This window comes from Nothobranchius furzeri, chromosome 5 (genome assembly GCF_043380555.1).
Source record: "Nothobranchius furzeri strain GRZ-AD chromosome 5, NfurGRZ-RIMD1, whole genome shotgun sequence".
NCBI lineage: Eukaryota > Metazoa > Chordata > Actinopteri > Cyprinodontiformes > Nothobranchiidae > Nothobranchius > Nothobranchius furzeri.
Genome location: NC_091745.1, coordinates 60,001,296 through 60,134,781, shown reverse-complemented (window position 1 = coordinate 60,134,781; position 133,486 = coordinate 60,001,296). Strand labels below are relative to the sequence as shown.

Sequence of the window (133,486 nt, the reverse complement as noted above, 5' to 3'; positions counted from 1 at the left end):
TTTGTCAGGAACTAGTGTGTGTGTGTGTGTGTGTGTGTGTGTGTGTGTGTGTGTGTGTGTGTGTGTGTGTGTGTGTGTGTGTGTGTGTGTGTGTGTGTGTGTGTGTGTGTGTTATGTGAGCAAAGCAGCCACCTGTTGCGTCCAGCACAAAACACACCTCATGGATCCAGTCAGGATGTCTATATCTGGAAACGGAGAGGAAAAGGAGGAGGAGGGACAGTCTTCAAAGGCCACCTTGGAATCATTCTGAAACCAACCAATCAATCAATCAATCAAATTTTTTCTCAATTCATATAACAAGATTCAATTCAATGTCTGACTTTTTCTCTCTTAAGAACACATTCCTCCTTTCTTTTCTTTTTTCCTTCCTTCCTTCCTTCCTTCCTTCCTTCCTTCCTTCCTTGTTTGTTTCTTTTGAAGAATTTCATCTGTTCTTTCTATCTCTTCCTTTTATTTTTATTTATTTCATCCTCCCCTTATTTGTTACTCCCCTTCCTTGCTTCCTTCTTTACTTCCAACACATTTTCTTCCACTTCTGTCTTGCCCTCCATCTTTCCTTCTCAGTGTTTACTCCTCCAGAGCAAATAGCCAATCAGCAGCCAGAGACTCACCAAGTGTTGCAGCAGGTCCTGGTTCAGTAACACAGCCGGACACAGCGCTCCATCAGGAGAGAACGGTTGGAGTTTCTCTGCACATGCCTGATTCTGGATTAGTCTGTCGGTTAACTCGGATACCTGCAGCCGACAGGAAACAGAGAAACCTTCAGAAAATCAGCTGATGATCATGTTACAGTTTCTGCTGAACGAAAGGTAATTTCATCAGACTATTTCTCAGGTTTTAGAGATCTGTATCAGTGGGCTCTGGGTGGTACCTGGCTCCAGGTGAAAGCTGTCTCATTGCATTTTGGAATAAAAAGATTTTCCATATATTCCTACAGAAAACAAAAACAAAAGTCTAATTAAATTGTGCTTGTAGTTCAGGGTTATAGAGAAAGCTGCACGTCAGGTCTCTCACCGTCGTTTGGAGGACTCTGCTGTAGTTCTGCAGAACCTTAAGCAGGTCTTCAGTGATGCTCCGTACCTCAGAGTTTATTGGCAGTGATTTACCTGCTACAAGCTCCGCCCAAAATCTCAGGAACAGGATGTAGAGGGAAACACAACGCACTGCAGGACAAACAGGTTTGTTTTAAACAAACGTTCACTTAACATGATCTGAAATCTCCAGGGATCATGACTTAAATTAATAAAAATAAATATTCAAAGAACATCGGGTTTAAAACAGCTGGTAGGATTGATGCTCATTGACATTTTAGACTGTTCAGTTGTAAATAAAGATAAAATAATTTGAATTTTGAATCTGACTTTTAAAAAAGTTGCTTTGTGACAGAAAAGTTTCACATTTAATGAAATTTAAAGAGCAAGTCACCCCTACCAGAATCTAACTCCATTCCAATTTCCTGTTTGAAAAGTGCACCACAAGAAGGCGTTGCCTGGCAGACCAAGAGGGCGGAGCAGCTAACAAATACACACACACACTGGCTCACAGCAGCATTGTGACATCATATGATACCAGCTAGCGCCATAGGGTACCTCTTAGCTAATAGCGATGACAGATTTAAAATTCAAAGAGTTTTTACCTGAAGAGGCCGCAACACTGACAGCTTTAGGCAGAATTAGGGCTGGGGGTAAACGATTATTTTTAAAACGATTATTCTGACGATTATTTTATCGAATAGTCGACTATTCTAATGACTATTTAGAAAATTAATCTAATGATTATTTTTCTATTGCACAATTAACAAAAACCAGAAAATCTCAAATAAATTCCTCAAAAAAATTGATAAATTCTTACTGTAAGAGAATAAACACTACAGGCCTTCCATTTTGTATAACACTGCGTTTATTGTGTTGCGGTTGGTTATGTTCTGGTGACGTGTAGAACTTGGGAGTGCAGGCTGCTGCCTGAGAGGTGGTAGAAGATGGAGTGTCTCCATGCTGCTTTGTTTTGGTCACTTATGTGCGTGAGGCGAGTGGTCTTACGGATTAAACCAAACTCAGGTGATATTTTACACTAAACCGAAAACCCACAACACTCTAAATGTAATAAAAGGGAGATCTACACCACAAAAAAGATGAACTCTAAACCAAAACGTAACAGCTTATCCCAACGCAAGAAGCTGTTAGCGAAGATGCTAACAGTAGCTTTACCAACGTTAAGTTCAAGTTACCAAGTTTAAATAAACCAAAAACACCCAGCAGCAAACAGACCAGCACTGAGGAGAGACTGCTACCACCAAAACAGCTCTCCTCGTGTCTGAAAGAAGCTCCTTAATGAAGGGAGAAGCGCTCCCGGTGATTTTCTACATCTGCGATAGACACGAAGCAGCGCATCTGACCCCGGAAGTTGTTGTCCGTTGCCAGGAGACGAAGGCGGGCAAAACAGGAAAATAATCTAGTAGTGGACGGACGTTGTTCCGGGTCTTCGGTATTTGGCGGAGATGTTAGTGAAGGCGGAGAAGAGGGCGAACTAGAGGAAAAACAGGCAGATTCCTCCTCTATTTACAAACTCCTGGGGATGCAACAAGTGGGCGCGGTGCGTCGACTTCCGGATCTGACGTCGACAAATTTTTAGAATCGAGCCGTCGACTTCGTCGAGGCTTCGCTACAGCCCTAGGCAGAATATTTAAATTCTAGCAAAGATGCACTAAAGTTTTAATGTATTGACTACATGTGTCTACAGTCACAAAGAAAAGGTTGATTCGGGGGTGACTTGCTCTTTAAAAATAACAGCTTTTTCTTCTTTAAGGTTAAAAAAAAACAAAAATATGAGAAAAATATATTCAGTGGTCAGATTCAGATGTTAGATCATTCAATTAATATTTAATTTATCCTGAAATTCTATTTCGGTAAGTCGTGTACCGAATGGCCGAGTTTTTCATCATAAATGACCAGAAGTTCATTTGTAACTTACAGGCCAAACTTCTTCATACAGGCTAATCTGACACTGTGATGCTGATATAAAGAAATGAACTTGAGCCAATATTCTTAACAAATACATGCATCATGAGTCATCAAGGCTGCAAGACCAGGACTTCTTATCTTTTATTTATCCTCTTTGAATAAAGTCTATCTAGCCTGGCTCTCATAAATTACTTTAAAACATCATATAATCATATTTTGTTGAATGAACAAATTGTTTAAATCAAAGTGTTTTAATAACGTGTCCTACATTAATGAATGATGGTTAAAATGAATAGTTTTCCTGTAATGATTTGTTTCAGATCTAAAATTACACCAGTAATTGTTGAATTAATAATTTAATCTATCAGTGTGAACATAGTAATGTCACCATATTATCGTAAATGGTTTAAAACATCTGTGCTTTATATAATCTGTTCAACATTTTCACTTCACACTAAGAAATAAACTCTCTAAGTTTGTGAGGGAAGGAGGGATCTTCTGAGGTATTTTGGTCATGCCCTTTAAAACTGGTCAAATTCTGATTTGTCTAAATTTGTCAACAACATTTAATAAAAACAGAAATGACTTCCTGATCCCTATCTCCTGCAGCTTACTCTGTAGGCCAACCTGATGAGCAAGCATTTGGAACCATCCTCTCTTTTGACCCCAAGGTCACAATTCATATTTACATGGAATATCACATCCTATTGATCATTTAACAAACATTTAGTTAATCCTCACCGCTACAGGTCATTAAAAAGAAAACTTTTGACATCTTATTGAGAACTAAAAAAAACTATTGTTTTCTATTTTTTTAACTTTTTAAGTTTTTACTTTTAATATTTCTGCTTTCCTGCATTTGTGGTTTTTAAAGACCCAAACAAGCTTTAAATCATGTCACTAACACTATAAAGACTACCAAGGGTTAACAAGAACTCACTGATTAAAGTAAAATGAAACAAATCTTTGCCTTGAATCTTGGTGCTATATAAAGAAAATCCTGTTTCTGCAGAAGTCTGAGTCACTTCACGTAGATCAATTTATCTATGAAACTTTCACTTTCTGCTCTGTGGAGACTGGGTTTGATTAGAAACATGTGTGTGTGTGTGTGTGTGTGTGTGTGTGTGTGTGTGTGTGTGTGTGTGTGTGTGTGTGTGTGTGTGTGTGTGTGTGTGTGTGTGTGTGAGAGAGAGAGAGAGAGAAGAGGAAAATATCATTTCTATAGCACCTCTCAAGAAAAAAATCACAAGGCGCTTCACAAAAACAAAAAAAATGTAAAAATATAAAAAAGCATTTAGAAAATGTTTAAAAATATATTTAAAATGAGCAAAAATAAGCAATTGGGATTTAAAAGAAAAAAGGTTAAGAAAGAGAGAGAGTGAACAGGAAAGAGGGAAATCAGTGGATCCTGAGGAAGGTGGAATAGGTGGGGAGAGCAGAATAAAGAGAGAGTGGTGAAGAAGGTCATACAAAAGCCAGCTTGAACAAGTGAGTCTTCAGCTGCTTTTTAAAGGAGACCACTGAGTCCACTGATCTCAGGCTCAGGGGGAGAGAGTTCCAGAGTCTGGGGGCCACAGCAGCAAATGATCTGTCGCCTTTGGTCTTTAGCCTGGTGCGCTGCACAACCAGTAGGCTTTGATCACTGGACCTCAGGGAACTGCTGGGGGTGTAGGGACTAAGAAGATCACCAATGTAAGATGGTGCTTGTCCATGTAAGGCCCTATAGACCAGAACCAGGATCTTGAAATGAACCCTGAAGTTGACTGGCAGCCAATGAAGCTGGAGGAGAAGTGGGGTGATGTGGATGTGTTTGGAGGACTTGGTCAGAAGCCGAGCACAGGCATTCTGAACCACCTGTAGACGGTTCAGGGAGGTTCTGCTCAGACACGTGAAAAGAGAGTTACAGTATTCTAAGGGTGAGGAGATGAAGGAGTGGATAACTGTCTCAAGTTCAGAGTGGGACAGAATGGGACTCAGCTTAGCAATGTTCCTGAGATGGAAGAAGGAAGAGCGAACAAGAGAACTGACATGAGAATCCAGGGTGAGAGCTGGGTCAAAGGTCATGCCAAGATTCCTGACAGAAGTGTGTGTGTGTGTGTGTGTGTGTGTGTGTGTGTGTGTGTGTGTATGTATGTGTTGGGGTCACTTGGAGATTTCCCTTAGAACCTGTGTTAATCAATAATGCCTGAAGGCCATTAAAAACAGATGATGGAGATTTCATCCCTCACAAACTCAACTTTAAATCTGTACTCAGGCTGAAATTAGCACAGAAAAACCTTTGATGCAACAAAATCAGCTGATAACTGAATAAAAATGCTGCTGAGTAAAATAAAACATTCCAAAAAAAGTAAAAATTTTGCATAAAATTTTGTTTTCAGAGCTGCAGCTAAAGATGAAACCAGAAATACTGACTTGTTTTCTGGAGCAGCTGAGATGCTTGGTCGTGGTCCTGGTTCTGATTGCAGTCCTGGATCTGGTCTTTGAAACCAAAGCTGCTGCCAAAGAAGAAGACAGGATAAAAATGAATTAGTTATCTTATGAAAGTAGACTCAGCTGAGCTGCTGTCTCCTTCAGGATTGCTCTGATTCTGATCCTGGTTCTGGTTGGATATTTATCCTCCATCAATTCCGGGTTATTCTGTGGAAGTGTCCTGCCATCAGAATTTGGGAACTCCCAGCTCATTTCATCACTTGATGGAATTCAGGAATCCACACCTTCAGATAGCAGCTGAATTCATCACAGCCTGAGTCAGAAATCGTCAAAAGCAGCAGATAAAAATACTCCAGATGTGTTCAGCATAGAAACACGATCCACTTCTGTCAGCTGGAAACCCTACATCATCATCCTCGTTATTATTATTAATAACCAGCAGTCCCATTTAGAGTGACTCACTTTATTTAGATTTAATCTAACCTTCAATTCGATCCAGTTTCTGAGTTCACGTGGAGCTCAGCAGACTCTAAAGGAGCTGTTTTGTCTTTTGCAGGATTCAACTTTGTTGGGATCACCTTCTTTCCACAGGGGTCACCAGGTGAAGCTAGTGATTATTGTCTCTGATGGCTCTCCATACTCAGGTTCTCCATCAGTCTGGACTCAGAACCAAATTCCAGCTAAAGTCAGACCAGCTCTGACTTTTATTTGGTTCTGATCAGCTCTCTCTAGGTTCTGATCTAGACTTGGACTTTATCAGCTTTTCTTGCTGCCTGACCCGGTTCGTGTCTCTGTGTTCTCCAGAGACCCAGGCTTTTATTTTGGTGTGAAATGTTTATTTCCTCCAGTAAATCCCAGTTAGGACCTCACAGACATTAAACAGTAAAATACTGAGGTGCAAAAAGCCGACGTCCTCTTTAGGAGCTTAATCTAAAACCAGTAGCAGATGATTCATTACCTTTTATTATAACTTTTGCTTTTAGTTAAATGTGAGAAAAACCAGAACATGATGTCAGCTTCATATGAGCAACACAATGATGATGAAAGTGTTTGACGCGGGAGGGTCTTCATTTTATTCCATCTTCAGCAGGGAAAACGAATCAGACAGCAGGAACTCTCATCCTGCCCACTTTGAGCTGGAACGCACCTGGTGGATTTGCATACAGCAGCTCCATGTGGAGGGGCAAATCTCAACACGCCTCGCCTGAAGCTAACTGCAGGTTCAGAGTCGGAGCAGATTTAATTTTGCATCTGATTTTTAAACTCCTGCGACTAAAACAGTGTGTGAAACAGCCCGATGTAACACAAGCACAGTAAAACTCAAAGAGATGCATTACAACAGACAGACAGACATCTATTATTATCTATTATTTAATTATCATCCATAAAAGTTCAACAGTGATGCAAGATGACCACAGGCAGAGAAAAATCAGTGAGACGGAAAAATACGTCTGAGGGCAGAACAGCTAAAGGAGACCAATCAGCTGATTTGGAGACCAATTACATCAGAAAAAGGCCAAAAGAGTTCATAGAAAGGGAAATCATGACTCTTAAAATGAGCCTGGAGATGCAGAAGAACTAACATGAACTTTGTTGGGTTAGATAAGCACAGAAAGAGAAATGAAATGATAAAAATTTGTTTAAAACAACATAGCATATGAAATAACATCAGATAGTAAAACAATGTTTGTGTTGGAAGTGAAGCAGATGATTCCGGTTGGACTAAAGTGGAACCACAATGATTTTCAGACTTGATTGACAGTTGTGCAGATGTTTGATCATGTTTCCTTACCTGATCAGGTGTGTGGTCCCGTCACGCTCAAAGGCCCACCCGCCTGAGCTAAAACTCCGCCTCCACCGACTGAACTCCTTTTAGTAATTTACCTACAGCTCACCTTGAACCTTTTCCCAAAACCACCGCTGATAAAGTAGTAAAAACGTCAGACTGTAAAAGACGTTACAGCAAAAATTCCTCAAATTCACCTCATCCCAGGAAGTGTGCAAGTTATAGTAGCTCACAAGGGGCGGGGCTTAGATCAGGATCAACCACTAGGTAAAATTGAGTTTAACACTTTAGCTAAAGGTAAGTTCTAAACAGCTGGTTCTTCTGTTTGCAATATCTGCTGATCAGATTTATTAGCATCACCAATCTGAGCTCACCTGCGGCAGCGGGATTTCTCTGGAGCAAACAGCTACGTGTTAACAAAAGGAGCACAAACATCAGCAACAACCTTAAACAAGCAGCTGTTGGGATGGGTCAAAGGCCAATGCTACTTGTGAGTTTATCATAAAACAAAGGAAGATTAAATGGAGGATAGCTGCTATTCAGACGTCCCAATGGGCTCACACAGAGGTCAGAGGTCAACACTCCAAGAGCTTTACCTGAGACTCCACAGGTTCTGGTTCTGGTTCATCCATACGGTGGAAGCTACCCGACATTCGCCCCATGGAACCCTGCCTGATTCGTCACAGTCTGAGTCAGGGATCATCAGCAGCCGACGATGAAATAAAACATAAAGATACTCCAGAAACACAATGATCAGCTTTTGTCAGTCAGAAAATTAAATTCTAAAAATAAAATTGACACGTTGGAGGGATGTTTCAAGTGTCCAAACGTGACAGTAAAACATCTAGAACATATAATCCACATAAACACTAGATCTAAAACATATAAATAATAAAAAGTAAGATAACATTTCAACGTTTATTTTTTTTTTTAATGTTTTAGTATTTTCAGCATTGAACTGAGCTTGGTTCATGCTCTAAAACATTTCTGAATTTCAGACAATGAGACTATTCCCACTGTGCAAAGATCTAGCTTGGACGTCCTACTGATGTGGTCTGGACTGACAAACCGACATGATCTGCACGTCCACGTGACGTTGACTGTTTGCAGGGTTGGGTTCAAACCAAACAACAAACCAGGCCAGAAATGTCATTTCTGATATTTTTTAGGTTTTAAAACTCACTTATTTCTGTTGTTAGTTGAAAAATATTTAAATAATTACAATTTAGAGAGAAGTTAAAATTATATAAAATGCCTGGAAGTGATGTCTACTACATCCAAAGTGCAACTTCCTCTCTTTTCTAAAAGAATCCTGACTTTACAGTGCCAGAGAAAGTCCCAATTTTATTTGAATAAATGTCTGCATTAAAGGTATAGCTAAGGATATTTTTTTTTCAGGTGGATCATCTGACCATTGGTCCGCTTAACTGTTAATCATTTTGGTGAACCATTCACGCAAGGACGTCGTCATACATTGCCAGGTGGTTTTCACTTCCTGCACATGCGCAAAGCGAAGGTTATTTGTCGCCGGTTTTTGCACGACAGGTAAGCTAAAGTTCAGCATTCTATTTGGAGAAATTCATTTCAGATGACCGCCAGAAGAAGAAGTTGGCTGCAAGGCCGGCAGCTACTTGTAACGAGAATAACTGGACATTCTTTCTCATGCACTTTTTTTTTTCTCCAAAACGAGGAGTGGGCAGTTCTTTCCTGAAATTAAGAAACATCCTCCACTATACCTTTAATTCATGGAAAAATGTCCTAGATAATTATTAATAAAAGTGCACAATTGGTTTTTGTGCTTTGACTTTATTTTGGTTTATAGTAGCTGTTACAGCCTCCTTCATTAGTGGCAGCCTGCCACTGGCAGGTTAACCATTGTCTCCCTATTATTCCTGGGAGGTGTGCTCATCAGGACCCAGTCGAGCTCCGCCACAGGAGGGTGCTGTCAATGAAATCCCATGGACAGCTTCTATCACTGCTGCTGCTGCTGACATTCACAGCTGCAGTGCATCAGCTTATTGGGACACCAGCTCCAAGTTTAGCTGAGGAGAGCTGAAGAGGGTGTGACGAGCTGAGCTGTTGGGGGGGGGGGTACTGAGAGCTGAGAAACTGAGCCAAGAAAGACGCTGAACTGAGAGGAGATGCTGAGGGGAGATGAGAGGAACTGAGGGGAGAAACTGCTGAATTGAAGGCTGGAAAGAGTGCTTGAGCACTCTTGAGTCTATGAGTCGTTTACATGTGCCACTCTTGTCCAAATACGTGCCCCTTCCTGGCCACCCCAAAATATTTCTAGACACGTCACTGTATTATGTTTCTCGGCTGGCCAGGGAACACTTTAGGATATCTTCGGAGAAGCTTATGGTTGGCCCAAGTAGCTGGGAAGAGGGAAGTCTAGGCCTCTTTGTTTAGGCTGCTGCCCAAGCCCCCACAATGGAGCTCTAAAATTGAGTCAAACCGGAAGTACCACCCTTGCAGTTCCACCCTCATCCGCTGGGGGCTGGTATCAGAAGCGAGCAAATCCTCGTTGACTCCCATGTTAAAAATACCAATTTCACAGCAGAAATAAACATGTTTACAGCCTGGTACCAAAACATGTTTTTGGTTTAAATTATCTAGTTTACACTCATGCCAACTCTGAGGGGGGGGGGGTGAATTGATTTCTCACTCTTCTGTTTAAGTGTATTGAAAGCCTAAAATTCTGTATAATTAATGAGCATCAGACCCACGTGACCACAGAGCTAGCTCCGTGGAAAGGCCTCAGTAGAGCCTAGGTCTGGCTTGGAAACTGCTCCGGCATTTTGAGTCTCTGTGTTTGTGTATTCTTTTTTGGATGTTATTTGTGCAATTGTTGGACAAAATGACTTGCTGTGGCATTAATTGCACTAATAGAGCGTCCAAGGAGTCTCCACTTCATTTTTTTCAGTAAGTAAAATTATATTTATGTATTTTAGGTCACTGCCGAGCTGAGCTTAGATTTTAACATGTACTGTTAACCATGAAATTTAAATGTAATAGGGTAAAACCCAGTGCATTTAACATAATGCTGCACTTTAGAAAATGGGTTGAAATATAACATGTTGGTGGAGCTGGGTTCCGACTATCGGCTTGTGGAGCTCTCGGGAGACCGATGTTTTCCACCCGTTTCTTCACGGCTTCTGTTTGCTGTGCGGAATGCCGGCTTTTTCTCCCTGCAGCTCGGCACATCTCTGTCTGATCGCGGCTTCTGTTTGATGCACCGGGCTGCTGGCTTGTGGAGCTCTGGGATGGAAACCTTTCCACCCGGTTCTCCCCAGCAGCAGCTCTGCGCATCTCAGATCGCAGCTGCACTTGTCTGCTGTGCAGCTGCCAGCTTGTGGAGCTCTCGGAGACCTCTGTGTTCCACCCGGTTTTACCCAGCGGTCAGCCCGGCGTATCTCTGACTCAGAAGCTCTGGTGTTGTGCACAAACTCCGGTTGTAGCTAGGCTGCTACCTCCATTAGCTTAGCTCCCACCTCCGCATTAGCTTTGGGTTAGCCAGGGTTAGCTTGTAGCTAGTTCGACCGGGTGTCGTCAGTTGATCCCAGCCTTACAGCCCCACCCTCAGCTCCTCCTCTCTTCCCTTTTGTGGAATTGTCTGGGCTTGATGGAACCTGTGACACGGTCAAAATGGCGGTGGTGGCCACCTCCCATTTGGCCTCAAAAACGTGTTATTGGAGCCTATGGAAAGGAGATTTCCAGTATATTTATGTCGATGCTGCTGCCTCTGCGACCCATGCCTTGGATAAGCGGATGAAAATAGATGGATGGAAAATAAAAATTTCTTTCAGGTTATTTGTCTTTGTACTTTTGAACTACTTGGTCTTTTGCGGGAGGAAAGTAGGGTGAATACCTTGACTGAGCAGCTCAAAAACAGACGAGTCTGAACTGAATCTGAAATCTTAAGTTGTTTTTATTACAATTTTTTCAAAAGAACTTTGAACACAGAAAATAAAAGTCCTGTTTAATAACTGTGGACATATCCTGTTAATATATTCAAAAAGACAAATATTTCCTCCGCTGCTTTCCTCAGGTTAGCTAATGAGGTGAGCTCACATCACATAACACAGGCCTGATACAGTGAATCAGCAAAGAACCAACTCTCTCTGGGCTCTTGCAAAATTATTACATCACATTAGCCCACATGGTAGGATGCAGCAATTGGGAAATGTTCCATCAAAGGATATGACGTAACCTTAGAGGCCTCAACGACCCTTAATCCCACTCTTACAGTCAGGGGGAAATTATTTGATGCCCTGCTGATAGTAAGTTTTCCTGCTAGAGGAAAGGCTTGTTCTGTAGAATCGAGGGTTCATTCGAACAGTGAGAGGCCGAATGAGACCCAAAACATCCATCAAATCAGTTACAACATCTCTGGTGGAGTCTCAGTGATAATGTGAAGGGTGAGGAACCAGCTCAGAACTAAGGAGAAACTTGTGTAGGGTTTGGTAAATTGAGTGCTTTAGGAGCTCAACATGTATTACCTCCACTTATGACCAATAAGCTGTGATACTCTATCTAAATATTGAATATAACCCTGCTTGGTCTTTACTGTGTTTATCAGATGATTCTAGGATTCTTTGTTAATTAGGGGATTGTACACACTTTGTTTTGATTCAGAAAACAGTCAGGTTTATAAAAGTAAGAATTTATTTTACCAACAATTAAAACATGACAAGTTAACTAAGCATTTACTGTGATGGATGGAACTAGATGTGATGTATGAACCTATGTGTGAATGCAATGCTAGTCAGAACCTCCGTATCTAGGAGAGCTGAGTTCTGGATGTAAAAGAATATGGTTTGCGTTAAGCTATGAAGTTGATTATTATCAAAACACATCACACGCTATCTGTCATGTCTGCATACCCACTCGAAGACCCTCGTGATAGAGCCGGAATGTCGAAGTCCTCGGACTTCCAGGTACCGAGGTCCGTAGAACTTCAAACTTTAATCATTGAGCACAGACTAATGAAAGCATTTCATTATATTATAATTACTATAAGTAGCAATGAACAAACGTTTATTTAATAATTATCTAGCTCATAAGCTGTAGAAGTTCACATCTGATTTAGGAAATCCGGGCTGCGAGTGTTCACTTAAATGGAGGCATGAAGAGTCCTGAAAGATTGGACCTTGAGGAGAGAATGTTATTGTTGACATTTCGTTATCTGTGTTTAAAGCTGCAGGGAGGCTCTGAGCTCCAGCTGGTGTGATGAAGGCAGGCTGATTTAGAGGGGACACATGCAGTCTCGTGTCTCCCTTTTGACCAGATGTTGAATGGTCAAACTGTACCTAAAAACTGACCACTGTTGGACATTACACTTGTCAAAGGAAGCTGAGACTAAAGTCACCAGTAAGGGCCTAAATACACTTGCTTTTAATTACGCGTACGTGTTTATAATGGGCGACTAGCGTAGTTTGCAAATGTTAGAGTCGTTTGTGCGTGTCCTGTAAAATTACAGTGTGATACATTTGCAAACATGCAATATGTGAGTAACCAAAAGGAGGAGTTGTCACTTCACCCCTGGTTTAGAGGTATTACATACTATCTGTACTGCTGCTGTCCTATTTTCTGTCAGGATCTCAAAATTAACCACTTTCTGATCTCTTCTACACTGTAAAAAAAGACAGTCTCAAAAAGTAGTTTCAATTTATTTTTCCTATTTCACCTAAGTCTCCCTGATAAGTTTTAATTGTTGAACTCAATTTTGTGTGTTTTGATAATGAAAACTTAAAATTGCTTGATTTTTTCAACAGATGATTATATTTTCCTCATTCTCGTGCATTCAGTCAACTTAAAACTGCAATTTATAGATTAAAAAATGCCCCTGCCCACTGTGAAAGCTGCATTGGGTGAGGTGCATTGTGGGTAGTCATTTTCTTAGTTATTTTGTTCTAATTTGAGGTGTTTATGCCCATTTATTGTGGGCGGTCGTGTTGTCCTTAGTTTTTGCTTTGTTCAGTGTTCATTTAAACTGACATGACTCAAGTTTTTAAGGCAGGTGATGAACTTTTGCTTTTGACTTATTCTGGCCTACAATTTATTACAATGTATTGACACCATGTTTGTTTTGGTTGTACCCTATAAGCCCGAGATTTTATCTGGTCTGAGTTCTCTACTCTGTCCCCTAGTGTAAAACTCCAACATTACATGTAGTGCAGCAGCAAGTACGTGATCAAGATGCAGCCTGCTGCCTGCGTCAGCGCGAGGTCAAAAAGCAAGTAAATTCCCAGGCCAACACACCTCCTAGCTAAAGTCTGCATGCCCTAGTTAACACCACCTAGAACCAGTTAGACCGAGTCATAACTAGCTAGATCCAATTAGAACCAGTTGGATCCAGTCTCAACCAGCAAACCAGTTAGAACCTGACCCAATGATTCTCTGAAGCACCTTAGTGAGGAACTGCAGCATCTAAGTGAGGACGGATACATTTTGTATGAATTCTGATTCAACATGACACAGATTTTATTTGAGCTCAGGCAGACGAACCACCAAGTGTTACTCCTTCCACCGGGTTAACCGTAACACACCTAGAGCAGGTCTACCTGATCTCTTCACCCGTGGGAAACACAAAACTAAAGATTACTGAATTGGTTTGTTCGGCCCTGTTTCGCACCGTTTCACAGCTAATTTAATCTAAAATATTTTTGACTTTCTTCCGTCGGAAGATCAAATGATGACGGAGAGTTGGCGACACAGTGAGTCATTGAGATTTTCTGAACCAGAACCTGCAGCTCAGAAAACAATACGCTGTCTGTCTCAGCAGCTCCTAGAACCTCATCACCTTCTCAGCAGGCCGTGGGCTCTGTCTAGGCCCCGCCCACAACTCCCAGCATGCCAAGCAGCAGGAGCAGCATCACACATGGATTTGTATTTCCTGCATGAGAGGCAGGAAGCAGGTGAACCCTCTCCTTGTTGGAGATCATGTTTCTGGCGTCCTGAAGCGCGCTGACGGCGGCCATACTGGAGTTCAGGTCTCCGCTGGTGATCAGGTCAAACACGCATGCCTGATAGTAAACATCTTGGGCAGGAAGCAGCAATGCACAGTGGTCTTCAGCACTGACAGCAGCAGGTGCCAAAGAGTTCAGTAGAGGGGGGCGGAGTGTGTTGAGCTTCTGAGAGGCGGGGCATCCCCACATGCACAGCTGCAGGTCATGATCGGGTCCAAAAGCATCCACGATTTCCCGCGGTGAGCGGATTGAGAGGCTGAGAGAGCGTCCACTCTGACGCACCACCACCAGTGTGCCGATGTGAACCGCTCGAATCTCTGTGTGACGGCCTGGACTTTCGGTCCGAACCGTCAGGCTGCGGTGACCCCGCCGCTCGCCACTCCACACCGACCCGTCAGCGAACGCAGCAGGAACGTTGTCCAACTCCGCCTGGTACAGCTGCTGATCGATACACTGGCGCCAGTTCTTAAAGATGACAGTGATCTGACAAGAAACAAAACCAATGATCAACAAACATCAGTGCTTTCCGTGGTGGTGGTTGATCATCACGCAGGATCAGAATTCTGTTGGTTATTTTTTAGAAACCAAAATAGTGTTAGAACTTTGGATCTAGATGCTTCAAATGCTTATAGGAGTATCTCCTGAACTGGATCAGAATTTTTGGACCAGATCAGGACTTAAAAGGGTCCTATATCATGCAAAATCTACTTTTTGGAGCCAATGACTATGTTACATTCTTGTTTCCTCATGAAAAACGCTTTTAAAGAGGTTTTAGCTTCACACACAAGAAACAAATTCAGAGTTAGCATTAGCAGCTAGCTCCATGGAAGGCCTCAGCCTCAAGTGAAAAATGTTCAGCCATTTTGATTATCTGAACTTTATCATTAGTTGTGTCCTTTATGCATTTGAGCTCGGATGTTAATTCTGCATTTTTTGCCCAATGGGCATGGTCTGATCGTGCATGCAACAACTATGCTCCATTTTTTTGGCAAGTAATATTATATTTCTGTACTTTAATACAATGGCTGAATGGGGTAAAATGCACAGCATTTAAAGGTGTGGTTAACTGAAAACCCATTTTTTAATGATAACTTTGGCTCACCTTGGTCAGAACTGTGGGGTACGCCTCCCCTCTTGCTGGTGAGGTGGTGGCCTGTATGTACAGGTACTCATTATCTATGAGAGGCCACGCCCCCTGCACAGCACAGGTGTGGAAGTCGTTGTCGAAAGTTCTAATGTGCAGGTCTCCAAACACGCTGCAGTGCAGGAACTCTGGCAACCGGCCCTCTCGGCTGTAGAAGCTCTTCTCGTACAAGCAGGTGTCTGCTGACAGTGTGCCCTGAGGCAGAGGCCGTGGCTGGGCCGTGGGCCCCACCCTGGGGCAGTGATGCTGGATCAGCAGATCCTCGATGCCCTGAACTGCAGAGTGATATGCCAGGTCACCTCGACATGGCCGGGCCATCTTCTTGGTGCATATGGCATAGGTGCGCAGAGCGCTGCAGTAGCCGGCGTTCACCACCTCCCTGCTGACAGCTGAACCGCCGCCACTGCTCAGGTCAAAGGTCGCTGCCACAAACTCTGAGTTGCACCTCAGAATGTGGCAGGAAGCTCTGACTGAGGAGGGGAAAAAAGGTTTGATTTAACTTGAGTTGCTGATTAAAGAAATTCTCCTTCAAAATAAAAGAACATGCTCTTTGGATAAAGGCTTTTACTTTGAAGAATCCATATTCCAGCTCCTGAGACATCTGTAGCTAATCAGAGCAGTCCTGTTTATTCATTAAACACATAACTCATGACATCTTTATTTCACAGATCATTCACCTGATTATTAATGATCAACATATGCTCTGATTAGCTTTATCATAAATAAAGTACTTTGATTAATCAATGGAAAGCGTTCTTCTTCTCTTCTTCTGTCTCTTCTCCTGGAATGTAAACATACTGAACCAAGCGTCCGACCTTGTCGATGTTACTGTGTGAAGGGGCAGCTGTTAAGGGCAGACAATAGGATCTTGATAACGCTACAACCCTCAGAGGGAAGGTTGCTGGTTCAAATCTGCTTTCTTAGTTTTCTCAATTCTGACGTCTCACTTCCTGTGAAGGCACAGTAAAATTCCTAGAATCAGGAAGTTGTGTGTGTGTACCTTCAGGTAGACTCAGCTGGACCAGTAGCAAAGTCAGGTGGATGCAGGGTTTCCATGGTAACAGGACAACTCTTAACACTGCCTGTGACTCCATCAGCAGGCCGACGACAGGTTGAGAGGAGAGAACTCTGGAAAAAACACACACACACAATGTTACACTCACCTGCGTGTGAATCCCCTCCCCCTCCCCTCCAGGTGTTAATGAGCTACTCCTATCATAGAAAATTCTGAGACAGATGATGCTTCCTGCCTCCTCCCCGGCTGTTCATCAGTATGAATCACAGATGGAGTGGAAGTAGTGTTCTGTGGTCCATCAGAACCGTTTATCTGAGGTCATCATTCACTGTCAGTCTGGTTTTATCTGAATTTACTGCAGCAGGTTTGAAGTCATCACAATAGAAGTTTGATTTCTGAAGAATTAGATTCATCTGAGGCCATTAGCTGCCTCTGATCAGCTGTTAGAAGCAGGAACGTCTCCAATTTCCAGCCGAATAGATGATCCACATGTATGAGGAACTTCAGCTTCAGGAAGCTTTCCCAGGAGAACGTTCCTGGAGATCTGAAGCACTGAGAGGACAAGCTATCTGAAATCATGACTCATTTACCATCAGTCTGATCTTCCAGCTGCAGCATGATGCTGAAACTGTGCTGGGACCTCATTTATCAAGCTTGCTTACACGCAAAACGGGGTCAGAAATCTATGCAAGCAACTTTCTATGCAAACTTTGGGATTTATAAAAGAAAACGTAGCGGAAAAATGTGCGCAACTTTAAGTTGACTAAGGACCTGGCTTACGCACATTTTGGACATGGAGGGCACCTGCAGTGCTGCTGCTGAGAAGGATAACATTGTGAATTCCAGCAGCATTACCACTTGTACCGCTTCATGCACACACAGAACAAGACCCCGGGATGTGATCCAAAAACACCGGAGCACATTTCTCGGTAGTTAGTGATTTATAAAGCAGAGATTGTGTGCAGCTGTGTGTACTCCATGTTTTATAGGTCACAAACCTACTAGGCGTAAGTAAATCTTTTTTGCTGAGCTCAAGTACAGTTTTAGTAAGGATTTTACACAATGTTTTATAAATAAGACCCCTGGACTTTAAAGGTTCTGTGTCATTCACAGTTGGACTTTTGCCTGTTTTGATTTTTTATCTGTAGAACAAACATCAGCAGCGAGGGGCAGGGCTTAGAGTGATTCCCCACAACGATTGGTTCAACCTTCAGACTTCTAACAGAAAAAAGATTCAAAACTAACTGTATTAAATTAAAAAAGTTTGTTTGATTTTGAACGTTTGATTCATCAGATGAAGATTTGTTTCAGTGTTTTACTTCAGATGAGTTTCAACATTGTGTCTCGTTTTAGGCGTGTGGATGAAATCTTATTGATTAAAACTCGTTTTTTTTCTGCACTTTTATTTTTTCAGCTCATAAAAATAGGATTTCCACATTTAGGAATAATAAATTTAATCCAATCAAGAGAGAAAACAGAACATCAGGAAACCAGATTTTAGATCCAACCTGGATTGTCAAAGAGCTCTCTTTAAATTTTAACCCAGAAACCTTTCCTTCTGTCTTGGTTTTGTCCATCAATTAAGGTGTTTTCATTCATTTTGGTATGGGATATGGCAGGCTGCTGGTGAATGTACTAATACTGATGCTCCAGGGTTAAAGGGTTACAGGAAGTTGGGCTGCTGGAAAAGTATCAGACATTGTGATGTCAGTAAATCATTATGTTAACAAATGAATCATGACAGGAGTAAAATGGTGGCATTTCTGATGTTTCTGCTCCAGACATCAGACGATTTAATCAGCAATGAGCTGATCTTAGATCTGATCAGTTCAGTCATTTAGGGTTAACATGTTGGAACGGCTGTGTGTGAAGGCTAAATTTAACACACGCACGCATGCACGCACACACACACACACACACACACACACACACACACACACACACACACACACAACTTAAAAATACACACGTCTGGAATGACTGTTATTTATATCTTAGGCTTAAGGAATCTTTATACTCTAATGCGTTTGTTTTCACCAGAGCTTTACAGATCTGTTCTTCATGTTATTTTTTCTTTTCCTCTCAATCAAAATCTATTTAAAAGGTGGATCGCAGGGTGTGTTCCAACTACAGGGGGATCACACTCCTGAGCCTCCCTGGTAAGGTCTATTCAGGGTTCTGGAAATAAGGGTCCATCGGACTGTCGTACCTCAAATTCAGGAGGATCAATGTGGTTTTCGTCCTGGCCGTGGAACACTGGACCAGCTCTATGCTCTTAGGGGGATCCTGGAGGGTGCGTGGGAGTTTGCCCAACAATCTACAAGTGTTTTGTGGATTTGGAGATGGTGTTCCACCGCGTCCCTCGGGGGGCCCTGTGGGGGGTACTCCGGGTGTATGGGGTACCATGTCCTCTGATCCGGGCTGTTAGGTCCCTGTAGGACCTGTGTCAGAGCTTGGTCCGTATTGCTGGCAGTAAGTCGAGTTTGTTTCCCGTGAGAGTTGGACTCCACCAAGGCTGCCTTTTGTCACTGATTCTGTTCATAACTTTTATGGACAGGATTTCTAGGTGCAGCCAAGGTGGTGAGGGGATCCGTTTTGCACACTTTTTGCAGAGAATGTGGTCCTGTTGGCTTCATCAGAACGTGTTCTCACTGGAGCAGTTCACAGCCAAGTGTGAAGAGGCTGGGATGAGAATCAGCTCCACCACATCCGAGACCATAGTCTTGAGTAGGAAAACGATTGAATGCCTTCTCCAGGTCAGGAATGAAGTCCTGCCCCAAGAGGAGTTGTTTAAGTATCTTGGTGTCTTGTTCACGAGTGAGGGAAAGATGGAGCGCAAGATCAATAGGCGGGCTGTCGTGGTGAAAAGAGAGCTTAGCCAGAAGGCAAACCTCTCGATTTACCGGTAGATCTACGCTTCCTACCCTCAGAGTAGATCCACTGCTCTTCCACATTGAGAGGAGCCAGTTGAGGTGGCTCAGGCGTCTGATTATGACGCCTCCTGGATGCCTCCCTGAGGTTTTCTGGGCACGTCCAACTGGGAGGAGACCTAAAGGTAGACCCAGGACACGTTGGAGGGACTACGTCTCTCACCTGGTCAGGGAACGCCTTGGGATTTCCCCAGAAGAGCTGGCCCAAGTGGCTGGGGAGAGGAAAGTCTGGGCCTCTCGATTTAGGCTACTGCTCCCACGACCCGACTCCGGATAAGCGGAAGAAAATGGATGGATGGATCTTCAAATTAAACATTTTAGATACTGAAATATTCTACTTTCAGCCATTATTACATATCTTACAGGCTCAAATAAACCCTCAGCTGTAACTAATGATGAATAACAACAGACTGTAAAACATTGGGTGTCTGTAGCATTTAGTTCAGTGCGACTCTATTAATATCACATTTATAATGAAGATTTTCTAGAATTTGACTGAAAGACAACAAAATTATTACACATCAAATTAAAATGTGTTTCTTATTAAATTTTATGTTCTGCGGCTAAATGTGACAAATATAAATATTTAATAATTTTAGTCAATAAAAGGCAACAGAAACATTTAAAATCTAACTGATTTTGAATATTTTGATTCTGATTTTGAAAATCAAAAATAAGTAAAACGGCCACAATCATCTGTTGCTTTTTTTGGTGTTTTAGTTGAGAAATAATCAGATTTACTTTTGTAGGTACACTGGTTTTTGGTTAGGGTTAGGGTTAATGAACTGTGTGTGTGCGTGTGTGCATGCTTGTGTGTGTGAATTCTCATGTTGGATTTGTGTGTAAAACTAAAGTTTTTAATGTGTAAACATTCCATGTTTATTTTAGTGTCTCACCTCCAGCTGGTTCAGGATCAGAGTCCATCCATGAGCTCCGGCCGCTGGAAGAAAACCAGCAGGAAAATAACTTTAAAATTGTGAAGGTCGGATCCGTCCAGAACTAAGAGGGCCTGAGAGGTCCCACCCTGGTTCTGGTCTGAGCTTCGTGCTGCATTTACAGCTGACTGGGAGCTTCAAGCGTTGCTAAATAAATCCCCAACGACCACCTGCTGCACGACAACTGTCCTCACTCACTCACACACACACACACACACACACACACACACACACACACACACACACACACACACACACACACACACACACACACACACACACACACACACACACACACAATCACACACACACAATCACACACACACACACACACACAATCACACACACACACACTCTCTCTCTCTCTCTGTCTCTCTCTCTCTCTCTCTCTCTCTCACGGACACACACTAACATGCACACACACGCACACACACACACACACACACACACACTCTCTCTCTCTCACACGGACACACACACACACACACACACACACACACACACACACACACACACACACACACACACACACACACACACACACACACACACACACACACACACACACACACACACTTCTCCATTTATTTTTATTTCAGACCTCCAGGAAGATGAACTCTGTCCGTCTCTGGGTTCCAGGTCATGTTTCATTAATCTGACGGTTCTCACTCCTCCAGCCTGCTGAATGAGGAGGAATCAGCTGAGCTTCATGTTTCTAACTGATGGAGTAAAACTGAAACATGAAACTTAGAATTAAAACCCAACAGGATCCAGATTTAAGATCAAAGCTAAAATCAGAAATACTTTTCAGTTGTTTTCATCAGTGAGAAAACAGCAAATAAGGAGAACCTCTCCATCCAAAGCAGGGTCCTCCATCCTGTGGGCTGAGGACCGGTACCGGTCCATGGACCATTTGCTTCTGAGCTGATAAAAACATCTCTTTAAGATGGTTTTTGTACACATTTTAATTACATGATCAGTCTACCATTTTTTTTGTAATAGAAATGTCTAATAGTTGTTTTCATTAGTAACACTATTAACAACTTTATTACTAATATTTATAACATCACCCATCCTTGTTGACTGGAGATGACCTGCCCACTCACCTGCACCAATCAGGTGTTTTTAATTATCACATAACCAATTTTTATGGTGAACCTGGAGGATCTGAGGTTTACTTTTACCATCTAACAAAGGTGATTTTGCATTGGTTCACACAGAGGGTGTGAAAACTCCGTTTTCGTGTGGATGACAGGCCAAAACGTTGAAAAATATCTACTTTTGGCAGATCCCCGGCTACGTGTGGACAGGGCCCAAGACAATCCATCCCACCTCCCAGGTGTGGCATATCAAAGGGCTGATTAGACGGCATGAATAATGTACAGGTGTGCCTTAGACTGCCCACAATAAAAGGACACTCACAAATGTGCAGTTTGATCAAACACCACAACACCACAGATGTCGCAACCATTGAGGGAGCGTGCAACAGACTGACTGCAGGAATGTCTACCAGAGCTGTTGCCCGTGAAATTAAATTTCATTTCTCTACCATAAGCCGTCTCCAAAGGAGTTTCAGAGAATTTGGCAGTACATCCAACCAGCCTCACAACTGCAGACCACATGTGACCACACCAGCCAAGGACCTTCACATCCAGCATGTTCACTTCCAAGATCGCCTGAGACCAGCCACCCGGACAGCTGCAGCAACAACTGGTTTGCATAACCAGAGAATTTCTGCACATACCGTCAGAAACCGTCTCAGGGAAGCTCATCTGCATTCTCGCCATCCTCATTGGGGTCTGGACCTTATTGCAGTCTGTCGTCGTAATCGACTTGAGTGGGCAAACATTCACATTCAATGACATTTGACACGTGGGATACTGGTATGGGCAGGCGTATGTTATGGAAAACAAACACAGGTGCATTTTATTGATGCCATTTTTAATGAATGACGAGATCCTGAGGCCCATCAATGTCCCATTCATCCACGACCATCACCTAATGTTGCAGCATGATAACACACGGTCCCGTATTGCAATGATCTGTACACAATTGCTGGAAGCTGAAAACGTCCCAGTTATTGCATGGCCCGCATACTCACCAGACATGTCACCCTTTAAGCATGTTTGGGATAAACTGGATTGGCGTATCCAGTTCCTGCCAATATTCAGCAACTTCACCCAGCTGTTGAAAAGGAGTGGACCAACATTCCACAGGCCACAATCAACAACCTGATTAACTCTATGCGATGGAGATGTGTTGCCCTGCGTGAGGCAAATGGTGGCCACACAAGATACTGACTGGTTTTCTGCCCCCACCCCACATAAAGTAAAACTGTGCACATTTTTGGGTGTCCTTTTATTGTGGGCAGTCTAAGGCACACCTGTACATTATTCATGCTGTCTAATCATATGCCACACCTGTGAGGTGGGATGGATTATCTTGGTAAAGGAAAAGTGCTCACTAACACACATGTAGACAGATTTCAGAATAATATTTGAGAGTCATGGGTCTTTTGTGTATGTAGACAAATTTTCAGATGTTTGAGTTCACCTCATGAAAAATGGGAGCAAAAACAAAAGTGTTGCATTTATATTTTTGTTCAGTGTAAAAGGATGACAACTGCTAGTTTTAAAATATTCAGCCAATAAAACCTGAACATTTGTATTTGTATTTTAGATTTGATCACATTTTCATATGAAACGTGTTACTGTGTGAAAAGTACATACTTTTCCCCCTGTTTTTCAACATTTAGATTTATTTCTTGAGAATCTTTGAAATAAATTAATTTAAAAGTTAAAATATCCCTTAACGTTGTGAAGATAAAAAAAAAATGGAGGTTCTGGTTTAAAGAATAAGGAACAAACCTTGGTGTTTTCTGTAGTGACTTCGCGTATCCAGCAGGGGGCAGCAATGGAACACTACTGTTCAACCACCTGCAGCTGATGGTACTCCAGGTGAGTTTTTGCCTGCAGGAGAAGTTCCACTTGCTCCTCTTTCTCTACAGGTGAGTTTGTTTCAGCCCACCTGCTCAGAAATTCAAGTTTAAATCATGATTGAGTGAGACCAGAAGAGAAGAGGTTAAAACCCTTCAGGGGTGCAGCAGGGCCCCTCCACGCCTCGCTGAGCAGCTCAGGGTCTTTGTTAGAGTTAGAGGGAGGAGGGGTGGGCGGGGGATGTGGGGCAGAGCCAAATAAAACCCAGAATGATGGAACGAGGCCCTCCACAGACCAGAACCTGCAGGAGAACACGATCAGACCTAGGGAGGCCACAGGAGGAATGAGGGTGAGTTTATAGATATCCTTTTAGCAATCTGACCAGAATCTGATTGTTGTGGTAAACTCTAACAAATGTTGGTTATTTTAAACTGCGCTGAAGTTTTTACTAGTGGACTTGCGTTTTAGACTCAAAATTAAACCAAAATATTCCACAATCAGAACAAAAATGTTGTCCAGGTCTCCTTAAAAGTTCAGTTTGATCTGGAACATTTAGGCTGTTTTCTTTTAACTTTTAGTCAGATTTTATTTATTATTCTAAAATCCTCTCAGACTGATGAAACCAAAATAACTAGAAAATAAATGTTCTGAATGAGATGTAGGATTTTATTTTAAACAAAGTGTATTTTCATTTTATTTTTTTATTAAGAAATCAGTTCACAGCTTCATTTTTACAAAATTAATTTTGAAATTGTCCGTGTGAATGTGTGTAATATTTATAAGGAGGTCATTCATAAATAACACAACAGTTTTAATAAGACAGAAAATTCATGAATCTTAACTAAATAAAACAACGTGCTAAAATTGTTTGTTATTCACTCAGTTTTTCTGAACTTTAAACTTTAAACCAAATGTTATAATATTACCTTATATGGTAACGCTTCTTTTTACAGTCCCCTAATTACTAAGTACTTACATGGTAATTACATTGTAAGTTAAAGTGCATTATTGTGTAATATGTATAATTGTAATTAAAGTATAGTTATTGTGTGAAGCAGTATTTACTGGGAATGATTAATAAAAATAAAAAATAAAACTGAACCTGAGTTACATGGTAATAACTGTTAAAGAACTCAGAAACAACAATACACTTTAACTTACTATGTAATTACCATGTAAGTACCTAGTAATTAGGGAACTGTAAAAGGAAGCATTACCTAATACATTTTGTAAAAGTTTTAAATTATTTAATAAAGGAGCTGTAACAGGTTTAAGGTTCAGTGGAACGTTTTTAGTTTTCTGGTTTGGGTGGTGACTGACTGAATGGGTTAGGATCGGATCGCTTGGGTTTGGTTCTGCACGGCTCAGATGTCTGTAATAATCTGTAAACTGATTTTTTAAGCCTCTGTGTTTATGAAGATATATTTAGACATTTAGCAAAACTTTAAATCAAAATAATTCTAAAATCTAATGAAAGTTTTGAATTTTATGATGTTTAGAATGTGTGTGTGTGTGTGTGTGTGTGTGTGTGTGTGTGTGTGTGTGTGTGTGTGTGTGTGTGTGTGTGTGTGTGTGTGTGTGTGTGTGTGTGTGTGTGTGTGTGTGTTTCAGGGCATGTGAGTTTGGTTCCTCCCGGGGTCGGGCAGGTCCGGGATGCGGTGCACTGTTGTCATGTCCCCTCCAATATTGCACTCGTCCCGGCCTCCCCGGCCCAGGGGTCACGACCTCTGCAGCACTGCAGGTCAGAGCTGAGGTTCTGCAGACCGACCGACAGTTCAGGTCCTGTTTCTGATTCATTCATTTCATTAAAGTTACAGAATGAGCTTAAAGCTTCCAACTTTAGTTTTATTCTTTCTTTTATTTAGTTTGTTTTAATAATTTTTCTTTAAGGGATGAATTTGTGTGTGTGTGTGTGTGTGTGGGGGGGGGGGGGGGTGCTGTGGGAGTATGGAGTACCAGGCCCTCTGATGCGGTTTGCTAGGTGCTACATGACCGGTGTCAGAGCTTAATCCGCATTGCCTGCAGTAAGTTGAGCTTGTTCCCTGTGAGAGTTGGACTCCACCAAGACTGCTTTTGTCACTGATTCTGTTCATAACCTTTATGGATGGGGTTTCCAGGTGCAGCCAATGTGTTGAGGGGCTCAGTTTTGGTGACCTGAGGATCAGGTCTCTGCTCTTTGCAGTTGATGGGGTCCTGTTAGCTTCATCAAAATGTTATCTCCAGCTTTCACTGGAGTGGTTTGCAGTTGAGTGTGAAGCAGCTGGGATGAGAATCAGCTCCTCTAAATCAGAGACCATATTCTTGAGTTGGAAAAGGTTAGAATGCCTTCTCCAGGTCAGGGATGAGGTCTTGCCCTAAGTAGAGGAGTTAAAGTAGGGCTGGGCAAAAAAAACAAAAACTAATTGTTATCGAAATGTCTGACTTTTATCGAGATAATTGTTCCCATGTCAATAAATTTGATAATAAAAAAATTAAAAGATATGTGTAGGTTGGCAATGTTCGTGTCCCTTTCAGAAGCTGTACCACCTGGAGTCATGTAAAAATGTGACTCAAGGTAATGCACCTGACAGCCCCCTCTAGTGGACAACTTTTGTTTCTGCGCATACCTGTAGTTATCGTCCATGTATCGTTATCGAGGAGAAATCCTCCAATAAATCCAATAAAATATTTATTTTAGGCCATATCGCCCAGCCCTAAGAGAAAGTATCTCAGGGTCTTGTTCACGAGTGAGGGGAAGATGGAGCGGGAGACTGAAAGGCGAATTGGTGCTGTGTCTGCAGTGACGCGTGCGTTGTACCGATCTGTCGTGGTGAAAAGAGAGCCGAGTTTGAAGGCAACGCTCTCTATCTACTGGTTGATCTACGATCCTACCCTCACCTTTGGTCACAAACTTTGGGTAGTAGACCTGCTGCTCCTCCACATCGAGAGGAGTCAGTTGAGGTGGCTCGAGTATCTGGTAAGGATGCCTCCTGGACGCCTCCTGGTGAGGTTTTCCAGGCACAGCCAACCGGGAGAAGACCTAAAGGAAGACCCAGGACACTCCGGAGTGACTATGTCTCTCATCTGGCCAGGGAACGCTTCGGGATTCCCTGGAGGAGCTGGTCCAAGTGGCTGGAGAGAGGGAAGTCTCTGCCTCTCGGCTTAGGCTGCTGTCCCCCATAACAAGACTCTGGATAAGCAGCCAAAAATGGATGAATGGATGAATTGGAACCTAGACTTTCAGGTCTTTATGGACCTGATCTAAATCTAATAAAAGTCTGGATCAGGTGTATAACCAGGTCTGTGTCACTGAACAGCAAGGAGAGCAGCTTCCTGTGTGAAGAGTGAAACCACGAATGAGTTGCCCTGTTTTAAAACGTTTGTGCAGAACATATCTAAACCAGATAAAGTAAAATAAAACCAGAGGAGTAGGAAAAGTCATGACTGTTTATTTAACAGATCTGTACAGTTAAAAAGACACAAAACAGATTTATCTTTTAATTTTCGGTAAAAGTAAAGGAAAATGTTTGATTTTAGCCATAAAAACTATTACTGTTATGTCAAAGTTGTCTAAAATGACCCAACAATTACAAAGGCAAGAACCATTGCTGGTTCAAATGGTTTTAAAGTGCTCGATTAACTCAAGTTTAGTCTGATAAGACAGCATAAACACATTTAACAAGAAAACAACAAAAAAAAATCGTTAAAACTGATCATTTTTGTTGTTTCTGTCTAAGTCAATGTTCTCCTCATTTTTGCTTTTATTAAAAAAACTACTCCTACATTTCTCTAGCACTTTTCTGACTTTTGTGACAACATTAAAATAAAGTTTTTGAGTTTTGAATCAAACACAAACATGTTTGTTTCCTGATTTCTCTGTAAAACGTTGAACTGAACGACAACCAGTTCAAACGTCGTACTGGCATCAAAAATCAAGAAAATGTAGTCCTTTACACACATGTACACACACACACACACACTCTCTCTCTCTCTCTCTCTCTCTCTCTCTCTCTCTCTCTCTCTCTCTCTCTCTCTCTCTCTCTCTCTCTCTCTCTCTCTCTCTCTCTCACACACACACACACACACACACACACATACTTGCACACACACACACTTGTACACAGTAAAAGTTTATAGAACCTTTGTAGTAGTTCAGGGACGTGTGTGCATGCACGCATGTTTTTGTGTGCGTGGGCAAGTGCAGATGTGTGTGTGTGTGTGTGTGTGTGTGTGTGTGTGTGTGTGTGTGTGTGTGTGTGTGTGTGTGTGTGTGTGTGTGTGTGTGTGTGTGTGTGTGTGTGTGTGTGTGTGTGTGTGCGTGCGTGCGTGTGTGTGTGTGTGTGTGTGTGTGTGTGTGTGTGTGTGTGTGTTGAAGAGTCCATCTGCAGCTCTCAGACCTGAATGTGCATCACCACTTGTTTACGATGAGACTTAAAGTCTTCAGGCACCGTGTCTGAAATAAAATCAGTTCAATCAAAAAATTTCAAACATACAGAAAAAGAATCAGAATTAAATCACCAAATGTGTGTGTGTGTTTGTGTATGTGTCGTACCGTTACACCTGTAGCCTAGGTTTGACCAGATGATGTTCTCCTGAGAGAAGCAGAAGACTCCGAGCCTTCCTCCTCTCATCGTGGTGTCGATGACAACGTCAGAGTCGGCCACCAGGTCCATCCCCTCAAACAGCTTCACCCTGATGAACAAAATCGATAAATTAACTAAACCAAAACTGAACAGCAAAAAACTCAGAGGCAGAAAACAAAACAATGCTGGAAGAGACTGGAAGCACATGGTGGGAGGAACCAGAACCGGTTCTACTGAATAAAACACGACCTACAGCTGAAAAACCAGTAAACAAATCTAAATTATTCTGTTCACAAGCTCATACTAATCAGAAACTCCTCCTGAAACATCAGGATTCTCAGACCTCCTACCGACTGACTGAATATGTTCTGCTTTTTGAACTCTGTTCCATCTAGAACCTTCAGAACCACCTTGTGGATGAGCAGCAGCTGATCCAAACGGTTCTGCTGCATTTAGGCTGCAGTAATTAACAGAAGCCAGCTCACAAGAGTCCTGATTCTGACTCGAGTTCCTAGTCCGCAACAGGTATTTGTGTCTGATCTGCATTTCAACGGCTGCCCAGGCCACTTGTTGCTGGGGCTTTGGTTGCCATGGAGACCAGAACAATGGAGACCCGGTGGGCCCCGGGACCACAAAAGAGTTCTGGAGAGGAAAGAATGCAGTCAAAAGAAAAGGAAGAATAACGGACCTCAGAGGACCAGAAGAGACATCTGCAGGCTGAGTGGGGACATCGAAGACCCGCAGAACTAGATCACTGGTACAGAACTACAGGGTCCTATAGGGTCCAACTTAGTCCTACAGGGTCCAATAGTCCTACAGGGTTCAGCAGAGTCCTAAAAAGTCCTACAGGGTCCAACAACGTCCTACAGGGTCCAACAGAGTTTAGCTGGGACCTGCAGACCCTTACAGAGTCTTACGTTCTATATACGTATTTATTTTACATAGAGCTGCAGAGGGAGTTCTGCTGATTGAATAGTTTTATTAAAACAGCATCAGATAGTTTACCTAACTGTGTTAAAAGGTCAAAAACAGCTGAGCTGTAATGACGTAAAGTATTAGCTGCTGTCATGTTTAACAGTGGATCTGGTTTTAGCAGGATCCTCCTGCAGGTCCAGGTTTGGTTCTGCACTCATCCAGTGATGTTGGTGCAGAACTCATTCATCCACAACCTTGAAGTGGAATACATAAACAAAGTTAACAGGATTCGTGTCATCTCCTAACCAGAGGGCAGGTGTGTGTGTGTGTGTGTGTGTGTGTGTGGGGGGGGGGGGGGGTCCAGGACGTATCAGTCTTTGTGGAACAATCAAACCAATTATGGCCATTAAAGTTAAGTTGGGGGCACACGGGCCTCCATTATGGGGTCGTTTGATGAATGTGCTGTAAATCCCAAGCTGGGCCAGTAGGGGGTGATAATCCATCCATCCGAAGCCTGACCAGAACCTCTCTGATCTTTTGGAAATCTAACAGCTTGTTTTTTATTCTGACATCTTCCAGCTGATGAATGAACCTCCCCAGCAAATGAGTGAAGAGAGAGGAGGACCGTTAACTAAAAGCCACTCACATGAAAAAAAAAAGATTTGTTTGTTTTTGTTCACACGTGACTATATTAATAAAGTTTAGATACTGTTTCCAGAATGAAATCACTAAAATTAAGTTGGTTTGGGATTAAAACCTCAGTTTAAAGACCTACAATACCCATAAAGCCTAGTGACTTTACTTCAGTTCCTTTGATAAAGAGGTAATTCTTTCAGTCACACAACAAAACCTGTAACAAACTTCCCAGAATTCCCAGCGGTTGAGGGTGCAGACATAGTTCTACTGAGGAACAACAATCATTCAGGTTAAAAACGTCACATTGAAGCTCGGTTCATCAGAGATCGTGAGGAGCAAACTGCAAGTGTGGACGGGATCCAACCTGAAGATCTTGTTTGCGTGCGACCCACCTGTTCTCTAGTTCTGGTCTGGTTCTGGTTCTGGTCGTACCTGATGTATCCCACCTGTGGCCGATGGCTGAGCTGCCAGCGATACGAGGTTTTGTCCTTCCAGCCAATATTTCGAGGGTCCTTCCAGAGCAGCTTCACCTCTCCAGGTGTGTCTCCAGTGTGCCACAGGGCGTTCCTCAGAAATTCGCCGGGCCCGGTTCTGGACTTCACCGCCTGCAGGACAAACAAACAAAAACGATGATGATTCAGCTTCAACACTTTACTTATTTCCTGTTCAACTCAGGAGGATACCGAACCCAGAGAATTAGAGTTCTGAAGGTCCAGGACATTTATCTACAATCCCACACTCTAATGCTGTTCCCACATGATGGACAGATTCATCTGATGGTGCTGCAGCTGCAACCCTAACAGGAAGTCAGACTGGAGAAGGATCAGAACCAGGAGAGAGAACCTTGAGCTGCAGGGCGGGCTGGGCCGTGGCTCTGAATGGGATGGACTGCCAGTATGCCTGCTCCGTCTGTTTCCACATCACCACGTAGAAGCTGGAGGAATCCTGGTAGCCGAAGATAAAGCCGGCGTAGTCGTCGTCCGTCACTGTGTTGACGTGGAACGTTCCCTCGAAATCCACGCCGTTAAACGCTGTGTAGCCTGCAGACACATGGAGTTGTATCAGAACCAGAGCTCTGGTGTTTAACACAGAATAAGGAAAATTACATACCAACGGCTAAACCGGGATCACTGTTCATTGTCTGGATGATCTCCATGCCCTGGAATGTGATCAGTAAAAAACAAAATCCTTCTATTAGTTAATGATTCTTCAGCGTGATGAGATATGAGAAATAACGCATCAGCATCTTTGAGTGGAAGTTGTGAAGGAATTAGAGAAAGCAGCAAGTTTCACCTGATTAAGCACCACCCAGTTGGGGTCGATCTGGGCGTCGCCCTCGGGGTCCAGGATTACCGTCTGATAGGCTCTGAAGTCCGTCAGCGTGACCTCAGCGCTCTCCGGACACACGTCGATCAGATCCATCACGGCGTCGTTATCGAAGTCGTTCTCACAAACGTCTCCGACACCGTTAGCTGAAGACAGAGACAGGTTGAGTCCAGCAGAGAATCACAGACTTCCTATTTGCTGATGATCTGGTTTAGCTGGTCTGGGATCAGATTTATGTTGCTTTAATCTGGAACCCTGGTTCACCTGTCGGGTTTAAGATAGCCTGAATGATTACCGTCTGAGTCCTTCTGGTTCGGGTTGATGATGAGTCTGCAGTTATCAAAGTCATCAAGGACGCCGTCATTGTCGTCATCGTGGTCGCAGTCGTCCCCGAGGCCATCGTTGTCTGAGTCTAGCTGCGAGCTGTTGGGGATGTCAGGACAGTTGTCTCTGGTGTCCTGGAGTCCGTCTCCGTCCCTGCAGAGGTTTAATGTGACTTTTTAACTCTGATGTAATTTGACAAAACTCCAAAACTTGATGACTGACTCTGATGCAGTTGTGGCATCTCCTTTCAGCAGGAGGCCCCAGTGTGTGTGTGTGTGTGTGTGTGTGTTTGAGTGAGTTTCAGACATACGTGTCCATGTTGGTGTCACAGACGTCTCCCACCAGGTCGTTGTCAACGTCCGTCTGAGAGAAACACAGGCGTGGTTAAAGAAGAAATCCTGCACTTCACATGGAGTTTTCTTTCCACTTTCACTAAAGCAACTCCCTTTGGCTAATTTTGTGTTTCACAGTCTGCTGAATCTGATTTTGTTCCAGTCGGTTTGAGCCTAGACCGGTTCTGATCGAGACTTGTTTTTCCTGTGGAGCTTAAAGACATGTTTTGTTGTGAGGTGAAGGTAAAGAAACAAACTGAACTGAATCCACGAGATGGATGATTCCCTGTTCGTACCTGCATGGGGTTACTGAGTTCAGGACAGCTGTCACAGGCGTCTCCGACTCCGTCTCGGTCTCGATCTGTCTGCATTGGGTTTGGTACCCTGGGACAGTTATCCAGAACATTGGGAATGCCTAAACACACACACACACACACACACACAAACACACACACACACACACACACGCACACACACACACACACACACACGCACACGCACACACACACACACACACACACACACACACACACACACACACACACACACACACACACACACACACACACACCACTGAACATTTTCTGCTTTAAATTTTAATGTTTTTAGCTTCTGAAAAAACCTTTTACAAAAATAAAGTTATATTTTTATTACAAAGCAAAAGCTACAGCAAAACAAAACTGAGTTTCACTTGTAACACAGGATAATTTATTGATGCGGCAGCTTCTGTATTAGAATAAAATAATACTTTAAAGTTTTAAAGCAACACTAAATAGTTTTTAAATATTAAGGTAAAACTGTAACAGTCATCTCAGTGAATGTTGAGTTAGAAATGTGACCAGTTTCATATGTGACACCACTCTGCTGCCCTCTACTGGCCAGATACTGCACTTAACAGTTTTGTGGAGAATGTAGGTGACCTATAGGGGGCCATCTTTACCTGCTGTATGGCTGTTAGCTATTTGCTGTGCTGGTAGCTAATAAACGGCTAGCAGTTAGCTTTTTCAGTTCGCCGACCGTCATTATAAAACACAAGAAGAAGAAAAAAGAAGTTTGGTGGTATCATGATGGAGCCTGGAAGTAAAAGTCAGAGACATATGTCTTTGGAGGTGAAACAAATATCTAAAACCTGAACATCAGCACAGCCTACACTATTTTGAGGAAGCTGAAGGAGGCGATGAAATCACGGGCTGATGATGGCCTGGCTTTGTTGCTACTGGACTTTTAAGTAATAATATTTTTTGCCCACCAGTGTGGATCTTTTTAATGTGTTGCTTATTTAATAAGACTTGTGTAACGTGAGGAAATATGGGTTTTCTATCACAAAGGTGGTGTTGGACTCAGCTGTGTCAAAGCTGGGTCGCTGAGAACTTTCACCCACAGATTAAGACCTGAACGCCAGCGAGTCTGGGAGGAAACCATAACATCAACCACCTGCAGTCTACCAGAAGATGTGTTTACATGAGTTGTACCCAGACCAAGTCAAAACATAAAGTTTAAACTTCTTTTTCTTGATTTTAATGTTAAAATAACCATTATCATTTTGCTCATTATAAATGTGTTTAATCAAATGAATGGTTCTTATGCTTTGGGGTAATTATAATGGATTAATGAATCCACACTTAAGTAGATAATGTTGAATGTTTGGTACTGACCTTCACACTCAAGCACACAAACATTCACACACACCTTCCCACAGTAAAATCCAGACACATTTGATGACGCACATGTTTTTGCTTTGAGAAGAGAGAGTTTTTGGTAAGTTTTCAGTCTTTTGATTCAGTTCGTGTTGGACAACGAGAGAGAACAGACCTGAAAACAAAAGGGGGGGCAGAGCCTGTTGGCTCGTTCTTCCCCCCTTTCACGCTGTTTCTGCCAAGCCAGGCAGAATAGCTGAATCGCGACTTCTAACGAAGACTCATTACCGAGTCTTTTGATTTTCTGAGTGAATTAACTTAAGAAAGCGCATCGATAAAACGCTCTACCATCCACGTGTACCGAGGGCAACTCTGGACCGGTTCCGTTCGACACCTATGTCTCCTGTCAGCCGCCGGTGTCATCTGGATGAACCACAACATCCTCCACGGCCCGGATCCGAAAGAGGGTCCACAAGAGTTCGGTGAGACAGAGCACGGTTTTAGCGTTTGATGCAGTTCTCTGATAAGACCTAAGTTTATCCAAACCATCACTTCACTCAGACACCTGTTCTTCCTGAAGCAAAATCAGACTCACACACGCATTCATGTCACAACATTCTCAATCTTCATAAATTCACCAGAAGGTCTATTTGAGCAAGAACAGCATATAAACTGTTAAAAGATTGTCCCACAAAGTTACTAATGTTGATTGTATTTCCTGTTTGTCAATTTCAAAATCATTAGTTTAATTTGAAGAATTAAAACTTTTAAACGTCAAACTGGTTTCCTCATTGAACTGAAACACAGACACTCAGATATTATCGGCAGTTTATGGATGAAAACAACCTTTGAGTCTTCTGAACAATATAAAATTTGGTTATTGATTTATTAAAATTAATATTCCGAATTAATACGTAGCATGGTTACTCTTTCATAAAAGAGCATAAATCCATAACGCTACACTTGGCTCATGTTAGTGTTAGCTCATTATTAGCACTAGCTACAGCAGGGTTGTTTATGACAATTGTAATTCCACTTTCAACTAGTAGGGACAAGAAGCAGGAAGCTGCTTAGTGTTACTTTAATGTGCTGACAACTAGTTTTCTGTAGTTTATCCTCTCTCACAGCAGGAGGCAACACAAAACACTGCGATTTCTGTGGTATTATGGCCTTCAGTATTCAGAGGTTGGGATTAGTCCCTCTGGAGAAGAATTCCTGATCTCTGTGTGAATTTCTTTCACATGAATGAAGGATGTAAATACATCTGCATTTTAAATCTCTGATGCCTCTCACCATCCCCGTCGATGTCCTGGTCGCAGGCGTCTCCCTGTCCATTGTTGTCCGTGTCCTTCTGATCGCTGTTGGGGACGGTGGGGCAGTTATCACACGAGTCTCCAAACGAGTCGCTGTCCGAGTTCTGCTGGTCTTTGTTAGGAGTCAGACGGCAGTTATCCTGAAAGAGACATCACATCATCACATGACATCTGGGACACCAGAGGACACTTCAGATGAAACTTTAATGAAAGAGAAAGAGGTTAAAAAAAAAACAACAAAAAAAAAACCAGCTGGAATGCTGAGTCAACATTCATCAGATTAGATTGGACTTCTAACCTCCACGTTTTTAATGCCGTCTCCATCTGCATCCTCATCACACTGGTCTCCGACCCCGTCATTATCAGCATCCTCCTGACCGGAGTTTGGAGTCACCACACAGTTGTCCTGATGGAAAACAAACACAACTGTGAGCACTCCACCAGGACGAGAGGACGGCGCTCCAGCTACAGCGTCTCTCACCTGTTTGCAGTGTTTGTCATTGTCCATGCAAGGCAGGGATCGATCCGGATAACCGTCGATGTCCGTGTCCACCCCACAGGTGTGTCCATTCCCGGCCCAGCCCACGTTGCACTGGAAACACACTCAAAGCATCATTACATCAGCTAAGCCCACCAAAGCCTCCATCTTAACAGGAAGTGGACATTTCTATACACTTTAACAGACACTAAGCGATATAATTGTGTGCTTATATTATAGAAGGGTTTGTGTTATTTATAACCTGTGTGATATTTCCAACAGTATAATAATAAACCTGGTTTGTGGGGCCTGATTCCCTGTTATGTTGACGTTTTGATATCATGTGGTTCTGTTTTAGCCATGTTGATCACCATGGTAACAGATGCTCCAGAGCAGCTGATGAGGTCAGAGTTTGGGTTTGACTCTATTAAAGCTTCAACAGTTTTTTTTCTCACACAGTTCCAGGTAGAAAAATCTGACTGAAGCAACGTTTCTGTGTTGAATAAATGTCAGAAGGTCAAGTAGTGTTCAGTCTGGAATCTTCACTGAGACGATTATCAGACTTTTTGTTTCATTTAAACAGAGACAAACTTTCATTTCCTTATTGAGTATAATAAAAAAGAAAAGGAGACACTCACCCTGCAGGCCACCTCTCCGTTTCTCTCCATGGTGCAGTGGGCGTTACTGTCACAGGGGTTAAAGGTCAACGCAGCACACGACTTTCTGGGGAAGCAGCCTGATGTTTGGTTGCCAAGGAAACCAGGTTTACAGCCTCCACACTTATAAGAACCCTGAGACAGAAAATATCAAAGCTGCTATAGCTTCATGTCCACCAGGGGCAGCTGCTCCACCACCACCACTGATTCCAGGTCAGATCCCAGTTATGTCAGAATAAAATGAACCCATACTGGTTCTGCTCTGTCACTCTGACTCTGACTCATCCCTTCAGTTAAGAGCCTTTCCCACCTTAAAGATTCAGAAGGAAATAAATATTTCTAAAAATGTTCTTGAACCACTTAGAAGGATTACAGGAAAGTCTGGCAGCAGAGATGGAGAATAGAAGACGTCAGTCACGGCAGGTGTTTTTCACTTAATCCTACATTAGAAGTGCCATCTAATGGATTTTCATGAAAACAAATGAGAACCACACATTTCTGTTTTGCTCTAACAGCCCAGATGTTTCCTACAGAACGTTTGGGAGTTAAGGAGCGATGCCAAAGACTCACCACGGTGTTGATGCACACTGAGTTTGCTACGCAGGCATCAGGGAGATCGAGGCACTCGTCGATATCCACACACTCCTGCAACAAACACACACACACACACACACACACACACACACACACACACACACACACACACACACACACACACACACACACACACACACACACACAATTTAAAATATCAACTCAGTTCAGTTTATTTCTGAACACAAGTCCTCTCACAGCTCCGAACTGTGCAGCAGATCTAGATCACATGAGAGAACGCCATAGTCGTACATGCTCGTTCCTGGGTCAGTTTTCACTTCCTGTGCATTCTGTTTACGTGTCGAGCGATACGCCTCCATTCCTCGCCGTTCTCACCGGGTTCTTTTGAAAATGGCTGAGACTCGCAAAAAAAAAAGTGTCTTTGAAGTCTATGATAACAAGAGAAAAGCCTCCGCAGAGAGAAATAAGACCAGAGTTTATATATATATATATATATATATATATATATATATATATATATATATATATATATATACACATATATATGTGTGTGTGTCTGTGTGTATAGATAGAGAGAGAGAGAGAGAGAGAGAGAGAGAGAGAGAGAGAGAGACCGTCAGCGAGAAGAAAATAGTCTCAGACAAAAATGGGTCGGTTGAAACTTGAACCACTACAGACGAAGACCTGATCCCATGCAAAGATCAGTAAAAACATAAATCTGAACTAAAGCTAAGCTCTGACCCTGTTTTTGTTCTCCAGACATCAGACCAGAGCGACCTGGAGAGTCTGACCTGTCTGTTGGTCTTGGCAAAGTTCAGTCCAGTCCCAGACAGCGGCACCCCCCACAGGCCTGGAGGACATGGCTTACAGCTGAAGCCCCCCTCAGTGTTCATGCAGGCTTCAGGTAAATAACAGGGCTGGAGGTCACACTGGGGAGGAGACAGAGGTCACATGACCATCGTGTGTATTCACGTGTGTGAGAGGTGTGTGTTGTCACCTCGTTGATGTCCATGCAATGTGTCCCATTCCCGGTGGTTCCAGGTGGACATGGACCACAGGTGTATCCAGGGTACTGTAGACTGTCCATGCAGGACACACCTTTGTAGCAGGGGTTAGGGGAGCAGCGGGACCGGGGCTCGTGGAAACCTGAAGACACAGAGGTCAGCTTCAATCAGGTCCTCAGATATGACCCAACAGGTGAAGACAGTTCTGCTGACTCACCACAAACCTGACACTCCAGGATGGTGTTCCTTATCAGAGACATCTCCTTCACCTGAAGACACCCACACAGAGACAGTGATCAGCTGACATCAGTCCACTGAGCCCTATGTCTCACCTGTTCTCTGATGTCCTGTCTAGCATGTCCTGTTGTCTCCCCTGTTCTCTGATGTCCTGTCGTCTCACCTTTTCTCTGATGTCCTCTATAACATGTCCTCTTGTCTCACCTGTTCTCTGATGTCCTGCCGCAGCTCTCCCAGGATCTGGTTGAAGATGATTAACTGACCAATCAGAGCCTTAGTGTGTTCACCTGACAACAGATCAAACAAGCATGACGTCCAGTCAGACATCAGAAAGCAGGACAGCTGAGATCACTAGACCTTCAAGGAAATCTCACCCAAGATGGAGTGGACCTCAGCGTTCACTAAAACAAACAAACAAACAAACATGTTGATGTTGTTTACGTCACTCAGGACTGATCTGATTCTAACGGGTCAGCGGGGACGGTCCAGGTGAACTCACCTGAGCTGTAGGATGATGCATCTCCTTGGAAGGGACAGTCAGTCAGAGCTCCTGCTTTAGCGACACTGCCCCCTAGAGCCAGGCGGAGGGACTCCACTGCCCCCTGGGGGGACGACATGAATAGAAAGAGACAGATGGGTCCAAATGAACACCAGAACATCTTTCAGTCAGAGACACTTGGATTCCTATAAATTATCCTCTGATATCCCTTAATTCATAATCAGAGCCTAGGAGCTGTTTCAAGGACTTCCTGAAATCAAAGGATTTAATGGCATCAGAGGATTTTCAAAATAAGAGGTTTGTTCCTGACATAGAACTTCCCTTAGCGGTGATGGTGACTCTGTCGCTGTCTCAAGGATAAAATCTGAAGAGGAAGTCAATCGTTTCGTTTTTTATCAAACAATTAAATTAGCCTATAGTTTAAGTAAAAACATTAAGATTTATAACAAATAAACTTCATTAAGTGTCAGCTGTCAGAAACAACTAAATCATTTATAAAGAGATTAGCTCACTTGTTCTTTTATTTGTCGTAAATCAGTTTCACTTTGAAACTTTTTGAAAGTTTAATTCACAAGGACATAATTTTCAGGTATGAGTTTAAACATGAAGATTCAGAGATGCTGATGGAGAAAATGTGTCTCTTTATCTGTTAGAATTGCTGACGTATCAAAATGCTTTAGAGTATTTCCACAGAGTCAGTGGGAAGTTTGATGTTCCAGTCTTTTCTGTAATTGGTGCGTCTGACGTAAATCCCAAGATAGATGAGATTTAGTTTTCAGTGATTTTAAGATCAGCTTTCACCACTCTGAGGCTTCAACCAAATCCAAAGAACATTAGTCATGTTCCCAACCTCTTCAGAATGATTGAAATGACCTTCTGGTCTTTATTCTACTGCTAGCTCCTCTTGTTTTAAATCAAGTCCAAATCCTTTAGAATGAAAACAAATCTGTTTCCTGTTTCACACCTGGAACATATTAAAACTGACTTGTTTTAATAGAGCCTAACTGGAAGTTTCAGATGCAGATTTTTTCTCTCTGACCTGGAGTCGAGCGTAGGACTTCTGCCCATGTCTGATCTCCACCATCTCTGCCTCTCTGGGCAAAGGAACCAATGGCGGCAAGCCCTGACTGGAGTCGGCCAATCGGCAGTCAACGTAGAGCTCCACCTGCATGTTGTTGCGCTGAAGTCCGCCAAGTCTAACAATGATGGAGTGAGTCCGGCCATCAGCCAGGTTGGAGTTCTGCAGGTTCACTGTGTGCACCTTCCCGTCAGCTTTAACATACCGGACCAGAACTGAGGAGGAGGAGGAACAGTTTGGGCATCTATTAAACTCTTAATACATTTTCAGAATATTGCACCAAATCTTGTATTAGAGGTATAAAAGGTACAAAAATAATGTACTCGAGTAAAAGTAGTTACTGAGATTTTACTCAAGTCAAAATAAGGTTTTCTCTCTGATCCAAAGGACAAGATGGAGGATTTTTCTCCAGCTATAGATTCTAAAATTAAGACAGTTTTGAAGGGTTCCTGTATTTTCACCACAACTCATTTCAAGAAAAAATGTAATCAGAAAAAGTTTGTCTAAGTATATCTATCTATCTATCTATCTATCTATCTATCTATCTATCTATCTATCTATCTATCTATCTATCTATCTATCTATCTATCTATCTATCTATCTATCTATCTATATATATATATATATATATATATATATATATATATATAATATATATATAATTATTTGAAATAAACTATCAGCAGGTCAGAGCTGTGCAAGAATCAGAAATCCTTGTTGGCCCTGATATAATTGGTGGGTTGCTGGTTTGAATCACCCTGCTACCATCATTTTATTTTTTTTTTTTGGTAAAACACTTCAACCTCCTTGCCTGCTGGTGGTCACAGGGAGCTGTGACACCAGAAGAGGCACGCTGAGCGGGTAAAGCTAATGCAAGGAAAGCTCCTACACGTGACTGAAGGAACTCTTTCATGGAGATTCTAGATTACTTGCCTCTGATTTTAGTTTAAATGTTTACATTTACAGTTGTTTTAGTCATTAACAAATTAAATCTAAACTGTAACAAAGTAGCTACAATAATTGAAAAACAAGAAAACAAAAGAAGAAGTAACAATCTTTTATATAGCGCCTCTCAAGATCAAGAGGCACTTCACAAGAACAAAAAAACAACAGCAAAGATCTAGAAAAATTACTTTAACCCTCCCACTGTCCTCATGGGTGACTCTGCCAGGAAAGTTGACCATTGAGCGGGGTTGATGGTTTACCCTTGAGGTCCACATAAGTATAATAAAGTACTAAATTACAGCAATGGAGTACAAGTAATTCATTACTTTATTTTACTGGTGTTAATTATGCAGTTTATGTTTATTTGTTTGGCAGACGCTTTAATCCAAAGCGACGTACAATTTTTAACCTATAGGGCATGTTGTGATCAGTGGGAAAACCGAAGTACCTGCAACCTTCTTGCTGTAAGGCAACACTGCTAACAACTGCACCACCATGCAGCCCAAAGCTAGCATCGGTGTCCCGCGTGACAGGTGGCGGTACTCTCAACTATACTAACGAGGACTAAGGAGGACGTGATGGACTGATGTCGCTCTGTTGTGCTTTTGCTCCACATCAGCAGCTGCAGGACAAGAAGAGCTTTGTAAAGGAGAAAGTCGAACAAACATGAAAAAAAAGGTCCCAAACAGTTTAAAGAACTGGACCGCTGGAGATGAAGAACCCTAACCAACAAAACGCAGAGAAGAAAAAAAATACATTATCAGTTTGAAAGCATAGAAAACATCAAGAGAACCGTGGAGAAGAACCCATAGAACATCAGGAGAAACATATAAAGAATAAGGAGTAGAATGGAAGGTTTCACTCTGAGTTGGTCTCTCTGGGTCAAAGGTCACTCTGGTCACAGTTTGTAAGCGGTGGGGCCTGATGATTGTGGTGGTTCTGATCCTGTTGGGACAGCTGCAGACTAAACTCAGCCATCATGAAGAACGTCTCAGAACAACAGAAGTGAGTCAGAACCAGATCCCTGAATGAGGCCTTAAGGTCCAGCAGAGACATGTTAATATGTTCAGACTGAACCATGACCCAAACACTCCCTCCTCATCCCGACCCGATCACAACCTTCCACCTTTTACTGTTTGGGTTTTAAATGGCCGTGAAACAGATGAGAACATTTGACGTTCCAGAACCTTTAGGAACTAGTCGTCTCTTTTTCCTACGGAGTTTCCATGAAACGCTCTGCTGATTCCTCTGAGTTAAACCCACTTTGTGTTTTTATGGAAACACTCCACCAGCAATTCCTCCTGACACATTCAGGATCTGTGGAAACTTGCAGCTCTCCAGCTGAGTCTGAAGTTACGAGGACGTGAAAGAAGTTTGGACCAGAACCTTTCCACCAACCTTTGTTGATCTTCCCCATGACGGCAACCTCCAGGTACTTCCTGTTGTCCTGCTTGCTGTAGAGGCCGAACAGAACCCCGCCCAGCTTCGCCGGCAGCCGGAACGTGGACACCACGTAGACATCACTGAGAGCGCTCAGACCACCAGCCAGCTTCTCCACCGCTGTGACGGTCTGCTTGGAGTCCTGAAGACCCAACATGTCGATCACTGGGAGGAGTACAGAAGTTTAAATGTCTCTGAGACGTTTGACTCAACCAAAAAATTATAATCTATTAGAAGACCTGCTGGACTCTAACACCAGGACTCATCTGCTGCTCCTCCTTCCTGCTGCTTTCTGACTTCTTGATCAGAATCTGAGCTTCACTGAAGCTGACACGTTTATTACAGCAGAACCTGAAGGCAGCAGAACTTGGACCCATCTGTCCTGCAGGGAACCACAAACCGTTTAAGCAGTGTTGGATTGTGGAAAATCCTCCTGTAGATCTGAAGGTTTTACTGGTCCAGGAGAACCCTCCAGTGGTGTGCGGCAGAACATCTGGAACCAAACAGCTGCAGACTTCATGGAGTCCCCCTCCCTCTCTATAGGAAACTCGTATTCTGAGACATTTCCTGAAACATTAGCCTGGAGTGGCAGACTGGGATCATGGCCTCGGGTTTCTGAGGCAGAACTTGGACCTGTTTCAGACGCAGACGGCTGATTGAAGTGAAGGTCTCAGATGTAAAACACGCCATTTGTCTCTAATCAGAACCAGTTCTGCTGCTTCTGGACAGATTTTCTGCATCGAAATGTAGAAACGGTTCTGACAGCACAATTCTGGGAGGTCAGAAATCAATTCTAACTTCTGATATGGAGATCCGGATCACAGTACAACTCAACTCCACCTCCCAGTACCAGTCTGGTTCGGTTCAGAAACCTGAGTGTCAAAGGTCAGAATTGTATTACTTTTATTTGATTAAATACTGTCAGATGGAGGTTAATTGGAGTAATCTGATTCTGATCTGGATTCCAGTTTTTTTTTTCTTTCAGACTTGAAAGTTCTGGACCTCTGGTCCGTCTGGACACGGTTCGGTTCTGTTTAAGAGAAAGACTGAGTCTGGTGGAAGTTTCATCACCTGTTGGATTAAATAAAACTCTGCCTCGGTTCTGTTACCTTGAACATCCGGTCCATCCAGGACTCCCGCCGTCAGCTGGAAACCGATGACTGACAGCAAAACCGGGAAACTCCAACCCATAATGGACCGGGAAGAATAATTCGAACCACCAGGTCAGGTTTAATAACGGGAAAGTCCAAAGCTGTTAGCCCGATCAGCGGTTCGGAGAAGGAGAGAGTGTCGGTACCGGGGGAACCGATTGGGTCCAGACCGATAAAACAGCTGCGGAGCAGTGCCGAGAAGCGCTGCAGTTCAACCGAATACCGACCAGCCAGATGAGGAACTAACGGTCCGGACAGCTCACGAGCTCAGCTGTGTCTGCTGCTGGCGCGCGCCGCGAGGCTCGTGCGCGAGCCCGGTGAGCTAATGAAGGCGCGCTTCAGAAAGTGATTAGAGACAAAAACAGATTTAATTTAGACTATTGTCACTTTAAAGTTCAAATTAATGTAATTTAGAGGAATTTAATTAGAAACTACATTAATTAGATTTAGTTCAAAATCAGAAAGTCTGAGAAAAAACCAGGGGCGCCTCCAGAAAATTTTGATAGGGGGTGACCAGATGGGGCCAAAGAAATTTTTGGGGTGGCACACCAAATTGGCCCTTGTGGTAACTCTGGTTGAATTTAGTATGGCGATTTGCTGCATTGCACCTTTATTTGTTTTAATTAAAATAACTGTAGGTATCCAAAACATTTAACTGAAATTTTACAAACACAAACATTTTAGAAAAATACATTTCAGTTATTTAAAATGTTATCCCAAATATTGTAAAACATATTTTTTTTGTTAATTCACCTGTTGCTGTGTTAAAAAAAACTATGGAGATAAAAACTTATTTAAAATGGTGAGCAGCAGAAACATGATTCTTTTTTTATCCTGGTTATTTCTTAATGCATTAATTGTAATATTTTATTTTGTTTTACAATTATGTCTTGAATAAACAAAATCAATCTATGGTTAGACTGAACATTAATATGATTTGTTAACACTGGTTTTCCTCGGGGGGGGGGGGGGGGCGCAATTTTCTAGGGGTGGCCATGGCCACCCCTGGCCAAACCTTGTGGGCGACCTTGGAAAAAACACGAAGTCAAACTATTCTCCGGCGGAGCATCAGGAAAATATTCAGGGAATCTGATGGCTTCAGTCTGTAAGGAAGAACACAGAAACATAAAGATCAGACAAGCTGAAACAACCAAAGCAAGTCCAGATGTGTCCAGATGTTGTGTGACAGGAAACTGCTGGCGACCTGTGGAGCGCCGATTCTAAATCAACGAGTTCACATGTTAACAGCTTCATCACGTGTTGCTACTCGTAATAACAAGAAGGACTGGGAAATCCCATATCACATTTTCCCATTGATTTTGGAAATAATGTTCTGTAATTTCAAACATCAAAGAAAATAGCTAATCAAGGTATTTCAATGGTACATTTACAACGGCATATGCCCTCACAGGCTAATAAACAGAGAAAGCGGATAAAAACATGCAATAACTTACATCACATATTAAAAAAGAAGGAGTAAAAAAATAGATTAAAAAGGTAAATTTGCAAATCAAGTGTTAATAAAAATCTGTCAAGTTATGTCTTCAGCAGTGTTTTAAAAGTAGCTAAAGATTGAGCAGAGCTGATATTAAAGGTATTTCAGTTTTGGAGCAGACATGAAGGATGCTGGAGCAAGCTGTGGGATGCAGCGGAGCAGAGCAGAACACAGAAAAGCACGGTGTAAATAAAAGTGTGTAAATTAGACAAAGAAATCTACTGAGTGGTGTGTGTGGGATCCCGGGAGAGGATGTGATTGCCACAGGTGTCCCATAAGGTTCTCAGTCGTAGACCAGGTGTAGGCAGTCCAATGGGCAGTGAGAGGGTGAGGCACAGAAACAGGTTCAAACTGTTCAAGAACAACTGAGCGCTGGAAAGGAACACTAGGGTCAGAACAGAAGCAGTGGAAAGAAGATAATGGCCAATACATTGTCAGTGAAGAAATCTAAAAACTGACACACACACACACACACACACATTGTGAAGTTTCACTGTATCACAAGGATTAATTAGTTAATGACAATAAATTTAAAATAAATAGACTCAACTCAAAACATTTTGGCTTGTTTTTTTTACAACTTCCATTTATTAAAGCTAATTGTGGGTGAAAAAAAAACACAGATTATTTTACAATCAATGCTCAATACAGTCAAGATGGTGCCCGGAACAAAGGGTTGAACTCCTGATCCAGTTCTAAACTCCAGTCTAGAACCCAAAACTAGTTCTGATGTGACACAATCATTAAAATAAGACAGGCCCTTCTTAATTATCCTCTCAAATGCATTTGACACAATCATCTCTGGTGACCTGTTGTCCATCCTCTCTAGCACAGACATGGACAGGGACCACACACTCCTGGTTTGAATCCTACTTTACACGTCAAGCATTCAGCAGATCCTGGTTTGGTCATACTTCTGCTGCACACCACCCTCACCACTGGGGTTCCCCAAGGCTCAGCATTGGGACCTCCTCTCTTTGCCACAGATGCCACCGGACTGGGACACCATGGCTTCTCCAGCCCAGTTAATGAGACCCACCTCTACCTGTCATTCCCACCTGATGACTACACAGGACCAGCGCAGATCCCAGACTGTCTCTGATATGGAGGTGGATGGAGTCTAGTCATCTCCAACCCTTACTAATGTCTTCTTTACCGGTGTCCCAGCCTCTGTTGTAAAACCTACAGAGATGGTTCAGATTATTTTAAGACTCCAGCAGAAGCACAGAACATGATGGTTGTGTCTATAAACCAAAAACAGATACTTCAAACCTGGACCAGAGTCTTAGGGAAGCTTCATCCTTCATCTGGTGAAGACCTGCTAGCTGGATCTTCACAGAAATGAACCAACAGCATGATCTGAAGAGTTTAGTGACCTCTTTGAGATCCTGATTTATAAATGAATCCAGGATTTCTGGCCTCCAAACAGAACTCTGGTCAGAACATTCAGCAGATGATTCTGTGGCTCAGAAGAACCAGTCCTGCAGTCAGTTAGCCGTTTGTGACGCATGATCGGGCGTCGTCTGAGTGTTTCAGAATGAAATCACCAGAAGAGACATGAGCCCAGTGTTTCTCTGAAGGCCTCCTCCTCCTGTTTGTTTGGTATGGGGCGTCGCCATGGAAACCTGTACACCAGCAGGTGAGGAGGAGGAGGAAAGTCCTTTTTCTTTCTCCAACCAACAGAGAGAAAAAGATCAGAATCACCTAGGAACTCTTTCTGCTTCCTCTGATCCAGTTGCAGAGGAGTACTGGTGGTTTTGGTTCTGAGTGAGTTCAGGTTTAGGTCCAGAGGAAAGAGCAGAATGAATTCAGCTCCATAAACTGTTTCCAGATCAGCTCATTAAGCAGTACAAGACACTGGCGTGAACAGGAGCCAGGCCAGGATTCCTGTGTGGTGCCGTCATGTGCAGCTGGACGTCCCGCGGGGTCCAGCTCAGGTCAGGACGGGTGGAGACTCGAGGTGGGTAGGTAGATGAGCGAACAGAGGTCAAAAGCTGCATTTGCATGTTCTCTCATTTAGAAAAAATAACTAAATAAATCTGATCTAATTCTGTACTCATCCGCCCATCTTCTCTTTGAAAGCTTAAAATGTGAGCTAGAATCTGAATCCTTTAGCTTTATTTTATGTTCGTGTCCTGTAAAAGTCTGTCGTGTCTGAAGGCCACATTCAGGTCCCACAGGTCTGGTTGCGGATGCTTTTTCTGTTAAAGCTGAGGATTGTTTTCTATCTTCTAACGAAGGTCTGCCAAACTCATTCCAGCAGGTTCTTCTGATACGAGAAACCAAACCCCCTTTGATCCTACAGACAAACAAAAAACATGAAGTAATCCTTCACTTCTGATTTTAGCTGCTCCGGAGATCGGATCTGAGTTTCCATCCTACAGGAACCGGTGTGGACCGGTCCGGAGGCTCAGGTGAGTTCTGATCCACAGCTCGACCATAAAGAGAGTTGGTTAGATACTAATCTTGCTCTGGAGCGGGTTTTTCCTACATAATTTATATAAAATAACTAAAAACATTTGTGTCTTCATCACTTTGAGGTGAAAATAGTAATGTGTCTTCTGGAAAACCAAAGTTTTAATTTACAGAAGTTTGTTTTTATCAGAATCTGTTGACGGCAGACAATGAAACCAGTGGGATAAGTTTTTAGGACGATTCAAAATAAAAATATTAATGATGATGTGATTCCTGTTTCAATTTTAAGAAATATAAACACATGAAAAGAAAGCAGCAGGAAATGACTCCACTTGTTTTAATAACAGCTGATGCTGAATCCACTTCCTGTCTGCTAGGCAGATCCTCAGGGTTCATAAATTATTTTACAGGCTTCACACAAACACCGTTCCCAGAGCCTCCTTTAGGGAGATCCATCTAAAACTGTCTTGTAATGTCCCATTTATCTTCAGCTGCCTCCTTGCTCCTCGTGCTGGTGAGATTCGATGGGCTCCAGGTCTGGCGGCTCCTCCAGCGCCCCCTGTTGGACATGCAGGATGGACACCATGCCGGTCAGAAGGGCGTAGCTCAGCATGGCGCCCAGAGCCACCAGAGCCGACAGCAGCTGCTTCCTGCGTTTGTTGGGAACGTTGTCGAAGTCTCCACCATCCGGCTGGGGGGGTGCCTTTGGACCAGAGCTTTCTATAAAAGACATGAAGGTTCATCAGCTGTAAAACCTAAACATCAACAGCAGGGTTCACAGAAAAGTCAGCAAGCAGAACGGAGGATTAACTTTTACTGACGAACTAGATGGAAAACATCAGAATCTGGAATCACCCAATAATAAGCCATGTCCGTTTCCCACCTGATCATCAGGACAAACCTAACGTTATTAATAACATTTCAACTTAAGCACTGGGCAACATTTAACATAACTCTCTGACAGGAATCACTGGACGAACATCAGAACTAATACCAACACCGTCTTCATGGCTTCTGGTGAAAACAACCTCACCTCGGCCATCTCTGGGGAAGTAAAGCAGCAGGATGTCGGAGCAGAAGTTGGTCAGGTTGTCGAGAGACTTCAGGTGTTGCTGCAGCTTCCCGTTGGGAAGTTTACACTTCAGGATGGGAGCCAGGTGACCGAACACGTAGGCGTCAAGAGACGAAGGTCTGCAGGGAAACAGTGCAACGGTTATCTCACTCAGGAACAGAGATCCAACCACACCAGTACTGACATGACCTCTGGTCTGCTGAATAGAGAACTGAAGTGATGTAATGATTTTATTCAAGTAGGATTCCAGCTGGAACTTTATTTTCTAAATGTTGTAAACCCATCTGACTGCATGTTTAAGCAACAATAAGCTGATAATGTTTGAATCAGATGGGTTCTGTTCAGTGATGATGCAGCTCTGGCTCACCCCTTGAGTTAGGAGCTTTATTCTGTCTGAATAATTCAGAGGTCAGGGACTTAAAAAACAAAACCTCTGAGAGGTTCCTGGTACCAAAGCTAAAGCTAAATCAGTCAAAGCCCCCAAAACCTCCTTCAGAAACTCTGCAGAACTGACTAAAACTACAAAAAGAGAACTAGATCTGAGGCTGTGGACTGGATTGGGAGTTCGGAACCAAATGGGAACCAGATCAGGAGTCCTGAACAGAATCAGGAGTTCTGGGCCAGATCAGGGCACTCATTTATCAAATATTAGAAACTGCTTTATATTTCTTCCTACGAAGGAAATTTAGAATGTGTACCAACTGTCAAAAACCTGATTTATGAAAACCTCGTACGCACGTTCCTCCGCAACCGTCTGATGAGAAATCCCTCCTGTGCGTACTCAGGTGCTTGTGTCCGTTCTCAGTCATTTACATACACAAACACCTTCAATTAACCATATTTGGTCACGCTATGTCCTCAGCACATGAGGGAATTCCCAGTTTTTTGCCCAGAAAAATAAGAAAAGCTTTATTGACAGCGAGATCGAGACACTGGCTGCCGAAGCACAAAATAACTAAACAAGTTGCAGAGGTTATAAATGCGGTTGGGACAGAGGAGAGGTTCCTTTCAGAAATAAATAAAAGAATGAATCTGATAAATCGTGGAGTAATGGGTTGTTAAGGAATCATTCTGAGAGTGCAGCCTCTTCTGAGCCGTCATTCAGTCTGGTTACCTTGGCAACGCGGCATGTATGATCGGGAGGCAGGGGAGGTTCTGGAGGGTTCTCGTAGTTGTATCAGATTTGAGAGCCACAAAGGGTCCCAAATCACAGCATTGCAGAAGGATTTCCATTGAGATCAGTGCTCTCATGGAGGACGCGTTGCCTCATGGTTGCCTCAAGTGTGCACGCTCTTTTAAATCTTCCAATAACACAGATTATCCATAAATCAGATTCCCGTCTGCCACATGTGTCTTTTATTGGTTTTAGAGTGGATGAGGAACATGTGTGGATCACCTTCACTAATGTGGTTCCCCGTTCTACCACTAGGTGCTGTTCCTACGCATGGTCTGAGCTGTTCTTATATTTAGGAACATTTCTACACACAGGTACAAATTGTTAAATACCACACAATGAGTAAAATCGGTCCTACGCATGAAATACGAACAGATCTGTTCATAAGTACAGTTGATAAATGAGGGCCCAAGAGTCCTGGGCAGGATCAGGAGTTCTGAGTCGGATCAGGAGTCCTGGGCTGGATCGGGAATCCTGGACAGGATCGGGAGTCCTGGGCTGGAGCAAGAGCTTATTCCAACAATAAAATGGATGAACTTACGAGTCTCCAAAGAAAAACTTCTGTGAGCCGAGTCGTTGGGACAGCAGGTTCATGCACTCTGCAGCATCACAGTACAACTGGAAAACAACCAAAATAACAATAGTCATCAAAACAAGGAGCCTACACGTTTACCTGAGCTCTACCAGAACATCAGTTAAAACGGATCCCGTTCACAACCTGGATCTGCCAACAGAACGTTCTTCTCTTACGGCTTCTATGAGCAGCCAGCAGCAGTGATCCGTGTGAACGAACACATTCTTTAGTAACTCTTCTACTGAGAGACCAGAGAGCAGAACTGGTGAGAAAAAAAACCAAATCCTCAAAACAGGTTCAGACTGAAGCACATGCACAGGAAATAAACCCACAGATACCAGTAGTTACTGGGAGGGAAACAGTCTGGTTCAGACAGGAGGACTCTCAGCAGAGGAAAGGACATGATCGATTCTGTACCGGAGACCATGAGACATGAAACAAACCATCTGTTCTGGATAAATGAAGAACAGATTGCTGGTTTCCAACTCAGTTCAGGAAGAACTAAAATAAAGTGGAGATGCAGCAAAAATGAGCTTGGAATCCTTAGATCAGCTGATCTGATGGTGCTGTTTTCAGGTCCGTGACCTCACCATCACTAACCTCCGACTCACACCAGCAGTAACGGATCCTCCATGCAGGCTTCTGCCCCCAGAGTTTTGAACAGAACTGACAAAAAACAATGAATCTGACTCAGCAGGTCAGAGGGGTTCATGAATCAGGAATCAGTACCGCTGCATCTGTTACAAACCACCGGAGGTTTGAATTCAACAGAAACTCTGAGCTAAGATGTGTCGCTAAAACAGCGGACATCACAGATCAGACCACGCTCTGTGACCTTTGACCCAAACAGAAAACTCCAATGCAGAAAGTGACCTGCAACTAAGAACAAGAGCACTCGGGGACATGGCCTCTGAGCAGACTGGAACTGCGGAAAGTTCTGGTCCCACCACAGCGTTTCAGTCAGGTTCTGGTCTGGACTCTGACTGGACCTTGGTTCTGCTGTAGATCTGCTCCTGTGTTTGGATCTTAGTTCTGTTTCATGGCCTAATTTTGTCCAAGCTTAAGATGGTCCCAAACCAGACTCCTGGTCTTGGAGGAGGTAGCTGCTGGGATGTCCACTAGTTTTCTATTTAGAAATGAACAGTTGGGAAATGACCTTTGACCTTCCCCAGACCGTTTTGGTAAAGACAACATGGACTAATATATTAATGTTAAATTTACTTCACAACAAATGTTTGATTTGTCTTCTTGACACATAAACCCATAGAATTAGAAGTCAGTGACCTTTGACTTCCTGGATGAGAGGACATCTCACCTCCTTCTCCAGCTCCTCTCCGGCCTCCAGGCTCTCGTCTCCTCTCAGCAGTCGGAGTTTCTCCAGCTGTCTGCTTTGCATCCGTCCAGGCAGGAAGAAGTTCAGAGGGAACGTCATGTGCTCGGCGTACCAGCGGCGAGTGACATCTACGTAGTTTTTGGGCTCAACCCAGAAGGTATAGATCTGCAGGAGTTCAAACCGGAGAATCAGGAGCAGCTTCAGGAAAATCACTTCATGTTTAACAAGAACAAATCGTGTCACCAGAGCAGGAGTGAGCTTCTCCTCCATTAGGGAGATGAAGGCCAGGCTGTCAGCTCCCTCCTTGGCCGACAGGTCATAGTCTGCATTGAATTTCTGGAAAACAAATAAGACATCATATTGACCCAAATAAATGAGAAGAGTTCATTCCTGCAGCTCAGATGAGTCAGAAAACGCTCGGCCTGCAGCAGGTGAACAGAAACACTTCAGACAGAGTTTTACTCCAAACAGGCTGAATATGAAGTTCATGCACACGCACACACACACACACGCACGCACGCACACACGCACGCACGCACGCACGCACGCACGCACGCACGCACGCACGCACGCACGCACACACACACACACACACACACACACACACACACACACACACACACACACACACACACACACACGAGGATGATGAGGCTGCAAGAAAAAGATTAAATCAGACTGATGACAATTAAAGAGACTGAAACTCTGCAGCTGAGAAAGAAACTGCAGCAATTTCCTCCTAGGAGCTTCTTCAGGAGCTTTTCCGTCTTTGTGGTTTGGAAACGACCTACTGCAGCGAGAGCACACTGAGCATGCTGGGTAATGTGTTCCAGTTGCTGTTAGAGAAACGGAGGCTAGAATCACAAACTTTGGTTCTCACGTCTGTTGAGGGTCTGACCTCATGAGGAAATTACTATGCAGTGATTTTCTCCAAAATGACTGTGCTTAAATTGCTCTGAAAAGCAAATAATCACATCAGCGCCAAGAAACTTCATTTCCCATGATGCTTTGCACACGGAAGCATTGTGATGACGTCACCGCCTAATACCAGAAACACATTCTGTGCATGTGCGGGAGTCACGGAGCTTTCCCGCGAACTCAGACTATAAATCATCAGGAAAGACAAAGGAACCTCGTTCTTTTGCCCAGGATACCTGGCGGTAAGGACACGCTTGTCGAACGCTCCGACTCCCTTGAGCACGCGGAAGCTCTAAGTGCCCAAGTTGAGCCCACGGGACCGCTGGGAAAAACTAAACTGCAAGCCCATCAGATCTGCTCGTTTCTGCTCCCCTCCAGCTGATGTTTGAGGACACAGAACTGCGGAGGAAAGCAACAACTCCATCCAGCTCTCAGAGACGCTGTAAGTTGTCAAACTCAGCACAAAAGAAACTTCGTTCTCTTTGTGTCCAGCCCGTGGAGAAACACTCACGGAGAACGCCAAACAACGGAGAAAGCATCAAACCGACGGACGACGCCAAACTGCGGAGAAACACGGAGAACCGTCAACTCAAAGAGTGAGGGACGCCTCGCTCTTCTGGTGATCAGAAACTCATCTCTTTCTCTCCTTCTTCTTCCGTTTCCTCTATAGTCCAGAATAAGCAATAAAACCGCGCTATTGCTTAAAAAGTAGCTTCGTGTTTTCCTCTTTCGTCCCAAACACGTCCGTCGGGTCATTTTGAAAGAATAAACTGCTTATTTATCATTGTTTGAATATCTTTAAATGTTTCCTACTATGGCCAAGTGGTGAAACTAAAGATATTAACTTGTGATTAATCTTTTGTGTTGTTTCATGATCCTTTGAAATGTTTTGAGTGATTTAAGGTTAAGTTACTACTGATTCTAAGTGCCTTGGAAGTTAAAGTGCAAGTTGCCACCCACACTTTAGCCAGACAAAGGGGTCAGCCATCTTGTATTCAAGACTCCATTTTGAATCCATACACACGCGCACACGCACACACACACACTCTACTCCTTTGTGAGAACAAAGGACCCCATTCATACATCCTCCATCACACGCAAACACATCCATCTTCAATCATATCACGTGGTTATTATTAATTTGTTCCATTGTTTATTCATTTAACAAATTGTTTAATTAAATGTTATAAAATTCAGATTTTTGTGTCCAGTAGCTTTGTTGTGTCGAAGAGAAGTCTCTGCTCCGAGGATTCTACGAACTTCAAGAAAGACTGATAAGAGTTTTGGATTCAATTTTTCCCAGGTAGAACGGGGTGGTGCCCCATAAGATACGTAAGAGTATCTTAATTAATTAATATATCGGTAAATATTCCCATATTTACAGAATTTATTGAAGAATCCAAAAGTAATTAATTAATTACTAATTACTCGCTCCTAATAACCCCAACACGTCCATCTGGACTGAACTTGTCTATGAACACACAAAAGAACTGGCGAGCCGTGTTGCCGTGTGAGCAGTTCTGGTACGTTTGGGTCGGAGCGCTGCTCCAACAGTGCAATACTCTCATGAGAGACGAGCAGGATATTGAACATGTTTGATTAATCATGCGACCGCACGATTGCTGATCAGGAGCAAGTTGTGAGGTGTTAATCGCCTCTCGTAAACTCCTGGACACCACATGACGTAAAACTCACCCTGGCCACAAAGATTTTCGCATGAGAGGAAAATCGGTTCAAAACGGTTTAATAATCGCACAGTAGGATGGAGCACCGTAGGATCCTAAGTGTCCCCATGGTTGCTATGGTGATTCCAGGTCTCTGGGCTCCTTTGATGATTTTTCAGGCAAGTCAAGGTGAAGATACTCTAAGATGATTGACCACAAGGTTAAGGCTTCCAGATCAAAGAAGATGTGATTCACTCCCATGTTCATAAACTACAAAGGAATTAAATATCCTTTTTAATTTGTTTGGGTTTCTATGTTTTAGAGTTCTAGAACTGAAACCTTTCCTGTAATTGCCCGAGTAAACTTTAACCACTTATAACTTGAAAAAATAAACAAAGACTTTCTTTAAATGATGAAAGTCAACCATGAAAACTATATGAACTATTTTTCATAAAAAATCTGAATCCTCTTTAATGTTGGCGTTCACCTGTTTTCTGAGGTGGATGATGATGTCAGCCGGTCGCGACAGAGTCTCTTTCTGATTCGTCTTCAGAGCAGGAAGAGAACCTTTACAGGATGAAAGAAATCTGTCATCAGATCTAGTTTCTTCTTGGTGATCGTAACCAAGGATCAGACTCACCGCTCGGACTCCTCCAGGGGTTGCAGATCTTCCGAAGTTTCAGAGGAGCTCCAGCAAACTGAGCGTAGGCCTGAAGACACAAAACCAAGATCAGGCATCCAGGCCTTGTAGCTGACAGTGGAGCAGATAAAGCAATAAGACACCAGCTGGAGGTTTTCCAGGACTAGTGGGTGACCTTTTTTTATTGATTTATTTTAATTTTTGTTCTTGTGAAGCGCTTCGTGATTTTTACCTTGAGAGGCACTATGTGAAAGATTGTTTCTTCTTCTTCTAGGTGATAACTAGACAGTAACTAGTTGGTGACTAGGAGTTGACTAGGTGGCAACTACTGTAGTTGGTGACTATGTGGTAACTAGGTGATGACTAGGTGGTAACTAGGTGTGACTAGGAGGAGAGTAGGAGAGTGGCAAATAGACGTGACTAATTGGCGATTAGGTAGAGAGTAGGTGATGACCACATGGCGACTAGTTACTGGTTAAAGTTGGTGACTAGGTGGCGAGTATGTGACAACTAGGCAATGATTAGGTGGCAACAAGGTGGCAACTAACTAGGCTGTGACTACGTTGTGACTAGGTGGTAGCTAGGTGGTGACTAGACGGAGAATAAGTAGTGATAAGGCAGTGACTAGGTAGTGATTAGGAAGTGACTAGGCAGCAACTAGGCTGTGACTAGGCAGTTTATAGGTAGTGACTATGCAATGGGTAGGTAGTGACTAAGCGATGGCTAGGTAGTGACTAAGCGATGGCTAGGTAGTGACTAAGCGATGGCTAGGTAGTGACTAGGCGATGGCTAGGTAGTGTCTAGGCGATGGCTAGGTAGTGACTAAGCGATGGCTAGGTAGTGACTAAGCGATGGCTAGGTAGTGACTAAGCGATGGCTAGGTAGTGACTAAGCGATGGCTAGGTAGTGACTAGGCGATGGCTAGGTAGTGTCTAGGCGATGGGTAGGTAGTGACTAGGCGATGGCTAGGTAGTGTCTAGGCGATGGGTAGGTAGTGACTAAGCGATGGCTAGGTAGTGACTAAGCGATGGCTAGGTAGTGACTAAGCGATGGCTAGGTAGTGACTAAGCGATGGCTAGGTAGTGACTAGGCGATGGCTAGGTAGTGACTAAGCGATGGCTAGGTAGTGACTAAGCGATGGCTAGGTAGTGACTAAGCGATGGCTAGGTAGTGACTAAGCGATGGCTAGGTAGTGACTAGGCGATGGCTAGGTAGTGTCTAGGCGATGGGTAGGTAGTGTCTAGGCGATGGGTAGGTAGTGTCTAGGCGATGGCTAGGTAGTGACTAGGCGATGGCTAGGTAGTGACTAAGCGATGGCTAGGTAGTGACTAAGCGATGGCTAGGTAGTGACTAAGCGATGGCTAGGTAGTGACTAGGCGATGGCTAGGTAGTGTCTAGGCGATGGGTAGGTAGTGTCTAGGCGATGGGTAGGTAGTGACTAGGCGATGGCTACGTAGTGACTAGGCGATGGCTAGGTAGTGACTAGGCGATGGCTAGGTAGTGTCTAGGCGATGGGTAGGTAGTGTCTAGGCGATGGCTAGGTAGTGTCTAGGCGATGGGTATGTAGTGACTAGGCGATGGGTACGTAGTGACTAGGCGATGGCTACGTAGTGACTAGTGTAGAGTTAAATCTGCATACTGAAATCACCTCTGTTGCTATTCAGTGGAGATTCCGAAAAATGAACAATCAGATTAACCTATGAGGCTTAGATCATATATAAATATCCCGGATACTTATACATATTGATCCAAGTTCATACATCAACCTGCTTGATCTAATTTTAATCCAACGATGGCTAGGTAGTGACTAGGCGATGGGTAGGTAGTTACTAGGCAATGGGTAGATAGTGACTAAATGATGGCTAGGTAGTGACTAGGCAATGGGTAGGTAGTGACTAGGCGATGGGTAGGTAGTAACTAGGCGATGAGTAGGTAGTGACTAAGGTATGGGTAGGTAGTGACTAGGCGATGGCTAGGTAGTGACTAGGTGGAGCTCAGGGATGTGAAGAGCAGCTTGTCCTTCAGTGAGTGATGCGTTTAAACTTCTGCCTGGGGACCAAAAGCTCACAGGTGAAGAACCAATCTACAGGTCAGACTGTAGAGCTTTGAGAACAATCACAATTGTTTTAAGTTTCCACAACTTAATTCTGGTCCAGAGGGAGAGGTTACAGCTCACAGGACTAAACCATTTATGAAGCCATTGTGTCTCTTCAGCTGGTCTGTTCAAACAGGTCAGTAATCCATCTGCTTAATCATTTTAGGGTTAAAAAAATATATATATGTTCCCTACAGGAAAACCTTTGTTGATGTGACTTTGCTGATTTTCTGAGTAGATGTCTGTCTCTTTATTCTGAAGGGACGTAACTGCTGTAAACATCTGGACAGTTGTGAAAGCTTTTTGTACTGAAGAAATCTGCAGAATCTACAATTGATTAAATGAAACTGATTAATTTGCTCCAAATCAGCTGAGTCTAAAAGCATAAAACATTTGTTTTTATAACCACCAAAAAGCTCCTGCTGCTCTCTTTGTTTTGGGTTTTTTAAACCAATTTACTTCCTTGTGTTAACAGAAGTCCTTATTGGCTCCATGTTCGGGATGATTTTATGATGTTAATAAAAAAGGAATAAATAAGACAAGGCCAAGGGTTTAGTTTGTGAGACGAAGCAGCGGATTCAGACTCAGACTAATTTCTTCTGGCCACGTTCAGCTTTTACTACCAGATAAAAACGAGAAGGAATTTCCTCATATATGCTCAGCAGTGAAGTCACAGTTTGGTGGAAGTGGAGACATGTGTTCCACAGCGGCAACACAACTGTGTTAAAAACACAACGACAGGCAGGACAACAGCTTTAAAGTAAGATTATTTAGAAATCTGGCCACTTTCTTTCCTGGTATGGAGACTAGGCTGTGACTAGGTGGCAACTAGATAGTGACTAGGTGGTGAATAGGTGGCAACAAGATGGAAACTAGGTAGTGACTAGATGGTAATTAGATGGGAACTAGGCAGTGATTAGGTGGTAACTTGGCTGCGACAAGGAAACTAGGAGGTAACTAGCGACTAAGCGGTGGCTAGGTGGCAACAAGGTGACAACTAGGCAAATAGGAGGTGACTGGCGACTAGACAGTGGCTAAAAGATTAAAAGGATTTAGTTGATGTTAAAGACTGATTGTATTTGGGACTAATTATTAAAGATGGCTTAAATGATGTGGAAAACAGGACTAACTCGAGGACTCAGTGGTGAGAACGTTTATTTAATAATCTGCTGCTGCTTGTAAAGAATCTTGCTTTGCCTCTTCCTCCACCTCCTCCGGAGCGCCTGCTGACTCAAGCATGCAGTAAAATGTGTCTGTAAGACAGAAATGCGTTTGTGGAGCTGCCATTACGTAACGTTTACAAGCTCAGACTCTGTCCAGTTAAGTGTTTCTGTAAAAACCTCCAACCATAATTCAGACTCGACCGGCTGGAGAAGGATGGAGGGAAAAATCACACCTATTTACACCGTATTAGCCCAGTTGAAAGATTGATAAATGACTCAATTACTCTGTCAGAAAAGCCCATCTCCAGTCATGCCCACCTGGACAGCCACAGAACATGTCAGACGCTAGAAACCTTCCTCAAACAATCCAGGAAGTCCAGCGATCGAAGCAGAATGATAAACTGCAGGAGTTCGTGAAACCAGCTGTGAATCAACAGCAGCAACACTTTAGTGTTTTTCAACCCCTGGACAGGATAACTACCATTACCCAGCATGCACTGGTGCTTGGTGGATTGATGCAAATCCAACATAAACATGTTTCAGTCAGGTTTAATCATTCTGAGGAGCACTGTAGCCCTCAGTGTGGTCTGCAGGCAGTAAGTCTGAACCCACAGGCTAACATCAGTCATGGAAACTGTCTGCAGGAGCAATGCATTCTGGGTGGTCACAAGTCTATGATGTCATGCTGTTTCTCATCTTTAAAATACAAATATGCTTTGTTTTCAGGCTGATTTAACAGGATGCGGTCAGATGAGGGGGGTTGCTAGGATGCACACAATCCAAACTCACTCCTAAAGACACGGAGAGACATCAGCCAGACTGTCCAGTGATCCTCTAAATTGGCTCTAGGTCATCAGTTCAACAGACTTTCTGACTTTGGATCATTTTGACTGTTTCCATTCAGTTTGTTTGCTGTTTAGGAATATTTAAATAAAATGACTGAAAAAAGTAGAAACAGTGCAGGTACCAAATGTGCTCCGGGCTGATGTTCTTCTTCGTAGGAACCATGGATGACTTTTACAAAGAAATATATAATTACCCTTTTAATGCATACTTGGTCAAATACAGAATATACAGACTACACAACATAAATAAATACAATTTACTATGTACTCAAATTCATTAACTCGCAGGGGGAAAATATTCATCTTGTGTTGGTGAGAAAACTGCTGCAAAGATGAAAGACACGGTCGCCATCCAGCAGTCATTTGAAGAACTACACACACTGTCCTGTGTCTTGGTAGAGCAGTTCCTCCTGCAGAGTTCAGTAGCAATCGACACATAGAAAGGAAAGGAAAGGTTGGAATGTGTAATTTGCAAAGTGCCTCGAGACTACGCTTGTTGTGATTTGGCGCTTTATAATATAAACGTGTTCCCTTGCATGAACCCAAACCCATTTTCTGGTGTGTGTGTGTGTGTGTTTGGTTCACACAGCCACAAAAACTGGCATATTTAATGTTTCTAAGGTTTGTGTTGTTTTGAATATTAATTATTAGTAAGATAGAAGAGCTGTTCGGGAATCACCTTGTTTGAGCTAACATTCTGTTTTCTGTCAAAATGTTAAATATTTTGTGTTTTTCTATATTGAAGGAACAGGAACATGTTGGTTAGCTCTGGTTATGTTAAACCAGAGCTGTAGAAAGAGGGAGTCGCGACACTCCTATAGACTTCTATGGAAAGAATGGAATGCGGTGGTTCATGGAGCTTTGAATTAGCCTAGTGAACTAGACCAAATTCTTGCTTTGCAAAGTTTGGCGCTAAATAATACATTTATTTAGTCTGGCTTGCCAGGCTAGCTTCGAATAGTTCCAAACAGCCCCCACTGCTGCATTGACCACAGTTCATTTTTACTGTTTCTGAAGGATTTTCTCTGGTAAGTTGATGAAATGTCATCATTTTTTTTGCATTGTGAAGTGTTAGCTAACCGCTTCGTACCAAAATAAGCCAACGATTATATTTTACAGTCAGGTCCATAAATATTGGGACATCGACACAATGCTAACATTTTTGGCTCTATACACCATGACAATGTATGTCAAATGAAACGAACAAGATGTGCTTTAACTGCAGACAGTCAGCTTTTATTTGAGGGTATTTACATCCAAATCAGGTGAACGGTGTAGGAATTACAACAGTTTGTATATTTGCCTCCCACTTGTTAAGGGACCAAAAGTAATGGGACAGAATAAGAACCATAAATGAAACTTATACATTTCAATACTTGGCTGCAAATCCTTGCAGTCAATTACAGCCTGAAGTCTGGAACACATGAACATCACCAGACGTTGGGTTTCATCCCTGGTGTTGCTCTGCCAGGCCTCTACTGCAACAGTCATCGGTTCCTGCTTGTTCTTGGGGCATTTTCCCTTCAGTTTTGTCTTCAGCAAGTGAAATGCATGCTCAATCAGATTCAGGTCAGGTGATTGACTTGGTCATTGCAAAACAGTCCACTTCTTTCCCTTCAAAAACTCTTTGGTTGCTTTTGCAGTATGCTTTGGGTCATTGTCCATCTGCACTGTGAAGCGCCGTCCAATGAGTTCTGTGGCGCCGTCCAATGAGTTTGGCTGAATATGAGCAGATAATATTGCCCGAAACACTTCAGAATTCATCGTGCTGCTTTTCTCAGCAGTCACATCATCAAAAAATACAAGAGAACCAGTTCCACTGGCAGCCATACATGCCCACGCCATGACACTTCCAGCACCAAGTTCACTGATGAGGTGGTATGTTTAGGATCATGAGCAGTTCCTTTCCATCTCCATACACTTCTCTTCCCATCACTCTGGTACAAGTTGATCTTGGTCTCATCTGCCCATAGGATGTTGCTCCAGAACTGTGAAGGCTTTTTTAGATGTTGTTTGGCAAACTGTAATCTGGCCTTCCTGTTTTTGGGGCTCACCAATGGTTTACATCTTGTGGTGAACCCTCTGTATTCACACTGGTGGAGTCTTCTCTTGATTGTTGACTTTGACACAGATACACCTACCTCCTGGAGAGTGTTCTTGATCTGGCCAACTGTTGTGAGGGTGCTTTCTTCACCAGGGAAAGGATTCTTTGGTCATCCACCACAGTTGTTTTGTGTGGTCTTCCGAGTCTTTTGGTGTTGCTGAGCTCACCGGTGCATTCCTTCTTTTTGAGAATGTTCCAAAGTGTTGTTTTGGCCATGCCAAATGTTTTTGCTATCTCTCTGAGAGGTTTCTTTTGTTTTTTCAGCCTAATGATGGCTTGCTTCACCGATAGTGACAGCTCTTTGGATCTCATCTTGACAGTTGACAGCAACAGATTCCAAATGCAAATAGCACACTTGAAATGAACTCTGGAGCTTTTATCTGCTCATTGTAATTGGGATAATGAGGGAATAACGCACACCTGGCCATGGAACAGCTGAGAAGCCAATTGTCCCATTACTTTTGGTCCCTTAACAAGTGGGAGGCACATATGCAAACTGTTGTAATTCCTACACCGTTCACCTGATTTGGATGTAAATACCCTCAAATAAAAGCTGACAGTCTGCAGTTAAAGCAAATCTTGTTTGTTTCACTTGATATCTATTGTGGTGGTGTATAGAGCCCAAAATGTTAGCATTGTGTCGATGTCCCAATATTTATGGACCTGACTGTCTGTTGCCAGTTTTAGCTAGATAACCTTTAATGAGCTAATTGTGTGCAGGTTGCTGATTGTGAGCAGGAGGGGTTTAGACAAGCTTGACGAGCTGTAGACGGGTTTATTCCAGTTTGTTTGAGTCAACGTTTTAAAAATATTACCCACAGTTTGAAATAGGTTATAAACTTTTTACATTATTAGTTTTATTTGGGATTTTTTGTACAATACGTTGCAGAATGCCGTATCAACACGAACATGCATCAGAAATGGAAGCACAAATGGAGAGACAAATAATAAAGAAAATGTGGTTGTGAAGACAAGTAATTATTTAATATTTTTCAGTTAACACCGAAGCCAGATAAACTGGGTTATAGATGCATTTACTGTCTTCACATAAAAATATAAAGTAATGATTGTAAAATGTATTCTACTGAACATAATAGATCATCATTCAAAGCATAAATAGCTACTTATTTTCTTCAAGGTAAGCTGGAGCAGAATTCTAGCTTTCAATAAACACTTTAAATGGATATTACAACTCGAGTTTAGGGTTTCTTGTAGGACTTAAAGTTATTAAATATGCTTATATTAGAGCAGTGTGTTGCATTACTACATCAAATATATTGCTATAGTATATTATAGTAATGTATGTGGTCTAAATGTGTTCTACAGTGTGTTAGGACTGTCGTGTTCCTGTAATGTAGAACAGTCACGGGTGTTTGTCTTCCTACAAATACTCCGAAAAATATAAATTGGCTACTTTGTGAAGGAGTTAGGACATAATATATATATAATATATAATATTATTCAATAATTACCACAAATTGCCAGGGGAAATATGATTATATTAAATTTTTGTGATTTGTACCACCATACGCCATTCAAACTGACTTACGGCGCTGTGGGATGTTTGGAACTGAGAGCCCCAAGAACCACGTGACCGTGAGTTGGCGAGCTCAAAGAGTGTCGTAACTCTCTCTTTCTACAGCTCTGACAGAACCCTGCCCTCCTCTCCCAATGATTGGACAGGAATTTGAGAAACGTGATTGGTGGTTAAGACTCGTGCTCTCATTGGTTCCACCCAAGTTCCTCCAACTGACGCTAGAATCGAGACAAAAAGATCTGTAACACTGTAGATTTGAGGATTGTACCTGTAGAATGAAATGTGTGTTTTGAGAGTTTTGATTTGAAACTTGTACTTTGATTTTTTTCAATTTGGAAGTCTGCTAGTTACAAAACGAAAGTTTCATGTTTCTGAATGAATGTTTGAATGTGAATGGGGCGACGGTGGCACAGGAGTTAAGTGCTCGCCCCGTAAGCGGAAGGTTGTAGGTTCGAGCCCCGCTCAGTCTGTCGCTGTGTCCTTGGGCAAGACACTTAACCCACGTTGCCTGCTGGTGGCGCCAGTGCTCGGCAGCCTCGCCTCTGTCAGTGCGCCCCAGGGCAGCTGTGGCTACATTGTAGCTCATCCCCACCAGTGTGTGAATGTGTGTGCGAATGGGTGAATGACTGATTGTGTTGTAAAGCGCCTTGGGGGGTTCCAGGACTTTAGAAGGCGCTATATCAAATACAGGCCATTTACCATTTGATAGGGCTGCAACAACGAATCGATAAATTCGATGAAAATCGTTACTAAAAGCGTTGGCAACGAATTGAGTCATCGATTCGTTGTGTCGCACAACTCTTCCAAAAGCGCCCCCCCTTCCCGCCCGCCGTTGCGCGCAGACAGATCAGCGCGAGGGAGAGCCGGCAGTTGTTTGGAAGAGGAACATGGCAGAAGCAGCGAGAGTCAAAAAAGTAAAAGCTTTTTAAGTTTGGGAGCATTTTCAGTTAAATCAGGTGAAGACATGCGTTACCTGCAACGTTTAGGTCAGACTTAGCATGGCACGGGATGATGCAGCGTCTTAAACGCAAGCATGTCGGGATCATCAGCGAGGAAGGAGAGAACTCTGTGTCCGGGTAAATTAAAAACTTTTCAAAAGTGATTCATCCAAGTTCCGGATTATTACACAGGCTAGACATGCCCTAAGATCGTAAAAAAAAAAAGAGTCTAGTCGTGAGCGCGACGCTTATTAGATGAGCGGGGGGGACTCGCGCTGCTGCAAACCGGTTCCGCCCAAGGCCGGATTAACTGGGCAATTGCCCAGGGCCCACGAACTCTAAAGGGCCCAGGGCACGAGCAAAATACTGTATCTATAATTTCCCGCTTTATGAGGACTATGGTGACCGTACGCAAGGGCGTCAGTTTGTTTTCAGAATTGCTGGGGACAATAACCATACACTTGAGTGGGGTTTAAAAATTGCTGGGGACAATATAGGCTAGCACAGGGGTCGGCGGCTCTGGAGCCGCATGTGGCTCTTCCATCTATCTGATGCGGCTCTCTGTGCTTGTAAAATAATGAATGGATATTTAAATAAAAAGCTTTATATTTTACTGCATTAATTTTACATCTGTAAGCTAATTCTATGTAAAGATTGTCTGCGTAAACCTGAACAGTTCCAACCCGGTCTTACTGTGAGACCGGGTTGATGGCTCACGCTTGTGCGTAATCATAGGCGCTTCCTGAGCTGGAGGATGTCAGATTCTGGGATTCTCCTCAGATGGCTCCTGGATGTGTCGCCACATTGGAGACAGGAACAAGCGCTATTCAGCCAAAGTTTCATAATCAGGAACATTTTCTAAGTGAAAAGTCTCTCTGAGAGACAGGGTTGGGAAAACACTCGCTTCAGTGGGAGGAACCCTCTCACATGCGCTCTGGTTCTGACAGCCTGGATTTGTATTCTGAACAGTCTAAACATGTTTTAAAAAGAAACGTATGACAAAAGTGGCACCTGCTCAGTAAAACCACCAACAGGCTGAAAAATACCAAAAATTGAAGGCAGAGACGGGCTACAACTTCTGGATCCATGTTATATAAATCGTTTTATTGATTATCGTCTTATGAAAGATAACTTTGACGTACACGAGCGACCAGGCGCGTTGCAAGATTTTCAAAAGTGTGGGGGATGTTGTCTGTGCCTAAAATAAGTTCATGTTATTCATCTTGTTAGTTTAATTTCCATTATAGCGGAGCAGGAGTGAACTTTAGACGCGTCACGCATGTCTCCGTTTTAAACATGTTTAAACTGTTCAGAATACAAATCCAGGCTCTGTCTCGTTAGATTGCTGTAACTAAAGTTTGTACTGAATGAAACTTTACATTAAACCATGTTGAAAAGAAAAGGATCCGATTAAATAATTTCCCCCTCATTTACAGTCAGGAGTACAGCGCAGTGCGCGTGGCTCTGGGGTTAATCAAGTTTAGTTGTTTCTGTTTGCAACAATCTTCACAAGAAGACAAAACAGTTAAATGGCAGGTTACAGATATTTCCATTAGACTGTTTATTTTGACGGATAAACTCAAGGATGTTGGTTGTTTTGAAAGAATTACCACGACGCACACTGATGCGCATGGATGAGCTGACATTTTAATCGTTAAGCACATCGCAGAGGTAACTTGATTCCCATCAGAACATCAGAGCTTTATACTGGACACTGTGTTCAGCGCGGCTCGGAGCACCCACGGTGGACAGTGAGCTGAAGATCTGTAGAGGGGTTTGCAGCGCAGCGCAGAACCACGGTGCATGCGATAAGATTTCCTCCCACTGAAACGGTCTGGAAACCCGGTCTCTCTGAGGGACGTGTCACTTGGAAAAATGTTCTTTTTATGAAATTATGAAACTTTGGCTGAACAGAGCTTGTTCCCGTCTCTAATATGGAGACGCATGACGCATCCAGTCTGAGGCAGAATAGCCTCTTCAGCTCAGAAAGCACCTGTAGACATTTGATCACGCACAAAGTTTATGTGGAGCAGAAGCGGTCGGGCCACGGCAGGTGAAACGTTCCTAGCCTACATGAAGTGAAACTGTTTAATTGTAACATTAATATGTTACTGGACACGCTGGTCTGGTTGGTTAGACCAGTGTTTGATGTGGAAAACACACACACACACACACACACACACACACACACACGCGCACACACACGCACCCCCCCACCACCACACACACACACACACACACACACACACACACACACACACACACACACACACACACACACACACACACACACACACACCAATTAAAATAATGCTGATAGCGTGGACTAGAAGACAGGTGATGGTTTACGTATTTAAATGATGATCAGGCTGCTGTAAAATGTAATCTCCATCCACATCCAGACAGAATTATCCTCTATTCTGTCTCTAGTTGCTCTGCTCTTGTCTGGGCTGACGTAGCTGACGGTGCACGCGACGCGCCTAACTAGCGGCTGATGCACATTTTACGCATTTGGAGAGGTGGGCTGGATGCTTTGCTTTTACTGGAAGATGGTCCACTTAATGCACGGGTGTAGACTACATATTAATGACAAATGAATGAAAATTAAATTGGGAGTTTTTACTTCATATTTTAGAAATAAAAATGTCGGGGGAACACATTTATGACGTCTTTTTAAACAAAATTTTCTAGCGCGTCCTGCCTGCTGCACTTAAGTCACTGCCTATTAAGGTCCGTCCAGAATTACCGTGGCCCACCCTAACTCAAACTCAGACTTTGTTAGAGCTGAAACAACTAATCGATTTAATCGATTATAATCGATTATTAAAATAGTTAACAACTTTTTTAGTCATCGATTAGTTGTTTAATAATCATATTGTACCGCATAAAGTCTATTTTTTACCACAATCTGACATCGGTTACAATCTGTTAAATTTGCCGCCAGTGTGTGGCAGTAATGAGCCACTGATCTACCAGTGGGGCCGTAGAAGAAGAAATTAGCCAATAAGTGCCCTCGGTTTTCATGACGTATCACGTTACTGACGCGCATCTTGCTGTGAGAGATGGCGGATCAACAACAAATACGGAAGAAAAATAGAAGCGACAAAACAAGAGAAACCCCGGACAAAAACCTCACGAGTATGGGAGCACTTCACTAGATGCCTTGAAAAGACCGGTGACCTACAAAATATGCAAAAACCATGGCACGACAGAAGCACGACGTCCCTAAGTGAACATTTGAGACGAAAACGTGGGGGCTGATGCAGCAGAGGAATGTCCGGTAAGTAACAGAAAATAAACAAGCTAACGCAGATCACATTTGGGACTTAGTGTTAGCTGAGTTCGTTATAGTGGATGTTAAACATGTTTTTTTTTTTTTGCCGCGTCAGTTTACGGTGTTCTACTTCTGATTGACTAGATGCAATCGTGAATCTCCTCCGTGTTGTGAATCATGCGCTTGCCAAATTTAGCACGTCTGTTTATAAGAATGTTCTCGTTAAGAGAAAAACGGCACAAACCCATAACTGTGTTCCTCATTCAAAAAAGGACAACTCCGCGGAGAAAAATATACAGACGAGCTGTGTCCAGGTGAATATAACGCGGCATAGTTGTACGCTTTCAATTTTTAAATACAGGAGAAATTCAGAAAGTCCTTTTTTTAACTATTAAAAGGCTGTTTTACTATCTAACGCTGTAAAACGCCTCACAACACATTTTTGTCAAAATAAATGATCACTGTATATTGTTAATTAATTCAAATAATGTAATATTGATTTAGTGTTGTAGTGTGTGTGCTGCTTTATTTTATATGTGTACTTAATTCAGTTTATTTGTGTTTCTTATGCAGAAAAAAACAAGCAACGATGGACAGCTACATGGGGAACAAGACACTCACCCCCAGCAATGCATACCACTTACAAACTCTATTCCAGATTCTACATTATTTTTTATGGAATTTACCTCTTATATTTTGATGCCAAAAAATTATTCTGGACTGATATTTTGCACTGTTTAGCTCATTTTACACTGCTGACTGTGGTCATGTGCAATAAAATAGATTGCAGTCAACTGCACAATTCTCTTATGTTTTTCTTTTTCTTAACTGAAATGTATTCATCACTTGTATAGGTTAAATAGCTAAACAATAACAAACCGATTAATCGAAAAAATAATCGACAGATTAATCGATTATGAAAATAATCGTTAGTTGCAGCCCTAGACTTTGTACAGCTAATGTCAAGATGTAAAATTGTGAATTCAGTCGAGCTCTTCCGTCCCTCCCTCTCCTGCTCTCCTGGAAACCCGACATCGGCTGTCAGAAGCGGGAGGTGAAGAAGGAGATGAGGCAAACAGAGTGAGTGCGACGTAAAGAAACCAGAATGGTGTGGAGGTGAGCAAAACAGCTGGAAAAGTGTGGGTGTTGCATCCCCCACGGGTGCGATGCCCATGCGAGCGACCGGTACCGGCTGCTGTGACCTGGTTGTGAGCAGCTCTCTGCTGTCTGAGGCCAGGCCCCGCCCACAACAATGCGGCTCCCAGTGTTTTCTTTACTGTGGGAAACGGGTAATAATGGCTCTTTGATGGGAACAGGTTGCCGACCCCTGGTATAAGATCTGAGCTGGTAAAACAAAAATCCTCATCAGCAGGCTTTTTTGAAAGTGGGGGGGGACACAGCTGCCAATCACAAATTTTGCCGGGGACATGTCCCCGGCGTCCCCGGTTAAAATGACGCCTATGACCGTACGTTCCGTTTTCCCTGGACATGTCCACTTTTCACTCTCTGTCCGGCGCGTCCGGACTCCGGGTTCTTGTATTGATGAAAATGTCCGGCTTTTCATCCAGGAGCAGGGATCGAATTATGGGGGAGCTGTATATCCTACACATCCGGGGAGCCGGAAAAAAGTTTTCTATATTATATCATTTTTGGACTCTTTTGAGCAGAGAGCGGCACAGCGCATTGCTGCGCAGCGATCCAGGCAGCTGCTTCCAGCGCACGGTCCATTCTCAAAGTGGCGCAACCAAAAAACTATAATTAGCACACGATCGTTCATGTCTGCACATGTTCTCTATTTTCTGCCTTATTTGTGCCTGCAGCGCTCTGCCACTGCGGAGCTCATCACCTGTGCTGCGGTGATTTCACCTCACGCAGCATCGAAAACGCGCTCTGCGCTTTGCGGTCAGGAGATCCCTTTGATCTGCACAGAAGTAACTGATGAGGTGAAAAAGTAAGAATCCAGGCAGCAGTTTTTCTGGAGAGTTTAGAGGAGATGCAGGAAGATGAGAGACAGACAGGACAGGAAAATAGTTCAATAAAAACAAGAAAACAAAACAAAGTGTTGAAAAGTAAAATGTAGGTAGATTTATGTCCACTACACATTTTTACCTATAAAACAATAAGTTACACACATGTAATATTTATAAATTTGATACTATTCAGATCACCTTCAACACTCAGTCACACACCCAGGGCCGTTTCAAGACATTTTGGGGGCCAAGGCAAAATGCCCCCCCCCCCCCCCATAACTGGGCTCCCCAGAAGCCTCTGTGTAATTCATACCCTCTCCAGTAGTGTTAGTTATACAGTGTTTATAAAAGCCCCTCAGGCATTACTGACATTTTCTAATATTATCAGATGAAAAACTAAATTATCAGACATGCTGTCTCATCTGCTTCTTTTCTAAACTTGCAAAAAGTAACAAAACCATTTGAAAGCCACTATTTGTGGATTCTCTGAAAGTTTCCATGGAGTGTGGGACAACTTATTTTTTCAGTCATTTTTGGAAATAGTGATAAATTTTGATTAATTCACAGCCTATGTTTAATTACATTTAAAAATTAGTTGTTTGACATCCCCAGTTATAATAAATGTCTACAGATGAGATCAAACAAAACAGATGAGAATTGCCCTTAAGCTGTTTAATTGGACCAAGCATTTTAGGTCACAGATAGGTGTAGCTTAGGGTCTCTGTCTATACACCTTATAAGACAATTTAGGTGATGGCATGTTGTTTTTCTGCTATTGAACTGTTTTCTAATAATGTTGTGTTAAATAAAGTGAAGGAAGGAGAGAAATAACGTTTCCCAAGCAGTTTTTAAAAATTTCCCCATGTAATCCGATTAATCGATTAATCGTGTCGAGACCCCATCCGATTCATCGATTATCCAAATAATCGTTTGTTGCAGCCCTACCATTTGATGTTACAAAATGACTAGTAAATGTACAAAATAAGTTTGATTTTACAAAATAAAAAATACATGTACAAAATACAATGTTTCTGTTACAAAACAAGAAATACAAGCATGAATTGAGAATTACAAGTTTAAAGTTACAAGTTACGAATCCAAAGTTACAAGTTACGAAGCCAAAGTTACATGTGATGAAACATGTTCGAAGTCACAAAACTTGGTACAAGTTATGCTGAATATTGTCCCAATCCTAGCTCCATACTGAACCACGTGACCGCAAGTCGGCGAGTTCAAAGCGTGTCGCAACTCTCTTTCTATAGGGTTAAACCATCCACACGAATAGATATTATAGCATCACGAATAACTTCGTTCTGTAATCTGACCCGAGTTCAGGATCCGTAACCTGGACCACCACGTGACTTGACGAAACGCTCCATCCATGTTTACCGGTTGATATCATCGACATATAAATATGGTTGATATTCACGGTGTGAGTCTCGTTATTTGTTCAGGACTGGACGCAGTTACACCCTCTTTGCGTTTGTTCTATGATGTTAAAGCTGTTTTTTATTTTAAACGGTTACAATGAAGCCCCCTTTAAAGGGTCTGTTAGCGTGCTCCTCGTGACGCTTTCATCCGCGTTTTACCGGGGAGACACAGCGGGATAAACAGGCGGGGAACCGACACAGTCTTGGTTCTAACGGACACTCACCAGAACCACGAGACAGTCGGTACTGACGGACGGTAAACCCCAGTCTCCTTCCCAGCAAAACAACTCATCGGGCGCCGCCATCTTCAACCTGGAGGATGACCTCTATATGCACCGGAAAAGAAACCTTTTCCTCTACTGTTGACCACCAAAATAAAGCTCACTTCTATAAAATAAAATGTATATTTTAAATATGACAAAGATAGTACGTACAGAGAAGAAAATATGTTTTCGTATTGCGAGGGAAGGCAATAAGAAAAAAAAACAGACCCCTAGGGGAGTTAAAACATGTAACTAGATTTCCCTTTTATGTAACAACGATAGCACAAATAAAATATCCAAAAGCCTATGAATTTCGAGGTTTGGTTCGAACCCAAATGCACGAGAGCAGAAGAAAAAAATATGAATAAACTATTTTTTGTACAGCTCCTATCAAAATAAAAACCACAAGGCACTTCACAAAAACATAAGAAAAAATAAGAAAAAAATATACGAAAAATTAGTTTAAAATATTATAATAACAAAATACAAAATAAGTAAATATTTTGTAAATTAATTCCAATAAATTATATTGAAATAATATGTACATATGTGATTTTATTTTATTAATGTTTTCATAAAACACCCATAACCCTAAATAATAATTTCATTAAATATAAAATTAAACAACATGTTGTATAACTGTACATGTTGTATAGACAAGGCTATGCAGCTTTATTTACAGAGCACATTTCAAAGTTGCTCCCACTGAGAGGCGCCAAGCAGGGGTGGGCTGGCATACTAGTTGCCCCACATCTTGGTGCCTGTACGTTGGGGTTTACCCTGGTGAATGAGAGGGTAGCCTCCCTCCGCCTACGTGTAGGGGGACGGGATCTGACTGTGGTCTGTGCTTATGCACCAAACTACGTACAGTTCAGACTACCCACCCTTTTTGGAGACGTTGGAGGGGGTGCTGGAAAGCACTCCTTCCGGTGACTCCCTCGTTCTGCTGGGGGACTGTAACGCTCACATGGGCAACGACAGTGAGACCTGGAGAGGTGTGATTGGAAGGAACGGCCCCCCGATCTGAAATAAAGCAGTGTTTTGTTATTGGACTTCTGTGCTAGTCATGGATTGTCCATAATGAACACCATGTTCAGACAAAGGTGTCCATATGGTGCTCTTGGCACCAGGATACATTAGGCCGCAGCTCGATGATCAACTTTGTTGTTTTTTATCTGACGTGCGGCCGCATGTCTTGGGCACTCGGGTGAAGAGAAGGGCAGAGCTGTCAACTGACCACTACCTGGTGATGAGTTGGCTCAGATGGTGGGGGAGTATGCCGGTCAGACCAGGCAGGCCCAAACGTATCGCAAGGGTCTGCTGGGAACGTCTGGCAGAGTCTTCTGTCAGAAGGAGCTTCAATTCCAAAATCTTCTGGGGGAGTTGGGGGACATTGAGTCTGAATGGACACTGTTCCGTGCCTCCATTGTTGAGGCGGCCGACCGGAGCTGTGGTCGCGGGATCGTCGGTGCCTGTCGTGGTGGCAACCCCCGAATCCGCTGGAGGACATTGACGGTTAGAGATGCTGTCAAGATGAAGAAAGAGTCCTATCAGGTCTTTTTGGCCTGTGGGACTCCAGAGGCAGCTGACGGGTATCGGCAGTCCAAGCGGAATGCGGCTCAGGTGGTCGCCGAGGCAAAAACCCAGGCGTAGGAGGAGTTCAGTGAGACCATGGAGCAAGACTTCCGTGCGGCTTCGAGGAGATTCTGGTCCACCATCCAGCGCCTCGGGTGGGGGGGGTGGGGGGGGGTGGGGGGGGGGGTCAGTGCGCTACCAACACCATTTATAGTGGGGACGGTGTGCTGCTGACCTCTATTCAGGACATTGTGGATCGTGGGCAGAATACTTCGAAGACCTCCTCAATCCCACCGACACGTCTTCCAGTGAGGAAGCAGAGTCTGGGGACTGAGTTGGGCTCTCAAATCTCTGGTGCTGAGGTCACTGGGATGGTTAAAAATCTCCTCTGTGGCAAGGCTCCAGGGGTGGATGAGATCCGCCCGGAGTTCCTTAAGGCTCTGGATGTTGTGGGGCTGTGTTGGCTGACGCGGCTCTGCAATATTGCGTGGACATCGGGGGCAGTGCCACTGGCCTGGCAGACCGGGGTGGTGGTCCCCTTATTTAAAAAGGGAAACTGCTGGGTGTGTTCCAGCTACACGCTCCTGAGCCTTCCTGGTAAGGTCTATTCAGGGGTTCTGGAGAGGAGGGTCCGTCGGATTGTTGAACCTCAGACTCAGGAGGAGCAACGTGGTTTTCGTCCTGGTCGTGGAACACTGGACCAGCTCTATACTCTTAGACCAATCTACAAGTGTTTTGTGGATTTGGAGAAAGTGTTTGACCGCGTCCCTCGGGGGGCCCTGTGAGGGGTACTCCGGGAGTATGGGGTACCAAGCCCTCTGATATGAGCTGTTAGGTCCCTGTATGACCGGTGTCAGAGCTTGGTCCGCATTGCCGGCAGTAAGTCAGGCTCGTTCCCAGTGAGAGTTGGACTCCGCCAAGGCTGCCCTTTGTCACCGATTCTGTTCATAACCTTTATGGACAGGATTTCTAGGTGCAGCCAAGGTGTTGGGGGCATCTGTTCTGGCCAGTGGGGAAGCTGATTCCATATGTGAGCAGCATAGTAACTAAATGCATACCCACCATGTTTTGATCTGATCCAAGATTGTACCAGCTGATTGTTTCCAAGAGAGCTCAGAGCCCTATTGGGTGTGAATGAGATCAGACATGTATTTTGGTTCCATGCCATTGAGTGATTTAAAACTAGTGGGAGCACTTTGAAATCTAGTCTGTGGTTTATTGGTAAACAGTGTAGGGATCTAAGAACAGGAGTGATGTGCTCCATTCTCTTAGTTCTTATTAAGACTCTAGCAGCAGCATTCTGAACAAGCTGCAGTTGCTTCACAGCTTATTTGGGAAGACCAGTTAGGAGACCATTGCAATAGTCCAACCAACTAGAAATAAAAGCATGAATAAGTTTCTCTAAGTCTGGTCTGGACATGAGACCTCTGACACTTGATATTTGATGAAGGTGATAAAACGCTGATTTAGTTATAGCCTTAATAGGTCCAGGGAAGCTCAAGTCGGAGTCAATAATAACACCTAGATGTCTAATCTGGGTCTTTGTCTTTATTCCCCTGGAGTCCAGCTGAAGAAGGTTTGACTACATTCAGCTGTTTACTTGTTCTAGGCACTGACAGAGTGAGTCCAGCGGATGACAGTCACTAGGTGATAGGGCTAGGTAGATCTGGGTGTCATCAGCATAGCTATGAAAGGCATGTTGTTATTAAGTATGACCTGACCCAGGGGGAGCATAGATTAAAGAGTAGTGGTCCTTGAATTGAGCCTTGAGGGACCCCACATGGTGATACGCTTTGATTGGTAATCCGTAATAGAGACAACAAAGCCCCTGTCTTTGAGATGGGATTGCGACCAGCCAAGCACTGTGCCCAATAGTACCACCCAGTTTTTGAGTCTGTCCAGAAGGATGTTGTGGTCCACAGTATCAAAAGCTACACGGATGTCAAGCATCATCAGGACATGTGCTTTACCTGAATCAGTGTTGAGACAAATGTCATTTAATGTACAGTAGTTATAAATATACAAATAACCACATCTTAAGAGAAATTTCTAGATCTTTTTGGATTGCTGGACTAATCTGGGATTTAGAAACAAAACAACCATGAACCATTCAAACAGTTTTTACCGTCACAGTTTATATTTGTATTCAGTTTTATCTGCTTGAACAAAAACTACAAATTTACTCATTTCACTTTAAGCTGAAAAAAATCCAAAGTAAAATTGTTATTATTGTTTAAAGTTTCCTGTCAGTTTCATTATAGGAACTTTAGAAGTTCTTAGAACCCTCACTTAATGTAGGAATCAGTAAAACCTAAATAAAACTGTTAGGCCAAACATTTTACAACTCTAGTGGAGTTTTTGCAAAGTCACATCAAAAGCAGAACCATCTTTAGCCATTTGTATTACAGTCTACTTCCTGTTTTGGTGCCTCAAGAGTTGAAACGGTGACACTTCTTGCAGCTATTTTGGTAAATGGATTACAAACATTTCTTGGGCAATTTCACTTTGAGACATAACAAATTCTGAAACTGTTAAAGCCCAACTCAAAACATTTTACACGTCTGATCCCTCCTGATGGGAAATAAAAACAATGCGCGCGCGCGCGCACACACACACACACACACACACACACACACACACACACACACACACACACACACACACACACACACACACACACACAAAATGCATGTTTATTTACATGCCAACACAAAACATTTTAAATAACCAATTAAAAACAGCAAAATAAGCTGTAACTTGAAGGAGGAAGTTTTAAATAATTAAGCACCGTAATTTCCAAAAGAGCTCCAAACATTCTAAAATACAACATGGATCATTTATGAGCATGTCAAAGGAAAAGTATTAAAAATAATAACTCACCTTCCCAAAAGGGTTTCTGGCTTGTTCAATTTTAACTTCCCAGATCTGTGCAGATCCTGACTTACTGACTTACAGCTGTGCAGTGAAGGCAAATTTCATGATTTTATTTGTTATAACCAGGAAGATGTAATATTCTATATAAATATAAAATATTAACCTGCTAGGTTTTAATTGTAATTAATCAGAAGATTCTAGGATTTAATTCACACGATCTAGGTTCTTTGCTTTTTCAGTGATCAACCACACTTCGTGTTACTTCAAGAAAGAGTCAAGTTTATAAAAGCAAGAATTTATTTTACAAACAATTTAAAACATGACTAATTAACTAAGCATTTACTGTGATTGGATGGAGCTAAACGTGAGGAAGGAACCTATGTGTGAATGAAATGTCAGGCAGAGCTTCCTTATCAAAATAAGCTGAGTTCTGGTGAAAAGAATTTGGTTTGCTCTAAACTATAAAGTTGTTATCATCAGAAGAACATTCAGACGCAATCTGTCATGTCTACTTCACCCGTTTCAGAGAGACCCTCTTGGTGGATTCAAAAGTCACAGGGGTCGACTGACTGCTGGCACCGGAAGGCTGTAGAATACCGTGGTACCGACTCTTCAGTCCAGAAATGTCTCGGGTCACAACAGCTGGATGGAACCGTGCGTCTGACGGACTCTTAAGGAGTCTAACAATATCAGCTTTGTTGATGCAGGAACTGTTTGCTCATCAGCTTTGCAGGTGCAAAAAGGTTTTGACGACGTGTCAAAATCTTTGAGGGTTAAAGAGGTTTCGCTGCAGATGGCCGGTCTGAGCGATTCTCTAGAACTGACGAATCTCTCAGAATGATCTAGTTTTAAGGGTTGGCTGTTATCATTTGCACAACCAATCAGAGGCTGACAAGTTTGAGAGATGTTACCAAGACAACTCAGAAACACGCCTTCTTGATACAGGATGCTCTGACTGGGTTATACTATGTGTGTCAGGGTTCAACTTAGCCGTACTTGTTGTGTGTGAGTGCAGGTGTGAGGACCTGTCGTCTAAACATGTTGAACACATGGCAGTCTTGGTAGACATAGCATAACACTCATTTCCCTTCAGTTATTGAGCACAGATCAATGAAACATTTCACTACAATATAATGATTGTAAGTAGCAATAAACAAGCGTTTATTTAATGATTATCTAGATTATAAGCCATGGAAGAAGTTAATATTGATTTAGTAAATCATTCTTGAATTTAGCAACTGATCCGAGTTGGAGTTCTTTCTTCTGAAGGCAGACAGGTGAGAACTTGGGAAAGAAAGTTATTGCAGGGTCTGTGAATCCCAGCTGTTGTGAAGGCAGACTCATTTCAAAGGAACACATGCAATGCTGTGTCTCCTTTCTGACCAGATGTTGAATAGATGGTGAAAGGTCAGGCTGTACCTAAGCTGACCATTGCTGGACGCTACAGATGGGTTTACTTTTGACTTTGAAAAAACTTTGTAAATTTATAAATACATGTAATTCAGGCAAGATTGACAGAACAAACATCAGGATTTTAGCCTGAAATTTTAAAATCAAACTGAAGCAAAAATCTTGTTTGATGATTAGTAAAACAGGAACCTGATGATGCTAATGACGATAAAGGCCGGCCAGAAGGTGGCTTCAGCCTTTGGTGACGACTGAGGCGTAGACGGAAGAATTGGCTGTCTCCTCCAATTTTCTAAGAGAAGAGCAAAACGTAAAAATCAGAAACTATGTCATTGGATCAGGATCCACCTGCTTTAATGTCAAACAGATCTGCTAAATATTGAGTTCATTTCTTTCTTGTTGTGCCAAAATTTATGCACCTGAATAATTTAATCAATTATAGCACACTTTCTGTAAATCCTATGTACTTCATCTCAATTCTTAAAAATCACTGTGTATGTCTCCTATATGATTTATTTAACTGGAATTTTTTATTGTAACAACCAACGATTTATTCAGGAAAATCATGAAGATTAACAAGGTTGTCCAAACTTTTGCTTCCCACTGTATTTACCCAGAAGAGCAACTTAACACCAGATAAAACAAAGGTGTCACATGTTGATTATAGGGCTGATCAACCACTCAGTTTCAGAACTAAAATCTCAACTTGGGGTGACGGTGGCACAGGAATTAAATGCTCGCCCCGTAATCGGAAGGTTGCAGGTTCGAGCCCCGCTCAGTTTGCCGCTGTCGTTGTGTCCTTGGGCAAGACACTTAACCCACATTGCCTGCTGGTGGTGGTCAGAGGGACTGGTGGCGCCAGTGCTTGGCAGCCTCGCCTCTGTCAGTGCGCTCCAGGGCAGCTGTGGCTACATCGTAGCTCATCCCCACCAGTGTGTGAATGTGTGTGTGAATGGGTGAATGACTGATTGTGTTGTAAAGCACCTTGGGGGGTTCCAGGACTCTAGAAGGCACTATATCAAATACAGGTCATTTACCATTTACCATAACTTCTACCTTAACAGACTATAGAATCAGAATCTGAAAGAATTTTATTGCCAGCGCTCCAGCGATCCAGAGCATAGGAACTTGACTCCACAGAACAGCCTGACCAAGATTACACACACACATATAGACAGGACAGATACAGGCAGACCACGAGAGCAGCCATAACGGCGCTCATTTTTTCTTTTCTTTTTTTTCCCAGAATCAGAACCTATAAGATGACATCCAGATGTAGAACAGAAACATCTGTTACCTGATGTGTTTGTTGGCACTGAACTGGACAGCCGCATAGCTGACATCCTCAGTCTCTTGGCTGGTTTCCATCCTCTGAGTCCCTGGTTGGACCGCAGCAGGTGGCTGTATGCTGGTGTAGATGCTATCAGCAGGCTGACAACAGCAAATACGAAAAATGCAAATGAGTCATTGTTGGCGCCAAAAAGGTCAAGAGGTCATCTACAAAATGTATTGAGTTAAAGCTGAGTTCTTAGGTTGAAGGTGTTTTCTGGCTAGAGTTCGTGTGTTGTTCCAACATCAGCTCCGAAGGAATGAATGCCCACATCATCTTAATTAAATGGTCCAGCATGAAAAGCAGAGTCGCAAAGAGATAAATGATCACAGAGAAAAAAATAAATCTGCTCATTGTTGAGATTTAACATTGAAAAAAGAGATGGAAGAAACAGTAAAACTGTAAAAAGAAAAACTTCATGATTTTGCCTTTTAGTTTATTTAATTAACTTCTTTGTTTTTATGATTATTGTCGCTGTTTGAGTCAAGACCAAGGGACCACCTCCAGCTGCTAAAAGTGAAATCAACACCTAAGTGATGGGCTGGCACCAGAAAGAAACAAGTTCTCATCAACTCCCATGTTAAAAATTACAAATTCACAGCTAGACCCTCTCGCCACAAGAACAGTTTCTTCCCCTCTGCAATTGGACTCATGAATAACAATCAGCTCGCTCCAGTTGCTTTGTTCCAGTCACTTGATCCTGTGTTGTGTTTGCACCTGAACCATTCCGCTCCGATAAACTGTCTTATACATCGTTTCTCTAATTAATCCGTTTATCTATATTATGATTTTATTGTGTCAATTTCTTAGTTTTGCTTATCTCAAGCATGCCAGAAATTTCCTAATGTTGGGATTTCCTGCATCTGAAATCTTGAATCTGTGTCTCACCTTTTGCTCCATCACGCCTCCACCATCATTACGACTCATGGCTGCTCGCTTCCTGCAACACCAGCAGAAAAACAAAACAACTAAAAAGCCAATAAGTAACAATTTTTGTTTCCTGTTTCTAGCAGAAATGTGTTTCTAAGCAGTAAAAATGGAAAGTAATATCTTAGTTTGGAGCAGGGTTAGGTCCTTGAGTGCCACTATACAGCATGTTTTGGTTGTTTTCCTGTTCCAACACACTGGATTTAAATCATTAGATGATTAGCGGGCTTATACAGAGCTTGAAAACCTGGAAAACAGGTGATTCCACTTTTGAATTAGGTGTGTTGAAGGGAAACAGCTAAAACCTGCTAGATAGCGGCACTTGAGTACCAGGATTGCCTACCCCCGGTTTAGAGGCTAGATGACACAGAGGCTGCTTTCAGCTGGAAGGTTAAAACTGGTAGTTAAACTGTGGCTGAAGAGACCCTGTCCAGCCCTTCTGTAGTCAGTCACACCAAGGGAATTCCCGCAGTGAAACCCAGAGTCAAGTTAGAACAAGAACTCATCAGCATCTAATTAAAACCTTTTAATGTCCACATTATATTCTTCCCACAAACTAAAACATGAAATAAAAAGTGTTTAAACCTTAAATCAGCCTCTTAACCCTTTGAGGGTCCTTTAATAAAAGCTACATTGGGGACCCTTCGCAGAAATAAATAACTTAGATAAAACGATGTAATTAAAATTGTATAATATTTCAAAGTCAAAAATTTTTGTTTTACAAAAATTCCACCCTAACCCGGTCAAACCTAAAGGTGATGTGCTTTCTGCTGCAGAACCAGCCAGCTTATTTAATTATTTATTTATTATTTTATGTACTTAATCATTCTAGTACCTTTTAATGATGATGACCAGGATGAGCGTGATCACAACCAGCAGGACACCAAACACCCCTCCAAGGATCAGAGGCAGGTAGGATTTATTCTCTGAAATGAAACGTTAAAATCAATCAAATCGGAGGTGCCGTTCAGAATTCCTGGTTTAGTTGGTTGGTGTGAGGAGGTCACACCTGAACCTGACTCCATCAACAGTCTGTTTTGTGCTCTGATAACAATCTCATTCATCTCATCCCAGAATACACAGCCAGGGTAAAAAAGGAACCTTTTCAGAAGAGGTCTTTCAAAGTGTGGTCTGAGGAAGCTAGAGAGAGCCTATGAAGATTACGTTGATTATAGGGTGATTAGACAACTGCCACAGAAGAAATCAGTAAAAGTGTGGTCTGAACAAGCTACCGACAGCCTAAAGAACTGCTTCCAAACCACAGACTGGGAGACATTCTGCGTCAGTCATGGTGATGACCTTGACAGCCCGACCCACTGTGTAACTGATTATGTGAGTTTCTGTGTAGAGAACACTGTCCCAATGAAGAGGGAGGAGTTTCTCCAATAATAAACCCTGGTTGACCCCTGAGCTGAAATCCCTGTTGAACGACAAGAAAAAAACTTCTAGTGCTGGTGACAGAGGAGCAGAGACAAGTCCAAAAGGAGCTTATATATAAGATCAGACTACATAGATTTTATAGACCCATTGACTTGCAATCATTTTTTTGTTTTTCAGGGGGCTCAGAGTCCAGAAGAAGATAGGTGTGGCTTAAACTTCCTGTGATCTGTTTCAGCAAATGACATGAATATGTGGACATGCCATTTAATGTTACAGCATCGCCACCAAATTGGACGGGTCCCTAAACCCAACTGGAGTTTAAGCAGAGTTAGCAACTATGCCCATTTTTTGTGCGGCTATACATTTGCAACAGCTGTTTCACTGCTGACTTGTCGCTATTGACTTTTCTAGCTTACCCGTTGGGATTTAATATTTTCATTTATTTTATTTTAGTATGTTTATATTTTAACTATCATACCACACCATGTGTCTGATTTTGTGAAAAGGTGTAATGAAATGTGATTTTTAGTTGGGTAAACACCTTCCTCAGTAGAAATAAATACACTGATGAGACCCATCCAAGATGGTGGCCTGCCACGTCGTGTCTATGTATAAAGTCTGTGGTTACAGCTGCTGCTGGCCATGCCCCCACAACCTCTGATTTGCTGGCAGTAAAAATGGGGATACAGCCACGCTCCTTCTTTCTCTGTCAACTTTAAGCCCCCACATCAAAACACTCATTTAAAAGCATGCAAATCTTTGCACCACACTGCTAACAGGACAGGCAACTTCTGAGCCAAGTTAGATCATGCGTACCTATGATAAAAACACAAAATTCATAATTTAAAAGTATTTTCTTTTTATTTTTATGTTTGGAGTGTTCATAGAGGCAGTAGAGAGCTCTATTGCAGCACAAATGGTGCAAATTTTCAGATTTGCATAATATTTCCTTTTTAAAGCTGTACTTATCTCATGATCATTTCAACGGTCTCCATTAAAAAGCAGCTCAAACTCATCTTTTCAGTCTGACTTTAGTGAGCTCTTGTTTATCCACTGCTGCTCATTAGTTTATTTTCTTGCAGGTGTTTCTGTCCATTTCGGTCTCTCTTTTTTCTTTTTGTTTGTTTGTTTCATTTATTTTTTATTGTTCTTGCCTAGCCTTGTGATTTTTATCTTGGCAGGTGCTATACAAATACACTTTTCAAGTTATATTTGTTTTGGTCAAATGTATTAATAACAAAGTTCTGTATAACCTTTGACACTTTAAGGAGATATCTCTGATTCAGTGTGCAGAAAATATGAGCTGGAGACATTTTGAGTTTGAGGTTGGGTAAAATAGTTAAAATATTTATGTTACAGAGTTTCATTAAAATATGTGCAGTCACTAAACACACACACACACACACACACACACACACACACACACACACACACGCACGCACGCACGCACGCACGCACACACACACACACACACACACAAAGCCTTTCTGAATATATGAAATAATGAAACCTTTAACACCAACCCGCCTCCACCTGCAGCCTGAACGGATCTGACCGCGTCTCGTTGTCGGTCTTCAGAACACAGGAGTAATTCCCAGAATCCTCTAGAGTCAGAGGGCCAAGCAGGAGGGCGGGGCTAGTCTCAGAGAGGGCACGGCCATCTTTAATCCAGGTGATCTCCAGTTGGTGGACAGTGCAGTCTCCAGAGGTGCACTGCAGTGACACATTTTGACCCCTTCTGAACGTGCTGTTGCTGCTGGAGCTCTTTATGCTCATTTTATTTGTCTCTATAATAAAATTAAATATTAGTTTTTATTAAAACGGATTCATATCTGAGTCAGGATGAAACGTGTTCTCACCAACGACTCTCACGTCTATTCCATCTCCTCGTTTTGTAAAATGTCCTTTTACATTATCAGCTTCCATCCTGAAGCGAAAGGTTGCATTATCGATCATCTGAACATCTCTGACTTGTAAAGTACAGTTTGACTTCATGTCTCCCAGGTACTGATATCGAGGGTTGTTGTTGGATGAGTTGCTGTCGTACAGAGATGGGGTTGTTGTCTGACAGATTTCATGGTTTACACACCAACGGACTCTGACGATCTTCAGAGGAATTTCTTTTCCATCCTCTGTAAAGGATGCTAAAGGTGTGAAAGAGCAGGGGAGGGTGACGGTTGATCCTCTCACTGCACAGGTGGAAACAAATCCATATTGAACCATTTGACCCACGACACCTGGAACCAGACATGATTGATGATGACTACAGATGTAAAATCAGCACTTCATCCTCGACAGCTGAACTCTGATCAGATTAAACCAACGTGACTTTTGAGTCATTAAAGTAAATGTATTTTTAGATGGGCACTTTTACTTTGCTTTGTGTCAAGACTTTTGTTCTCTACATATCAGACAACATACAAGTCCTACTTTTTACTGCTGTTTTCTGTAGGAAATGTCTGCTGAGTAGCTGGCTGCAGGCTGACTTGGTTAATAAGGAGGATTAGAATGACTCACACATCTTCACATCTTTGTTTCCACAACAAAATTCAGATTTACAGAAAAACGAGGTCAAAACGAACAGTTGTTTATCCTGCTGATAAGACTAGGGGGGTTTAATCCAAATAGATGAACACAAAAATAGTTTCAGACGTTCTTACTGAGCCAGAAAAAATAAAAATAAAAACACAGATCGACGTTTGTTTACATCTCAATGAAGCAGAATGAAAATCATCAGCTTTCACCGAAAAGCTCAGCTTAATAAAATTTCCTTTAAATTCATTATTTATTTAATGCTTGTCATTCAAAAGCTTTCAGTATTTTACTATTTATGCATCATTTTCTTATAAATAAATTATAAACAAACATCAATAAATTAGTAAAACACTTTTAGCTGACAAGTTTCATATGTTGGATGTTTTTATTTGTCTAGTAATGTTGAATCTTGTGACAACATATGTTAGAAAGTTACAATTTTTACTTTAAAACCCTGTTTTCTAGGGACTTCAACACAGAAATTACTCAAATATTTTTGCGTACATTAAAAGAGTTTTACCTGTCAGCAGAAACATGAAGCTACAGAGAATCTTTTGATCAAAAATCAACATCCTGAGTTTGCCTTCCTGTTGCTGATCTTCTGATTGTTTAAAGAGAAATAGACAGAAATGGAAAAGGCTGATGGTTGGATGGTGAAACTCGCTTCCTGTTCACTCAGACTTCCTCTTATCTTCATCTCTTAAGTCATACTCTGAAATAACTCCACCTACTACTTTGGATGCAGCTTCTCTAAAAGCATCTCAAAACACACAAAACTTGTTGAAGAAATTCAAGAGGCAGAAACTAAGAAGAAGAAGAAGAAGAAGAAGAAATCATTTCTATAGCACCTCTCAAGAAATCATTTCTATAGCGCCTCTCAAGATAAAAATCTGAAAAAATAGACAATTGTGATTAAAAAACAATGTTAAGAAAGAGAGGGAGTGAATAAGAAAGAGGGAAATCAGTGGATCCTGAGGAAGGGGGAATAGGTGTGGAGAGCAGAATAAAGAGAGAATAGTGAAGAAGGTCATACAAAAGCCACTTTGAACAGGTGAGTTTTTAGCTGCTTTTTAAAGGAGTCCACTGAGTCCACTGATCTCAGGCTCAGGGGGAGAGAGTTCCAGAGTCTGGGGGCCACAGCAGAGATGGTACGGCTCCCATCTACCTGAATCCTCTTGCAAAGGCTTACGTCTCGGCCCAGCCGCTCCGGTCATCACAGGATCATCGGCTAGCAGTGCCTACACCACGCTCAGGACAATCCAGACTTTTCTCATGCATCGTTCCACAAATGTGGAATGACCTTCCAAGCACCACCAGAACAGGGGCTTCCTTTTCAATTTTCAAGAAACTCCTGAAGACCTTGATCTTCAGAGAGCATCTTCTTAACTAGCACCCTCCCTGCACCCGTCTCCCCTCTCTACTCCTTGTTCCCTCCTCTCTATGATTGATGTCAAGTTGTTGTTGTTATTGTTGTTGTTAGCCTCAAGGGCAACATGCCGATTATCACATGTAAGTCGCTTTGGACAAAAGCGTCTGCTAAATACATAAACATAAACATAGCAGCAAATGATCTGTCACCTTTGGTCTTTAGCCTGGTGCGCTGCACAACCAGTAGGCTTTGATCACTGGACCTCAGGGACCTGCTGGGGGTGTAGGGACTAAGAAGATCACCAATGTAAGATAGTGCTTGTCCATGTAAGGCCCTATAGACCAGAACCAGGATCTTGAGATGAACCCTGAAGTTGACTGGCAGCCAATGAAGCTGGAGGAGAAGCGGGGTGATGTGGGTGTGTTTGGAGGACTTGGTCAGAAGCCGAGCACAGGCATTCTGAACCACCTGTAGACGGTTCAGGGAGGTTCTGCTCAGACACGTGAAAAGAGAGTTACTGTAGTCTAAGTGTGAGGAGATGAAGGTGTGGATAACTGTCTCAAGTTCAGAGCGAGACAGAATGGGACTCAGCTTAGCAATGTTCCTGAGATGGAAGAAGGAAGAGCGAACAAGAGAACTGACATGAGAATCCAGGGTGAGAGCTGGGTCAAAGGTCACACCAAGATTCCTGACGGAAGGTTTGGTGTGAGAAGCAAGCTGACCAAGAGAGTCTCTGACTTTGGGAACCAGCTTGTCTGGGGCACAGATGAGGATCTCAGTCTTATCTTCATTCAGCTGAAGAAAGCTCCTAGCCATTCAGGTTTTGATAGAGTCTAAGCAGGTGTGTAACAGCTGCAGCTTAGACATCTCATGGGGCTTAAAGGAGATGTACAGTTGGATGTCATCTACATAAAGATGATAGGAGATTCCTTTGAAGAAGCTCAGGATGTGCTGAAGAGGAAGCAGATAGAGGAGGAAGAGCAGATGCCCCAGCACAGAACCTTGTGGGACACCATGGGTAAGAGAGGTGGTGGAGGACCTAAACTTGGAGATGGCCACAGAAAAGGAGCGCTCAGAAAGATAAGAGGATAACCACTCCAGAGCAGTTCCTGATAGGCCTACCCAGTCTCTGAGCCTCTCCAGTAGCAGGTGATCGTCAACAGTGTCAAAGGCTGCAGTCAGGTCCAGCAGGACCAGAACAGAACAGTCCCCTGCATCACTGTGAGTCAGAAGGTTGTTAGAGACCCTAAGAAGAGCTGTTTCAGTAGAATGAGCTCTACGAAAACCTGACTGGAAGCAATCATAGATGTTATGTTCATCAAGAGCAGCTGTGAGTTGTTTAGCCACAACCTTTTCCAAGATCTTGGAGATGAACGGAAGTTTAGAGATGGGTCTGAAGCTGCTATGGAGAGAGGGGTCGAGACTCGGTTTTTTAAAAAGCAGGTGGATTACAGCGTTCTTTAAGTAAGCAGGGACCTGACCAGAAACCAGAGAAGCATTAATTATAGAGAGCACTCTGGGACCGATGGACTGAAAAGCACTTTAAAACAAAGATGAGGGTAAGATGTCGAGGGGGCATGCAGAGGTCTTCATAGAGTTAACTAGTTTGGTTAACTCAGGCAAAGAATCAGGAGCAAAGCTATCTAGGATGATGGGCCTGGTTGGAGTCGGGAGAGGCAGCGATAAGGCTGAAGGAGAGATGCTAGATCTAACCTTATTGACTTTGTCCACAAAGAAAGACAGAAAGTTCTCACAGCCTGCAACAGAGTGGATGGAGGATGTAGGAGAGGCAGGAGAGACGATGCTGCTGATGGTGTTAAACTAAATAAGTATAAAGCCAGAAGAAAGATGAGTTTTGTGAAAAACAGGTCACACGGCGGTTGCGTTCCACTCTTCGGTTCCACCATGTTTAACATTGATTATCTTGTTTAGACACTTATAACATAATGGTATCTGCCTTTCTAGTGAAAGTTAAAGGCCATCTTTCATTTTAAACACATGTTGAAGTGCTTATATAGTAATGTGCCTAAACTTTATATTTTCATTGAATTAAAGGAAGATATTTGAAAATACAACCAGTTATTAATGATCCAGCTCTGCTTACCAAGTTTATCCGGTTTAAAACAGCGCCTCTAGCTGGAAACCGGAAGTGACGCACACGGAGGAAAACATTTCCGACTCTACCAACAATGGATTCACAGCAGTAGGACAAGGCGCCAGAATTTGAACAGGAATTTACAGTTATTTATAATACTAAAGGTGCACCCATACAGTTTTGAGCCAGCAGCAAGAGGGAATTTAAATGGTGAAAAAAGAGCTATAGAAACATGAGAACTTCAAAATGCACACAGACTTGGAAATGCTACCTGGAAGATAGGCTGACCATACGTCCTCTTTCCCTCTGGGGCAGGGATTGAATTATGGGGGGCTAGAGATCTTTCAGGGAAAGATCCAGTTTCTGCCTAAATTACAATATTTATGGACTCTCAGTGTAGCCGGATTCTGTTGAGCAGAGAGGATGCAGAGCGCTGATCGTTGGTGCGCCCGCTGCGTCCGGCGCACGATGCATTCTCAAGGTAGCGCAACAAAACATTATCATTAACACATGATCGTTCATATCTGTTTATATCCTCTGGCACTCTGTCTTTTAATCGTTCCTGACGCGCTCCGCTCATCATGTGCTGCAGTGATTTTATCTCTCTGACGCAGCATCGAAACGGCTCTCCGCTTTGCCGTCAGGAGATCCCTTTGATCTGTTCAAAAGTAAGTGATGAGGTGAAAAAGTAAGAATCCAGGCAGCAGTTTTTCTGGAGAGTTTAGAGGAGATCCAGGAAGATGAGAGACAGACAGGACAGGACAATAGTTAAATAAAAACAAGAAAACAAAGCAAAGTGTTTTAAAGTAAAATGTAGGTATTTATCTCCACTACACGTTTTACTTGTATAACGCAATAAGTGATACACATGTAATATTTATACATCTGATACAATTCAGATCACCTTCAAAACTCAGTCACACACCCAGGGCCGTTTCAAGACATTTTGGGGGCCAAGGCAAAAGGGAACACCCCCACCCCACCCCACATCACTGGGTTCCCCCAGAAGCCTCTGTGTAATTCCTACCCTGTCCAGGGTATTAATTATACAGTTTTTATAAAAAACACCTCAGACATCACTGACATCTTCTAATATTGTCCGATGAAAAACAAAATTGTCAGACATGCCATCTCATCTGCTTCTTTTCGAAACTCACAAAAATCTGTCAGTAACAACACCGATTGAAAGCCACTATTTATGGATTCTCTGAAAGTTTCCATGGAGTCCATGACAAACTTTTTTTTTCATTGACCTGATCGCCTAATCTCACAGCTGAAACAAGCATCCTTAATAATCTGTGCACAGGAAGCTTACTGATGCTGTAGTAAACAAAAGGTATAATAATGTCTTATTAATGAAACATTGATGCAGCACTAAAGCAGCAGAAAAGGGAGATTTTGCAATAAATATGCTAAATATTTACATGTGAATGGTTTTAGAGCCCTTTTGTAGGCAGAGTCTGATATTAATTTTAGATTTTCCACCTGGGGAAATAAATGGGTCCCAACGTGGTCTGTGTGGTTTTGCCATAGTGTGACGTAGGGCTAGGCAATAAATCGAAAATGTATCTTTCCCATGTCAATAAATTTGATAATAAAAAATTTAAAGATGTGTGTAGGTTGGCAAAGTTATGTCCCTTTAAGAAGCTGTACCACCTTGAGTCACGTAAAAATGTGACTCAGCGTAATATATGTGACAGCCCCATCTAGTGGACAGCTTTTGTTCCTGTGCACACCTATAGTTATCGCCCATTTATCGTTATGGAGTCTATATGTCGATGTTATGGAGGTTAAATCCGCAATATATTGTAATATTAATTTTAGGCCATTTCGCCCAGCCCTAGTGTGACGTCATCGGTAGGCACAGATCTCCCTCCTCTTTTTTGGAAATGGAAATATGGTCACTCTAGGTAAGAGCATGTTTTCTTTTAAAGATATTTCGACAGAAAATGTCCTCTGACAGATTACATCAAATACCTAGCCACATAACTTCAAGAAATACTTAACTCAAATTAAAAAAGTTTAATTTATACAAAGTTTGGGTCAAAGTTCTTCATAGCCTTAGCACCCCTTTGTAATTAGCTTTGTTTCACTAGCTGCTATTACATTAGCCTAGCCTGGTGAGCCATCCATGTGAAAATATCCTTGTGATTCAGCCAAAAAGATTCTAGGCTGATGACATTATTCATAATCCCTCCACAAATGTCACAGGCTGTTTTTATTCTCACCATGTTTTTAGGTCGAGTCTGCAGGTGGGTGTGTCTGGAGAGCAGGAGCAACAGCCAGCTGCAGCTCATCTCCAATCATCCTCCAGGGTGTATTTAAGAAGCTGACTTCCTCAACACTCTTGCCGGATGATTACTCAACCTGGGTAATTTGAGCCAGAATAAAAATCTATTGTTAAGCTAAAGATTAAAACTTAGACTAAGAAATGTTTTTGTGAAGCAGATTTCTACCAGACTAGGACCAAGATTAATCCTTCCTCTTATCCCTTCAAGGAACCATCTCCTCCAGCCATTTCCAAGAACTTTTCATCAGCTCCACTTCATTCAGCTCCAACCCCTGGCTGTATGCTCTCCACTACGCCCCTACCGCCTACCCTTTCAAGCTCACCACACAGGAACTCTGGACCTCATCTTCATCAGGACCCCTTTACAACCCATCTTCATAGACCAACCTGTGCTCCTTCGCATGCCCTCTAGCCACCTCCTGACAGTAAACCTAAGCCTTCAGTTATCCATCCCATCACCTCTCACGGACATTAACCTTTGTCTCTCTTTTAGAACATCCTGGCACAACCTGCATCAGTTTGAGCAGCACTTTGAGTTCTCCAGTCTAAAATAAATTATTTATTTTCTTACCTCCCTCTTCCCGTCTCTGATTCTGCATGTCGTGGGTCAAAAGAATACCACAGAACATGACAACAAACCCTTTCATATAGTTTGGGATTCTGGTTGTACAGATGAAACGTTGCAGATCTGTCCCAAAAAGTCTCCACTTAAAAACAGTGACCTATTGTAGCTTTACTTAATTTATTTGAAATTTTATCAATAAGTAACTCATTGTGCTGTATGAATGACAGTAACTGGCTATAATGTAATGCTCTGTGGGATAAAGTTTTCTATCAAGATTCAGTCATGGTCATTCTCTTATTTCATTTGCTTATTTATTTTACTGCATATTAGGTGTCGGTGTGGCCAGTGTGGGCCGATGGTCAGCATTATTCATATGGGCTTAAATCAGGGACATAATATTTGTGCCCATATATTCACAGCATTTGTTGTCAGGAATTGGAACCGTTCAGGGAGCTCTTGTTGATTCTGGACTCACCAGTACCACATCTCCTCTGTGTAACGGGCCATCCTGGATTTGAGGGCTGCTGCTTGAATCCTTTTTTGTTGATGCTAGCTTATCAAACATTTAAAAAGCAACAGGGACCCCTACATCTGCAGTTCAATGAGTAAGAACATATTTATCCACTAATGTCATAAGTATGAAGTTCAGCAACAGTGCATCACTGTCATCATCAATATTGGACAAAATGCTACTGAAAATAGTCATTAAAATGTTCTTACTAACAATAAAAGACAAATCTGTAACATTGCTGAAAATTCCACTTCATTTTGCAGACCGTATTGTTATGTTGCCTATAGACAGATGATCCGATGGTCACATGGCATCATTGGGGAACACATCCGCCATCTTGTGTGGTGACCGCCATGAGAGCAGGAAGCTGGACACTACAAAGGCTTCCAGTGGCCTAGTCTGGACTAGTGTGGCTCAGAAACTATTACTTTGTACATAATCCAACATGAAAATGTTGGAATTTGCTGCTTGTAATCCACTGACTTGAAACAAACATTAAATGATGTCATTCCTGATCTTGGTCATTGCAAAACATCTTCTGACTGACAAAGGCTTTACAAATTTTAAAGTTTTTTACAAACCCACTGGCAGTCTAGCTGTCGGTGTGTGTGAGTACAACAGAGTGAAATGGGAAAATAAAAGGTAGGTTTATCTATTGTAAAAAATAAGCACTTTGAGTAAACTAATGAGGTGTCTGGTGATGGTATGAATGTTTAATTTTACAAAAGTTTTATATATACAAGTTTATACAAAATGTTAAAACAATTCCCTCTTGTTAAATGAGGGAGTATAAAAACATTATCCTAAATTTAAATATGAAAACTGTTAATTAAAGCAAAAAAAAAAAAATGACCCACAGCTCAATAACTATAAACAAACTAAACTACAAATGACAAACTAAAGATCTACAATCTAGATCACTTACTAAATTTCAAACAGTCTCCCTGAATTTCTTGGATGTAGTTGCCCCATCGGGTGCTGGACAACGTAACAGCGTAGCCACCATATTGGGTGGGTTTCCTCACTCTCCAAACCCAGCTGGTGTCAACCCAAAGTGAGTCTGTTTTTTTGTGCGGCCTATGGTTGTAACAACCGGTGTACTATGGAAAACAGATCACGTGGGATTATTATTGACTTTTCTAGCCTATTGGGATTTTATATTTTTATTTATGATTTTTATTATATTTATATTTCAATTACCATGCCATACCACATGTCTGACTTTACCAAAAAGCATTAATAAAATGTTTAAACATGTTTTACAATTTTTAGTTGGGTAAGCACCTAGAGAAAGAATGGACAAAGGAAATTAAAAACCTGAAGGTGCTCGAAAAGCTAAATCCAGACAGCTCCAACATTGTAAAAGTAATTGACTGTGTAGTGATACCTATGGTGGCTCTGCCCACAAGGGGGCAGTATTAGATAATCTATTTAAGGGTAGAGGTGAGCACTGATGAGAGAATGATGTACAGCTGGAGAAGACACACAATAAACATCTTTTGTGAAGAACCTGAAACTTGGTGCATACTTCCAGAAACATTACATGGTACCAGGAGTGGGGTGCTGCCATGGATAGTGCACGGCCTCCAGAAGCTGTTGTCTGGACTGGAAATGTGGATTGTGAATGGCGTTCGTTCAAGCAACGCTTCATGCTGTATTTGCAGGCTGTTGGCCTGGATAGCAAGCCTGATGTTCGCAAGATTGCTCTGTTGCTTACAGTGGCAGGACCCCGCGCTGTGGAGGTGTTTAATACCTTTGTCTTTGAGGATGAGGAGGACCGACACAAGTTTGACGTTGTGTTGCAGAGGTTTGATGATCACTGCTCACCGAAGAAAAATGAGACATTCGAGAGGTACGTGTTTCGTGCACGTTTGCAGCAGCAGGATGAAAGCTTTGATGTCTTCCTGACGGATTTGAAGTTAAAGGCACGGACGTGCAATTTTGGAATTCTTCAGGATTCGCTGATCAGAGATCAAGTTGTGTTTGGAATACATGATACAAAAGTGAGAGAAAAGCTGCTGAGAGAGACTGATCTTACGTTGATTAAAGCTGTGGATATTTGCCATGCGTGTGAAATAGCCCGGCACCATGTGAAAGCTTTTGGTGATGGAGCGGGGGAGCGGGGAATGGAGCCTGATGTTGCAGCTGTTTCATGCCAACGGAAATGTGGACAGGACAAGGAGAGGTCGTTTTCCTGTCGAAGATGTGGGACGCGACATGCACTGAGACAATGTCCCGCATTTGGCAAGATGTGTAACAGCTGTAAAGGACTTAATCATTTTTCCAAATATTGCTTTTCTAAAAAGAAGCCTGAAAAGCATGATCCTGTACACACTGTGGAAGAAGCTTCCCTGAGCGAGACTTTCTTTGTGGGTCTTGTGGAACGTGATGCTGACGTGTCTCCATCTGCTGTGACGTGCGGCGTGAAGGTGGATAAATGGACAGTGCCACTGCTTGTGAATGGAACTGTTTTTCCTGTGAAGTTGGACACTGGGGCGAAGGCTAATTTGATAAATGAGCGTGATATTGAAGCCATGGATGTGAAACCGCTCATTCGTCCGGCATCTAGCACCCTCAAAGCCTACAATGGCCAATCCATCATCACCAAAGGCAAGTGTACTCTCACAGTACACGTTAAAGGTAAAGAACACGACTTGGAGTTTATAGTTGTGCCGGAAGGTCATGATTCTTTGATAGGAGATGAAGCATGTGAACGGCTAGGTTTGGTCCATAGAGTGTATCATGTCAACGGGGATCCGCACAGCAGCGCAGAAACTATTGTTGGCCAATACCCGGATGTATTTGAGGGTTTTGGGGCCTTGCCCTACACATATAAGATACATCTCAAGGACAATGCCAGACCTGTTGTTCATGCTCCTAGGCGAGTTCCGGGTGCCCTGAGGTGCAAACTGAAACACGAACTCGACCGGATGACCCTGTTGGGAGACATACGGAAGGTGGAGGCTACGACTGAGTGGGTTAATTCCATGGTTTGTGTCAAGAAGCCTAATGGTGACCTGAGGATCTGTATGGACCCTAAGGATTTAAATGATAACATCAAAAGGGAACATTACTTACTTCCTACCAGAGAGGAAATTGTAAGTGAGATGTCTGGTGCAACGTTATTTTCTAAATTGGATGCATCTCATGGGTTCTGGCAGATTAAGTTGGAGGATGAGAGCTCCAAATTATGTACTTTTAATACTCCCTTTGGGCGGTACCAGTTTCTGAGGATGCCATTTGGAATTACTTCAGCCCCTGAAGTGTTTCATAGAACTATGGAGTACATCCTTGAAGGGCTCGACGGGGTACGGGTGTATGTGGACGATATCATCATCTGGGGGGCAACTGTGGAGCAACATAATGAAAGACTCGTTAGAGTACTACAGAGAATCCGGGCAAATGGGCTGAAACTGAATAAAGCAAAATGCCAGTTTGGTGTCAGAGAAATAGTTTTCCTTGGAGACCAACTGTCTGGGGCAGGTGTCAAGCCAGATGACAGGAAAATTAAAGCAATACTGGAGATGCCTTGTCCTGCAGATAAAAAAGCAGTTCTCCGAGCCCTTGGAATGATTAACTTTGTTGGAAAGTTCATTCCCAATCTGTCTTCGAAAACATTGCACCTGAGACAGTTGCTGCATGAGAAACAGGAGTTCTCGTGGACTGGTGATCATGATGGTGAGTGGAAGCAACTTAAACACATCCTTACCTCTGAACCAGTCCTGATGTTTTATGATCCCCAGAGACAAAGATTTCCACAGATGCATCGACCCATGGGATTGGAGCCGTGCTCCTGCAGCATGATGGGGATGACTGGAGACCAGTTGCTTATGCATCACGAGCGATGACTGCGGCTGAATGTCGTTATGCACAGATTGAAAAGGAGTGCTTGGGACTTGTGTATGGTTTTGAGAAATTCCATAACTTTGTGTATGGTCTCCCCAGGTTTTTGGCTGAAACGGATCACAAGCCTTTGGTATCCATTGTAAAAAAGAATCTTAGTGACATGTCACCCCGCCTTCAACGGCTCATGATGAAGCTTCTCAGTTATGATTTTGAGCTCATCTACACACCAGGGAAACAGATTGTTTTTGCTGATGCTCTGTCCAGGGCTGTTCTGCTGCATGGTGCCCAGAATGTGGGTTCCATTCAGTTAGATGTGGAGGTCCATGTGGATATGATTAAAGAGTCCCTTCCTGTGACTGACAGAAAGTCTAAGCGGATTGCTGATGAAACTGCCAAGGATGAGCTCCTCCAGAGAGTTATGAATAAACTGCAGGGTGAATGGCCAAAAGGGGAATGTCAGCAGTACTTTAACATCCGAGCAGAGCTGAGTGTCGTTGATGGACTTCTACTCAGAGGACAGAGGATAATAATTCCAACGTCTATGAGACCTGAGATTCTGCAGTGGCTGCATGAGGGGCATCTGGGCAGGGAAAAGTGTAAAAGACGAGCCAGGTCAGCGGTTTATTGGCCAGGAATCAACACTGATATTGACAGAATGGTTTCAGGATGTGGGACCTGTCTGAAGTATCACATGACACAAACCAAGGAGCCGATGGTGCTCACCGATCTACCTGAAGAGCCTTGGCACAAGGTGGGAACTGATTTGTTTCATTTGGATGGAAGACATTACTTATTAGTTATTGACTATTATTCCAATTATCCGGAAGTGGTGGTCCTCCCCAATATTTCTGCTGTTACTGTAATTTCGTCTTTGAAATCAATTTTTGCCCGACAGGGGATCCCTCATGTTGTGTACAGTGACAATGGACCGTGTTACAGCTGCCAAGAGTTTCATGAGTTTGCTGTGGTTTATGACTTCCTGCATATCACCTCGAGCCCTCTGTTTCCTCAGTCGAATGGGAAGGCCGAGAAGGGGGTCCAGATCGTGAAACATCTTCTTAGGAAGGCGAAAGACAGCCATGCTGACCCCCATTTGGCTCTATTGAATTATAGAGCCTCACCCCTTGAACATGGTGTGTCCCCTGCTGAACTTCTGATGGGACGAAGATTGAGGACCACTCTCCCATTCCGTGATGCCCATGGGGTACCCCAGGATCTGGGGTTCCAAAGAAGGTCTCTGCAGCTGAGACAGAAGAGGAACTATGACAAGTCAACCAGATCACTGGAGCCGCTGGTCGAGAATGATACAGTGAGAGTTGGGGATTCTGGTCGCTGGAGTAGGAGAGCTGCTGTTTTGGGGACAGTTGGTCCTAGATCCTATGTGGTCAGGACTGAAGATGGCCAGACATTGAGGCGCAACCGTCGGGACTTGTTGAAGACACAAGAGACTCTTCAGGGACAGCAGACACAAGAGACTCTTCAGGGACGGGACTGTGACGATGGTTCGTCTCTTGTTGTTGGGCCGAACGCGCAGCCCAGCTTGTCAGCAGGGATGGCTGTGCAAGACAGTGTCCCGTCAGCGGAGGGAGCCATATCTGAGCCTGTATCCTGTGGGCTCAGGAGGACAACGCGCATCATTAAGCCTCCGGAGAGATTGAATCTTTAGTAGGGCATAAACTGAAGAAAAAAAACTCAATACAACACAAGAAGCAACACAATACGTTTTTTTTTGTGTGTGACAGGGGGGATGTAGTGATACCTATGGTGGCTCTGCCCACAAGGGGGCAGTATTAGATAATCTATTTAAGGGTAGAGGTGAGCACTGATGAGAGAATGATGTACAGCTGGAGAAGGCACACAATAAACATCTTTTGTGAAGAACCTGAAACTTGGTGCATACTTCCAGAAACATTACAGACTGGTGGGAGTATAAACACAGAACCTTTTATCATATGAGTTTCTGCATTCAGATCTGAAGCATGTCATGGCATTAAGAAACTTTCAGCCATTAGAAATATCCAAAATCAGAGAAGTTGCCCAACAAATTCTTGTTTCTCTAAAGGCACTTGGGAAATTCAAGATGGTTCATTGAAATATTAAACCAAGCAATATTAGACCAACTCAGACATACGATGTAGACTGTGACCACTTAAATGTGAAGTTGTTAGACTTTTGTTATGCGTCAACATCAACTAATGAAACAGAAGAACATGATACACAGCATATGTTCTATACGCCTTTTGAGATAATGGTGGGTCTTCCATTAGGCAGGGCGATAGATATGTGGGGTCTTGGCTGCACCTTAGCTTACTTATATCTTGGTCATGACTTGTTTCCTCGGTCGGAGTATGATGGATGCCATGAGTTTAATGTTGCAATTGCAAGGTAAGCCCAGAAATTCGTTACTAAAGTTGGCCAAATTAAAGGAAATGTTTTTCACTGAAGACGAAAAAGGAAAAACATGGAGGTTTAACCCTCAGGCTCAAAATAAGTTTTGATAAAAGGATGAACAACTAAGTCCTTCAGGGGTACTTCTGAGTTAAAAAAAATGCTCATGAAATACGAATGTGGAGTAACCAGGTAGGTAGGTTTAACGTTGCGAATCTGCAACGCCTGCCTCCAGAGGGTTAACACACATGAAGAATTCAATAAGAAGAAGAAAAAAATATTCTACTGAAGAACTCACAAACACACTTACGAATCTTTTGAAGATTTGTTTCAAGTCCCCACATTACCTGAAGACCAGGAAAACTCTGAAGATGTCATAGAATTTCTAGATTTACTCAAGAAAATGTTGGATCTGGATCCAAATAAGCGAATAACCCCCACTAAAGCTCTGAAACACAAATTCATAACTATGAAATCTGCCATTCCTGACGACAATAATGAATCTCCAGGTAAATTCAGTGTGAAAGACACCCTGCAGACGCCAGCAAAATGCTTTTGTAAGTTTGTTAGAAAAATGTTTCGCAAGATCACCTGCCTAGGTGAGTCGAAAACAGAACCTCAGCAGAAAGAGGTAAGAATAAAAAACACATTTTACTAGAGGATTCAACGTTTCTTTTCAAGGAATCAAATACGACGTTTCAAACGATCCCTTTTCACTATAAATGTCACGTTTTGTCTAGCTTTAGTTTTTAATCCAAACGTGAAACCGTAGCGCCGTGACCGTCCTCTTTCTGCATGGGTGTTAGACCGCAGGGTATTAATTAAATCTTGGACGCAAATATCTGGACGACGAACATATAGACAGATTGAGACCTTAGGTGTGTTGATGTTCTGCTAGAGAACATCAAACTATTTGAAAGAAAAATGAAGCAGATTTTTAAATCGACTGCAGTGAAGCTGTTAAAGTCTGGACTACAACCTGTAACACAGATCAAGGGCGTCAGTTTGTTTTCAGAATTGCTGGGGACAATAACCATACACTTGAGTGGGGTTTAAAAATTGCTGGGGACAATAAAGTAGGCTAGCACAGGGGTCGGCAATCCGCGGCTCTGGAGCCGCATGCGGCTCTTCCATCCATCTGATGCAACTCTCTGTGCTTGTAAAATAATAAATGGATATTTAAATAAAATGCTTTATATTTTACTGCATTAATTTTACACCTGTATGCCAATTCTAAATGTAAAGATTGTCTGCGTAAACCTGAACAGGTCCAACCCGGTCTGCGGTGGTTGACCGGTCACGCTTGTGCGTAATCATATAGGCACTTTATGAGCTGAAGAGGATGTGAGATTCTGGGCTTCTCCTCAGACGGCTCCTGGATGTGTCGCCACATTGGAGCCAGGAACAAGCGCTATTCAGCCAAAGTTTCATCATCAGGGAACATTTTCTAAGTGACAAGTCTCTCTGAGAGACAGGGTTTGGAAAACACTCGCTTCAGTGGGAGGAATCTTCCCGCATGCGCACTGCATGGTTCTCTGCGTGGCTCTGGGGTTAATCAAGTTTAATTGTTTCTCTTTGCAACAATCTTCACAGGAAGGCAAAACAGTTAAACGGCAGGTTACAGATATTTCCATTTGACTGTTTATTTTGACAGATGTACTCAAGGATGTTGCTTGGTTTGAAAGAATTACCCCGACGCACACGGATGCTCATGGATGAGCTGACATTTTAATCGTTAACGCACATCGCGGAGGTAAAATATTCCCATCAGAACATCAGAGCTCTTTATACTGGACACTGTGTTCAGCGCGGCTCGGAGCGCCCCCGGTGGACAGTGAGCTGAAGATCTGGGGTTCGCAGTGCAGCGCAGTGCAGAACCACGCGCATGCGATGATTTCCTCCCACTGAAGCGTTCTGGAAACCCGGTCTCTCTGAGGGATGTGTCACTTGGAAAATGTTCTTTTTATGAAATTATGAAACTTTGGCTGAACAGCGCTTGTTCCCGTCTTCCGCATGAAGCGTAGAGACATTTGATCACGCACAAAGTTTATGTGGAGCAGAAGCGGTCGGGCCACGGCAGGTGAAATGTTCCTAGCCTACATGAAGTGAAACTGTTTAATTGTAACATTAATATGTTACTGGACACGCTGGTCTGGTTGGTTAGACCAGTGTTTGAAGTGGAAAACACACACACTCACTCACTCACTCACACACACACACACACACACACACACACACACACACACACACACACACACACACACACACACACACACACACACACACACACACACACACACACACACACACACACACACACACACACACACACACACACACACACACACACACACACACACACACACACACACACACACACACACACACACACACACACACACACACACACCAATTAAAATATAAAATAATGCTGATAGCGTGGACTAGAAGACAGGTGATGGTTTACGTATTTAAATGATGATCAGGCTGATGTAAAATGTAATCTCCATCCACATCCAGACACAATTATCCTCTAGTCTTTCTCTAGTCGCTCTGCTCTTGTCTGGGCTGATCAGCTGATGGTGCGCGCGCGCCTAACTAGCGGCTGATGCACATTTTACGCATTTGGAGAGGTGGACTGGATGCTGTGCGTTTACTGGAAGATGGTCCACTTAACGCACGGGTGTAGACTACATATTAATGACAAATGAATGAAAATTAAATTGTGAGTTTTTACTTCATATTTTAGTAATAAAAATGACGGGGGAACACATTTATGACATCTTTTTAAACGAAATTTTCTAGCGCGACCTGCCTGCTTCACTTAAGTCACTGCTTATTAAGGTCCGTCCAAAATTACCGTGGGAAACGGGTAATATTGGTTCTTTGATGGGAACAGGGTGCCGACCCCTGGATAAGATCTGAGCTGGTAAAACAAAAATCCTCATCAGCAGGCGTTTTTGAAAGTGGGGGGGACACAGCTGCCAATCACAAATTTTGCCGGGGACATGTCCCCGGCGTCCCCGGTTAAAATGACGCCTATGACACAGATTAATGAAATAGCCTCGTTAAACGACAGTAACGAAGTCAGAACTTTTATTTTTCGTTGTCTCTGACAAATTATCCTACTCTGTTTAGGTCATCTTTATCCTGTGCTGTACTGGCAGAGGTCAAAATGTTACTTTCTGATGGTCCTACAGTGTTAATAAATGATGAATCATAAAATGTGTCAAATGTAAAACTTTGGACTGATAGATTAATACCTGAAAAAAATCCTGTTGATAAATCAGTAAATAGTTAATATTTAGAATAATAGTGTGGAGGAGGAATGACGACACAAAGGTAAGTTTCATTCACTAGAAATCATTAGAAAATCCTAATGTTTTGTTAATTTTATTTAACTTTTTCTAATCACTTTTTTGTTTTACATTTTCATTTTATTTCACAGGATCAATGCTTAAATATTTACAAGGAGTTCCATGACGCCAGGAACTGAAGATGCTGAAGATGAGGAACCATTTTCAAACACTGATCAACAACACCAGCATCCCGAAAAACTCCAGCAGCCATCTACTTCCACTTCAGCACACTATGTTGAACCCTCTAGTGGCGTTACACAGACACAACACTTGTGTCAGAAGGTACTGTACACACACCCATCTTGGAAAGCCCTCCAGCAGGTAATGAGGAGTTGTTGAGGTTATTTGGTAAATTTTGGAACCAACAGTTGTTATGTTAACATTTTGTAATGCTGCTCTGAAGAAAGTTTTATATATTTCTGATATGGTATTTATATGTTGTTGCAGCATGACTAGAGGGCTGGTGCAAACTTACAGGGACTGTAACAAGTTCTAAAAGTACATTTGGAAATTTTACTCAACTCAGCAAATTATCCTAAAAAATAAACTCAGGTCAACACACTGAATTTAAAATCTACCTAATTTGAAAACCTTGACTTCCTGATGTTGGGGTAATTAGGAGCGAGTAATTAGTAATTAATTAATTACTTTTGGATTCTTCAATAAATTCTGTAAATATGGGAATATTTACCGATGTATTAATTAATTAAGATACTCTTACGTATCTTATGGGGCACCACCCCTTTAACCGGGGAAAAATTGAAACCAAAACTCTTATCAGTCTTTCTTGAAGTCGTGGAATCCGTCAGGAGCAGAGACTTTACATCGACACAAAGAAATCTATTGGAGACAAATCTGAATTTTATAACATTTAATTAAACAAGGAGATTAATAATGCAAAACAATTTGATATAATTGGAGATGTGTGTGTGTGTAATGGAGGATGTCCCCACAAACACTAAAAACACGTATGAGTGTGTGTGTGTGTGTGTGTGTGAATGAATGCTTCGTCCTCCCAGAGCACTAAAAACACATACGTGTGTGTGTGTGTGTGTGTGTGTGTGTGTGAGATGGAGGATGTATGAATGGGGCTTTGTTTTCCCAGGTGTGTGGGGAGTGTGTGTGTCTGATAAGGCTGACTTTCCTCTCTCAGATGCAGACAAAAGGGAATTAGCTTGCATTTAGTGGCTTAAAAATCACAGTAAAACTTAACTGTAACACTTCAAAAGTTTAGTCTCTTAAACAACAAAGGTCACTCGGTAAATTATCTGATCTAAAAGAGAAGTCGACCAGCCTGGCCAGAGCTGGAAACTATTTAAAGATATTAACGATGACAAAAAAACAGTTTACTCTCTACCAAATAACCCTGTGAGCGGATTTTGATACGGAAGAAGAGAAAAACCGTCTGTTAATTTGAAGCAAGTCACGCGGTCGACTGCTTATCTTGGTCTAGAAGAGATGAGAAAAGGTAAAAGTTTAAATGAAATAAAAACTTGCAGGAGAAAACAGCTGTCTGAGCGAAGGCAAGGCGTTCCTTGTGAAGTTCGCTGGTCAGATGTGATTTACGCTTCTCCTCCCACGAGTGTCTCTCCACGGGCTGGACACAGAGAGAGCAAAGTTTCTTTGTGCTGAGTTTGATAACTTACAGCGAGCTTGATGGAGCTGGAGTTCCTTTTCCAGCGGTTCTGTGTTTGATCTGCTCCAGCAGCCAGCCTCCCGCTGGCTCACGTTGATCAGAGCAGCAGCAACAGCGCGTCCTTAAAGCCAGTGAACTGGGCATAAGAACAGTTAAGTTACGTTTTTCGCTGAAACTTATAGTTTTTGAGCTGGTTTTTGTGGTGACATCATCACCTTGCTTCCCTATTCAAAGCATCATGGGAAATGAAGTGTCTCTTGGCACTGATGTTATTATCTGCTTTTTCAGAGCAATTTAAGCACAGTCATTTTGGAGAAAATCACTGCATAGTAATTTCCTCATGAGGGCAGACCCTCAACACTGATGTACTGCCCAACAGCCTCGTGCTTTTCTACTCTGTCCCACAGAGCTGCCAGGGGTCCAGGATCTGCAGCCCGGATTGTCAGGGCCGGTGTCGGTACAGTATCTGCTCGGGTGCAAGATCGGCTCGGGGTCCTTCGACTCCCGATGACGTCAAAGTACGGCAAACCGACTCGGACAAAATGCACTACACATCTATACTGTTGGAAAGAATTTAGCACTTTCGTTATTAAAATAATGTTTCTTAAGACATAAGTTTGTGTTTATAATGGTATTTGTAAAATAAAACACTATTTCTTATATATCTTATTCATAACGTTGAACTCCTCTTTGAGCACATCCCTTGGCTTGAAGAATCATAGGTATTAGCAACACCTGTAAAATTGTATTTGCAGGAAAGAAGTGTGTCCCGTTTATTTAAGTATTTTGTGTTTAGAGTTGTTGACGTCTTGTCATAGACTGTAGCTGCTAGCCAAAACTCTGGAGTTAAAAGTTTTCTGGCTTTACTAAAAAACCTGTCTGTACTTATTTGATTGATGGTATTTTTACTTTCTATTAGACTCCAAATGTAATCATTTGGCACGTTTGTAATTCATAATTTGCAATAATGTAATCGGCGATATTAGCATTAGCATTCCTATGGGTTTTTCCATGTATATTAGCATTGCGCTAACCACTCGCTGCCAAATTGCAGCCTTTGAGATTAGAAAATCTCCTGGCTTTACTAAAATACCTGTCTGTACTTATTTGATTGATGGTATTTTTACTTTCTTTAAGACTCCAAATGTAATCATTTGGCACGTTTCTAATTCATAATTTGTAATAATGTAATCGGCGATATTAGCATTAGCATTCCTATGGGTTTTTCCATGTATATTAGCATTACGCTAACCACTCGCTGCCAAATTGAAGCCTTTGAGATTAGAAAATCTCCTTTTGTCACATCGCAATTTAATTGCACATGCAGTTAATCGTTCAGCCCTAATATACATGCAGCTCTATGCTAAAAGTGTATTTTCAAAGAGGTAATGATGGATTTCTTTGTAAAAGTTGTCCATCTTTCCAATGGAAAGATTTGCCTGGACCAACGTAACGTGATAACAACGTAACGTGATTGCGTATTTCCGTAAGGTTCATGTTCAGCAGATCCTTTTTTTTTTTTTTTTTTTTTTATTGCAGAAAAGCATATTTACATTACAAATAAGGCGAACATGCCAATGTATTCAGATGAGAATTGAACAGTCAGTGAAAAGGGGGAGGACAAAAACAAACAACAAAAAAACAACACAAAAACAATGCAAGGGACCACTACACAGTTCCAGGAAGTCTACAAAAAAGTCTATACATATCTTCATAGCTGTTATTATTGATACATTTAAGGGATCTTAGATACAATCTAAAATCATGTACAAATGCATTGAACACAGGGGGTGATTTCAGTATTTTTTGTTTATGTATGAAGAATTTTGCCAGACAGAGAAGTAGATTGTAGCAGAGTTCTTGGTTGTTTGTTTGAAGGAGAGTTCCAAAGGTGACGACATCTCTTGAAATGGGACATGGGATTCCAATCTGAGGTTGAATCCAGTTTTCAAAACAGTTCCAAAACGTCCGTGTCTTGTTGCATTCAAAGAAAATATGATCAGTTGTTTCAACATCCTTCCCACAAAAGGAACATGAATTATCATCAATGTTAAAACGTTTTCTGAGCAGATCCTTTGAGGGATAGACATTGTTTAGAATTTTAAAATGCGTTTCTTTGACTTTAGGTTGAACAGGAAGTTTTAAATAAAGAGTCCTTAGTTTAATAATGGAGCTTTTACCAAATTTGTAAATTATGTTGTTCTTGTTGACTTTACAAGGGTATAGTTGATCAGTAAAACACCGTCTAATAAATTGGTTGGTACACTTTTTATCCATAAGGGGAATACCTTGGATGGAGATAGAACCATACTGTGGATTTATAGGTTGGTGTTGAATAATGTTTCTGTACTGGAAGACCACCTCTTTAGGAAGCGCTATTAATAATTTTATAAAATCAGATTTAGGAGGGCTTAAGTTATATTTAAGACAAAATTCATCGTACCCTAGTAGTTCACCATTATCTTTCATCAAGTGTACAACAGACCAAATTTTCCTATTCATCCAATCCTCATAAAATAGTGACCTATTACGGCATAATACATATCTATTGTTCCAAATTATAGAAGAGTGAGGGGAATAATTATGTACATACAACAACTTCCAATACATTAGTACTTGTTTGTGGAACTCTGATAATTTTGTGGGCAGTTTGTTTATATCAAAATCTGATAACAGTAAAATTTTTAGACCACCCATTTTGTTAAATATATGACTGGGGATAGAATACCAGAAAGCGTTCGGATTCTTGAGCCAAGATTTTAGCCAATTAATTTTGAGTGTTCCGTTAAGGCAATTAAAATCTATTACTTTTAAGCCTCCATCTTTAATTTCTTTGACCATTTCATCTTTCTTTATATAGTGTGGCTTATTTCTCCAAATGAAGTTAAAATTGATGGTGTTAATCTTTTTAATTAGGTTGTTTGAAATTGCAGTACTGCAGGTTGGATAAACTAATCGAGATATACTCTCCATTTTGGTTAAATAAATGCGCCCTAATATGGAGAGATCCCTCTGAAGCCAAATATTTAGTTTGGCTTTAATTTCATTAAGTTTATTTGTTATGTTTGTCCTTAGGTTAAATTGTTGGTCTTTAGAAATATATGTTCCTAGATATTTAATTTCAGATTTGATGGGAATGTTACAAATTTCTTTTAGAGGGGAGTCATGAATAGCCAATAGTTCACATTTTTTCAAATTTAGCTTAAGTCCACATGCTGCAGAGAATAGCTTTATTTTATCAATAGCAATAGGAATTTGTTTATAATCTTTTAAGAAAAGCGTGGTGTCATCCGCTAATTGACTTATGATCAACTCTGTGCCAAGGACATTTAACTTTTTTAGATCCACACAGTTTTTTAAGTAGATTGCTAACATTTCACTAACTAATATGAAAAGGCAAGGAGAAATTGGGCAGCCTTGTGGTATGCCCACAGAGACATTGAACCTGGGGGTGGAACCTCTGGGTAATGAAACACAGCTGCTAATATTCCGATACAAACCTCTGATTAGATTAGTAAACTTAACGCCAAAGCCAAGATGTTCTAGAACTGAGAAGATAAATTGGTGTTCCACTGAATCAAATGCTTTATAGAAATCTAAAAATAATATGAAACCGTCATCATTTATCATATCACTATATTCAATAATATCCAATACCAATCTTATATTGTTGTGAATAGATCTTCCTTTTAAAAATCCTGACTGTGTTTCCGAAACAATATCTGAAATTCCAGATTGAACACGTATCTTGAAAATGTAAGTCAGAAGTTTATAATCTGTATTTCTTAGGGTAATTGGTCTTCTGTTTTCGATAATCCTATGGTCTTTATCTGCTTTTGGAATTGATATTATTACACCATGTCGCATTGTAGGAGGGAGATCGCAGGATTCAAAAATCTCTGAGAAAACACCAAACAGTAAATCTTTTATTTCTTCCCAGAAATGATGGTAGAAGTTGGCTGTAAGTCCATCTGGACCGGGAGCTTTGTTCAGGGATAGTCGCTTCACAGCTTTATCCAGCTCTAAGCTTGTTATATTGTCATCACATAAAAGTCTGAAGTCATCATTGATTTTAGGAATATGCATTTCAATACTGTTCAGGAAGTTATTACAATTTTCTTCAGAGAATTTTGAGGAGTACAAATTGTCATAAAATTTAAGAATTTCCTTTGAAATTATCTCGTCATCTGTAATTTCTATATTATTTATCAATATTGATTTTATACTGTTCTGTTTTTGTCTCCTTTTTTCCAGATTACAGAAGTATGCATTATTCTTTTCACCCTCCTCAATCCACTTTGCCCTAGACCTAATAAATGCACCTTTTGCTTTTTGAGTATACATTTCATCTAAAGTGGATTGAAGATTCCGAATCTTTTGTTTGTCATCCTCCGTAGGGCTAGAATTGCTGCAGTAAAAATTCAGTTCTTTAACAAGATCTATCTCTTTCTTCTGAGATTCTCTTAAAATTGTTTTGCTAAATGAGATTGAAAATTGTCTAACTTTATATTTGAAAAATTCCCATTTCCTTACTGAAGTGTCTAGTTCTTCTGACGTAATAACACCTGACAGAATAGATCTTATCCCGTCACAATAAGAATCATAATTTAGTAGAGTGGAGTTCAATTTCCAATATTTAGTTGTCCCCCGAGTGGAAACCTTTGGTTTTAATTGTAGATAAATAAGACAGTGATCCGTCAGAGGTGCAGCGGAGATATCAGTATTGATCTCATATGATAGTAAATCATTAGCCACAAGCCAGTGGTCAATTCTGGATTTATAATTTGTGTTGAACCATGTGAATCTAATTGTATTTGGGTTAAGATGACGCCAAGCATCCACTAAATTCTGTTCATAGCAAAAGTTATTAAGGATGGAGTTTGGGTGACTTGAGGAATATTTAGAGGGCCATTTATCCAAAAAATCATCCTGAACCATATTAATGTCTCCCCCAACAATGACATTGTTGGTGGAGTATGATACTTTAAGATGCTCAAGCTGTGAGGCTATTACTTCTAACAGTAGTTTATTTTGGTGTATAGTATTGTACCCATACAGATTTGTTAAAATAAATTTTGCATTATCAATATCAATAACAAGGATTAACCAGTGACCATGTTCATCTTTGTGTTGAGCGATAACTTGGCCCTGGAAGTTTTTTAGTAAAACAGCGACCCCTGCTGACCTCGAAGTTCCGTGGCAGAAGTAAGCTCCGTCGCCCCACTGTTTAGACCAAAAAGTGTTGTCCTCAGGCTTGGAGTGAGTTTCTTGTAGTAATACTATATTAGCATTTTTCCCTTTGCAAAACAGGAAAAGACTTTTCCTTTTAGTTATGTTTCTTAATCCCCTTGCATTAATTGAAATTAAAGAAAGGTTGCTTTTCAAAAACATGTAACACAAATAACAGAACAAATTATGTGCGTGTTACCTTAGAAGAACGTAACAAGTAGCAGAACCCTGAGATAGAAATGAACATTTTAGCTCACATATATGGATTTAAAACCCATTTCCAGTGCTAATTAAGGAGTTATCTTTTGACCGTTGATGTATGCATGACGACCCCTGTAGATCGCCTTCAGCCCCGCCTTGCGTGCTTGCTCCACCTTTGGCCATACGGCCAGCCGTGCCTCTCTCTCTTCCTTGGTGAGATCCTCAGCAAATTTGATGTTCAGCTCCCTGCAGATCGGGTGGCCCTTGGTGGCACGCCAGAGTTCCTCCTTGTAGGTTCTCAGCGAGAATTGTAGGATGATCTGTCGGGGACGGCCGTTGAGGGGGGTACCGAGGCGGTGGACGGTGTCCAGGATCAGTTCCACTTTTTCAGCCCAGTGTGGCAGAATCTTTATTAAAACGCCAGCTACCTTTTTTCGTGTGTCTTCATCCTTTTCTTCTTTAAGATCGTTGAGTCGCAGATTCCATTGTCGCTTGTAAGACTCTTGGTCTTCCGTCATTTTTTCAACACGGAGCAATTTGGCTGTCAGATCTAGATTTGTAGCCTTTAACAATTTAATCTCTTCAGTCATTCCTTTGTTCTTTTCTTTGAGATCTTTTATTTCACCGCTGTTGAAGTCAACCGCTTTCACAATGCTGGCAATGGTGAGAGTGTTTTGTTTTAAATCGCCTCGGAGCTCTTCAATTGAATTTTTGAGACTTTCAACTGCAGCCAAAATGACACTTGCTTCAGCGCTGATAGCAGCCTCTTCATGTCCTCTTTGTTTTTTTAAGGGCAGTGCAGCTTTACCTGGTGAAGTTAAGAGATTCTTGGTCCCCCTCAAATTGGTCTCCATAGCCTCTTGGCACGCATAGTCGTGGGGTAGCAAGGCTTTGATAGCTTTACCGTTAGCTTTGCTGTTAGCCATTCTTCAGCATGCAACCGGAGTAACTTCCAAAGTTTTCCAATGACGGTCAAAGGCGCGTTTGAGAGTAATTATTGCTTAAGAAATAGGTATTAGGTAGTTTTGTGAGTTACATAGAGCTACATCTGCTATAAATTCAGGGTTAGCTACTCAGAGCACGCTACTTCTCGGCTACCCGTGGGTGAGATCGGACGGCAAGATGGCGAACTAAGCGGCTGTCCTTAACTTAGCTCTGGTGCAAGGTACCTTTTATCCCTCCTTTTTTGGTGCTTTGTTCCCTCAAAAACCTTACGCGGACTTCACAAAGATGCCGAAAGAACAGAAGAAGGACAAAAAGGAAAGCAAGTCTTCCCAGAATGATAATATAAAAGACTTGGCTTCAGCTGCGGATGACCACGACTACTGCCTTTCAGACATGGAGCTTGAAAGTGGCGGCGGGGAAAAAAGAAATCTGGAGGAAATGAATGATTTGCTTCTCTCGACTCCGTCTAAAGGTGACCATCCGAGAAAGATTGCTAGACCCAGTCCCACAGCGAGCGACATCCTGGTAGCTATTCAAGCTCTCCACGTGCGATTTGATAAACAAGATGACAAAATGGCGGACATTAACAACAAGTTATCTGAGAATGCCTCGTTGATTGCCAGTCTTGCTGAGTCCATTGAGTTCAATGCAGCGGAAGTCCGTGATTGTAAACATAAAATTGCGGGCTTGGAGAAGGAAGCCTCAACCTTAAGGAGAGAAGTTGATGACCTCAAAGAAAAGGCAAGAGAACGAGACCGGTACTCACGAAGATGGAATCTAAGGATTAAAGGAATGAAAGAACGCATGGATGAAGATATCAGAAAAGAGGTGATTAAAATTCTCGCCAAGATTGCCCCAGAATGGTCGGATAATTTGGAGTACATCGTCGACACTGTGCACCGGATTGGAAGGAAAGAAGAGGGCAGAAATCGCCAAGTCATAATTCAATTCACACAGCGCCTATATAGAGATGGAATATGGAAGAAGTCCAAAAAGGCTCAGATTTGTGAGAGTGAAAAAATCCGTTTTGCCGAGGATTTGACGAAGGAGGATCGTATGGAGAGGGAGAAGGTTTGGCCGAAAATTCTACAAGCCAGAAATGCGGGAGAGAAGGCGTACTACAGGGGAGCTGTTGGTTATATCAACGGCCGTCGCGTTCTGGCAGATGACTGAAAGATGTTCACCTTTACTTGTTCTCCGAACTCTACTTAAGAGGGACGTTTGACAGTTATGAATGGGATGGGAGGTGCCGACACCACTGTTCTTTCACCTTTCACTAAACAGGAAAGTAAACTACATTTTTCTTTTATCTTCAAGTTTGATATTCTCAATATTTTGAACTCTATTTTTGTTTATTTTAATGCTACGCACGTGTTTATCCTTTGTGTCATTGAATGTTAGAGGTCTCAGGGATAATGTTAAAAGAAAAGCAATGTTTATGTTTATCAAAGGGCTAAAAGCAAATTGTGCCTTACTGCAAGAAACTCATTCAAGTGACGCTGACGCCACCTTCTGGTCAAATCAGTGGGGTGAAAAAATCCTCTTCAGCCATGGATCAAACCACTCTGCTGGAGTTGCTCTCTGTTTCTACCGATGTCCAGGGAAGGTCGTGACTTTTCAGGCTGATATTTCAGGACACTGGCTGGCAGTTGTATTGAGTATTGATGGTTCATTTGTGATCCTAGTAAATGTTTATGGGTACTCCTCTGTAACTCTAAATAAGCTCATGCTGGAAAAAATAACAGATGTCCTCTCTGAGTATAAACTTTTATACCACACAGACCATGTGTTACTAGGCGGTGATTTTAATCTTGTTCCAAATGAATGGCAGGATAGACACCCTCCTAGATACAGTATTAATCAGTGGAATCCAACTCTAACAAAATTCATTGCTTCAAACAATTTAAGTGACATATGGAGAGAGAGAAACCCTGGAGTTACTCAGTTCTCTTGGATTAAACCAAACGGTAATAATATGTCCAGATTAGATCTGTGGTTGGGCTCGTCTGTACTATATAGATATGTTTCACATGTTTCCATCTCAGCAGCCCCGTTGACAGATCATAGTATTACTACTCTTAAACTTAACCCTGAAAATAAAACACAGTTTAAAAAGGATTACTGGAAATTTAATGCAGATCTGTTAATTGATGATGGGTATGTTAAAATGGTTAAAGAACTCCTGCATAAAATCTACAATGATGGAACAATTGGTACTTACACACACAGATGGGAATTTTTTAAATTTAAAGTTAGAGAATTTTCAATTACGTTTAGTAAAATGAAAAGTAGACAACAAAAGGAGTTTGAAAGTCAACTACTTTACAATTTAAATAATTATTGTAATAGACAGTTTATGTCAGAGGCTGATAAGAAATCCTTTTTGTCTTTACAAGCTCAATTAGATGATTTATACAAGAAAAAGGCTCATGGAGCATACATTAGAGCTCGTGCAAAATGGATAGAAGAAGGTGAAAAAAGTACTTCATATTTCTACAATCTGGAGAAACGGAGGCAAGAGAAGAAATGTATTAATACATTACTTATAAATGGGGAAGAATGCACAAATCACAAGACTATAGCAGAAGAAATACATAAGTTTTATTCAAATTTATACTCATCTAAATACTTAATTACTGATTCAATTACATTTTTTGATCAGATTGAACCTTATATTCCAAAAATCGATTCTGTATTCAGAGAAATTTGTGATTCTGACATATCACTAGATGATTTAGATCAAGCCTTAAACAAACTGAAAATGGACAAAGCTCCTGGTCAGGATGGCTTGACTGCCATCTTTTATAAATTCTTCTGGAAAGAAATGAAAGAATTTTTCTTCAAAACTATTAGAGAAATCATTAGTAATGAAACATTAGCAACGACAATGAAACAGGGTCTTATTTCCCTTATCCCCAAACCTGGTAAAGATAAAAGATTAATCGATAATCTACGACCAATTACTCTATTGAATACAGATTATAAAATTCTGGCTCATGTTATTGCAAACAGATTAAAGGACGGCTTAGATCAGATTATTAGTGAAACACAATCTGGGTTCCTTAAGAATCGTTCTATCCATAATAATATTAGACTAGTTTTAGATCTACTGGATTATAATCACTTAATTGAAGATGATGGAGTGATTCTTTTTTTAGACTTTTATAAAGCATTTGATACGGTCGAACATCCTTTTATTTTGAAAGCTTTACAGTATTTTGGTTTTGGTAAAAAATTCATAGATTTAATTTCTTTGTTATACTCCGATATCAATAGTTCTATTTCTCTAACTTTTGGAACGTCTAAACGATTTAACGTCAGTCGAGGAATCCGCCAGGGGTGTCCAGCTTCTCCGTTACTTTTCATTATTGTAACAGAATTTTTAGCTATTTTCATGAAACACAATCCAAATATTCAACCACTGAACTTGATGGGAGCCCCATTAATCATAAGTCAATTAGCAGATGATACGACACTATTTTTAAAGAACATGACACAGGTTCCTCTTGCACTAAATGAAATTTCACTATTTTCAAAGGCCTCTGGTTTGTACCTGAATATCAGAAAATGTGAATTATTAAATATTCATGACTGTGAACCCAGTATCTCTCTTAACATAGCTATTAAAACTGAAATTAAATATTTGGGCATTATAATATCAAATAATACAAACAATAGAGAAAATCTAAATTTTGAGCATATTACCCAGAAATCTGAAAAGATCCTATTCAGCTGGTTACAAAGAGACCTCTCCATCTTTGGACGCGTCTTACTTACCAAAACAGAAGGTATTTCTCGACTGATTTATCCATCACAGTGCTTATATGTTTCCAATAGACTAATCTCTAATATAAATCAAATTAACTTTAATTACATTTGGAGAAACAAACAACATTATATTAGGAAGAATGATGTAGTGAAATCGTTTGAAGAAGGAGGTTTGAATGCGATTGATTTTGAAGCAATGGATGGTTCCATCAAACTCAAATGGTTGCAGTCTTTCATAAATAACTCAAACAGTATTTGGTTTTATTTCCCTAAAATAATTTTCGAGAAGATTGGTGGCATTGAATTTCTCTTAAAATGTGATTTTGAAATTTCCAAAATACCTATTAAATTATCTAATTTTCATAAACAGGTTCTTCAGTACTGGAAAATGATTTACAAGCATAATTTTTCTCCACATACAAATTCAATTTGGAACAACAGATGTATATTGATAAACCGAAAATCCATTTTTTATAAGGATTGGATGGATCATGGAATTTGGACAGTTTTACACTTGTTAGACAATGATGGCAATGTATTATCGTACAATAAATTCATAGATAATTATGGCGTATCATGTACTCAAAGTAAATTCATTAAAGTTGTGAAAGCCATTCCCCCTGCAATGATTCAGATGGCTAAAGCCAGTTTAACCTATTCTTCCTCTATAATTCGTGAACCATCCTTAGTTATTGATGATTGTCAATTTAATGGAAAGTCATGCAATAATAAATTCTTAAGGACGATTCTAACCAAACAACTTTTTCCTTCTCAATTAAAAAGAAAATATTTGTTTAAAGATTATAATTTTAGGTTCTTGACTAAATATCTCTCTTTTCCAATTCCACCAAAAGCAAAAGAAAATCACTTTAAAATTTTAAATGCCATTTACCCGTCCAAGGACTATCTTCATAAGAAATTCAATATAGATACGAACACATGCACTTTTTGCAAAACTGATATTGAGACTACAGAGCACCTTTTTTATTCATGTGACAGTTCCAGATCTTTTTGGAATGATTTTCAGTACTGGTTAACCTCTAAAAGTATTGATTGCCCTTCTCTAACCTTTCAAGTAATAAGATTTGGCCTACAAACAGAAAATAAGAAATTAGAATTTGGGATTAACAACTTATGTATAGTTGCAAAATTTTTTATTCATAAATGTCGCTTCTTAAAAATTACTCCGAATTTTGCTGGTTTTAAAAATGAAGTCCTTCTGTTGAAGGCTTCATTAGATAAGTGTAAATTAAAGAAGGCTAAGATCTTACTTGATTTTCTGATGTTGCTTTTCAACTGATGTAGCTAGAATGTATGTGCGTACTTATGTTTTTGTTTAGTTTTCTTTGTTTTCTTTACTTCATATGGAAGGTCATTTAATGCACGGGTATGCTGTTTTGTTATCTCTGTCCTATAATGTTCCTTTTTTTTTTTTTTTGTTGCTGTTCTATGTTTGGATGGCTGCTTTGTTCTTAACCAACTGTACTTATTCATACCTTGTTGAGTTGTAAGATATGCGCTGTATTTGTGAATCTGTACAATAAAAAAAAAAAAAAAAAAAAAAAAAAAAAAAACTTCTCGGCTACCCGCTCCACCATCTTCCCTCTCCGCGAGTGACGGCAAGATGGCGAACTAAGCGGCTGTCCTTAACTTAGCTCTGGTGCAAGGTACCTTTTATCCCTCCTTTTTTGGTGCTTTGTTCCCTCAAAAACCTTACGCGGACTTCACAAAGATGCCGAAAGAACAGAAGAAGGACAAAAAGGAAAGCAAGTCTTCCCAGAATGATAATATAAAAGACTTGGCTTCAGCTGCGGATGACCACGACTACTGCCTTTCAGACATGGAGCTTGAAAGTGGCGGCGGGGAAAAAAGAAATCTGGAGGAAATGAATGATTTGCTTCTCTCGACTCCGTCTAAAGGTGACCATCCGAGAAAGATTGCTAGACCCAGTCCCACAGCGAGCGACATCCTGGTAGCTATTCAAGCTCTCCACGTGCGATTTGATAAACAAGATGACAAAATGGCGGACATTAACAACAAGTTATCTGAGAATGCCTCGTTGATTGCCAGTCTTGCTGAGTCCATTGAGTTCAATGCAGCGGAAGTCCGTGATTGTAAACATAAAATTGCGGGCTTGGAGAAGGAAGCCTCAACCTTACGGAGAGAAGTTGATGACCTCAAAGAAAAGGCAAGAGAACGAGACCGGTACTCACGAAGATGGAATCTAAGGATTAAAGGAATGAAAGAACGCATGGATGAAGATATCAGAAAAGAGGTGATTAAAATTCTCGCCAAGATTGCCCCAGAGTGGTCGGATAATTCGGAGTACATCGTCGACACTGTGCACCGGATTGGAAGGAAAGAAGAGGGAAGAAATCGCCAAGTCATAATTCAATTCACACAGCGCCTATATAGAGATGGAATATGGAAGAAGTCCAAAAAGGCTCAGATTTGTGAGAGTGAAAAAATCCGTTTTGCCGAGGATTTGACGAAGGAGGATCGTATGGAGAGGGAGAAGGTTTGGCCGAAAATTCTACAAGCCAGAAATGCGGGAGAGAAGGCGTACTACAGGGGAGCTGTTGGTTATATCAACGGCCGTCGCGTTCTGGCAGATGACTGAAAGATGTTCACCTTTACTTGTTCTCCGAACTCTACTTAAGAGGGACGTTTGACAGTTATGAATGGGATGGGAGGTGCCGACACCACTGTTCTTTCACCTTTCACTAAACAGGAAAGTAAACTACATTTTTCTTTTATCTTCAAGTTTGATATTCTCAATATTTTGAACTCTATTTTTGTTTATTTTAATGCTACGCACGTGTTTATCCTTTGTGTCATTGAATGTTAGAGGTCTCAGGGATAATGTTAAAAGAAAAGCAATGTTTATGTTTATCAAAGGGCTAAAAGCAAATTGTGCCTTACTGCAAGAAACTCATTCAAGTGACGCTGACGCCACCTTCTGGTCAAATCAGTGGGGTGAAAAAATCCTCTTCAGCCATGGATCAAACCACTCTGCTGGAGTTGCTCTCTGTTTCTACCGATGTCCAGGGAAGGTCGTGACTTTTCAGGCTGATATTTCAGGACACTGGCTGGCAGTTTTATTGAGTATTGATGGTTCATTTGTGATCCTAGTAAATGTTTATGGGTACTCCTCTGTAACTCTAAATAAGCTCATGCTGGAAAAAATAACAGATGTCCTCTCTGAGTATAAACTTTTATACCACACAGACCATGTGTTACTAGGCGGTGATTTTAATCTTGTTCCAAATGAATGGCAGGATAGACACCCTCCTAGATACAGTATTAATCAGTGGAATCCAACTCTAACAAAATTCATTGCTTCAAACAATTTAAGTGACATGTGGAGAGAGAGAAACCCTGGAGTTACTCAGTTCTCTTGGATTAAACCAAACGGTAATAATATGTCCAGATTAGATCTGTGGTTGGGCTCGTCTGTACTATATAGATATGTTTCACATGTTTCCATCTCAGCAGCCCCGTTGACAGATCATAGTATTACTACTCTTAAACTTAACCCTGAAAATAAAACACAGTTTAAAAAGGATTACTGGAAATTTAATGCAGATCTGTTAATTGATGATGGGTATGTTAAAATGGTTAAAGAACTCCTGCATAAAATCTACAATGATGGAACAATTGGTACTTACACACACAGATGGGAATTTTTTAAATTTAAAGTTAGAGAATTTTCAATTACGTTTAGTAAAATGAAAAGTAGACAACAAAAGGAGTTTGAAAGTCAACTACTTTACAATTTAAATAATTATTGTAATAGACAGTTTATGTCAGAGGCTGATAAGAAATCCTTTTTGTCTTTACAAGCTCAATTAGATGATTTATACAAGAAAAAGGCTCATGGAGCATACATTAGAGCTCGTGCAAAATGGATAGAAGAAGGTGAAAAAAGTACTTCATATTTCTACAATCTGGAGAAACGGAGGCAAGAGAAGAAATGTATTAATACATTACTTATAAATGGGGAAGAATGCACAAATCACAAGACTATAGCAGAAGAAATACATAAGTTTTATTCAAATTTATACTCATCTAAATACTTAATTACTGATTCAATTACATTTTTTGATCAGATTGAACCTTATATTCCAAAAATCGATTCTGTATTCAGAGAAATTTGTGATTCTGACATATCACTAGATGATTTAGATCAAGCCTTAAACAAACTGAAAATGGACAAAGCTCCTGGTCAGGATGGCTTGACTGCCATCTTTTATAAATTCTTCTGGAAAGAAATGAAAGAATTTTTCTTCAAAACTATTAGAGAAATCATTAGTAATGAAACATTAGCAACGACAATGAAACAGGGTCTTATTTCCCTTATCCCCAAACCTGGTAAAGATAAAAGATTAATCGATAATCTACGACCAATTACTCTATTGAATACAGATTATAAAATTCTGGCTCATGTTATTGCAAACAGATTAAAGGACGGCTTAGATCAGATTATTAGTGAAACACAATCTGGGTTCCTTAAGAATCGTTCTATCCATAATAATATTAGACTAGTTTTAGATCTACTGGATTATAATCACTTAATTGAAGATGATGGAGTGATTCTTTTTTTAGACTTTTATAAAGCATTTGATACGGTCGAACATCCTTTTATTTTGAAAGCTTTACAGTATTTTGGTTTTGGTAAAAAATTCATAGATTTAATTTCTTTGTTATACTCCGATATCAATAGTTCTATTTCTCTAACTTTTGGAACGTCTAAACGATTTAACGTCAGTCGAGGAATCCGCCAGGGGTGTCCAGCTTCTCCGTTACTTTTCATTATTGTAACAGAACTTTTAGCTATTTTCATGAAACACAATCCAAATATTCAACCACTGAACTTGATGGGAGCCCCATTAATCATAAGTCAATTAGCAGATGATACGACACTATTTTTAAAGAACATGACACAGGTTCCTCTTGCACTAAATGAAATTTCACTATTTTCAAAGGCCTCTGGTTTGTACCTGAATATCAGAAAATGTGAATTATTAAATATTCATGACTGTGAACCCAGTATCTCTCTTAACATAGCTATTAAAACTGAAATTAAATATTTGGGCATTATAATATCAAAGAATACAAACAATAGAGAAAATCTAAATTTTGAGCATATTACCCAGAAATCTGAAAAGATCCTATTCAGCTGGTTACAAAGAGACCTCTCCATCTTTGGACGCGTCTTACTTACCAAAACAGAAGGTATTTCTCGACTGATTTATCCATCACAGTGCTTATATGTTTCCAATAGACTAATCTCTAATATAAATCAAATTAACTTTAATTACATTTGGAGAAACAAACAACATTATATTAGGAAGAATGATGTAGTGAAATCGTTTGAAGAAGGAGGTTTGAATGCGATTGATTTTGAAGCAATGGATGGTTCCATCAAACTCAAATGGTTGCAGTCTTTCATAAATAACTCAAACAGTATTTGGTTTTATTTCCCTAAAATAATTTTCGAGAAGATTGGTGGCATTGAATTTCTCTTAAAATGTGATTTTGAAATTTCCAAAATACCTATTAAATTATCTAATTTTCATAAACAGGTTCTTCAGTACTGGAAAATGATTTACAAGCATAATTTTTCTCCACATACAAATTCAATTTGGAACAACAGATGTATATTGATAAACCGAAAATCCATTTTTTATAAGGATTGGATGGATCATGGAATTTGGACAGTTTTACACTTGTTAGACAATGATGGCAATGTATTATCGTACAATAAATTCATAGATAATTATGGCGTATCATGTACTCAAAGTAAATTCATTAAAGTTGTGAAAGCCATTCCCCCTGCAATGATTCAGATGGCTAAAGCCAGTTTAACCTATTCTTCCTCTATAATTCGTGAACCATCCTTAGTTATTGATGATTGTCAATTTAATGGAAAGTCATGCAATAATAAATTCTTAAGGACGATTCTAACCAAACAACTTTTTCCTTCTCAATTAAAAAGAAAATATTTGTTTAAAGATTATAATTTTAGGTTCTTGACTAAATATCTCTCTTTTCCAATTCCACCAAAAGCAAAAGAAAATCACTTTAAAATTTTAAATGACATTTACCCGTCCAAGGACTATCTTCATAAGAAATTCAATATAGATACGAACACATGCACTTTTTGCAAAACTGATATTGAGACTACAGAGCACCTTTTTTATTCATGTGACAGTTCCAGATCTTTTTGGAATGATTTTCAGTACTGGTTAACCTCTAAAAGTATTGAATGCCCTTCTCTAACCTTTCAAGTAATAAGATTTGGCCTACAAACAGAAAATAAGAAATTAGAATTTGGGATTAACAACTTATGTATAGTTGCAAAATTTTTTATTCATAAATGTCGCTTCTTAAAAATTACTCCGAATTTTGCTGGTTTTAAAAATGAAGTCCTTCTGTTGAAGGCTTCATTAGATAAGTGTAAATTAAAGAAGGCTAAGATCTTACTTGATTTTTTGATGTTGCTTTTCAACTGATGTAGCTAGAATGTATGTGCGTACTTATGTTTTTGTTTAGTTTTCTTTGTTTTCTTTACTTCATATGGAAGGTCATTTAATGCACGGGTATGCTGTTTTGTTATCTCTGACCTATAATGTTCCTTTTTTTTTTTTTTTTTTTTTTTTTTCTTTTTTTGTTGCTGTTGTTCTGTTTGGATGGCTGCTTTGTTCTTAACCAACTGTACTTATTCATACCTTGTTGAGTTGTAAGATATGCGCTGTATTTGTGAATCTGTACAATAAAAAAAAAAAAAAAAAAAAAAAAAATCTTCCCTCTCCGCCACCACTCAAGACCCTGTACCGACACCGGTGCAAGATCGGCTCGGGTCCGTCGACTGCCGATGACGTCTAAGTAGTTGATTGGCTGAACATGAACCTTACGGAATTACGTAATCACGTAACGTTATCACGTGACGTTGGTCCAGGCAAATTTTTTCTATTGGAAAGATGGACAACTTTTACAAAGAAATCCATCATTACCTCTTTGAAAATACACTTTTTGCATAGAGCTGCAAGTATATTAGGGCTGAACGATTAACTGCATGTGCAATTAAATTGCGATGTGACAAAAGGAGATTTTCTAATGGCAAAGGCTGCAATTTGGCAGCAAGTGGTTAGCGCAATGCTAATATACATGGAAAAACCCATAGGAATGCTAATGCTAATATCGCCGATTACATTATTACAAATTATGAATTAGAAACGTGCCAAATGATTACATTTGGAGTCTAATAGAAAGTAAAACTACCATCAATCAAATAAGTACAGACAGGTATTTTAGTAAAGCCAGAAAACTTTTAACTCCAGAGCTTTGGCTAGCAGCTATGAGCGTAACTGAACTACTCATGGACAAGACGTCAAAAACTCACCACAAATACTTCAATAAACGGGACACACTTCTTTCCTGCAAATACAATTTCACAGGTGTTGCTAATACCATATGATCCTTCAAGGGATGTGCTCAAAGAGGAGTTCAACATGAATCAAATATAGTGTTTTATTTTACAAATACTATTATAAACACAAACTTACGTCTTAAGAAACATTATTTTAATAACGAAACTGCTAAATTCTTTCCAACAGTATAGATGTGTAGTGTATTTTGTCCGAGTGGGTTTGCCGTACTTTGACGTCATCGGCAGTCGAAGGACCCCGAGCAGATCCAAGAGCATCTGGCTGCAGACATGACTTGGGAGGACCCAAGATGGCGGAATGAGCAGCGTCTTCATGCAGGCAGTGTAAAAAGATACGTTTTTTATCCTGATTACTTAAAGTAGTTTGTGCTTAAACCAGTAGTTTCAACCTTAAATTTTGCAAGGAACCCGAAACCTACACTTTTAAAGAGTTTCGTCATCGAATATTCGCCAGTTTAAGACCTATTTGGAAGCAATGATGGAACACGACTACAGTTCAGCAGCTCTAAGGGAGGCTTGCGACGATGATGAAATAGAGGAAATGGAAGCAATTCAAGATATCTCAAAAGAGGAGAAAATCAACAGGTTCCACACACCAACTAAAAACCCTAACCCGAAGAAGAAAAGAGGGCCTGGAAACCAGCCAGTGGAGGATGAGAGTACTGCCTCAGCTATTTTGAAAGCAGTCAACGCTTTAACAGTAAAAATGGATGAACAGACGGCCCTGCTTCGTAAGTTGGATCAACGCATCGAAAAGAACACAGCTGAGATCGGCCAGAACAAGGAGTCGATTACCAAGCTTCAAGAGAAGGTTGTTGAATTGCACAAAGAAAATAAATTACTGCGCAGTCTTTGCGAGGACCAGGCTCGTTACAAGAGAAAGTGGAACTTGAGGTTGATCGGTCTGCCTGAAAAATCTGAGGAAAATGTAAGAGAGACGGTAATTGGGTTACTCACCAGAGTTGTGCCAGTTTCTGTGGATAAACTGAGGGATACCGTGGATACGGTTCATCGGCTTGGAGTGAAAGGGAACGCTGCCTCTTCCACGATCCCGAGAGCTGTAATGATCCAGTTCAGCATGAAAACGCTCCGAGACGAGGTTTGGAAAAAGTCCAAGGATGCGAGAGTCTGCAAGGAGATGAACGTTCGCTTCAGGGAGGATTTCTCCAAGGAGGACCGGGAGGCTCGCACTAAACTATGGCCACTAGTCCAGGAAGCCAGGAGGAAAGGGAAGAGGGCCTTTCTGAAAGATGGGTATGCCCTTATTGACAACAAGAGAGTGGATCCAAACTGAATTAATAGGTGGGATTCTATTCTACTCTACCTCAAAGACATGTGATTGTTAAAAGGTTGCAAAAATAGCTTATTTCTTAATAAAGGGTTATTGCACAAGTATGTTCTTGAAATATATGTTCAGGATAAAGCTGGTTGTTCCTGCGCCAAATTACTTCTCTTAAAAAAAAGGAAAATAAAACAAACAAAAAAACTAAGTGTTCAGAAGCATTCTATGTTATCTTTTATTTCTTTAAATACAAGGGGGTTAAGAAATAATGTGAAACGTAAAGCAATTTTTCTGTTTTGCAAGGAGCAAAAGTCTAATTGTGTTTTTTTACAAGAGACACACTCAGTTGAAGAGGACACAAAGTTCTGGAAGTTACAGTGGGGGGATTCTATGTTTTTTAGCCATGGCTCCTCGCACTCAGCTGGCGTGATGATTTTATTTAACCGGTTTCCAGGTAATGTTATTGACTGTAAGAAGGATCCTGAAGGTCATTGGATAATGGTGGTGGTAGAAATTCAAGGTTTGAACTATATTCTGCTGTGCTTATATGGATATAATGTCAGATCTCAAAACAAGAAACTAATGTCCTTATTGAGTGATCAGCTGCAAAAATGGAAACTTAATTATTTGTCTGACAGAGTTGTTATTGGTGGAGATTATAACGTTGCCCCTGATTTATTCTTGGACCGCCTTCCTTCTAGGGCAACATGTCATACTTATGAAGATTATATTCTTAACTTGACTACCACAAACAACCTTTGTGATTACTGGAGAATGAAAAACCCATTTGCAACTAAATTCTCATGGTTTAGTCCTTCAAACAATGGTCAATGCTCTCGAATAGATTATTGGTTACTATCAAACAATTTAAGTGATATGGTTTCTAAATGTGATATATCTGCATCCCCCCTGACGGATCATTGTGTTATTATCTTAGATGTTTTACTTGACAAGCGAGAACAGATAACTGCAGTATGGAAGTTTAATAACAGCCTTTTACATAATTTGGACTTCTGTACAGAAGTTAAAGCTTTAGCTGAGGAAATTGAAGCGCTGGAAATGTCAAGCTTGAACAAATGGGAATGGTTCAAATTCCAAATTAAAACGGTATCGATCAAAATAAGCAAATCCTCCTCAAAACAGAAAAAACACGAGCAACAAAACATTGTTGAAGGTATCAACAAACTATGCCTCAAAAAGGATCTATCACTGGAGGACCATATTCTTCTTAATAAATTTCAATCTCAACTAGATAATATTTATCTAGAAAAAGCTAATGGTGCTTATGTTCGCTCAAGAGCGCGATGGATTGAAGAAGGAGAAAAAAACTCTTCATATTTTTTCAACCTAGAAAAACAAAGACAAACAAAGAAAAAAATTTGTAAACTCTCATTGCAAGATGGAATAACAGATGATCCAGATAAAATAAATAAGGAAATATTTCACTTTTACAGGGAATTATACAAATCCCATTATTCTAAGGAAGCTGCCACAGATTTTTTTGGAAAAATAAAAGAACACATCACACCACTAGCAAATGACTTAAAAAATCTTACAGAGGGAAAACTTGAGATTGGTGAGTTGGATAAATCATTAAAACAAATGCCTAAAGGTAAATCTCCAGGAATTGATGGGTTGACTGTAGAGTTTTACATCGGTTTTTGGGAAAATATTAGAGTAATGTTGTTTAACGCTCTTCTGGAATGCATCTCTAAAAATAGTCTCTCCCCTACAATGAAATATGGTCTTATAACACTAATCCCAAAACCCAACAAAGATAAATTGCTTCTAGATAACTGGAGACCCATAACGCTCCTATGTAATGATTATAAATTACTGGCCCGTGTATATGCTAACCGCTTAAACAATTGTTTACCCCAACTAATAGGTGAATATCAATCAGCCTTTATAAAGGGTAGAAATATACACAATCATATTCGGTTAATCCTTGATATGCTTGATTATAACGAGCTGATAGAATCGGAAAGCTTGATTTTGTTTCTAGACTTCTGTAAAGCCTTTGATACGGTTGAGCATCCCTTTCTGTTAGATACATTACATCACTTGGGTTTTGGGGACACATTTTGCAAAATAATAAAAATGTTTTACTCTGATATCTCTAGTTATGTATCTCTTAATCCAGGAATGACCAACAGATTTGAGGTTGAAAGAGGTATTCGACAGGGATGTCCAATCTCCCCCAAACTGTTCATATTGACCACACAATTGTTAGCGCTTGCAATCCTAAAAGACCAAAATTTAAAAGGCATAAATATTTTTGATAAGGAATTTAAAATAAGCCAATTTGCTGACGATACGGCCCTATTTCTAAAAGATAAATCTATGGTAGTGCACGCCCTCAACACCATCTCGTTATTTTCCCAGGCTTCAGGACTGTTTCTAAATATCAACAAGTGTGAATTACTTCCGGTTCATTCATGCAATGAATCGGAGATAGATTCAATAAGGGTGGTAACCGAAGTGAAATATCTAGGTATAGTTATGACCAAAAACACAATAAGGAGAGAAGAAATAAACATCTCTAATTGTATATCGAACATGAAATGTTCTCTCAGTAGATGGCTAACTCGAGACCTAACTATTTTTGGAAGAGTCATTCTCTCTAAAGCAGAAGGAATCTCTAAATTAATATACCCCTGCCATTCTCTCTATATTTCTCCCAAAAATATTAAGAAAGCTAGCTCCATAATTTTCCAGTTTCTCTGGAGAAACAAAACTCATTATATTAGAAGGTCCCAGTTAGTAAAGGACTACAACAAAGGTGGTGTTAAAACCCTGGATTTTGAGTCCTTAGTTGGAACCTTTAAAGTTAACTGGCTCAAAGCTTGTTTAACTCAGTCTGATTCTATGTGGTTCCATATACCCAAATCTTTATTTAAGAAACTAGGAGGATTGGAATTTTTGTTAAAATGTGATTTCCAGATCAACAAAATTCCAATGAAACTTTCGAACTTTCATAGACAAATTCTTTTGTTTTGGAAAATGGCATTTACGCACAATTTTTCTCCCCACATGTCAACATTATGGAACAACAGAGTAGTTACGGTTAACGGAAAGTCCCTTTACATTAGAAACTGGCATGAGAAAGGTATTCTGTTTATACATGACCTTATGGACTCAAATGGGAATTTCCTAGATGTTAAACCATTTACACAAAATTTTAACTTTAACTGTGATCAAAAAGAATTCCATAAAGTTTGTAGAGCAGTCCCAGTGGCGCTACGGCTCCTAATACATAATAATATGTTATATTCTAAGGTTTCACCAACACTGCCTAATCTTAAAATAGGTGAATTTAGGCTACTGGACAGTAAATTGGGAAATAAAATCATTAATGCAAATTTTAAAGCTATTCTATATCAAGGTTTTACTGCTGGAAGGTTTTTACAAGCCCTTAATAGGGACCAATCCTTTATGGAAAAAGCCTTTTCTAAATTTGTAAAGTGGCCAGTTGCACCCAAAGTCAAAGAAACACATTTTAAAGTAATCAATAATGTTTACCCAGTTGCTGATTTTCTAGAGAGAAGGTTCAAATTTGAAAGTATGCAGTGTGCTTTTTGTGATTCAGCCTGCGAAACATTACATCATCTCTTTTTTTGGTGCCCAATATCAACTACATTCTGGTGGCAAATATATAATTGGATTTCACTAAAAATTAATAATATTCCAAGATTTGAAGTTGATCATATTATTTTCTACATGGATAATCTGCCTCCTTCTATATCGGATATGATCAATGTAGTGATTCTCCTTGGGAAATACCATATTCACTGTAGCAAGTGGAAAAACCTATTACCCTCCTTTGCCAGATTTATGAATGACTTTAAACAATATTTTTCCTCGCTTAAGCATCTAAAATCAGGCCGATTTGTTACAATTTATGACAAAATCTCATCTCTCTTGGTCTTAGACTATTAGACTCTTATCTCCGGTGCTACAGGATTGTATTTGTACTTGCAGGAGTATTATTTGGACGTTGTGTTTACATTAACCCCCTGTCTTGTGTCTCGATTTTGGAAATGTCCCTTTTATTTTAGTTATGTCCCTTTTGTTTTCACATATCTATTTTATGTTGTACATAGATGCTGTCATGTTGTTCACTAAGCTGTTGGTTTTGGCTGTTGTATTGACGAGACTGTAATCCTCAATGAGAATATGTATCTTGTTCAATTATAAATAAAGAATACAAAAAAAAAAAAAAAAAAAAAAAAAAAAAAAAAAAAAAAATCTGGCTGCAGACATCAGCTGGCGTCTTTGCCGTGACAGGAAATGACGTATCCGGAAAAAAGTGTCATTACCTTCGCCGGAAGTCATTGCCTTTGCCGGAAGTAGTTTTTTTTCTTGAATACGCTTTATTGACAAAGCACAAAAGTAGTTTGAATTTGTCAAAACCATACCGTGTCGTTTTTCTCTTCGATTTGTACATATTTAAGAGAAAAATTACACGGTGGGTCATTACCTTAACCAGAAGTCATTACTTTCACTGGAAGTAGTTTTTTAAAAAACAAAACTTACCGTAAAAAGCTTTTTATTTCGGATTTTTTTTTTCTCTTCAGATCTGGACTGGCAAACTTAAGTAACGTTGTAACCTGCGTTGCATGAAAATTGAATATTAAATCCCTTTGTTCTTCAGACAGGGAATTTTTATGACAATAGCACATACATACATACATACACACACACACACATATATATATATATATATATATATATATATGTATATATATACACACACACACAATAAAAGGCTGTAAAGTGAATTAAAAAAACATATGGAAAAAATGAGAACACATTAAAGTAAGACTTTTCAAAATGTGCAAACAAAATAGTACTGGCTAAATATTCAGTTTTATTGTTAAGCCCAAGATGAACTTTTGACCTACACCAATTGCTAAAGTACAGGACTCCCAGAAGCAGTGAAAAACATTTCAGCAACACTCCTCTCACCAGCAACAAAAATTAGTTATTAAATATCCATAACACTGTCCTATTGTGTATCACAGCAGCTCATTGCAACAGAATTTAACTACTACAGCTGATAACTATTTAGCTAGTTGGTATTTATTTTGAGTGAAAGACAATAAAACCAAAGAAACACTTAATTTCACAACCATTTTATTTTGGGTACAAATGAATTTGCTGAAGCATGGCTTTCTCAACTGCATATCGATTCATCCCCTCCCATTTTTCCAACACTTTTATTGTTACCTGAAAAACATGCAGGATTACTTCATCGTTGTCGTCTTCCTCTGCTTATCCGGGTCCGGGTCGCGGGGGCAGCATCCCAACTAGGGAGCTCCAGACCGTCCTCTCCCCGGCCTTGTCCACCAGCTCCTCCGGCAGGACCCCAAGGCATTCCCGGACCAGATTGGAGATGTAACCTCTCCAACGTGTCCTGGGTCGACCCGGGGGCCTCCTGCCGGCAGAACCTGCCCGAAACATCTCCCCGGGGAGGCGTCCAGGAGGCATCCTGACCAGATGCCCAAACCACCTCAACTAGCTCCTTTCGATCCAGAGAAGCAGCGGTTCTACTCCGAGTCCCTCCCGGATGTCCGAGCTCCTCACCCTATCTCTAAGGCTGAGCCCGGCCACCCTACGGAGGAAACTCATTTTAGCCGCTTGTATCCGCGATCTCGTTCTTTCGGTCATTACCCAAAGCTCATGACCATAGATGAGGATTGGGACGTAGATCGACCGGTAAATCGAGAGCCTGGCTTTCTGGCTCAGCTCCCTCTTCACCACGACAGATCGGCGTCCGCATCACTGCAGACGCCGAACCAATCCACCTGTCGATCTCCCGATCCCTCCTACCCTCACTCGTGAACAAGACCCTGAGATACTTAAACTTCTCCACTTGAGGTAGGACCTCTCCCCCGACCCGGAGTTGGCAAGCCACCCTTTTCCGGTCGAGAACCATGGATTTGGAGGTGCTGACCCTCATCCCAGCTGCTTCACACTCGGCCGCGAACCTATCCAGCAAGAGCTGAAGGTCAGAGCTGGGTGAAGCTAGGAGGACCACATCATCTGCAAAAAGCATAGACGAGATTCTCCTGCCACCAAACTCTGTTAAGGATTACTTCATACACTGTCAAATGTTTTCGAAAAGTAACTTTTATACCAATCACTGCTGAAGACTGCGTTGTACCTCTGGAACAAGGACATCAAACACCAAGTCCAGAAACTGGAACTCTCTCTTCTTTATTAGTTTATCTATTCCTGAGCATGAACCAATCTGCTCTGTCAGCTCGTCAACCTATAAAACACGTTAACATAAAAATGAACAAAACGTTCCTCTCAGCATTAGACAACGGACCCAGGTGGCCCACTGACCACCAATCCACATAAATAAATGTGATGCAGCTTATTGTAAGTCAGTATACATTTACCTGTGCATCAGCAAAGTGGAACATCAGTGGCTTTAGTCTTTGCTTTAATTTAAGCGAGACACCTGGATTGTGCCACAGATACATGCGGCCAGACTTCACTCTACCACTGCAGAGATCCTTATACACAGTCTGAGTAGAGACAAGAGTTAAAAATAAGCAACATTACCACAGAAAACAAGGGATTGCATTATCCTATGTCCAATTTTAGAGTCTTAATTTATTATAATTAAACATTACCTTGATTTCACCATCTGAAATCACTGCCTGGGTTCCATTTTTCAAAGCCTCCATTGTCCTGTAATTTAGATAAAAATACATCTTATTAGCAAATGAAGAATACAAGCACATGTAAGGAGTTTTGTCAGTGTCACTTGAAGAAGTCCGATATTCATTTTAGATCTATATTTAAGGCCTCCAACTCCTGAATGATTTGCAGCTACATGTGCTTAAATCCGGTAATATTAATTAAACCAAACCCGATCAAAGCAGTCAGTCGACAAAAATATCTATTTTTTATAAGGTTAGGATTATTCTGAAACAGAAACAGAAGGAGGGCGGCATTAATTAGAGAAGCGGCTACTATTTCAAAGTTATTGTACCTGTTGCAGGACACCTGATTTGTGCAACCACAGTAGAATGACCCAGCACACCACACACAATAACTGAAAAATATTTAGAGATATTGAAAGCTAAGCTTGTCCAGAAAATACATTTTATTTCTGGGTGCACAGGACCAGTTCCAGTGTGGGCCAGATGCTGAAAAATAAATTCATAAATCTGTCTTTTTGAAGTTTCACAAATCAGAGGAAGGTTTCACAAATCACAAACTATGTTTTATGCATTCCTACGAGCCCAGAATAATCTAAAACAGGTTTGAAGAGTGTATGTGTTGTAGGTTTTGAGCTAGAGCAGAATAAAAATGGTCAGAGTAGAGAAAAATTGGGTGTATTAGCCCTTTAGCCATTTCCCGAATCGGAAGCTAACTTTAGCATCTACGCTTTTTAATTAAAAAAGGGTATTAATAACGTTTCAGTTAAGTCAGTATTAGAAATCGTGGTCTTTACATCATGTCTAAATTATATATAAAGTTAATATTATTACTTTAACTGTTTTAACAAACAGGGAGACCAGAAAAATCAAATAGCTAAGTTAAAGCTAAGCTACAATTGCTGATAGCTTTATTTATGTAGCTTTTGTGTTAGCTAGCTTGTGATCTCCCTGCATTCGTTTTAAGACTGCGTGTTAATATTGATACAATTAGCTATGAAACACGGTGCCCTTTGCAGTAATTCTCTGGTAAAGCTTTAAACGCTACAGTGCCTACATTTAAGAACTAAGAAAGGTTGCAACAATTAGTTAATTTCATCCTTATCTTTCTTTCTTTATCTATCATCCTTATCCTTACCTTTCCTCAATTGAAACCCGCCGAGTATGGTTGAAACAAAAACAACGTAGCGGCCGCCAAAAAAAGACCAACTTCCTGCCGAGGTCTTTCTTTTTTTTTTTTTTTTTTTTTTTTTTTTTTAACGTGTCCTGTCTGGCTGTGAAGCAAGCAGAATTGATGTCTGAATGCTGGTAACAAGCCTTACAGTTTTACTCTCAGGTGGAGCATCAGAGCATCTGCTTTTAATGTCTCAGGTGGAGCATCAAAGAGTCTGCTTTTAATGTCGCACCTGATATTTAAAACTTTATTGTTATTGTTTTTGAATGCTTTGTAATTTCGACCAGACACGGAGACAGAGGTGAAAGAGAAAGGAAAAGAGAAAAGGTGGGGAGAGAGGGGGTTAGGTGGGGGGGGGGATTCAACAAAAATAAACAATAATGAACAAGAGTCTGCTTCTAGACCTGCAAAATGAGACGAGAAAAAAGCAAAACATAACAAAAAATGGGACACAACACCAATATAACAAAATCAAGCTATCACTGCGTCAACTTGATGAAGAAATATATAATCAATCATTGTTTAACTAAACAGTCACACGATAATATACCACAGTGCATTGAGTGCCCACCATAGTCTTAAGACATGTGTTGAACGTGCCCAAGCCCATACTTATGAGAGCACCATGTGAGCACCTGTGTGTGTACACGCGCTTGTTTATGTAAGGTTTATCTATAGGAGCGTCCAATAGAGAGTGTGAGGGACCACAGATCTGCCCCCCAAAGACGCGTAGGAGACGGGGGGGAGCTCCAAGTCCCAGAGATCCAGGCGCTGCCCCAGAACACAGGAACCCCAAGGAGCCCGCAACCAGAAAGGCCCCCGCCCCCCTCGAGAGGCACAGAGGATCGCCCCGGGGGGCCACAACCAGCAGCCGGCAGAGCCCCGGGAGATATCAGCGGCAAGTCCTCAGGCCTGCCCGCAGCCTCCCACCCCCTAGCCGGCCGAGTCCAGGACCCAGTGACCCGGGACCCAGGGGCGACCACCCCCGCCGGGGACCCAGCAGAGCCCAGGGACCCAGACCCCCCCAGGCCGCCACCGGGATTGATCAGGCAGATGCCAAAAATCTTAAACTCCCTGACCCGGGAGCCACGAACACTCAGGCAGACCAAGGCATCACACCCACACCAGGTGTGACAGGGGGGAGGGGAGACGAAGATCTATATCATCAAAGGAGGTCCCAGGAGAAGGGAGGAGTCAAAGACCCCACCTGACATATACAGTCATACACAAACACAGTCACACACTCCCTCCCTCATGCTCACACATGCACATACAACCAAAGACTTACAAAAATACACGCCGGACACCCATTCATGCTCCCCATACACACCCTATTCACTCTGGTCCCGGTAATGCTGCACATGGGGTACAACCACCACCGGCTACCAGAGTTTGACCCTTTCTGCTGGGGTGCTGATGAGCAGGCTCCCCCGCCCACCGCCGAGCACAGCAACCCACCACCCCAGACCCCAACCAGACGGCCAGATCTCCCTCCTAGTCTCCAGCCCCAGGCAGCCAAGCAACAACAGAGGTGTGCTAAGACCCCCTGGTCTCCCTCCACCTGCTCCAACATAGTGTTGTGTGTTAATGAGGTGTATTCTATTGCTGTGGTGAGCGGGCAGTGCGGGCATTTTCTGGCCTATGCCAGCTGATGCCACTGCACCACCCTACTTGCACCCACAGCCCTTGGTGTCTAAATGCAGTTTAAAATTCGAAGTGGGCACCGGCACTCGGGAGGAGGCTGAGAACTCCCCCTGCCAAGTGCCGTTGAATGTGCTCACTCCCAAGGCCCTAAGTGTATGTTTGCGTGGAATGTCGTCGGTGGAAGTGCATAAGGTGCAAATAAAATTGGGGGGCAGGAAGCCACAGGAATGCGGAAATGGGGTCCATACCCGCACTCCTCGACTTGTCCACCCCCCAAGGTCCTATGTGCATGTTTGTGTGATGATGTGAGGGAGCAGGAGGAGAGAAATAAACGGGGATGGGGAGGAATGGCTGGTAGGGCTTAGCCCTCCAGGGAGCCAGCTCCCCCACTGACCCCAATAGGCACCTCCGTTGTCATACCGCCGCCCAGGGCATGGAGACCCCAGCCCATCCTGCCAGGGCCCAAAGCAGCAGCATCACAGAGCCCCACAGAGCCCGAGGGAGCCGACCCAGCCCCACCCCAGCAGAATATCTATGCCCATCCCTGCATTTGCACAACTTCCAGAATATATAAGACATAAGACATCCAGGTAAGGTTGGGTCCTCCCCCTCCTGGACCTCCCCCTCCCCTGTGCTGGGACAACAGAGGAGCCAGGGCCTGCCCTACGCCCCTGAACCCGGGCCAGGTACTTCTGCGTATTCCTGCCTTCTTCCCGGCAGCGTACATGTAGGGACCCGACCCCCAAGGCCCAGCCCAGATCCCCACACGGGGCCGGCCACCCCAACACCCCGAGCCCCCAGGCCCCCACCCAGACCCACCCAGGGGCAATGCAGCCGCCAGGCAGTGACCCATGGCCGCCGCCAAGACCTCCAAGGGGCTCCACTCACAACCGCCAGCAGTACACCCCCCGAGGCAACCCAAGCACCTCCAGAGGGGGGGAACGGCCCCCCAGTGCCAGACATCCCCAGTGAACCCATCCCCAGGGAACATCCAGATACTCCAAACTCAGACCCTCCACCCCCCCACCCACACCATCCCGCAGGACATCATCAACGGCCCCCCATCACCGCTATGTGATGGAACCGATCAAAGGAGCCCAGAGAGATTTATTTGAAGTGGAAGCAGAGGCTAAATCAAGTGCAATATGATCTAACAAAAGATTTCTATACTGGTTAATGCAGAGATTTTCTCTATTTTTCCAATTCAAGAGGATAGTTTTCTTAGCGATGCATATGGCAGTCAGAACCACGTGAACCAAAGATTTTTCAATCGGGACATCATCCAGGTTTCCCAGTAAACAAAGAGAGGGGGTGATTGGGATATGACATTTCAGAGACTTCGACAGGTCTTCACATACTCTACCCCAAAATTCCTGGACAGGTGGACAGGACCACAGTGCATGAACGTAATTGTCAGGAATGTTGTTTGTGCAGTGTGTACAGATGTCAGACGACACAAACCCCATCTTGAACATCCGATGACCTGTATAGTGTACTCTGTGTAGAACTTTGTACTGAATTAATTGTAAATTGGGGTGTCTGATCATTTTAAAAGTTTTTAAACAAGTTTGGGACCAGAAGTTCTGGTCAAAGCTGACTGATAGATCCACCTCCCATTTTTCAATAGGGATTGCTATTCTATCGTCTATTTTGGACAGTGTCTTATATACTTTAGACAGTAGTTTAGGGGGTTTGAGATTGCAGAAGTCTAAAACCCTTGGCGGGGTTTGTAATTCTATTTTATTGAGCTTAAATTTTTGTTTGACTACAGATTTGATTTGGTGGTATTCTAAAAAGCTATTCTTTTCTATTCCAAATTGGGAGACTATTCTATTAAATGGGATGAAGTCCAATCCTTCATATATGTTTTCCAGGTATAGGATTCCTTTATTTTTCCAGTCCAGAAGGTTCATCATTTTATTATTTTGCAAAATATCAGGATTATTCCAGATAGGTGTGCGTCTGCATGGTACTAGTGAAGACTCTGTCATTTTAAGATACTCCCACCATGCTGTCAGAGAAGTGCTGATACTAATACTTTTGAAGCCTTCATGTTTTCTTACGCTTGAGCTAATAAATGGTAAGTCTGAAAGCTCTATCGTATTGCAAATTGTCTGTTCTATGTCTAACCAGGACTCATCTAGTGGGTTATCTTGCAACCATCTTGGTATATATTGCAGCCTGTTGGCTAAAAAATAATAATAAAAGTTGGGTAGATCCAGTCCTCCTCTGTCTTTGCTCTTCTGAAGCGTTTTTAAGCTAATTCGTGGAGGTTTATCCTGCCAGAGGAATTTAGTAATTGAGGAGTCCAGAGATCTAAACCAGTCAGCTGGTGGTTTGTTTGGGATCATTGAAAATAAGTAATTTATTCTGGGTAAGACCATCATTTTAATTGTAGCAACTCTTCCCATCAGTGATATTGGTAAGGATTTCCATCTAGCAAGATCATCCTCCACTTTCTTTAAAAGTGGGATGTAGTTTAATTTGGTTAGATCTGCTAACTTGGGAGAGACATTAATTCCCAGGTATGTGATATTACCTGACTCCAGTTGAGTATTAAGTAAATTGACAAAAGAGAAATTAATTGGTAGAACTGTTGATTTTAACCAGTTTATAGAGTAATCTGAAACTTTTGAAAAAGAGTTTATCAGTTCTATTGAATGAGACAGAGACGATTGAGAATTCTGGAGGAAGAGTAAAACATCATCTGCATAAAGACTGATCTTATGTTCTATTTTATTACACTTTATCCCTTTAATACCTGTTGTTTGCCTAATTGCTGCTGCTAGTGGTTCGATAAAGATAGCAAACAGTGAGGGGGAGAGTGGGCATCCCTGCCTGGTCCCCCTCTGAAGACAGAAGCTAGCTGATATTTGGTCGTTCGTCCTAACACGTGCAATTGGCGAACTGTATAATGTTTGTAGCCAGTTTATGAAGAAGTTCCCAAAACCAAATTTATGTAAAGTTGCAAATAAGAACTTCCAGTTAACTCTATCAAAAGCCTTTTCTGCATCTAGAGATAATATACTAGTTTCTATGTTTCTACTGTAAGAGAAATCTATCAAATTAAATAATCTACGCGAATTAGTGGACGACTGTCTACCCTTTATGAAACCAGTTTGGTCAGGGTGTATTAAGAAGGGGGTTACCTTCTCTAATCTTTTTGCCAGGGCTTTACAAATTATTTTGAGATCAACATTAATAAGAGAAATTGGGCGATAGCTGGTTGGAAATGCTGGGTCTTTGCCTGGTTTTAACAAGAGACTAATATAGGCTGAGTTCATGTTTGGCTGTAATCTGCCGCTCTCTTCGATTTCCCTCACCATTCTGAAAAATGTTGGAGCCAAAATGGTCCAGAATTCTTTGTAGAACTCTGCTGGGAACCCGTCTGGACCTGGAGCTTTCCCATTAGTCATGGATTTAAGGGCTTCCTGGAGCTCTGCTGATGTTAGTGGCGAGTCCAGGACTGCAACTTGGCTGTCTGTTAATTTAGGAAGTGTTATCCTATCAAGGAACTCATCGATCTCGTCATCTGATGGGTTTATCTGTGGTGAGTACAAAGTTTGGTAAAAGTCTCTGAAAGTGTTGTTTATTCTTTCAGGGTCATAAACTATATTCCCAGTTGAGTCTTTAACAGCAGATATGGTAGTTTTCTCTTTATTAATTTTTAATTGGCTGGCCAGAAATTTACCGGATTTATTACTATGTTCAAAGTTTTCTATTCGTAGTCTTTGTGCTAAAAATTGTGTTTTTTTGTCAATAATTCCATGAAGTTCTAATTTAGCTTTACGTAATTTGCTCAGTAACTCTTCTTCTGTGGATGTCTCTAAAGACTTAATGATTTCTTCTAACTCCTGGATACGTTTATTTTCTGTTTTTTTCTTATGTGATGAGAAAGAGATTATTTTACCTCTCATCACTGCCTTTCCTGCCTCCCAGAGAATAGATGCTGATGTTCCAGGCAGGTCATTATGTTCTAAATATAAAGCCCACTCCTTTTTAAAAAATTCTATAAAACCTTCATCTTTAAGCAGTGATGTATTAAACCTCCAGTTTTTGCTTGGTGGGATTGCTTTCTTGTTTACTAGAGTTAAAGAAACCGGAGCATGGTCGCTGACAACAATAGGGTGTATCTCAGTGTCTGAAATGTCAGCCAGCAATGAGCTGCTGACTAGAAAATAATCCAAACGTGAATGAGAGTGATGGACGTGTGAGAAAAAAGTATACTCTCTACGGTTAGGATGAAGAGATCGCCATGCATCACAAAGCCCATAATCACTCATGTACTGTTTAACTATATAAGTGGATTGCCAATTGCGCCGAGTCCCAGCTGTACTGAGCCTGTCTAAGGAATGCATCCAAAGATTAAAATCACCTCCAAGTATAAGTGGACAGTCCAAGTGTTCGGAGAGTACAGAGAAAAAATTATGAAAGAATGGAGGGTCATCAATATTTGGACAGTATATGCTCACAATACATAAGCGTTGGTTCTGTATAGTTATTTTTAACATTATAAATCTACCTTCTGGATCAGAAACTGTGTCCAGTACTGTGAAATTGATGTTTTTGTGTATTAAAATAGCTACCCCTCTTTGCCTAGAGTTATAGCAGGCAGAGAACATGCTGGGAAACTCAGGTGTTTTAAGGGATTGCATTATCCTATGTCCAATTTTAGAGTCTTAATTTATTATAATTAAACATTACCTTGATTTCACCATCTGAAATCACTGCCTGGGTTCCATTTTTCAAAGCCTCCATTGTCCTGTAATTTAGATAAAAATACATCTTATTAGCAAATGAAGAATACAAGCACATGTAAGGAGTTTTGTCAGTGTCACTTGAAGAAGTCCGATATTCATTTTAGATCTATATTTAAGGCCTCCAACTCCTGAATGATTTGCAGCTACATGTGCTTAAATCCGGTAATATTAATTAAACCAAACCCGATCAAAGCAGTCAGTCGACAAAAATATCTATTTTTTATAAGGTTAGGATTATTCTGAAACAGAAACAGAAGGAGGGCGGCATTAATTAGAGAAGCGGCTACTATTTCAAAGTTATTGTACCTGTTGCAGGACACCTGATTTGTGCAACCACAGTAGAATGACCCAGCACACCACACACAATAACTGAAAAATATTTAGAGATATTGAAAGCTAAGCTTGTCCAGAAAATACATTTTATTTCTGGGTGCACAGGACCAGTTCCAGTGTGGGCCAGATGCTGAAAAATAAATTCATAAATCTGTCTTTTTGAAGTTTCACAAATCAGAGGAAGGTTTCACAAATCACAAACTATGTTTTATGCATTCCTACGAGCCCAGAATAATCTAAAACAGGTTTGAAGAGTGTATGTGTTGTAGGTTTTGAGCTAGAGCAGAATAAAAATGGTCAGAGTAGAGAAAAATTGGGTGTATTAGCCCTTTAGCCATTTCCCGAATCGGAAGCTAACTTTAGCATCTACGCTTTTTAATTAAAAAAGGGTATTAATAACGTTTCAGTTAAGTCAGTATTAGAAATCGTGGTCTTTACATCATGTCTAAATTATATATAAAGTTAATATTATTACTTTAACTGTTTTAACAAACAGGGAGACCAGAAAAATCAAATAGCTAAGTTAAAGCTAAGCTACAATTGCTGATAGCTTTATTTATGTAGCTTTTGTGTTAGCTAGCTTGTGATCTCCCTGCATTCGTTTTAAGACTGCGTGTTAATATTGATACAATTAGCTATGAAACACGGTGCCCTTTGCAGTAATTCTCTGGTAAAGCTTTAAACGCTACAGTGCCTACATTTAAGAACTAAGAAAGGTTGCAACAATTAGTTAATTTCATCCTTATCTTTCTTTCTTTATCTATCATCCTTATCCTTACCTTTCCTCAATTGAAACCCGCCGAGTATGGTTGAAACAAAAACAACGTAGCGGCCGCCAAAAAA

At 41.5% G+C, this 133,486-nt stretch overlaps 4 protein-coding genes across 7 annotated transcripts; all 4 read right to left on the bottom strand.

The window, feature by feature from the left end:
* Positions 1 to 13,771: 13,771 nt before the first annotated feature.
* hjv (hemojuvelin BMP co-receptor) lies at positions 13,772 to 20,355 on the bottom strand. The gene is made up of 4 exons (XM_015949647.3): positions 20,130 to 20,355; positions 16,289 to 16,416; positions 15,247 to 15,758; positions 13,772 to 14,627 (listed from the first exon to the last, which is right to left on the bottom strand). Exons 2-4 carry the CDS (start codon positions 16,380 to 16,382, stop codon positions 14,004 to 14,006), a joined length of 1,230 nt encoding a protein of 409 aa, XP_015805133.1. The 5' UTR covers positions 16,383 to 16,416; positions 20,130 to 20,355; the 3' UTR covers positions 13,772 to 14,003.
* Positions 20,356 to 27,368: 7,013 nt separating this feature from the next.
* thbs3a (thrombospondin 3a) lies at positions 27,369 to 42,430 on the bottom strand. Of its 2 annotated transcripts, XM_015949644.3 has the most exons (23): positions 42,151 to 42,430; positions 41,000 to 41,206; positions 38,618 to 38,871; positions 37,579 to 37,681; positions 37,454 to 37,480; positions 37,284 to 37,366; positions 37,060 to 37,111; positions 36,836 to 36,984; positions 36,630 to 36,767; positions 35,854 to 35,928; positions 35,266 to 35,418; positions 34,631 to 34,741; positions 34,448 to 34,555; positions 34,130 to 34,289; positions 31,496 to 31,614; positions 31,178 to 31,230; positions 30,839 to 31,020; positions 30,511 to 30,689; positions 30,328 to 30,376; positions 30,061 to 30,257; positions 29,650 to 29,822; positions 27,636 to 27,775; positions 27,370 to 27,536 (listed from the first exon to the last, which is right to left on the bottom strand). In XM_015949644.3, the coding sequence occupies exons 1-23, from the start codon at positions 42,230 to 42,232 to the stop codon at positions 27,475 to 27,477; spliced, it is 2,856 nt and encodes a 951-aa protein (XP_015805130.3). In that variant the 5' UTR covers positions 42,233 to 42,430; the 3' UTR covers positions 27,370 to 27,474. The 2 variants fall into 2 exon arrangements, with proteins under 2 accessions (XP_054596792.2, XP_015805130.3); XM_054740817.2 differs by having other exon boundaries at positions 27,369 to 27,536; positions 34,448 to 34,741.
* Positions 42,431 to 46,425: 3,995 nt separating this feature from the next.
* Positions 46,426 to 69,204, bottom strand: mtx1a (metaxin 1a). Of its 2 annotated transcripts, XM_015949646.3 has the most exons (8): positions 69,058 to 69,204; positions 53,478 to 53,547; positions 53,325 to 53,404; positions 50,499 to 50,591; positions 50,238 to 50,420; positions 48,890 to 48,966; positions 47,136 to 47,293; positions 46,426 to 46,822 (listed from the first exon to the last, which is right to left on the bottom strand). In XM_015949646.3, exons 1-8 carry the CDS (start codon positions 69,136 to 69,138, stop codon positions 46,590 to 46,592), a joined length of 975 nt encoding a protein of 324 aa, XP_015805132.1. In that variant the 5' UTR covers positions 69,139 to 69,204; the 3' UTR covers positions 46,426 to 46,589. The 2 variants fall into 2 exon arrangements, with proteins under 2 accessions (XP_015805132.1, XP_054596793.1); XM_054740818.2 differs by having other exon boundaries at positions 50,238 to 50,591.
* A 4,599-nt stretch (positions 69,205 to 73,803) lies between these two features.
* Positions 73,804 to 99,831, bottom strand: LOC107379058 (uncharacterized). 2 transcript variants are annotated; one of them, XM_070551811.1, is made up of 7 exons: positions 99,194 to 99,831; positions 80,449 to 80,826; positions 80,113 to 80,376; positions 78,045 to 78,135; positions 77,171 to 77,222; positions 76,250 to 76,383; positions 73,804 to 75,244 (listed from the first exon to the last, which is right to left on the bottom strand). In XM_070551811.1, the coding sequence occupies exons 2-7, from the start codon at positions 80,810 to 80,812 to the stop codon at positions 75,187 to 75,189; spliced, it is 963 nt and encodes a 320-aa protein (XP_070407912.1). In that variant the 5' UTR covers positions 80,813 to 80,826; positions 99,194 to 99,831; the 3' UTR covers positions 73,804 to 75,186. The 2 variants fall into 2 exon arrangements, with proteins under 2 accessions (XP_070407912.1, XP_015805129.3); XM_015949643.3 differs by lacking the exon at positions 99,194 to 99,831 and adding an exon at positions 81,645 to 81,791.
* Between the last annotated feature and the right edge of the window lie 33,655 nt (positions 99,832 to 133,486).

Coding starts and splice junctions, on each gene's coding strand:
- hjv (XM_015949647.3), bottom strand. CDS start 16,382: ATGGAGTCACAGGCAGTGTTAAGAGTTGTCCTGTTACCATGGAAACCC. Junction 15,759..16,288: donor CCAGCTGAGTCTACCTGAAG/GTACACACACAC, acceptor TCCCCTCCTCAG/TCAGAGCTTCCTGCCACATT. Junction 14,628..15,246: donor ACCCCACAGTTCTGACCAAG/GTGAGCCAAAGT, acceptor GTTTCTTGTCAG/ATCACTGTCATCTTTAAGAA.
- thbs3a (XM_054740817.2), bottom strand. CDS start 42,232: ATGGGTTGGAGTTTCCCGGTTTTGCTGTCAGTCATCGGTTTCCAGCTG. Junction 30,690..30,838: donor GAACCAGAAGGACTCAGACG/GTAATCATTCAG, acceptor CTCTGTCTTCAG/CTAACGGTGTCGGAGACGTT. Junction 27,776..29,649: donor CCACAGGTGGGATACATCAG/GTACGACCAGAA, acceptor TTTGTTCATCAG/GGTGAAGCTGTTTGAGGGGA.
- mtx1a (XM_054740818.2), bottom strand. CDS start 69,138: ATGGCGGCGCCCGATGAGTTGTTTTGCTGGGAAGGAGACTGGGGTTTA. Junction 48,967..50,237: donor GAGAGGAGCTGGAGAAGGAG/GTGAGATGTCCT, acceptor GTTGTTTTCCAG/TTGTACTGTGATGCTGCAGA. Junction 47,294..48,889: donor AAGTTTTTCTTTGGAGACTC/GTAAGTTCATCC, acceptor GTTTCCCTGCAG/ACCTTCGTCTCTTGACGCCT.
- LOC107379058 (XM_015949643.3), bottom strand. CDS start 81,696: ATGTTGATTTTTGATCAAAAGATTCTCTGTAGCTTCATGTTTCTGCTG. Junction 77,223..78,044: donor CTGGTCATCATCATTAAAAG/GTACTAGAATGA, acceptor CTGGTGTTGCAG/GAAGCGAGCAGCCATGAGTC. Junction 75,245..76,249: donor AGTGCCAACAAACACATCAG/GTAACAGATGTT, acceptor CTCTTCTCTTAG/AAAATTGGAGGAGACAGCCA.